The sequence below is a fragment of the Coregonus lavaretus genome (genome assembly GCF_964263955.1).
Source record: "Coregonus lavaretus genome assembly, chromosome: 28".
NCBI classification, from domain to species: domain Eukaryota; kingdom Metazoa; phylum Chordata; class Actinopteri; order Salmoniformes; family Salmonidae; genus Coregonus; species Coregonus lavaretus.
In genome coordinates this window covers 22,313,578-22,457,756 of record NC_140015.1, presented here as the reverse complement: position 1 = coordinate 22,457,756, position 144,179 = coordinate 22,313,578, and the positions used below count along the sequence as shown (strand labels likewise).

General features: G+C 44.9%; 6 protein-coding genes and 1 pseudogene across 17 annotated transcripts; 4 read left to right on the top strand and 3 right to left on the bottom strand.

Annotated features, from left to right (window-relative positions):
- Window positions 1-11,225: 11,225 nt before the first annotated feature.
- LOC311103799 (forkhead box protein J1-A-like) lies at window positions 11,226-13,615 on the bottom strand (the record flags this gene model as incomplete). The annotated part of the gene is made up of 2 exons (XM_084145449.1): window positions 11,226-12,089; window positions 13,025-13,615. The coding sequence occupies 2 exons, from the start codon at window positions 13,613-13,615 to the stop codon at window positions 11,226-11,228; spliced, it is 1,455 nt and encodes a 484-aa protein (XP_084001575.1).
- Window positions 13,616-20,780: 7,165 nt separating this feature from the next.
- On the top strand, window positions 20,781-37,856 carry LOC311103615 (UBA-like domain-containing protein 2-B). Its single transcript, XM_084145213.1, has 3 exons — window positions 20,781-21,020; window positions 27,318-27,374; window positions 37,481-37,856. Exons 1-3 carry the CDS (start codon window positions 20,913-20,915, stop codon window positions 37,832-37,834), a joined length of 519 nt encoding a protein of 172 aa, XP_084001339.1. The 5' UTR covers window positions 20,781-20,912; the 3' UTR covers window positions 37,835-37,856.
- Window positions 37,857-67,241: 29,385 nt separating this feature from the next.
- LOC311103374 (UNC93-like protein MFSD11) lies at window positions 67,242-73,043 on the bottom strand. The gene is made up of 14 exons (XM_084144937.1): window positions 72,817-73,043; window positions 72,456-72,630; window positions 72,287-72,342; window positions 71,740-71,847; window positions 71,537-71,616; window positions 71,345-71,441; window positions 71,168-71,226; window positions 70,783-70,924; window positions 70,420-70,460; window positions 70,251-70,316; window positions 69,930-70,055; window positions 69,590-69,764; window positions 69,004-69,139; window positions 67,242-68,814 (listed from the first exon to the last, which is right to left on the bottom strand). Exons 2-14 carry the CDS (start codon window positions 72,549-72,551, stop codon window positions 68,653-68,655), a joined length of 1,344 nt encoding a protein of 447 aa, XP_084001063.1. The 5' UTR covers window positions 72,552-72,630; window positions 72,817-73,043; the 3' UTR covers window positions 67,242-68,652.
- Window positions 73,044-73,083: 40 nt separating this feature from the next.
- LOC311103645 (serine/arginine-rich splicing factor 2-like) lies at window positions 73,084-76,528 on the top strand. Of its 6 annotated transcripts, none has more exons than XR_014610106.1 (4): window positions 73,084-73,888; window positions 74,262-74,556; window positions 75,683-75,746; window positions 76,181-76,528. XR_014610106.1 is itself a non-coding variant. In XM_084145253.1 (3 exons), exons 1-2 carry the CDS (start codon window positions 73,530-73,532, stop codon window positions 74,539-74,541), a joined length of 639 nt encoding a protein of 212 aa, XP_084001379.1. In that variant the 5' UTR covers window positions 73,288-73,529; the 3' UTR covers window positions 74,542-74,556; window positions 75,683-76,528. The 6 variants fall into 6 exon arrangements, 4 of the variants coding, with proteins under 4 accessions (XP_084001379.1, XP_084001377.1, XP_084001378.1 ...); XR_014610107.1 differs by having other exon boundaries at window positions 73,291-73,918; XM_084145253.1 differs by having other exon boundaries at window positions 73,288-73,888; window positions 75,683-76,528.
- A 200-nt stretch (window positions 76,529-76,728) lies between these two features.
- On the bottom strand, window positions 76,729-78,559 carry LOC311103647 (histone-arginine methyltransferase METTL23-like; annotated as a pseudogene). Its single transcript has 6 exons — window positions 78,474-78,559; window positions 78,203-78,264; window positions 77,485-77,527; window positions 77,106-77,363; window positions 76,969-77,053; window positions 76,729-76,888 (listed from the first exon to the last, which is right to left on the bottom strand). The product of its transcript is annotated as a histone-arginine methyltransferase METTL23-like (transcript).
- A 245-nt stretch (window positions 78,560-78,804) lies between these two features.
- Window positions 78,805-88,009, top strand: LOC311103542 (bifunctional arginine demethylase and lysyl-hydroxylase JMJD6-like). The gene is made up of 6 exons (XM_084145126.1): window positions 78,805-79,274; window positions 80,256-80,644; window positions 80,761-81,047; window positions 82,207-82,342; window positions 82,693-82,834; window positions 84,987-88,009. The coding sequence occupies exons 1-6, from the start codon at window positions 79,146-79,148 to the stop codon at window positions 85,116-85,118; spliced, it is 1,215 nt and encodes a 404-aa protein (XP_084001252.1). The 5' UTR covers window positions 78,805-79,145; the 3' UTR covers window positions 85,119-88,009.
- A 7,551-nt stretch (window positions 88,010-95,560) lies between these two features.
- Window positions 95,561-132,618, top strand: LOC311103717 (uncharacterized protein). 6 transcript variants are annotated; one of them, XR_014610116.1, is made up of 6 exons: window positions 95,568-96,059; window positions 119,032-119,208; window positions 119,258-119,317; window positions 125,077-125,161; window positions 126,902-126,976; window positions 131,996-132,611. XR_014610116.1 is itself a non-coding variant. In XM_084145333.1 (5 exons), exons 1-4 carry the CDS (start codon window positions 95,739-95,741, stop codon window positions 126,933-126,935), a joined length of 726 nt encoding a protein of 241 aa, XP_084001459.1. In that variant the 5' UTR covers window positions 95,561-95,738; the 3' UTR covers window positions 126,936-126,976; window positions 132,001-132,611. The 6 variants fall into 6 exon arrangements, 4 of the variants coding, with proteins under 4 accessions (XP_084001459.1, XP_084001461.1, XP_084001460.1 ...); XM_084145333.1 differs by having other exon boundaries at window positions 95,561-96,059; window positions 119,032-119,317; window positions 132,001-132,611; XR_014610115.1 differs by lacking the exon at window positions 126,902-126,976 and having other exon boundaries at window positions 95,565-96,059; window positions 131,996-132,617.
- The last annotated feature ends 11,561 nt before the right edge of the window (window positions 132,619-144,179 follow it).

Here is a 144,179-nt window from a genome sequence, read left to right as displayed (position 1 = left end):
TAGATGCTTTTAACCTGAATAACAGAAAAGAGTACAAATGTAACTTACTAAAACTATGTAAGAGCAACATGCTGTGTAATATGTTTTATTCTGTAACATAGAAGGTCACAGTGTTCTAGGACCTACTCCCCCAGTGGAGCTCCATTGTTCTAGAATGTTCTGGATAAATCCCTGCGTGGGGAGTTTATAAGACGGGGGCACCCCTCCTACTCCCCCTCCTACTCCTCCATCCCTGTCCTGTCTTGTGTCCCAGCTCTAGCTCTCTCTTGTTTGCATTCCTCTCAGTTAATAAGTGTTTGTCTGATCCCTGACAGGGGGCTAAAGATCACCCACGCAAACACCCTGGCCCCTCCCATTGCCAAGCTGTAAAGACAGCAGCAAGAGGTGGCTGCCCTGATCCGATCTACCGCAGCCAGTCAGGTGGAGCAACCGCATTCTGACACACACACATGCAAACACACACACACAGTTTGAATGTTTGATCAACTCCTTTACACAGCTGACACATCAAGCCAACCACTGTTTGTCAACTGACTAAGGACCTTAAAGCAGCAGTTAAAAGTAAACAGAGACCTATGTTATGCTTCATTTTGTATCCTCTGACCTGTTTTGAACAGTACACATCCTATAATTCTGCACAAGAAAGAATGTGAAATCCTGACATGTTTTTTTAAAGGCTCTGACCGGTAAGGTAATAAAGCATTCCCATCGTCACACACAAATCAACCTAGTCTCATTAACACCCCACACTGCAAATGACTGATAGCAGAGATGAGAAGAGAGAAAGAGAGAGAGGGAGACAGGGGTGAAAGTAAGGCTGTACAGTCCGAGCCTATCACAATAATTGAAACAAAATGTCAAGAAAACTGTAGGCTATCACACCATTATTTATCATTAGGCTACCGCATGTCAGAGGCATGAAAAATGAGCGAATGGACTTCAACACGGGTGCTATAGCATACGCTCCAAAATGCGATGTGGTTAGAATTTTGCCAAGGCAGAGATGAATGGCCGACACGGAAACGCGCGCGGACAGCAGTGGATGCATAAATTCTGGCCTAATGACAATCGGCAAAATGTCATTACACTTTGTGGTGTTTTGTGTAACAGATATCTCTTTCCATTCACCACTGTTTGGAGGCTGGAAATATGTTGCGAATGGATGAACATGTGTGGGTCGCCTAGTAAAGGAGCCCTTTGAAGTGATTTTTGACAATCAGATGAAAACATAATGATTGGTTGTGTTTATGCCACAATAAAAGGTAATACATTAGAGAGAGAGAGAGAGAGAGAGAGAGAGAGAGAGAGAGAGAGAGAGAGAGAGAGAGAGAGAGAGAGAGAGAGAGAGAGAGAGAGAGAGAGAGAGAGAGAGAGAGAGAGAGAGAGAGAGAGAGAGAGAGAGAGAGAGAGAGAGAGAGAGAGAGAGAGAGAGAGAGAGAGAGAGAGAGAGATTCATACTGGGGGCTGTGATGTGGTGTGGAAAATGGCCAGGGAGGTCTCTGTTTCACTCCATCCCACGTCTCCTCCGATCAAGTCATTTAGTGGATGCACCCGCTGCAAACCGCCGGGCTCTTTGCTGGGGGTGAGAGGCAACACCAATGAATGGAGAGACAGAGCCGTGGAGGGGTACTGAGAAAAAGTTCTGACTGAGCCAAGCAGTGAGGGGGTCCTACGCTTGGACCAGGCCTGGGGGGCTTTTGTGGCTTTTGTCGCCACGGCAGCTCACCTATTGAGGGGAGCTCCTAAGATATGTAAAACAGCAACGTTTCAAAGCCTCGTCTCCACTGTGAAAAACAAAGAAATAAAGAAATCAAATTAAAGTCTGGAAAGGAGCGAGTAAGAGTGGAATAAGAGAAAAGAGAAAGTATCCTCTGTAGTAAAAAGCAAAGGGGGGCAGCAGCCAAGCCGTTTGCTGGAATCCGATGAGTGTTGAGAAATAAAGAAATAAAGGAATCAATAAAAAAGGGAGTGAGGTGGAAAGAGCTTACTATGCTCTTGTATGAGTGTTATTTTATTTTCTCATTGAGTCAGGCCAAGTCCTGCAAGCGGCTTGGTGCCTCTCCCTCCCAGCATTGAGAGGCAGGTCTGGGCTTGCCCGGCCAAGGTCGGGCCACGGCTGCCAGGAACGCATACGGCTCAGCCTGCCTCCAGCTGCCATGGTCCTTGTTTATGTTTGTTTTTTGTTCCTCTCAGTAAAAGTCCCTCCCCTCCACCCCCCAAGGGAGGGACAGTCTGAGGAGCTCTCTCTAGGGTACAGCACGATCAGGTGTCAGGTGACCTGGCCACTTCCTCCAGAGGTATGTGGCCAAGGTGTGCATCGCTGCTGTTGTATTGTCTGTCTGCACAATGGCTTCGCTGTCTCCCTGCGTCACCTGCTCAGGGCCAACAGGGTGCTTTAGTTTATCACTGCCGCAAGGCTTGCTGGGAAATGCATAGAGGGCCCACACTCCAGCTTCCACTGCTACAACCAATTCATTAATTCCTCCAACATCATACTGTATATTTATGCCACATCATGTCATGATCAGCTGCATTTCTTCCTTGCTAAGGGGGAACGATGATGTGAGATGTTGAAGACAGGTGTAAACTGGGGGAACGATGATGTGAGATGTTGAAGACAGGTGTAAACTGGGGGAACGATGATGTGAGATGTTGAAGACAGGTGTAAACTGGGGGAACGATGATGTGAGATGTTGAAGACAGGTGTAAACTGGGGGAACGATGATGTGAGATGTTGAAGACAGGTGTAAACTGGGGGAACGATGATGTGAGATGTTGAAGACAGGTGTAAACTGGGGGAACGATGATGTGAGATGTTGAAGACAGGTGTAAACTGGGGGAACGATGATGTGAGATGTTGAAGACAGGTGTAAACTGGGGGAACGATGATGTGAGATGTTGAAGACAGGTGTAAACTGGGGGAACGATGATGTGAGATGTTGAAGACAGGTGTAAACTGGGGGAACGATGATGTGAGATGTTGAAGACAGGTGTAAACTGAGACTGATTCTGCTTTCAGCGGCTTCAGAGGGACTAGATCTCTGGGACTATTGTTCTCTCTCTGGAGTGACTCACCTTGCTGGTTGTTACCGGGTGGGCGTAACATACATTCTAATTAGGAAACACAGGAACCATGACACATAACACTTACGTCTGAGTAGGGAACACTTCTTGACAGGTGCACATTTCTAAAACGATTAGTACAGCTAACCATAATGCTGAACTTTAATTGCAATCGTTTAATGTATTTATTTACATTATTCATTTATACACTTTATAGTATCTAGGAAAACCAGAGTTCAAAAGTTTGGCCTTAATATAGTGTATAAGAGGTCGTACAATACGTTTTGTAGTAATTCCTATGTTGAAAATGTAAAGAATATTTTCTGGTCTGTGTTGTTTAATGAGGAGCAACTATTTAATTTCTTTATTTAACCTTTATTTAACCAGGTAAGCCAGTTGAGAACAAGTTCTCATTTACAACTGTGACCTGGCCAAGATAAAGCAAAGCAGTGCGATAAAAACAACAACACAGAGTTACATATGGGGTAAACAAAACATAAAGTCAATAATACAACAGAAAATATATATACAGTGTGTGCGAATGTAGTAAATTATGGAGGTAAGGCAATAAATAGGCCATAGTGCAAAATAGTTACAATTTCGTATTAACACTGGAATGATAGATGTGCAAGAGATGATATGCAAATAAAGATACTGGGGTGTAAATTAGCAAAATAAATAACAATATGGGGATGAGGTAGTTGGATGGGCTAATTACAGATGGGCTGTGTACAGGTGCAGTGATCGGTAAACTGCGGTAAACTAGACGCTGCACTTGACACATTTTTGAAATTGCTTATTCCAGTTACTAATAAGCAGGCACCCATGACTATACAAGCTGTTAAATACCTGTGGATTGATGAGGAATTGAAAAATGTTATGGTTGAGAGGAATGAGGCAAAAGGAATGGCAAATAAGTCTGGCTGCACAGCCGATTGGCAAATGTACTGTAAATTGAGAAATCATGTGACTAAACTGAACAAAAAGAAGAAGAAACTGTACTATGAAACAAATATAAATGATATAAAGAATGATAGTTAAAAGCTTTGGAGCACCTTAAATGACATTTTAGGCAAAAAGGCAAACTTGGCTCCATCATTCATTGAATCAGATGGCTCATTCATAACAGAACCCACTGATATTGCCAACTATTTTAATGATTTTTTCATTGGGAAGATTAGCAAACTTAGCCATGACATGCCAACAACAAATTCTGAACCTGCACACCCATGCATAACTGACAAAATTATGAAAGACAAGCATTGTAATTTTGAATTCTGGAAAGTGAGTGTGGAAGAGGTGGAAAAAGTATTGTTGTCTATCAACAATGACAAGCCACTTGGGTCTGAAAACTTGGATGGAAAATTACTGAGGATGATAGTGGACGATATTGCCACACCTATTTGCCATCTCTTCAATCTAAGCCTACAGGAAAGTGTGTGCCCTCAGGCCTGGAGGGAAGCAAAAGTCATTCCGCTACCCAAGAATAGCAAAGCACCCTTTACTGGCTCAAACAGCTGACCAATCAGCCTGTTACCAACTTTAATAAACTTTTGGAAAATATTGTGTTTGACCAGATACAATGCTATTTCACAGTAAACAAGTTAACAACAGATTTTCAGCACACTTATAGGGAAGGGCATTCAACATGTACGGCACTTACACAAATGACTTAGCTGAGAGAAATTGATGATAAAAACATTGTGGGAGCTGTTTTGTTAGACTTCAGTGCAGCTTTTGACATTATCGATCATAATCTGCTGCTGGAAAAATGTATGTGTTAAGGCTTTACATCCCCTGCTATATTGTGGATCGAGAGTTACCTGGCTAACAGAACACAAAGGGTGTTCTTTAATGAAAGCCTCTCCAACATTATCCAGGTAGAGTCAGGCATTCCCCAAGGCAGCTGTCTAGGCCCATTACTTTATTCAATCTTTACTAATGACCTGCCACTGGCTCTGAGTAAAGCCTATGTGTCTATGTATGCTGATGACTCAACACTATACATGTCAGCTACCACAGCAAGTGAAATCACTGCAACACTTAACAAAGAGCTGCAGACAGTTTCAGAATGGGTGGCAAGAAATAAGTTAGTCCTAAATAGTTCAAAAACTAAAAGCATTGTATTTGGGACAAATCATTCACTAAACCCTAAACCTCAACTAAATATTGTAATGAATAATGTGGAAGTTGAGCAAGTTGAGGAGAATAAACTGCTTGGGGTAACCCTGGATTATAAACTGTCATAGTTTTGTTGCACCTGGACGACTGTCCAGTCTTGTGGTCAGGTGCCGCAAAGAGGGACTTAGGAAAATTACAATTGGCCCAGAACAGGGCAGCACGGCTGGCCCTTAAATGTACATGGAGGGCGCATGTCAATCTTTCCTGGCTCAAAGTAGATGAGCGATTGACTTCATCACTCCTTGTATTTGTGAGAAGTATTGACATGTCGAATGCACCAAGCTGTCTGTTTAAACGACTGGCACACAGCTCACCCATGCATACCCCACAAGACATGCCACCGGAGGTCTCTTCACAGTCCCCAGAACAGACTATGGGAGGCGCACAGTACTACATAGAGCCATGACTACATGGAACTCTATTCCACATCAAGTAACTCATGCAAGCAGTCAAATCAGATTGAAAAAACAGATAAAAAATACACCTTATGGAACAGCGAGGACTGTGAAGAGACGCAGACACAGACACACACGATAACATATGTACTATACACACGTACACATGGATTTTGTGTAGTAGATATGTGGTAGTGGCCTGAGGGCACACACTTGATATGTTGTGAAATCTGTTGTGAAATGTAATGTAATGTTTTGAAAATTGTACAGTATGTAACTGTCTTAATTTTGCTGGACCCCAAGAAGAGTAGCTGCTGCCTTGGCAACTACTAATGGGGATCCATAATAAATACAAATACACTTTGAACCCACATATTATTTCCCCCCTATTCATTTTAGTACATCCGTCTGGTTCCCTCTTCCTAACAGCAAAGCATGGCACCCTTAAACTGACTGGTTGGTTTTCCATCTCTCTAATAGTAACCTCCATGGAAGATAACAACTCCCTTAGGAACATCCTCTCTCAGCCATAGGGGAAAAAGTTGAAGTTTACTGCAAAACCCCAGAAATGTCACTGCGATCATTTGCTGTCTCATTCTGTCTTCTTCAGCACCTACAAAAGATCGTCCCCAGCCTTGTGTAATGAATGCTGGGCCCTCCCACTGTTTCCCTGGGTATTGTTTCCCTGTGGTTACACACTGTGTATATTGCTCACTAAGCTGCTGATGGATGTCAGATTACCCCTCTGCCTGTGTCTCACTGACAAAGAGACAACGGCCCACACTGCTGCAGCAGCGGAGAACACACACACACACGCACACACACACACAGTCACACCAAATATACACCCACCACCACACATCCGTCTGACAATGGTCCACAGCTTTCACCTGACCTCCACATATCAAACACATATGGCATCAGCCTAATATTGACTTTGATTCTATTTGACCTTTGACATATTCTTCTTTTACCAGTATTTTGTATCATTTCACAGCAGTGAACCTGTACTAAAACATATGTATCTAGAGGTTTTTTCAGAGCATAGTAAAATCAACACAAAAGCACACCATAAAACTTAAGGGCTTCTCTGATGTGTTTTATGGTGTGTGGTAACCTTGTTGATTTTTCATGCACTATAGTGAAAATGTGATAAGGCACATTTTTACTTCCGCCTCCACACACCCACTCAACAGAGATGACAAACTAGCAACATACGGTACAAAATAAAGTGGTCTGTAGTGATCCACTTATCTTGTCAGGGCTGTGTATGGCACAGTGCATCTATTTTACCCATATGATTGGCCATTCAGAGCACTATCTAGGGCATTCACTTGACTGAACAACATAAGAGGCTTATTCCAATACATAGTATACCCTGGCAGGGTATAAAAGGGGGAAAACGAACAAGACAGTGCAGTGTTTTAATGCAGACCCTGTGAATCTACCCCCTCCCCACCCAGAAGGGGGGTGTGAGTAGAGGTTCACTTTGGTAAGGTAAGTGCACTTTTACAAAGACTTACACCGTCACTATAATAAATCTGAGCGGGCTGTCCACCTCCCTCTCTTTCCACGCCATCCGTCCACAACCCTAATCAACCCCTCCCCGGGCCTTGCAGGGACCAGTAACATACCCTCTCCCATTCTCCCCCAAGTCTACATAACAATGGCACCAGCAGTTACCCTGGAGACCAGCCTTTCATTGGCCGTGTGATAAAAAAGATGTATTCCCCCTCTCTCTCTTCTTAACACTTTTCCTTTTTCCCTCTTTTCTGTAGCCGATGGATAAGCTGAACTCACGAGTAGAGCTGCCCAAGCCATCGGCGGCTCGCTCCCTCCTTTGCAGTACACAGCCTGGTTGAATACCAATGGAGTTGTGGGGCAACGAGGAGAAATACATTGTGAAGGCAACACCCTGGTGCCCTCGTTCTAGTGGCTGATATGTTCTTCGGTTTGTGACCTCCTGGGTCAGGGCCTCTTGTTAACCTAGCTGAATGTTTATTTTGTATTTTTTACTTCTCCCTTTCCTACTTGTTTTTCACTACATTTTTGCTTATCACATAAAACAAATGGAAGCTCTGCACATTTATCTCTTTACACCTCTAAGATAAGTCTGACTTTGCTGTCCTTTGACAGAATAATGTATAACTGGGTATTCACATTTTTCTGTTGTTGCTGTTGTTGCCTATTTGCACTTTCAGTTTGGAGCGTTCCTGGGTTGGGACAAGCGAGCGAGCGGTGGGGAGGGTTAGCGTTTCACCAGGGAGCTCTCCTTACCTGCAGCCATCAGCAGGGCTGGGAAAGAATGGCTGCATCATGTTACCAACAGCATCTCATCTAACCAGCCTGCCACATTATAATTATGAACCCTGCACTCCACCTGGACCCTGCACCATGTAATAGCTGCTGTCCAGGGGGTCTCTGTGGAGCTAGGCTGGGGGAGAAGGCTAACTCAGACTGTCAGCTCTCCTTTCCCAAGCAGAGAGCACCATGGATGGAGATGGAGAACCGTGCCATTCCCGTGGAGGGTTGGGTGTCCAGTCCACCATACAGAGGTATAGGATTTCTCACCTGTGTGCTCCAACTTTTTCATGATTACCTCATGAGGCATTTGTGTCGTAAAGACAGTCCCGGTCTTTGACACCATGACACGCTAGCTATACACTGGGCTTCATTTGAAAACGCCACAGTGAAATATTCATATAGTTCCCTGAACGTGTTACCTAGCTAATCCTTGGTAGTAGAGAGAGACGGTGTGGTCCAGAACAGACAGGGTAGTGATATATGGAGGCGTGGGACACTTGTTCCTGTTAGACCCCACACTGACCCAGTGAGAGGAGCACAGAGCAGAGCCCTGGGGGGGACAAGTGTCTGACTGAGCACAGACAAAGGCCAGAGAAAGACCCCAATCCACTGCCTGAGCACAGTCACCCCCTGAAAAGAGATGAGCAGGAAAAGGCAAGCGTAAATCACACACACACACACACACACACACACACAGAATACACTAATGGGGTGGAATCAGGAATGTACAGAAAGAAAATAGAGACAGAGAAAGAGAGAGAGAAAGATGGAAAGACAGATAGAAATCTTCAAAAGCACCGCACCCAGATGTACAAAAACTCATATAAACTCATTAAAGTTTGAAGGTTTATTTATTCCAATGAAAAACAGAAAAATAAACACAGTATGAATACAAACATGAATGCATATCTCCATAAGAAAACAAATCTTGAGGTATGATGCCAATAGGGTCAACTTGGATGACAAGTGTTTTGGAAGAGCTAATACACAACTGACAACATATTGTAGTAGTTAATTCACTTTTACAGGAGGAGTTTCCTTCCATCAGAATGTATCCGTACCATAATACACAATAAACCATGAACTGGGTCTGACTAAGTAAACTGCATTACTACCCTTCAATGTAATGTAAAATAGACCAAGTATCATTGATTGCACTTTCACACTTCATGGTGGATTTACAAAACTAATAAACCAGGAGTAGGTATTCTGCAAGATTAAAACTATTAGTTCATTTAAATATACATGTTAAAGGTCAACTTTGGGAAAAAACACAAAAATAGCGGCTTTAAACTGTATAACTGATCAATGCACCATCATACTAGGTCATTTCATGCTTAAAAACACAATCAAAATGTATGCATAAGATATTTGGCTACAGAAGGGCCATTTCTTACTGATCTCTACAGCTTCTTTCAAAAACAAATCCTGTGAAATGACGTCAACACACTGGAGGAGTTACTGGCTAGCTAAAGTGGCTATCTTAGCTTGGTAGCGGCGTGCATGACCAGAATGACACATCGACGAACCACCAAAGGCACACCCCATTTCTGTTTGAAAATTGAGAAAGGGGTGGAATTTAACAGTGTTTCGTGCCATAAGTCGACCTTTAAGACTCACTCAGGTCTTGAAACAGTGTGATTTGGTTTAGTAAGACCAGAGGAAAGACAAAGTAATTTCCTGGTAAAGGTAGACTTGAAACAAAACAAGAGAGTATCTCATAACTCAACATGTGTTAATGTCATTCCTGCTTGTTTATGTCATAATTTCTGGATCGTTTTCTTCCGTTGACCAATTAGGCCTCCATCAGCTTTCCTTGGTGAAAACCCAGCCTCTAACACTGCCAGTCTTCTGGTCCCAAGTGTTGTTCTTTGCACATCTAACCTGAAGGTCGGGTATTCATTGACAAGCCACCGAAACCTTTGCAAAGGAGAAGCTTGCCTTGAGCTATTCTGCATTGGAATGAACTTGTCTTTACGACATCCAGATCTGTCCTCTACTGCTCTCTGTGATTGGTTAACTCACTGAAATTTGTTGAATTAATTATAATTAAATATAAATGTACACGCTCTGCTGATAATATGACAATCCTAAGCTTCCTAAAAACAACCTGTTTTTAATTGTTCTGCATACATTTAGTTAAAATCCAACTGTAACTGTCTAGTGAAAAGGTCATTATTCAAAGAATGCATTCAGAAAGTAGTCATTATAGAAAACCCCACACATAAAACTCTTTTAAGTCTAAAAACTCTTCTAATTAGTAGTTATTTGGCAAATATATCTTCATTGATCATCATAGTACTCCTTTCACTTCAGTTACAGATATTGTCTATTGACATTAAATACACTAGTTTCTGAATTTCATCCAAATGCATCCACAGATCGTTGAAAGTCCCATCATTCAGCTTTTCAGTAGAAAATTCAGTACAGGACCCAAATTCCTGAAGTCTGATGCATACATTCCATGACCTTCTCTGGGATTTTAGTATGCAACGGCGTTGTGATCATTTTAATTCCTAAACAATAATAAGAGATCTTCACAACAAATAGGAGTATTCCCTGTGAGGTGGATTCATCTTCTAAACCTTTATGAAATATTCAGCATGCTAAACCACCTATTCTTAAGCAGCTAAAACGTTGCATCACTGTCAGATACAACAGCTCATCTCATCATTAGCTATTGGCCTTGCATCTCGAAACTGTCCATAACTTTCAAAGAGTACAGCCACTGTAAAGTCTTACTTTGTAATTTCATCTAATACAAAATAAATGTACATTTCTAAAATGTCGATTCCAATGTTCTGTTGCTCACCTTGTGCATGGAGGACAATTCCTCTATCCATGTCAACCTGCAATCCATTCAATACCACATATATTTTCAGAATGTAAACAAAGACATATTGGTGGTTTTCCTGTCCTCAAACAGGAATATTTTGTTTCTCTTTGTGAGTGAAGTCTTATCGATAATGTCTATTATCCAAGGTCATGGTCCCAACAATAGGTTTGATATAGTTTTTGTCCAGTAATCATTTGGAATGCTGCAGTTCATTGTGGCATTTTTGCTCTGTAGGCATTAATGAAGTCCTCCATTATTGGACCAATGTCAATAAACATCATCTAGAAATCTTAAAAACGTGTGGACCATTGATGCTGAAGGTTCATTATTGTGTAAAAAGGTCAATTTAGTTCATGTGGTGCCTCTCTTTTTAAACAATAATCTAGTAGTCATCATCACAGTATAGTCAAAGAGTCTTGGAGGCCAAAGAATTGGAGAACATGTCTTTAGAGAAGACACTCTATCTTACTGCTGAGGTCCCCTCCGAGGGAGTCTCCCAGGTCAAAGAGCTGCTCCAGGTTGACTGTGGAGCTGCACAGGAAGTTGGTAGATCCCTGCTCCTCTTCCTCTGGCCAGGGGCTCTGCAGGAACGCTGTGGCCAGGAACGTCTCCTCAAAGTCTGCTCCGCTGCTCCTCTGGGTCTCCGCCATCACGTGGCTGCTCTCTGCTGTCCCCGCGGGGGCCTCCAGGGGGCAGATGTGGGTCCCCCGCACCATCAGGTCCTCCTCCTGAGGGATGGGGCTCAGTGGACCCCCTACGTCCAGACTCAGCTCCCCGCTCAGCGCAGAATCCAAGAGGGCGTCCCAGTCAAAGTTCCCCTTCAGGGAGCCCAGTTCCCTATGCTCCTCCACAGACAGCAAAGGAGAGCTGGAGCGCCGGGGGACTTTGACCATGGCAGTCCTGGAGCCCAGCTGGTGTTTCCTCTTGTGTCCAGGGCCTCCCTTTCCCATGGGCCAGGCCCCCAGCATGGTGCCTTCGGCCAGACAGGGGTCCCAGTTCTGGTCAGCCCCAGTGGCCTCTTCAAACTCTCTGAGGAGCTGTTGTGCCTCTGGATTGACACATAGCCCACTCTGGCTGCCTGTGGGGTTACAGAGGCCCCTGGGCAGGGGCTGGGGGTTGGCCCTAAGCCTGTTCTGCAGGGCAGGGTTGATCTGGACAGGGGGCATCCGCCTCTTCTTATAGGCCCCGTTGAGGAGGCGCTCTGCGTACTGGGGATCGATCTTCCAGAAGCCCCCCTTCCCTGGCTCGTCCTTCTGCCGCGGAACCTTGATGAAACATTTGTTCAGAGACAGGTTGTGCCGGATGGAGTTCTGAAATAGCGCATGAGGGGGACAGGGTTGATATGGCATTACACATTCAGCCCTGCTCCATCAAATAGAAGCTTGTGAATTGTCTTTTAAATTTATTGCAATTTTCACTGCCTTGAAGCAGGAAGTGCAGATGTGTGAAAACCATGAATGCATTGTGTACCCTTGCATTCAGCCTTACCAGGGGCTCAACACTGCCCCCCCCCCCCTAGTCTAAATAGAGGAGTGACCTGCTGACCTTTGTTAAATATTATCTGCCCCATGCACTGGCTTACAATAACAGAATGCTCAGGAAATGAGTATAACTTCTGGAACTGGGGAGTACGGCTAACGACTAAATTAATCATTTATCCAGCAAATTAAACTTTTTCCAGAAAATTCCTTCCCTTTGATGGGGAATCTGCACTTTTGATGCTATGCTGCCCCTCCCCATACTCCCCCATTGCCTCTCATTGCTCAAGCAGAAAACCTGGGAGCTATTTCTGAAAAATAATGTAATGGGTTTAAAAACACACACACTAAAATGTGTGTTGTGGGGGGATGAAGTCTTCTAAAGCAAGATGCCTGCTAGCAAGGCAGTATTTGCTACAATCTTTGTACGTTACGGGAGTATTTGCTGCCATCTTTGTACCATGAGAGCTCTTAATTCCCATAAACCATAGCTACTAATGCTTCTTCAGAGTGTGGCAGATGGCCCTGAGCTCTCAATATATATAGACCTTGGGAAAATAAGTGCTCTTACTCGTTCCTGTTAAAGAAAAACTCTGTGCCCAGCTGCAGCTTGGCCCCACTCCAAAACACACAGAGCCCTCTATCTGGCTGCTCGAGACATAGTCAGGTATACAAACGTGACTGAGAGCCTCTCACAGGGCCTAGTCTGAAGCATCCTATTAGAGCAATTTTCACGTGTGTGTGTGGTGTGTGTTAGCAACATTTACCTGCCAGGTGGGGTCAGCATGGCGGAAGTAGCAGAAGTTGTCAGTGATCCACTTGTAGATGCAGGAGAGGGTGATCTTGGTCTTCTTGCTGGCCTGCATGGCCATACAGATGAGTGTGGCGTAGGAGTAAGGTGGTTTGATATGAGGGTTTGTCTTGTAGTCCACCTCATCGGGGCAGTGGCCATGGGCCACCAGGCCAGGGAGGGCTGACAGGGACTGCACCCTACAATAGGCTGCTGCTGTGGGCTTGCCTGGGGTGAGGGGCATCCCTATGGATGCAGGGTCACCAGCCAGAGGGGAAGCGGGGGCTTCGGAGCCCAGCTGCTGATGGCCAAAGAAGTGAGGCTGGTGGTGGGTGGAGAGGGGAGCCTGTTGGGTCCCATTGGCATTGAGGATAGAGAACTCCTGCAGCCACTGCAGGCTGGTCAGGCTGTCATCCAGGTTGACAGAGCCCCCAGTGCTGCTGCAGCCCGCTGAGGCTGAGCTGTCTTCCAGGTCCAGCTCCTCAGAATGAGCAGCGGCAGTCACCACTTCCTCCTCCAGCCCCACCGAGCCCTCGGGCCAGGGGTCTGCACAGCTTAGAGACAGCATGGTCCTCCCTCCACTCAGATGCCTCACTCTCCCCCCTACACCACCAGACAACAGCCTGACAAGGAGAAATATACACCCGACTTGAACAAAGCTGAAAAGGACAATGATAGCCCTATTTGAAAACAGAGCCCTTTGAGGCATGTCAGGGTGTAAATTGAAATAGTTTCTCTCTGTGGTAAAGGCACGTTCTATTCAGTGACTTGTAGGGAAACAAATTGTAGGAACAATAGCTGCATGTAGTTGAGATCTTTCAAATGTTGATATTTGATTAGAAACTGTTTAACAAAAGGAGTGCATTGAATGTAATCCCAAAATAACGACTGTCATTAATGAAATTATGTGCAAAAGACCTGCAATGTTTATTCTCACTCATTCCGATGTTGACTGTCTGGAGGTCATAGAACTTTTGTGAAAAGTGATAGGAGCGCAGTCTCGCCTACCTAGCTACTCATAATAGCCTATAGCCATACAACGGGACTCTTCACAAAAAGTCTGAGACTAAGTCCTGTTATAAACTCATATATGTCGAGTGAATTTATGATAAACTAATCAAAACGTGATCAAATAGAGTAGGCTATTGACACTAGACAAATTAACGAATTGTGCCAAATCAGATAACATTTGAGTTGAGCTTAAAATGCAGATTATTTAAGTGTTTCAATTATTATTTTTTAAATATGAAGATGCTTATAGCTAGCTAGTAATTTAACTTTAAAACAAAACCTTACAATAGTTACAATGAACAACTTGTTATTTTTATAACAAGATAGCAATAACAATTTGCTACAATTTAATGATAGCCTACTTCATTCTAATATGTTTTAAGTTTCAAGTGTAACCACCTGTTGAAAACTTTTTTTATATATATATGTACAAAAACATGACAAACTTACCTTGATCTGATATAATGCTGAGAAAATACCTTGCAATCCAATTTGCCAACTGAAAAATTATTAATCACACTTTAGCCTTGAGGGTTTGCACCTGTTGAAAATGTATGAAAAATTCCTCAAGATGTCTTTGGCGCTCTGATGCGCGCTTGTTCAATTCAACGTCTCAAAAGTAGGTCTTTATAATGGTGGCAGCGGCTAAAGGATCTCTCCGGGGGCAGTTTAATACCTGGTGCAGGAGGTTTGTCCGGCAACCATAGAAACGGTACACCCCTTGTAAACAGCTTCCCGTTCTTCTATTGGCTTGGTTGTTGCTATAGTGCTTCATTTTTAATCACTCTCACTCAGGTTTGTTCGTCACGCAAGTAAATCCAGTCTAGTGTCCCAAAAGGGAGTTGGAAGGACTGATAGTATTATTTATTTTACAAATCAGCTTGATCTTTATCCCATCAGATGAGTTGAAATGGAAAATGGAAATTGACTAAATGTGTTGAATCGAACTGTTTTGACATGCAGCATAAATAGACAATTGCATTTATTATCTAAAAGTTCAAGCAGATCGAGTTGGTATAATAATACAATATTTTAATATTCATTTGAGTAGGGTATCTAACCCAATACCTTGCAGACAATGGGGCTTTGCGACAACTTTTGGAAGTGACCTCTGGAAATAAAAAATCATTTTTTTTGTCCAAAACAATTGTACATGAATTGTTCATCCTAAACTTTGCAGAGAATGGCAATGAGTAGCAGAGAGTAAAATCTGAGTGGCATTGGCATTGAAGAGAAGACATTTTGGAGTGTTTGACCCAGTTCTGAGTGGCAGTTGTCAAAAAAAATATATAAACAAAAAAGCAGACATCCAGCTCTGGAGTGGGGACAGAACTCAAGAGATGAGGAAGCCTTTTTATTGCTTTAGAGTTGCTTTTGTCAAGAGTCTCAGGAAACCACTCAGCCACACTAATAGAGCGTCCATGGGGCCAAACCTTTTTGTTTATCTTTTTTTCCTTTTCTGTCTTATTAACAAAAGTACATTCCTTCACAGACACCCTCCTGGATGTCCAAAGGGTACATCCAAGTTCCAAGACCCTATTGTTGTGGCGCTGATTCCTTCAATCATAACCAGTTACTATTGTATAATCCTCCATCATCATAACTTGTTGCCAGCATATGGTAAAAATTACAACAGAAATGAATCAATCACAGATTAGACATTTTACCATACATGTAGCCTACACCAAGGGTAAAGCTCTCTCGTGTACCTAGCACTCTCTACCAAGTTTGGCGAGGGCAGACAAGGAAAAAACAACAGACCAATCAGCGAGATCACTCCAGTCTGACAAAGAGAGAGAGAGTGAGAATGAGAGAGTGTGAGAGAGAGAGAGTGAGAGAGTAATGGAGGATAGGAACAGGGCCAGTTCCCTGAGTACTTTCCCCTTAGTACCAGTCGGCCCTTTTTGCCGCTCAACCGCGAAATCCACAGCCCATTGTTGGGCACTGTAGGGCTGGTGTTCTGACCAGACCTGATTGTTCATGTCAGACTTTGAACCAGCCCCCGGCCCTCCTCCTCTGCCCACCTTGAGGAGAATTCAGAGGTCAGACAGAGAGCAGCCAAGCACAGTAATGCTGACAGGGAGATGAGATCTGAGGTCTGTCTGGGAAATAGGAAAGGGACAGAGATTAGACACCAATGGACTTGGCAGAGTTACAGCTGGACACAGCTGGGGAATACCCAACAAACATCAGCACAACTTCAGTCTTTATTGCTATCATCAATCATCAACTCAAACAAGATAAACTGTAACAAAAAGTGAATTATTGGGAAACTAAACCTGATGCATATGAGTTTAGTAAACAGCACCTAAGGACATAGACACACAAATAAATATGCATAGGCCACACATTTTTTTAATGTATACAGGTTTTAGACTTCATGATATCTGTGTTTTACATTTTCATTACTCAAACATGATCAACATCTGGGATAATGAATGTTTAATCCCCCTGTATAAGAATGACTTGCATCACATCACAAAATAAACTTCTCTCCTCAAACTTTACTCAGGCAAACGTGTTAGGGTTTGTGACAATGAGTTTCAATTGACAGGAGAGGGCGCTAGATCATAGAAAATGACAGTGTAGCTCTGTTCTCCAAGGAGAACAACAGCCCAATAGAGATGTCTAGAATGTAACATTTTTGAACAAATATAAAATATCATATTTATTAAATAGTTTGATGTACTTTCTTTAAATACTCAAAATATTTATTTGTGTAGTGTAATAATTTGTGTTCTGAAAGAAAAGTATTCTAAACAAAAACAAACAAACAAACAAAACAACAAAAAATATATATATATATATACATAAAATACAGTGCCTTCGGAAAGTATTCAGACCCCTTGACTTTTTCCACATTTTATTATGTTACAGTCTTATTCTAAAATGGATTAAATACATAAAAATCCTCAGCAATCTACACACAATACCCCATAATGACAAAACGAAAACAGGTCTTTAGAAATGTTTGCTAATGTATTAAACATAAACAACAGAAATACCTTATTTACATAAGTATTCAGACCCTTTGCTATGAGACAAGAAATTGAGCTCAGGTGCATCCTGTTTCCATTGATCATCCTTGAGATGTTTCTACAACTTGATTGGAGTCCACCTTTGGTAAATTCAATTGATTGGACATGATTTGGAAAGGCACACACCTGTCTATATAAGGTCCCACAGTTGACAGTGCATGTCAGAGCAAAAACCAAGCCATGAGGTCGAATGAATTGTCCGTAGAGCTCCGGGACAGGATTGTGTCAAGGCACAGAACTGGGGAAGGGTACCAAAACATTCCTGCAGCATTGAAGGTCCCCAAGAACACAGTGGCCTCCATCATTCTTAGATGGAAGAAGTTTGGAACCACCAAGACTCTTCCTAGAGCTGGCCGCCCGGCCAAACTGAGCAATCGGGGGAGAAGGGCCTTGGTCAGGGAGGTGACCAAGAACCCGATGGTCACTCTGACAAAGCTCTAGAGTTCCTCTGTGGAGATGGGAGAACCTTCCAGAAGGACAACCATCTCTGCAGCACTCCACTAATCAGGCCTTTATGGTAGTGGCCAGATGGAAGCCACTCCTCAGTAAAAGGCAGCCCGCTTGGAGTTTGCCAAAATGCACCTAAAGACTCTCAGACCATGAGAAACAAGATTCTCTGGTCTGATGATACCAAGATTGAACTCTTTGGCCTGAATGCCAAGCATCACGTCTGGAAGAAACCTGGCACCATCCCTATGGTGAAGCATGGTGGTGGCAGCATCATGCTGTGGGGATGTTTTTCAGCGGCAGGGACTAGGAGACTAGTCAGGATCAAAGATGAACGGAGCAAAGTACAGAGAGATCCTTGATGAAAACCTGCTCCAGAGTGCACAGGACCTCAGACTGGGGCGAAGGTTCACCTTCCAACAGGACAATGACCCTAAGTACACAGCCAAGACAACGAAGGAGTGGCTTCGGGACAAGTCTCTGAATGTCCTTGAGTGGCCCAGCCAGAGCCCAGACTTGAACCCGATCTAGCATCTCTGGAGAGACCTGAAAATAGCTGTGCAGCAACGCTCCCCATCCAACCTGACGGAGCTTGAGAGGATCATCAGAGAAGAATGGCAGAAACTCCCCAAATACAGGTGTGCCAAGCTTGTAGCGTCATACCCAAGAAGACTCAGTGCTGTAATCGCTGCCAAAGGTGCTTCAACAAAGTACTGAGTAAAGGGTCTGAATACTTATGTAAATGTGATATATTTTCATTTTTTACAAATTATAAATTAGATTGATGAGGGGAAAAAACGATTTAATCAATTTTAGAATAAGGCTGTAACATAACAAAATGTGGAAAAAGTCAAGGGGTCTGAATACTTTCCGAACACACTGTATATATATATATTCATCAAAGCCCCTGCCTGTTATACACAGAGTTTATTCAGTGTTTCCAGTGGGCCCCAAAGCTATAGTGAAGGGGCTTTTCCAGGAAACCATAGCTGTGTGCTACTTACACACTGAACCAGCATTCACAGCTCTGACAGAGACATAAAAGGAAGATGGTGACTGACTCGTGAGTCACAGACTCAGGGTGGTGGGGGGGAACCAAGATGGAGTTCATCATGTGGGCAAGAAAACAAGCAAGACATCCTGAGTATCTCTGTAAACAAAGTCCACTCTGTCAAGATCATGTTAATCATTGACCAATGAACATATGGCTCCACCCCCTTTACTCTGTATTTTGGGAGAGCCTAGGGTCCTGGTATCTGAAGGCAGATGGTGATCTGCATGAGACAATAACAGGTTAGGTTATGTCTCCCTGCAGCGTGAGTAATACAGTCATACAGAATACATCACCCATTAAAGCAAGGGCATTTGTCCAGATAAGCTTTAAGGGGACAAAATAACACAGTATAAGAACAGATAAGGTTGCCATTCAGTAGTAGCCTACTTTTCAGTAGTTTGAACTGACTGACCTCTCACATGAGCTTCAGATTCTTTGGTCTGACCCTTTAAAGCAAAGGGTCAAGTATTGAGCTATTTTGTGTGGATAAATGTTATTTCCTGTCCATTTAGAGTGGAAATGTGTTGTTTATGGTTCAAATTATTATCCCAAAAAATATAAAACATGGGTAACCTTGTGGGCTTGATGGTCACAGTGTGACATTGTTTCAATGAAAAGGAAACAACAGAGTGACTTTCACTTTCTGGTTGTGTAATGTCAAAATGGCAGCATTGTCCTTATTTTTTTTATTTTTTATTTTTTTCCTTATGTCCTTATCTTCTGTATGTTTGTTTCAAGTTTTAACAAAAAAAGTCCCATGACCTTCTAGTGTAATGATTTATTTGCTGAAGTAAATTGCCTATTAAAATAACCCCCTCTCAGTGTGGTGCAGAATTAACAGAATAAGTCATTTGTTGAAATTCATCATGATAAACACCCAAAAGATGCTCATAACTGATCAACAAAAATCTAATAAATTATTTCCTTGAATAGTTCAATAATGCTGAAACTAAATCATAGACCATTCTGGAACATGAGGTCACTATTCCCAGAGCTATCTATCCATGTGAAAGAAAACACGTTTCCGTGTTTTTATTTGTAATGAAAACATCTTCAAGAATTAGTAGAGTGAATCTACTCATCAGTCTCAAAATAAACGGGACAAAATGCATGTCATTTGTGAGCCTATTCAAAATACACAGACAACCGATTAAAGCAAACTATGGAGTACTATGTTACTATGCAGGAAAAAAAGACAGAAAGAATAGAGGAAAGGTGGGATTTGAGATCCACTGGGAACCTATGGGGACCACTATTTATAGCCGATTTCAGATGATAGATTTTGAACACTATAAATTAACATATTGTCATAATTGACTGTTTGAATAGTTGTGTGTGTAGTCTTCAATCCATTATTAATAGACACCATCACATTCACATTAACCAGGTAACACCCACCTACAATACATAATAGATAGCCTTCTCTGTCACGCTTTCACCTATAATATACTGTATACCTACACCTCAGCTGAATTATTCAGTCTTGCAGCGAGGGAGCTTGACATCCCACTGCATAGTGCATAGTACTAAGAGATATAACACACAGAACGTGTTTGGGCACCAACGCAGTCAGAGATTAATACAATTTTCTTCTGTATATGCTGTCTCATAAAAGCCATCTTTTGTTTAGTATCGGCTATTCAGAGATTCACCGGCAGCACAGCACATTTATTATTATCGATTTATTTTCTGTTTGGAAAAAGAAAGTATTAATAGTAGGCTATGCTCACCGTCCATAAGCTATTATATTATCGACTACTGTTATTGTGATCAAATGTACAGAATTTGAAACATGCCTATATTGTAACCAGTACAACATGTCTCTGACTGTTTGGTCTGGCACAAAGACAATCATCATAACGTTGCTGTAAATATTTACAATAGAAATACCAATCCTGGACCTTTTCAATACGTTATCCCTAAATTGACCAATTATTGAACGAACCTCATATACCTTCTTATAGAAATAAGCCAATAGGTGTGATTTACTCATCCGCTGGTATCCAATCCATGAAGATGTGTACTATGCAATTACGTCACTCCAACGGCTTGCTGGCTCGCGTGATAGCCAATGGGGTACCAGCCCGTACACTCTTGCTGACTTAGTTATCCAATCAGCTGTGGTGCTTGGCTTTGTTGTTGGTGATGACATGAACTTATTTGTTGTTACTGGAAGGCGAGGGTAGAGTGTGGGAAGAAGGGTCCGGTTTGAGCGATTGATTTCGAAATTTTGAAAGAAAATACAAGGCTTTGTTTTCCCAGGTTTCAACGATAAAATAACAGAGGTGGGGTGAAAAGCGGTGAAGTAGGTGAATATGGACGAACTCAGGCATCAAGTGATGATCAACCAGTTTGTTTTGACTGCTGGTTGTGCTGCTGATCAAGCGAAGCAGCTTCTTCAAGCGGCTCACTGGCAATTCGAGGTATGTGATGTGTATGTTTATTTGTGTGCTGGTTTCATGGTGATGCAGCTAACTAGCTACTTTAGCTAGCTAACAAAGGCAAAGAAAGAGAAGTTCTCCGAAATTAGTGAATGGCGATTTTTCTTTAAAACCATGTAACTAAACCCAGTCATACGACCATGCTTTTACCCTGGATAATCCGGAAGACCTGGTCTAACGTTAGGAAATGCGGTGTTTGCCATCGAATTTCTGTTGAGTAATCCATTGTCGTCGATTTTTCGTTTTGACTGTTTTCCCACCAGTTAACATTAACTAGCTGGGAAATTGTTGCTGCTAACGTTATTGTTTTGACAGCTGTATTGGTTACGTTGGTTATTTTATGCTAGGTTTTTCATTTTGATTCTATTCAATATTACTTTTTTAATATCTAACTAGCCATGGTTGCAGTTGATAGTAGTGTGATCTGATTTCTTTCAATGCCATATGAACATCAGCAATTTCGAACGTCTAATTTAGCTAGCTAGCTACAATAAGAATGCAACCGGCTTTTGGTAGCAAACTAGCTATCCAGAGAGCGAATTAGCTAGATAAGGTAACGTTAGAGCGAGTTCCATCAATTATCTCTGAATAGTTGAGTGTCCAGAAATCAAATACCTGGTTGAGGTTTTTGAATCCATACCGTTAACTTTGTTTACATTTTTGACTTGACACCACCAAACACGCGAGGGCAGAGGCACTTCCGGTCCAGACCCCATTGTTGTAGTAAGTAAAAGATGTCTCAAACGTTGCCTTTGTTTTTTGAAGATTGTCACTGCACTGAAAATGTGTAGGCTATTTAGTGTAATAGCATGTATATTACATAGCTAGCACACACAGCAATTCATGCCTCAGTCACAACCGGTAAGACTTATGACCAGTCAATACACACTCACAATTTTGGAACAAGCTTCTACTAGTTATAAGTTTCCATATCTGGCTGCATAAGAGTAGTGCACCAATAAACACACATTTTAAAGAACATTGTGTTTATGATTGCTTGTTGAACAAGGTTAGGGAAAGGGGACACAGCGGACCTCCTGGATTGACCGTACTTTTGTCCAGGAGTATTGATAGGGGATATCTATCTTTAGGCAGATTACGATGCATTATCCTTCCAGTTGTTCATATCCAGTACTCCTAGTCCTGGCTCAGAGATGCACACTGTATGAACAGGCGTTTCTTCTAAGCTGACACACAGCTTGACCCTTTTCAATCATGGCTTCACCCAGAGCAGCAAGGTGGAATTGTCATTTGAATGAACATAATAGTAACGTACCGTTTTGTAAATAAATAATTCACTACATGATATGAAAGAAAAATCCAGTCTATGATGAAGCACACATTTTACATTTTAGTCATTTAGCAGACGCTCTTATCCAGAGCGACTTACAGTTAGTGAGTGCATACATTTTCATACCCTAGAGTAATGTATAATGAAAAGTATGCAAAAAAGTAGGCTATATCCACTCCTGTTTGAAGAGCTCAGCTGGCCACTGGTTTGAAATATTCAACAGGGCCCTAAGTATGGACAACAGAGAGATGCTGAGAAGATCTGAGGCATCAGGCCTCTGCTTCCAGATGGTTTCCCAAACACACCTCCTCTCTGTCTAATGACCAAGCTTTTGTTAGTGCGTACGGGCCAGCAGAAGTGCACTGCTGGGCCAGGTGGTTCGAAGTGGCTGAGGAGGCTGCTCAGCTCCTCCCGAGCATCTGAGAGCAGAGTCAGCCTGCAGCTTGATTGGAGCGGATGCATTGCAGAGACCACTTAGCCTCCTCTGGGCAACCTGTCCAGCTCAAGGTCAAGGGGCTAGTTGCCTATGGCTGGGCTGAGCTCCCCCAGGTGCTGTTGGCTAAGGAGTGGAGGGTCAGAGACTGTCAGACACAAGGCTTCTCATTATTGTCATCTGAACAGGAGCAGAGGTGAAAACAGTTGTTGACGATTAGAGGAATAGGAATGGTTAGGAACGTGGCATGTGTAATAATGCATCTCACAAAATATGTATGTATATTGTATTGTATACACTGAGTGTACAAAACATTAGGAACACCTGCTCTTTCCATGACAGACTGACCTAGTGAAAGCTATGATCCCTTATTAATGTAACTTGTTAAATCCACTTCAATAAGTGTATTTATCTCAAAATGTTAGCCTTTATTAGTTAATTGAATGCCTTTGTGGCTAGGCATCTTTCTATGATGTCAGTATAATGTCCCTCTCACAGCAGTGTCCTGGTTTCTCACTGGGCTGCTCATGGCTCCTTGCTGCAGGGCAGGCTGTGTCGTTGTGTCCATGGGCATGTTCTGTACTCTGTCACTCCCTCAGGGCACAGCCCCCACTCAGCCTCATTAGCCCTGTTACTACACCATTATTAATGCACTTCTTTCTTCTGTGCTCTTCCATATCACCATAAGTATTCTTTTTGTGTTCACCTATTTTTATTTAGCCTATTTCTATTTCAGGCTGTTTTTTAGATATGTTTTTGTTATTGTTTGCTGTGCCCTCATTTAGACGCCTGTTAAATTCTTCTGCTTTTATATAGGCCTAGTGCTGGGCTTCATTGCAGTGTTCTGTCAGTCACGTTACATAAGCAACACTGTCATGTCTCTTCTCTGCTCCATTGGTAGGTTCACTGCTACGTAAGGTAATGGATGCTCTCACTTAAAGCCCATGAGTAGTACTGAAACCTTTATGCCGATGCTCTTAGATATGGTGTTGCACTGTGTGTTTGTAACCTACATTATTTGTGTGTGAAACGGCACCGTTGTTGATGGTCTTGGATGAACACAGACACACACATAAATAGACAAAGAACAGTGTGATCCCAGTAGCCTGGTAGACAATGGCAGTGCAGCACATTCATGTTGATATGTGTGTCACGTTGAGCAGCAGACATTCCTGCACTGCTGCTGCTGTTGTCAAACAACCACAGAGCTTGGTGTGTGAGGGGAGGGGGCCGGCTTCAGCCGGGAGGGGAAACCACACATTCATTGAAGTGTTCGCAAAGAGAGACTCTAGTGAAGGGAAATGGAGGCTAGGCAAGGGACTAAGGTTTAGCTAGACATGCTGTCATTCTAATAGTAGGCTGCATGCAGTTCTTTTAATCCGGTTACTAAGGCACATTCACATTAGAGGCGATTTGTATACCAAGGAATGGCACAGCATTTGTAAATTTTCCACCTCTTAAAAAGAACATGAATCATGGGCCAGTCAGACAACTTGAATCATAAAACAGGTATCTTGCAATAAAATCTGATAAACTACTAAGGATATGTTTTGGTATCAGTGTGTATTTTTGTTTCCGGACCATGGTGTCCTTACCAGGCTAGCCTTTGTATTCACAACAGAGTGAAACAATAGAAGTAGCCTATGGACTTCCTTGTTTGTGTTCAAGGGCAGCAACTGAAAGTAGGCCTACTTGTTTACATTGAGTGTTTCTTCATAGCCCGTCAGAGCAAGGCCTATGTGAATTGTCCCTGAGAATATCGTCGAATTGACTCCTGAGTGGCGCAGTGGTCTAAGGCACTGCATCGCAGTGCTAACTGTGCCACTAGAGATCCTGGTTCGAATCCAGGCTCTGTCGCAGCCGGCCGCGACCGGGAGACTCATGGGCGGCGCACAATTGGCCTAGCGTTGTCCAGGGTAGGGGAGGGAATGGCCGGCAGGGATGTAGCTCAGTTGATAGAGCATGGCGTTTGCAACGCCAGGGTTGTGGGTTCGTTTCCCACGGGGGGCCAGTATATATATATAAAAAAAAAAAGTATTCACTAACTGTAAATCGCTCTGGATAAGAGCGTCTGCTAAATGACGTAAATGTAAATATAACACATACCCTATTCACTGTAGTTTATATAGCCTAAACTGTTTACATGTCACTGAGTTGTAAACACTAGTTTTAAGTAAAGTACTAGGCTACTAGTTATCTTCTTTTCCATGCTAATTATGGTTTTAAACAAGCCTGTGTAGCGTCTACATTCTCACTGATCAGTTAGCCTGTCTGCCGCTGCCTCTCTCTCCGCGTGGTTTACAAACCTTGTTTTAGACAGTGGAGGATAATAGTTTTAACCCCAGAATCATGTGATCTACTCGTACCAACTGACCAATAGGCTGATGCTAGCAGAGGGGGATGGGGGTTCATGCTCTCCAGTGTGAGCGGATAGGAAGGTGAAATGTGTTACTACTGTTTTGTTGTCCGCAAACTAGGGATGGGCATGAGTACTCATTGATCTTTAACCAGAGATTATTTGGTTTTTTTTATACTGTAAAACTATTTGGTCGGGGAAAAATTATAGGAGACAATGATATTTTGCTTTGACTCTAATGTTGAATTTGTACATGTGCATTTGCGGAACACAAAAAAGATTTTTTCTCATTTTTCCTTGTTTCACTCACTCAATTGCGTTTGACCGCTCCCTCTACACACGCGTGCTGAGTGCACACACAAGCTCCTGTTAGCCTACATGAATAAATGCCTATAAAAACGTATCTAACTGATGGGATACACAAGCTACATTCCTTTCCAAATGACGTCAGTTTTATCACAAATTCAAAATGGACTGGTTGACTGAAGTAGGGAAATATGTGTTCCAACAATGAGCTGCAATTTTGGAATAGATGCGTCATTTTCCGTTTATGCTACATTGCCGTTGTCACTAGTTACCACAACCACAAAGTCAAAATTGGCTATACGTAACAATTAATGAAAACAAAAATGTGCTTTTTGGTCTTAATTTAAGGTTAGTTGTGTGGTTAGGGTTAGGGTTAAAGGTTTAAAATGAGATTTTAAGAAGATACATTGTAGGAACAGGCAGGGTTTATGCCCTTGTGGCTGTGGTAACTAGTGACGACCCCACTTTGCGAACTGCTAGTGCCATTTAGAATTGGTTAGCCTATGCTATATATATAACCCCCCGTAAACATATAGGTTCTACTCAGAAAATATGCGAAAACATTATTTTGATAAGACCGAGAGTATTTTCTTCAGAATCATTAAGCCTAGGCCTACTCACCAAACAGATGTCATGGCCGTAATTCATCCCCGTGCAGTGTTCAATGTGGAATTGTTATTCCAAAGAACAGGCAGAATAAACTACGTTGAACGTCTGTATATCAAAAATAAAATAAAGATTTTGGTTTGTAACCCTTTTCAAATGATCAGATGTACGTCACTTCGCACTATTCTGTTCTATTTTATTCTGTTATTACATTTGTACATATTAGTCATTTAGCAGATGCTATTATCCAGAGCGATTTACAGGAGCAATTAGGGTTAAGTGCCTTGATGTGGACAGATTTTTTTCACCTAGTCTGCTGTGGGATTCGAAGCAGCAACCTTTCGGTTACTGGCCCAACGCTCTTAACCGCTATGATAACGTAGATGTGTCTTGACTGTGATAAGGTCTTGGGAAATAAGAGAGTCTTGTCTGCTAAATTAACAAAACAAGGCTATGCCATTACACAGCTATAGGCTTCTACAAGAAAGTGCCACACTGCTGAGGTTACTACCTTTTTGAAGATCGTCTTCCATTATATAATATAACCAGTTGATATTAGTTTAAGTAAATTAATCTTAAATGACACTTGTTTTTTAATTGACTGAATATACGCTGAGTGTACAAAATATTATGAACACCTGCTCTTTCCATGACAGTCTGACCAGGTGAATCCAGGTGAAAGCTATTATCCCTTAATGTCACTTGTTAAATCATCTTCAGTCAGTGTAGATGATGAAGGGGAGGGGACAGGTTAAAGAAGGATTTTTAAGCCTGGAGACAATTGAGACATGGATTGTGTATGTGTGACATTCAGAGGGTGAATGGGCAAGACAAAAGATTGAAGTGCCTTTGAACGGGGTATGGTAGTAGGTGCCATGCGCACCGGTTTGTGTCAAGAACTGCAACGCTGCTGGGTTTTTTCACGCTCAATAGTGGGGGGGGGGGGCTTAACTCAATATTAGAAAGGTGTTCTTAATGTTTTGTACAGTCAGTGTATATATGAGGCAATTAGAATTCGTTATCTTTAATGGTTATGATAAATTAGGCATTGTTGTGCACTGTTGGCATAGATAAATGTGCACATTTTTTTCCAGTGCGGGCCTTCTGTTCTAAAAGTAGCTTTTCTTTCCTTTTTCCCAGAGTATTCAGAAAACAATCATGCCAGTACTTGAACAGTCAAAGGTCAAATGCCCATCCCTACCGCAAACGGCAGTTCAAGTGCTCACAATGTTCTCACACACAATTTCCTCTCTCCCCCGCTTTCTGTCTCTCTCTCTCCCTCTACAGACCGCCTTAAGCTCCTTTTTCCAGGAGGCCAACATCCCTAGTCACCACCACCAGATGGTAAGTGCATTTTGTTCCCCCTAAAAAAAGAAAAAAGGGCTTAAGGCATGTATTACATTCTGTCAGTGTGTTCAGGGCGCTAATTTACAGCATGGCTGCAGTGTCAGTGGCCAGGCCAGTCTGCTCCTCCTCTTCAGTCAGACAGACAGAGGGACAGATGCAGACAGGACAGGACTAGAGCCATGGACATAGTAGTACAGCCCCGTCTGGCAGAGTGACATCAATGGAGTTATCTCTTCTGAGTAGTATAGTCTACATCCTGCTGTACTACTCAATAGTGCTTAGTGGTTTTCCACACAGCCCAAGCCCTTTAGGGTAAGCTTACTTAAGAGATACTGCCACATGGACTGGCACCATGCTTTTTAGTGCAACACACGTTTCATATCATGAATTCTTAAACCTTACACAATATTTTGAAACCTTTTCCTTCAACATGTATTGCATGAAAATACGCATTGTTGTGCCAATTCCCTACGTCAGGCACAGCGAAGTAGCTAGTTCCCAATAGCTAATTTCATTGCGATGAAAGCAATGGCACAAGGCTAGCCCCTGTCCTTGGCCCGAGCCAATTTACGCAATGCTATTCCCTGACGGCTATCGTGATCATGTGGTCCGTGCATGACACCATTTCTGCTTCAACTGACCAGTTAAAGCCCTGGAGCAGTGAGTTGGAAATGTAACAATGTTTCCCACATGGAGGCTGTGCAGTGAGCATGCAGTGTTGGCATGCAGACTGAACCCAGCCATCCCCTTAACATCTGTCTGTCTGCTTCTGCTCTGCTGCTGCTGGAACAGTGTTTTTGTTTTCTCTCCATTCTTTCCCTTCCTCTCAGGTGGGAGGAGCATGTTCTAGCTTGAGAGAGAGAGAGAGAGAGGAAGTGTGTGAGTGGGGGGGGGGCAGGGTTTGTTATTATTTTCGGTACAGCCATTACATCATACCGCTGGAGGGTGTTTGTGTGTGTGCGCGAGTGAGTGCGCAAGTGTGTACAAGTGTGTTTGTGTTTGAGGCGAGCATGTGCATGTTGTGAGGAAGAGGGATGTAAGCGAGCTATCTGCTAGAGAGGAGGAGGAGGAAGGGCTGTTAAAGGGTAGAGAGAAAGAGAGAGTGATTGTGGAGAGGCAGTTAACAGCAGCTGCAAGCCATTGCCATGTATTGGTTAGTCCCCCTCTCTCTCTCTAGGCTGCCCTGCAGTCTCCTTGGGGCCTGGGGGAGCCACAGGGGAACAGTGGGCGTGGGGAAGAAAGAGCTCAATGTAGCAACAAGAATGGACACTGCCCTCAATCAAATGCTATTGACTATATACTGAGAACAAAGGTAAATAAAGGACTCTCATAGCCTTAAACCTACACAGACGGGTCAAATTTCCACAACCACTTGACATCAAGGGTTGCATTGCTTGTTGTAAACATGGGGCTGGGGTTCTTTAAATTAGGCCTTGACCTGAGAAAACAAGTCATAATAAGTTTGGTGTCCTAGAGGATGACATTCCTATATCAATTTAATCTGTACTCAATCTGGTGAAGAGAAGCCACAACCAGTTGAATGACTGTTTCTTTTCTGACTGATGTGTCCTCTGTACATCAGTAATGTATGGAAAGAGGGTAATACACTCTGTGGTGGTAGTAGTGGAAGTAGTAGTGCATGACACGTGTCATTTTGTTACGTTACAGCCTTGTTCTAAAATGCATTCAATAAAACATTTTCCTCATCAATCTACATTTACATTTACATTTACGTCATTTAGCAGACGCTCTTATCCAGAGCGACTTACATTATTATTATTTTTTATTTTTTTATACCCCCTGTGGGAATCGAACCCACAACCCTGGCGTTGCAAACACCATGCTCTATCAACTGAGCTACATCCCTGCCGGCCATTCCCTCCCCTACCCTGGACGACGCTGGGCCAATTGCGCGCCGCCCCATGGGTCTCCCGGTCACGGCCGGCTACGACAGAGCCTGGATTCGAACCAGGATCTCTAGTGGCACAGCTAGACCACTGCGCCACTCAGGAGACACACCATGCTCTACACACAATACTATAATGTCAAAGCGAAAACAGGTTTTTAGAAATACCTTATTTACATAAGTATTCAGACCCTTTGCAATGAGACTCGAAATTGAGCTTAGGTGCATCCTGTTTCCATTGATCATCCCTGAGATGTTTCTACAACTTGATTAGAGTCCACTTTTTGTAAATTCAATTGATTGGACATGATTTGGAAAGTGCATGTCAGAGCAAAAACCAAGCCATAAGTTCGAAGGAATTGTCTGTAGAGCTCTGAGACATGATTGTGTCGAGGCACAGATCTGGGGAAGGGTACCAAAAAATGTAGAACCACCAAGACTCTTCCTAGAGCTGGCCGCCCGGCCAAACTGAGCAATCGGGGGAGAAGGGCCTTGGTCAGGAGGTGACCAAGAACCCGATGGTCACTCTGACAGGGCTCTAGAGTTCCTCTGTGATGGGAGAACCTTCCAGAAGGACAACCATCTCTGCAGCACTCCACCAATCAGGCCTTTATGGTAGCGTGGCCAGACGGAAGCCACTCCTCAGTAAAAGTCACATGACAGCCCGCTTGGAGTTTGCCAAAAGGCACCTAAAGACTCTCAGACCATGAGAAACAAGATTCTCTGGTCTGATGAAACCAAGATTGAACACTTTGGCCTGAAGGCCAAGCATCACGTCTGGAGGAAACCTGGCACCATCCCTATGGTGAAGCATGATGGTGGCAGCATCCTGCTGTGGGGATGATTTTCAGTGGTTGGGTCTGGGAGACTAGTCAGGATCGAGGAAAAGATGAACGGAGCAAAGTACAGAGAGATCCTTGATGAAAACCTGCTCCAGACTGGGGGGATGGTTCACCTTCCAACAGGACAATGACCCTAAGCACACAGTCCAGACAACGCAGGAGTGGCTTCGGGACTAGTCTCTGAATGTCCTTGAGTGGCCCAGCCAGAACCCGAACTTGAACCCGATCGAACATCTCTGGAGAGATCTGAAAATGGCTGTGCAGTGACGCAACCCATACTACCTGACAGAGCTTGAGAGGATCTGCAGAGAAGAATAGGAGAAACTCCCCAAATACAGGTGTGCCAAGTTTGTAGCGTCATACCCAAGAAGACTCGAGGCTGTAATCGCTGCCAAAGGTGCTTCAACAAAGTATTTGTATTTGTATTTTATTATTGATCCCCATTAGCTGCTGCCAAGGCAGCAGCTACACTTCCTGGGGTCCAGCAAAATTAAGGCAGTTATACATTTTAAAAACATTACAATAATTTCATAACAGATTTCATAACATATTAAGTGTATGGCCTCTACTCTACTACCACATATCTATAACACAAAATCCATGTGTACATGCGTATGTTATTGTGTGTTTGTATGCATGTGTTTATGTTTGTGTTGCTTCACAGTCCCCGCTGTTCCATAAGGTGTATTTTTACCTGTTTTTAAAAATCTGAATCTACTGCTTGCATCAGTTACCTGATGTGGAATAGAGTTCCATGTAGCCATGGCTCTATGTAGTACTATGCGCCTCCCATAGTCTGTTCTGGACTTGGGGACTGTAAAGAGACCTCTGGTGGCATGTCTTGTGGGGTATGCATGGGTGTCCGAGCTGTGTGCCAGTATTCCAAACAGACAGCTCGGTACATTCAGCTTGTCGACACCTCTTACAAAAACAAGCAATGATGAAGTCAATCTCTCTTCCACTCTGAGCCAGGAGAGAGTGACATGCATGTCATTAATGTTAGCTCTCTGTGTACATTTAAGGGCCAGCCGTGCTGCCCTGTTCTGAGCCAACTGCAATTTTCCCAAGTCCCTCTTTGTGGCACCTGACCACACTACTGAACAGTAGTCTAAGTGCGACAAAACTAGGGCCTGGAGGACCTGCCTTGTTGATAGTGTTGCTAAGAAGGCAGAGCAGCGCATAATTATGGACGTACTTCTCCCCATCTTAGCTACTGTTGTATCAATATGCTTTGACCATGACAGTCTACAGTCCAGGGTTACTCCAAGCAGTTTAGTCACCTCAATTTGCTCAATTTCCACATTATTCATTACGAGATGTAGTTGAGATTTAGGGTTTAGTGAATGATTGAACCCAAATACAATGCTTTTAGTTTTGGAAATATTCAGAACTAACTTATTCCTTGCCACCCATTCTGAAACTAACTGCAACTCTTTGTTAAGTGTTGCAGTTATTTCAGTTGCTGTAGTAGCTGACATCTATAGTGTTGAGTCATCCGCATACATAGACACACTGGCTTTACTCAAAGCCAGTGGCATGTCGTTAGTAAAGATGGAAAAAAGCAAGGGGCCTAGACAGCTGCCCTGGGGAATTCCTGATTCTACCAGGATTATGTTTGAGAGGCTTCTATTAAAGAACATCCTCTGTGTTCTGTTAGACTGTCACGATCGTCGTATGGAGGAGACCAATGCGCAGCGTTAGTTGCGAACATACTTCTTTATTAAGTGAAAGCACGAACAAAACAAGAAAACGATAACGTGACAGTCAACGGTCAAACACAAACCAACTCGAACAAGATCCCACAAAACACAAAGGGCAAACAGACAGTTTAAATATGGCTCCCAATCAGAGACAACCAGCCACAGCTGACACTCGTTGCCTCTGATTGGGAGTCACTCTGGCAAACAAAGAAACAGCACAACTAGAACTCCCGACATAGAAATACGACACATAGAATGACCACACCCTGGCTCAAACATATAGAGTCCCAGAGCCCGGATGTGACAGTACCCCCCCCCCCCTAAAGGCGCGGACTGCGACCGCGCCTCAACTAGAACCAAACAGGGGAGGGCTGGGTGGGCATTCCTCCTCGGCGGCGGTTCTGGCTCCGGGCTTGCCCACCACCCTCCAATAATCCCCCCATAGCGCCCCTGGTCCGGTCTGGCCCCGCTGGCTGGAGCTGAACTGGACATCGTAGGAGCGGGTAGCTTCAGCTCCGTTGTGGAGCAGCTGACCGGTACCTGATCAGGCACCGGTGACCCAGGCACGGGTTGTGCCGGACTGACGACGCGCACCCCTGGCTTGGTGCGTGGAGCAGGAACGGACCGGACCGGGCTGACGATACGCACCCCTGGCTTGGTGCGTAGAGCAGGAACGGTCCTTACCAGACTGACGACTCGCACCCCTGGCTTGGTGCGTGGAGCAGCAACGGGCCTTACCAGGCTTACGACTCGCACCCCTGGCTTGGTGCGAGTAGCAGGAACGGGCTGGACCAGGCTGACGACTCGCACCCCTGGCTTGGTGCGTGGAGCCGAAACGGGCCTCACCGGACTGACGACTCGCACCCCTGGCTTGGTGCGAGTGGCAGGAACGGGCCGGGCTGGCGACGCGCACCGTAGGCTTGGTGCGAGTGGCAGGAACAGGCCGGGCCGGGCTGGCGACGCGCACCGTAGGCTTGGTGCGAGTGGCAGGAACAGGCCGGGCCGGGCTGGCGACGCGCACCGTAGGCTTGGTGCGAGTGGCAGGAACAGGCCGGGCCGGGCTGGCGACGCGCACCGTAGGCTTGGTGCGAGTGGCAGGAACAGGCCGGGCCGGGCTGGCGACGCGCACCTTAGGCTTGGTGCGAGTGGCAGGAACAGGCCGGGCCGGGCTGGCGACGCGCACCGTAGGCTTGGTGCGAGGGGCAGGAACAGGCCGGACCGGGCTGTGGAGACGGATAGGAGACCTGGAGTGAAGAGCGGTCACAACCCGTCCTGGCTGAATGCCTACCTTCACACACTCTGTGTGAGGCATCCGCACAGGACGTACAGGGCTGTGTACCCGTACTGGCATAACAGCACGTGACACTGGAGCAGGATATCCGGGACCGAGGAGAGGCATTGGAGACCACGAGCGCTGAGCCGGCACACTCCGTCCTGGCTGCATACCCACCTTCGCACGACACGTGCGGGGTGCTCGCACAGGACATACCGGACTATGCCGGACCACTCGTGGCACCGTACGCCGCTCCGCATACCGCGGCACCTGCCCAGTCCCATGCTGCCATGCCTGAGTACGGGAAGTTGGTTCCGCTCTCCATCCAGGCTCCGCCAACCTGCCTTCTGGCCCCCCAAACCCGGTGGCCTCCTCTCCAAATCTCCCAAATCGCCCTGTGGCAGCCTCCTGCTGCCCAGTCGCCCATGCCGTGTGCCCCCCCCTAAACATTTTTTGGGGTTGCCTCTCGTCCGTCCGACGCCGACACTGATTACGCCGTTGCTCCTCTCTCCGTCGCGCTTCTACCGTCTCACTCCATGGCCGGCGATCCATCCCGGCCAGGATTTCCTCCCAGGTCCAGGACCCCTGCCCGTCCAAGATCTGCTCCCACGTCCAGGCTGCCTGCTCCTGGACACGCTGCTTGGTCCTGGTATGGTGGGATCTTCTGTCACGATCGTCGTATGGAGGAGACCAATGCGCAGCGTTAGTTGCGAACATACTTCTTTATTAAGTGAAAGCATGAACAAAACAAGAAAACGATAACGTGACAGTCAACGGTCAAACACAAACCAACTCGAACAAGATCCCACAAAACACAAAGGGCAAACAGACAGTTTAAATATGGCTCCCAATCAGAGACAACCAGCCACAGCTGACACTCGTTGCCTCTGATTGGGAGTCACTCTGGCAAACAAAGAAACAGCACAACTAGAACTCCCGACATAGAAATACGACACATAGAATGACCACACCCTGGCTCAAACATATAGAGTCCCAGAGCCCGGATGTGACATAGACAAGTAACTCTTTATCCACATTATAGCAGGGGGTGTGTAAAGCCATAACACATACGTTTTTCCAGCAGCAGACTATGATCGATAATGTCAAAAGCCGCACTGAAGTCTAACAAAACAGCCCCCACAATCTTTTTATCATCAATTTCTCTCAGCCAATCATCAGTCATTTGTGTAAGTGCTGTGCTTGTTGAATGTCCTTCTCTATAAGCATGCTGAAAGTTTTGTCAATTTGTTTACAGTAAAATAGCATTGTATCTGGTCAAACACAATTTTTTCCAATAGTTTACTAAGGGTTGGTAACAGGCTAATTGGTCGGCTGTTTGAGTCAGTAAAGGGGGCTTTACTATTCTTAGGTAGCGGAATTACTTTTGTTTCCATCCAAGCCTAGGGGCACACACATTCTAGTAGGCTTAAATTGAAAATATGGCAAATAGGAGTGGCAATATCGTCCGCTATTATCCTCAGTAATTTTCCATCCAAGTTGTCAGACCCCTGTGGCTTGTCATTGTTAATAGACAACAATAATTTGTTCACCTCTTCCACACTCACTTACTGAGTAAAGGGTCTGAATACTTATGTAAATGTCATTTTTCAGTTTATTAAATAAAAACCTGTTTTTGCTTTGTCATTATGGGGTATTGTGTGTAGATTGATGAGGATTGTTATTTATTTAATCCATTTTAGAATAAGGCTGTAACGTAACAAAATGTGGAGAAGGGGTCTGAAAACGTTCCGAATACACTGTATGTCATCTCACCTGTTTCCTCTCTGGTGTGTGAGCCCATGAGGGATGTGACTGTTTGTGAGGTACATGGAGTGTGTTGCTGTGTGGCTGTACAAGCTCTACCCTGCGCCTTCTGATGACAAAACAAGACCATAAATACTGTAGGAGAAGTTCTGGTTTGAGCCCACAGCCTGACCAAATATAATGCATTACTCCTTTACGAGGACCTTCCTGTAAACTAGTCAAACTACTACCACTACCACCACCACTACTATTATCACTACTACTACTACTACTACCACTACTATTATCACTACTACTACTACCACCACTACCACTACTATTATCACCACTACTACTACCACCACCACTACTACTACCACTACTATTATCACCACCACTACCACTACTATTATCACCACCACTACTACCACTACTATTATCACTACTACTACTACTACTACCACCACTATTATCACCACTACTACTACTACCACCACCACTACCACTACTATTATCACCACCACTACCACTACTACTACTACCACCACTACCACTACTATTATCACCACCACTACCACTACTATTATCACCACCACTACTACCACTACTATTATCACTACTACTACTACTACTACCACCACTATTATCACCACTACTACTACTACCACCACCACTACCACTACTATTATCACCACCACTACCACTACTACTACCACCACCACTACCACTACTATTATCACCACCACTACCACTACTACTACTACCACCACTACCACTACTATTATCACCACTACTACTACCACCACCACCACTACTACCACTACTATTATTATCACCACTACTACCACTACCACTACTATTATCACCATCACTACTATTATCACCACTACTACTACTACTACTACTACTACTACTACCACTACCACTACTATTATCACCACTACTTCTACTACTACTACTACTACTATTATCACTACTACTACTATTATCACCACTACTACTACTACTACTACCACTACTATTATCACCACTACTACTACTACTACTACCACTACTACTACTACCACTACTGTTATCACTACCTACTACTATTATCACCACTACTACTACCACTACTACCACTACCACTACTATTATCACCACCACTACTACCACTACCACTACTACTACCGCTACTACTACCACTACTACTACTCCTGTAGCTGTACCACTATTGTAAACATTAAGGATGATATCGCAACAGTTGTAACTTGATAGTACGTAGTGTTCAAACTCCCTTGTGTGTATGTGTATTGTGTAACGGTGGGGGTCATATGGGCGGCAGATGGGGTCCAGTCTAGACCTGCCCTCCCTCTCAGCCGAAACCTGCTAGACTAGGCCCCTGCCCCACCCTCCCAGCACAGCACAGCACAGCACAGCACTGTATCTAAACACAGCCCAGCATACAGTCGCCATTTATTGTTCTGTCTACCTACTCACTGCTTCACTGGGACCAAGCCTTATAGTTAGCAAGCCAGCTGCACCTGGACAGTCTAAGCAACTGTAGACCAGTGCTTCTCAGTCGACTTTATTGCTTTATAGCTACATTTGATCACTTGGCTAGATAAGTTATATTTTAATATCTCCTTTACTCCTTTACAAACAAGTTGAATAATTCACAGCTTAAAGCAGTACTCGGTCACGTTTCTCCCAAGAAAAACAGGAAACTCCCTGTAGGGACCACCATCATGGGTCTTGCAGGAGTGGCAGTTTCAATGTGGTCGACCATCACAGACCCAGACAGACTGAAACCCTGCTTGTCCATCTCCTAACTGGAGCAGCTGCTGCTCACTCTGACAGACCTGTCACCTTACATCAACACTGAGACTGTGCCTCACTCCCTCACGATACACTCAATACTATACTGTATACTACAGTACTGTCTGCTCCCTCCACTTTCAAAGTGTGTAGTATATTAGCTAGCTATGAACATGCCTGCCCCAGGGTCTAATCTGGTTTGATGACCTAATACATTTACCTTTTCAACTTTAGACACCTCTTTCATACTATTAAAGGCACATTTAGTGTGTGTGCGTGACCCTCATGTCAGCGGGGCCATGGCTGTGTGTTATAAATAAAACAGCCCTCACCCTGACTTGCTGCAATGCTAAGAGGTCCTCTCTCCTTTTATGGCTGCTAGCCTGCTACCTGATCCCTGTTGGTGGTGGGGGTGTTTCTATCCTGAGGCACCACACCACACTCAGTCTAAATTACAAATTATAAAGTAATTGATGGCCTCTGTGGGGACATCTGACATTTTCTGTAACTGCACAGTGTGTGTAGCTGCCATGTTTAACACAGTGAATGGATGTAGGTGGCTGCAGGGTTTAGAAACCTTGTATTCACAAATGATAAGCAGTTGTACTGCACACAATTCCCAAGGCTACAAGTGAACTGCCTCCCACAACAGTAACTAACTAGTCTAGGCTATGTGATTTATGAACTCACCAATCATGCCTTCTATTGGTACATACAGTTCACAGCAGGCAGCAGCAATGGAAGCACCCCATAGGGACCAAATTCATAATTGGGACGGAATGTGTTAATGAAGTGTTTGCATTCAACTCAATGTAAGTCACTCATCGTCTTCTGTTTTCCAGATGTGCACTCCAAGGAACACCCCAGCCACACCTCCTAACTTCCCCGACACCATCACCATGTTCTCCAAGCTGAGGGCGTCAGACTGCTCGGGGAGCTCCGGCGGCGGAGGTCCCACCCAGGTGTCCATGGCCTGCTCCCCCACCTCCTCCACAGCTGGCTTTGGATCCTTCTGGGCCTCATCACCCCCCAACCACCAGCCCGTCTGGCTGCCCCCCTCCTCGCCCACAGGCCACCACATGCACCACTACCAGCACCACCACCACATGCACCAGACCCCCATGTGGCCCCCTGTGTCCCAGCCTGGCAGCGCCCAGCAGACCCCTGTTGTATCGGCCCTGCATGGCCAGAGATGAGACTCTACCCAGAGTGAGGGAGGGAGGGAGGGAGGGAGGGAGCAGGGCTGGGGAGGGAGGGAGGGAGGGAGGGAGGGAGCAGGGCTGGGGAGGGAGGGAGGATGGGGTGGGGCTATGTGTAGCCTAATGAATCTACTAGGGGGTTTGGGTGGGTAAAGAGGTGGTGTGTCAGGATTAAAGGGTCTTGAGGGCCAAGGGGAAAAGACACGGTACTGTTGTTTTCCTTCCTTTCTGTTTTTCTAAAATGACGATGAACAATGTCTCCTTTGGAGGACGTCCATTTCCTCTCCTCTCTCTCTTCATCGTAACTCATCAAAGCCTGGGAAGAACCGGGGGAGAACCACTAATAACAATATGAGGAAGTGGAATAACGAAGGGGGTGGAGTCTCTGAACCCCCCCAAAACGACTCTGGGAAATACAGTTTTCTTCATCAGTGCAAGTCAAGCCCTGGACCCAGAAGAGCACTTACTTAGGATAGGAGCCATGTGATCTGCTAAAGTGCTTGGTCATTGGCTGTTTTTAGAAACTCTTCTCTCCCTTGGGGTTCAATAACGCTCCAGCGATGTGACCAGATTTCGCAATAACCAGCAGACAAACAAAATGGGACTGCAACACATATGGTGGTTTATGGTTTTGTGTTCTTGGCTGACCTCATGGCCCTGAAAAAATATGTTTTCAATATTGTTTATGGTATGGGGATCTGTATAGTACAGATCATGGACAAACACTGTAGCCATTTTGTCAAGTTTCATGTAGCCATGTATCCCTTTTTAAAATGTCTATTTTGTAAGTACTATGTAGCTTAGTGAAACTTGACTCAGTGGCTCCACTACTTGCTCTTGTGTCTGAGAAGTGGGTTCTTCAGTATGTGTGGACTCTAAGGTTTGGGGGTTAAAGTGTGTCTGAAGACTGACCTTCATGTCAGAGGTGTTTTAAGGAGACGTGTAAAGAAACGTTAATACTGTAATTCAGTTTGTGTTGAGATACAGCAAAGTCTGCAATAATTTGAGGAAGATTGAAGCCAGTTAAAAGGCTGATGCATTTATATCGTTGTTTTTGGGAACATTTTCTACCTGTGGATGTCAAAGGAAATTGACGTTGTTACCAGGGATAAATAATGTCAGGTTTGATGTCTAAAAGGTATTGCTCGGAGGCTCTGCAAGAAAATCTTTTTGTTTGGTGTTGCGACTTTCCACATCCACCCCATTTTAACAAGGAGGCGTGAATCAACTTAATTTTCGTTGATCATGCAAACTGGTTTTTAGTGGCAATTATGGAAACATCTTCTGAACTCCATTGTAAATAAAGGCTCAGCAGAAACAAAGTGCAAAAACGTCGAACTCCGTAACCTGGCTGGGGACGAGATTGAGATCTCAGTTATGCTGTCAACACTCAAGTTAATCTGGTTTGCAAATGTTTTGACAAACATAGATGTGTGTGAGCCACCAGTAGGCTATTTCTTCAGGTTTCTATGGGGGGGTAGAGGCCTACAGTGATTTTTCTACACAACCTCTAGCAGAAGATCAACTTCTCCTACCTCTGGTTTAATGGGAGAGGAGAGGCCTTATGTATTCCCTGCAGAAACAGTCATGTTCAATGGGTCAGATTAGCAGAATCTCTCCTAGTGCTCAAAACGTGTGTAATTCCCTCCGTTAGAATAGTGCAATTACTTGATTGACTGATGATGAAATGAGTGTCAACTATAGAATTATGAATTTAGCACGGGTTGCAAATATTTACTAAATTATTGTTCAGGCAATGTTTACATATTATGAGAGACAGTGTAATGATGAACAATGACCTTGATGCCTCATAACCCAGAGTATTACTTATAGGTGAGCTCTTCATACAACAGCCCACGTCAGAACATTTGCAAATCTATCAATGATGACAGATGGAAAGGTAGCCATTTTCACAATCGTTCTCATATTATAATTATCACAATAAAGAGGGGAAAGGGAGGTCTGAGCAGGTTGCAGTTGTATACAGAGGGTACTTTATCTGAAATAATGTCACATTCATTCATGCCCTCACTAAATGATGTTTTATATTATGCCTGCCACGTCTTCACTCAGACAATCACAATCATATTCACATGTTCTTTTTTCCCTCTGGCTGAATATATGTAAAATCACATTTGTCAAGCTGTGACCTTGTGTGGATGATTTGATAATGTACAACATGGACAGTCATGTAACGTTGGACAGATGCCACCTGGCCAATATGGACCCTTGTCAATGTTACCAGACAGAAGGGACACTGCTCCACTGTGCTGCCATGTAGTCTGTTCTGGTTCTAAATCCATGGATCTTTTCAGATGGATATTAGAAACTCAACTGTGGTTCCTCTTGGGGTGTTCATAACACCACCTCATTCATTAACTCATGTGTTCTAGTAAGGGGGTACGTTTGTTGTCAACGGCATGAATTTTGGTTGGTGATTTTCCAGTTCTGTGTTTTAACAAGGTGGGAGTGGAGGTTGGCCCCATAATGAGTGTTTCCTGCTGTGTGGATGACTGGCTCCTCCTCCTCAGTACTGTTGTGGTAACTAACACACCCAGACCCAGTAGTGTTGGGTGAGTATGGTTCCTGTGGTGATGTGACCCGGACTCCATTCTCCTGCTACAGCTTTGGAATTTATCAACATATTTTTATAAGGCTCTCATAAGTCTCGGTCAACAGTAGACCGTTGACCAACGACAGATTGGTCCCCCATGATATCTGTACAAACTGGGTGTTATGAAATGTTCTAACCTCATGTTCACCCATACAAGATGTGCAGAATGCCTGATGGAAATCCTAAAACAAGTCAAACACCAACCAATTGGCAGTGCACTTCAGTAACACATAAGAACTTCTCATGGACCCTCATTTACAGCTCTCTAATCCGCCTCTTTTATATAGATATTTCTCTCCTGTACTTTGTTTCTTTCCCCTGTTGAAATGTGTATTTATATGTTTAATAAAATAAGGTATGATCTGCTAACTGTTGGAGTTGTTCTGGGGTCTTTTTTTTTCTAATAATTATTTTTGTGTTTTTATTAAATATGGTTGCTAAGGCAACATACAAATTAGAACACATCACAGTAGTAACTTTGCTCTTTGAGATATTTTCTGTAAGGGAACCCCCTCAGTAATGATGACATTGCATAATACTATAGTAATCTATATATCCTTATAAGTAGTGCCTCTATAGTACAAAGGAACAAGTAGGCCTATATAAGAGAGACAATAAACACACAGAGTTGCAGTTCATTGAGGAAGGATGTGGTTAGAACTGTGTATCCAGCCCAGTTAACGTGTTAAGTGTGTGAAACTGACATGTGTCATAACAGCATGGCTCACAAAATGTGCCTTCACAGTCGAATTTCATGTATGTGATGGTGGAGTCGTGTAAAACAGTTCAGATATATTTAGTTACAAGTAACATTCATTGCAGACAGTCAATGAGGAGTCAACATATGTTCACATAACAGTTGTGTGGATATCATATATAATGACACATACATGACATCACATTTTCCATGAAGGCCCATTTATCTTTGAAAACAAAGATACATCTACCAATGGAAATCTTACATTCAGATTAACTGTCTGTCTTAAATACTTTCCTGAAATACTTTTCAGTAGCATCATTACTCCTGAAAACATCAAAATTCTATAAAAGGGATCACTTAGCCTCAGTGGCCAGTTTATTAGGTACTCATTCAAGAGTCAGGTGGCCGTGGCTTGCTATATAAAGCAGGCAGACAGGCAAATTAACATTAGAATGGGCAAAACGAGTAAGCTAAGCGACTTTGAGCGTGGTACGATCGTCGGTCCTAGGCGCGCCGGTTCCAGTATCTCAGAAACGGCTGGCCTCCTGGGCTTTTCACACACGACAGTGTCTAGGGTTTACAGAAAATGGTGCGACAAACAAAAAAACATCCAGTCAGCAGCAGTCTTGGGGGCGAAAACAGCTCGTTGATGAGAGGTCGAAGAAGAATGGCAAGAATCGTGCAAGCGGGCCACAAACAGGCAAATAACGGCGCAGTACAACAGTTGTGTGCAGAACGGCATCTCAGAACGCACAACTTGTCACGGATGGGCTATTGCAGCAGACGACCACACCAGGTTCTACTCCTATCAGCTAAAAACAAGAGGAAGCAGCTCCATTGGGCACGCGATCACCAAGACTGGACAATTGAGAAGTGGAAAAACGTTGCCTGGTCCGACGAATCCCGGTTCCTGTTGCATCATGCTGATGGCAGAGGCAGGATTTGGCGTAAGCAGCATGAGTCCATGGCCCCATCCTGCCTACTGTCAATGGTACAGGCTGGTGGTGGTGATGTAATGGTGTGTTCCTGGCAAAGTTAGGTCCCTTGATACCAATTGAGCAACGTTTCCATGCCCGATGAATTCAGGCTGTTCTGAAGGCAAAGGGGGGTCTGACCTGGTACAAGATGGGTGTACCTAATAAACTGAGTGTATATTGCATGGATAGAGATAAATATACATCATATTTCTCATTGACACTAAATTGTCTCATTTGTGTAAGCAGAGCCCCTGCTTCTAGGAAACTGTCACCCCGCTCCACTTTGACAGTACAGTTTGTCCTTTCAAGTTTATTAATTCATATCCTGCCCTGCATTCACACAGGCTTTTTGAAATGTGCACCTCCCCCCATGCAACGCCCCGGCCCAGACAACTGCAGTAGAGTGCTGACATGGCGCTACGCTAAAAGTATGCTATGATACCCAATGCAGTGCCATGGTTAAAAATACTACGCTATGCCACAGAGTGAGGCACACATAGCTAACCCACTTATTTAAAACACACAGACACCAGGAGACTCCTGTAACTGGACATAGGCATGGTGACATTTGAAGGGAATGCCATCTGGGCCGGTTTTACGACCCTGGCTGCTTTGCTTCCCCAATAGATGCAGGTGGCTGGCTACCATTGTTATAACTCCACGACAGCATTACATTTTTGTGGTAATGACAGCACACATGAATGTCTTTCCTCTTAACATGTGATGGAACAACTTGAGACACTAATACAATGAGTTAAATGTTACAGAAATTGGGTCTCTGAGAGGGAAGACATTTCAAGCCCTTAATGATACCGCTCTATAAGACCCTATATGTCAAATGAATTGCTCCATGGCGGTATTCTTCTGCATCCAAACAAAGTCTGGTATTTGAGGTCACCGGTCTGAAAGTTTCTCTATGAATGTCATTGAAAATCAGGCATCATAAACCAAAATCGTAATGTAGCCACACCTAAGGTATCTGACCTGTAAAGCTACACTTTAGAAATGTTTTTATTCTTGCAGAATACTCATAGCTATTTTGTTGCATGGAAACAGTGTTCATATGTCCCAGAATTGTGTTCTTCCAATCCATAAATAACCTAACAGACTAATATCAGACTGGATTTTCACAAGGTCTGTATGCTCCATTACAAAATGGAGACCTGGATACCCTCCTGCTGCTGCTGTAAAATGTTTATTAAAATAAGGTAGAAAAAGGATGTAAGGGGCTCTCCATCGCCCCCTACAGGGTGGTGACGGGCTCTTCCTCCGACTGGCTCAGGTCTACGTGAAGCTCCAGACCATGCTGCTCCTGCTGCAGCTCGCTGGTGGTGTCAGCATGGGACGAGCTCTGGGGAAGGGTAGCCTGGGACAGGCAGCCCAAAGAGGACATGGGCCGGTCCCGCACAGAGCTGCCTGAGGCTGGGGGAGATAAAGGGAGGAAGGGGGGCAAGGGGGAAAGGTCAGGGGTCAGGTGTCTGCTACAATCAACCTTAACAGCTGCACAGCAGCAATAGCAAAGCAGAATGCTATTTCCATGTGAGTATTCACTATTCCAGTTAGTGAAATTGGTTTTTATGTTGTAAATGGGTAATGATGCTGGTGTGACCTACCTGAGTGGCTGCGCCGGGTCTTGGCACTCTGGGGACGCACAGGGGTCACACAGCCCGACTCTGTGCAACCAGACTTCTGGAACTGGGAGCGCATGACCTTGTCTTTGGTCTTGCACATGCCTGCAGTCATCAAAACAACAATGTCACATCGCGCCTTGACATGGGAATGACAGGACCCCACCACACCCATAGCCGTACTGTACATACACACCCATACCAGACATACACCACATAAGCCCTTCTTCCAAGTCTTGACCAAAATACTCTTTCAATACTATTTCGACTCATTCAATGGTCTCATAAATTACTGGGAATCACAACACCAAATCACAGGCATAAAACAGGACAGCACAATTCCCTCTTTCTTCCTACAGGGCTTGATTTGTATGAACAGATGAAAAGGATATTAAGATAGAAACAATGTAATGCAAGCAGCGTTACCCCAGGTCCAGTTATATTTACAGTCCGTTACAGACACCAGGCCTGCTCTTCTATAACATAGTAACATTGGGTTATTTCCAGTGTGGACCACTATGCCAACCAGAGACCCTCCCCCAACCCCAGTGCAGCCCATTCTTATTGCTAACTCACTTCCTTAACCCCGGGAGGAACACCACACTACTATTTAAACCCTCCTAAAATACTCCCTCCCATAAACTAAGCTCCTCTCTCCTTCCCTAAATCTCCTCGTCCTCCTCCACACCTTCGTTCCTAATCCTTCATCACACACCTCTAACACCATACTGTATCCCTCCTCAAATTCTCATTCCCAAACAAAAGCCCACTTTCTTTCTCAACCCACCCCCACTTTTCAGCCTCCTCCCCACCTTCTCTCCTGACCTTCCACCTCCCACTTCCCCATGATGTCCCCCCTCACTTTTCCTCCCCACACTCCACTTTACTCTTTATCCCTGCACTGCGAGCCCAACTCTGGACACATTGTCCAGGGACCGAGAGAGAGGAAATAGGCCAAGGGTAGTTGGGGCCTGGACAGACGGCGCAGTGTGATCATCATCTTAAAATGCATTGTGTAACTGGGCCCAGGGGTGACAGTGAATCCTCGGAAGTTTCACTGTCCATGAGGAGTCCATATGGGCTGTCAGAACTGGAGTCTGGACATCACCCCTCTTCCAGCCCCGGACCATGACAGCTCCCCACAGCATGCAGACATGTCACACTCAACATTAGGTCACTTTTTGGAGCGATGGCATAAAAAAAATATATAGACCGGTGGGAATAGTTTTACTGCGCTGCAGTTGCTTGAATTGAGTAACATGAATTAATTACTCTAGCTTTTGTTCACAATTGTCCAGATTCCATTTCCTTTTCAATACATGTAATTCCACTCTAAAAATACACAGTACTGTAGAGTAGAGCTGAATATAATCCCAGTCCACGGAACCCTGTACCGTCTTTAGGAAAGATGGTGGGTAGTCTGGCATCCACAGTCTTGACCGATCTGGTTTTCAGGCGGCCCTTGTAGATGTGTCCGTCCAATCCCAGGATGTCCACCTCCTCCGGCTGACCAATAGGCACAAGGACAAGGTCAAAAATTTGCTAACCTAACAACAGTCAAATACACCTCAAATATACTCTGTACATCAACATGATGACTTGTATAAATGGCTAAACAAACATGTGATTGACCAGGTGTATTCCTATGGGCTGGCAGTGGTTTAGTTGTCTGTCAGTACAGTAACCCACAGTAAGTGAGGTTGGTCTCACTCACCTGAATGCGCAGTGTGGATCTGGAGATGGGCGGTGTCTCCTCCTCAGCCTGGATGAAGTGGCTGATGTGCTGCAGGCGGGTGTAGCGGCGGTTGGGGTAGGTCACGGTGTGGCTGCCTCCACAGCTCCGGGACATGGCCAGGTAACTATAGTCCGCCATCTCAGGGATGCGCTCGCTAGGATGGACACAGGAGTGGAGGTTGAAGGTCGGAAGATAAACACTTCTAGAGGTTTGTAACAGAACTGACAGTACAGTATTTATAATTTGTAGTTACATTGGGGCACCTTGATTCCCTGACCCTTCTCTAAACCATAACAAAGCAATATGGACAACTTTTTGGCCCTTCCCCTGTTTCTATGCATGTGCTCCCTGCTTCCCTGCCTGCCCCTGGCCTGACAGACTGACTCACTGCTTGGGCAGACTCTGGCTGGTCCTCTGTAGCGGGCTCAGGATGTGTGGATAGCGGGAGGGCCCGATCTCCCTTAGGGCTCCCTGGCTGTAGGTTCGCTCTGGGCCAGCTAGTTGGCTGCACTCTCTCTATCTGCCTACACATCATGGTGTGGATCCTCTGCACCTGCATCATGGCCCTTTCGGAGCTGGCCATCTCAAAGTGGCTGTGGTTAGTCCCTGGCCTCAGGCTGAGATGGAGGGAGAGCTGGCTAATGTCAGACACTTGTAACTATGGAACACTCCTGACAGATCTAGTGTGGGTGTTCGGTCTTTGGAGGTAAGATAAAGTTATATTGGGACTCTGGCACCCCCTGCTGGTTAAGATGGGGCCAAGTAAGAGTTTCAGTTGTGATGTTTGACTGAGATGTATAATAGTATGACTGTCTGCTCTCACCTTCTGCAGTGCTGGCGAACCTGCTCAAGCTCATAGATGGTGTACGGTCGGTTGGACTTGTGGGAGGGTAGGCCAGGAGTGGAGGGCACGGTGACCAAGTGCCTGTTGTCAAGTAGAGAGAGAGAGAGAAAAAAGAAAGATAGGTGAAAGAGCAGCACCACAATCCTATTATTTCAATTTCCACAATGTTTCCACAATGTCTATTTGTACTGTATAAAAATAGGACATTATTATCATTCCCTTACGGTCCTGGGGTAAGCATATCGACCGGGCGGTCGCAGGAGATGCAGTGGAACCTTGCCACAAGTTGTCTATGAAAGGGACATAACAAAGAAAAATCAAAACCAAAGTTTATTGGTCGCATACACAGCTGTTATAGCAGGTGCAGCGAAATGCTTATGTTTCTAGCTCCAATAGTGCAGTAGAATGTCTTGCAAATACAATACAAATACACAAATAATCAAGAAATCAAGAAATGACAGAAGGAGTCCAATAAACAATCCAGAGTAGATATATCAGAGTGAGCACGTGTCAGAATCCAGAATATAAATACGTGGTGTGTATAGACAGTATATCATTTGGAAGGAAAATGGTATGTACAATAGTAGGTATATACGGATGAGTTATGTCCAGAATACAGTATATACATACACAGTGAGTAAACAACAGTATAAAAATAGAATATAGACATATAGACAGAGATAAAATATAGAATATAGACAGAGATAAAATATAGAATATAGACAGAGATAAAATATAGACAGAGATCAAATATAGAATATAGACAGAGATAAAATATAGAATATAGACAGAAATCAAATATAGAATATAGACAGAGATAAAATATAGAATATAGACAGAGATCAAATATAGAATATAGACAGAGATCAAATATAGAATATAGACAGAGATCAAATATAGAATATAGACAGAGATAAAATATAGACAGAGATCAAATATAGAATATAGACAGAGATCAAATATAGACAGAGATCAAATATAGAACATAGACAGAGATAAAATATAGAATATAGACAGAGATCAAATATAGAATATAGAGAGAGATAAAATGAACGTTAAACACGGGAAGACAATGAAGGCATGATCATGTATAACTCCATAGAGGAACCTGGACCTATCCAGCCATCATCCCTCCTGGGCCTGGCTGTGACCAGTGACTTACCTCCTGATGCCTGCAGCGTCATCCTCCTTCGGGGCAGGCTGGGCCTGCAGCTGCTTATGGATGCTCTTCCAGCGGTCCTCTAGCTGCTTCTTCACAGGATCCAGCTCAATCCGGTCCAGCTACACAGAGAGATAACAGATTTACTACAGGGATCCCAGAGACATACACTACCACCAGACACTCCAGACAGACATTCCATAAGACTTTACCAAACAATGCTATCTGTCACTATAAACACGTTCGTAAAACACTTAAAAACTTGTGACATACAGACTCGTGAGATATATGAAATGGTGATAGCATAGTAATAACAGCAGAGCATGGCATGTATCAATGGACATGTAGGCTTATTATATAAACATCCATGTAGCAGGGTAACTTCCAGCTCAGTCCCACCTTGCACTCCATCTCGGTGGAGATTTTGTCAATGATTTTGTGCCAGTCCTGCTCCTGGCCGGTGATCTTGCTGAGCAGCTCCTGGAACATGGTGTTGAGCTCCTCTGTCATGGAATCAAACTGCATGCGGCTCACCTTGGTCTCCAGGGCACGCTTGTCTGCTTTCTACAGGGAGAGAGGAGATGCAGTCAGGGCAATGGCAGTACTAGTGTGGGCTTGTAAGGGTTAGGTGAAACCTGTATGGGCTTGTAAGGGTTAGGTGAAACCTGTATGGGCTTGTAAGGGTTAGGTGAAACCTGTATGGGCTTGTAAGGGTTAGGTGAAACCTGTATGGGCTTGTAAGGGTTAGGTGAAATCTACATGGGCTTGTAAGGGTTAGGTGAAATCTGCATGGGCTTGTAAGGGTTAGGTGAAACCTGTATGAGCTTGTAAGTATTAATACATACGTGTATGAACTTGTGTATGGCCTTGGTATGGTTTTGCATGGGCTTGTACAGGTGAACTTGAGCATGTTGGGATTTGCAGGTACCCCTATGGTCTTGAATGGTCTTGTGGAAGCTTGTCTAGACTAACATAAACATGTGACGACTTGCGAGAGTTCACCTGAGTTGAGTATAAGACACTGAAGGAAAGCTAAACTATGTTGTGGTAAGAGACTCACGATTTCAATCTCCATCTCCACAAGCTCTTTGTCAGCTTTCTTCTCATCCAGTTCTTCCATGGACTTGTACAGATGCTGTGAAAGAAAGACATAATTGAGAATCATCTTTCTGTGGATTGGAACAGAAGAACAGCATGGAGCCGCTCCTATTCCCCTATGGGCCTCCCTGTGCTGCGGCCCTCCCTCCCAGACTCACGTCGATGTGGACCTGTTTCTGGCTCTGCTCCTCAATCAGGTGGTTGGCTGTGCCGTGGAGCTTCTCACACTCAGCCTGCAGCTGCAGGATGGCTCCCTGAACGTCATTCATCAGCTCCGAGCTCTGGCAGAAACAACACAGAGAGACAGGGTTCTACATCTGTAATACACAGCCATGGCCCCAGTGCCATGGAGCGCGCTGACACTGACACACTCCTTTCCCTTAACACCTCTCTGAACACACTGCTGCCCTGATAGAGCATCGCTTACATATCATCTCAAAACGTATCCTTCCCACAGGGTTCAACATAACAGACCCATTATTTAACCCTTTCCTATTCTGTTTCCTCCTCTGTCCTGGCCCTGCCTATAGTACCTCTGCTCTAGGTCTGCCTCCTCCCTGCTGATTCATGAAGCTGCTAACCAGGCCCTGCAGATTCTCATAGCGTTGGAACAGCTGGCTGACCTTCCTGCTCACGTCTACAGAGCAGGAGGGGCACGTGGAGCCCTGCTGCCCGCCTGCCTGACCGCTGCCCTGGCCCTGCTCTGGCCCCTGCTGGAGGCTCTGGGAGAGCAGCGAGGAGGAGGACGCCATCATGTCCTCAAGCATGCCTCGCAGGTTGTCCATCTGGGGTGAGAGGGCTGTGTGAGGGCCATGTTGGAGCCACGAAGGGTCGCTAGCTACTACATTATGGATGGTGCTGTTTCAGCTATATTCTACATTTGATGGTTTTACAGAGTACTCTGGTGTTTAGACCTGACAGTGTATTCAAATGTCTATATGCTCTGAAATATGTCTGTCTGTCTGTCTGTCTGTCTGTCTGTCTAACCTGATCCTGTAGCTGTCTGTCTTTCTTGGTCTTCTGCTCAGCCTTGGCTGAGGTGTTCTCAGTTTTCAGCAGTAGCACCTCCTCCACTTTCTGCACTGCGTTCCTGAATACAGAGTGGTGGAACAGGAGCACCAGGCCATGAGGAGCAGGCCACCACCTCTCTTACAATGGAAAACTATCACATCTCAACTTTCCATAAAACTTCAAACTACTTACAAATTACTTAGACTACCAAACTATATCAAATGTAGTATCCATAAAAAACTATATATAATTATATTTAGCCTTCCTGTGTGCTCCTGTGTTGTTGTTTACCTGAGGTATAATATCTGCAGTCTGAGCTGTCCTTGCTGAGCAGAGTTAGAGGAGTCCTCACTGTCTGACCCTTTGGCCATTTCTGAGCCTCCCTCTGAGTCCTGAACTGTCCCTATGTTCAGAATCAGCTGCTCCAGTTCTCCCAGCTACAACAGGGACATGGGGCCATCAACAATGTGTGTGTGTGTGTGTGTGTGTGTGTGTGTGTGTGTGTGTGTGTGTGTGTGTGTGTGTGTGTGTGTACATCTTCCTCCCTCACCTTGGCTCTGTCACCCACCAGGCTGTCTACCAGAACTCTCAGATGATTCAGTTGATCAATCAGGTTTTCGGGCACATCCCTGTCACCTACACATTCAGGAAAAAAATGGTCATCCCCCACAAAATACATCATTCAGTAAAAGAAAACATAGAATAGCCATACACTATCCAATCTCCACATTGCTATTTTACCCATGTCAGTGAGGAGCTCCCGGAGGTGCTGGAGCTGGGCCTGGTCGGCCTTGCCTGCTTCCAGCAGCTCTACTCTGGTCTCCAGGGTGTTGTGTCTCTCCCTGAGCCTGCCCACATTCCTCAGGGCCTCCACTGTCTCTGGGTAACGCTGGCCACACGAGACAGGGGTTTGCTGCGCACCATCAGAGCTCCATCAGAGTGGGACTGCTGGGGAAGCACCCCCCCATGCTGGCTGGCAGTGACAGTGCCAGTGCCAGTGCCAGTGCCAGGAGTGAAGGCAGCAGCTCCATCAGAGAGGGACTGTTGGGGCAGTGCCCCCCCATGATTGCTGGCAGTGCCAGTGCCAGGAGTGAAGGCAGCAGCTCCATCAGAGAGGGACTGTTGGGGTAGTGCCCCCCCATGCTGGCTGGCAGTGACAGTGCCAGTGCCAGGAGTGAAGGCAGCAGCTCCATCAGAGAGGGACTGCTGGGGCAGTGCTCCTCCATGCTGGCTGGCAGTGACAGTGCTAGGAGTGAAGGTAGCAGCTCCAGTGTTGGCATTAGCAGAGGCGCTGAAAGGAGTGATGGTGGTCATGACCACTGAAGTGGGGCCAGCGACAGGGACTGAGTCCCTGATTTCCTATTGGAGAAATAGCTACCATCAACACAAAGCTCATATCTATTCCTCGGTCTTGTATATGATTGCTTGATAAAGGACTCTCGCTCTTTTGAGCAAGACATAAGACATGCCTTTTGCAGATTCTGTTGCTTGCTAACCAAGGTGGTCTGCAAGATGTCCCAGGTCACACACTGGATGAGCTCGTCTGGGTCTGGGTAACGTCCAACTCTGTCCTGCAGCTCTTTCTGTGATAGAGAGAAGACAAGAAAGAGGGGAAGTCCTGATTTACCTCTATTTACTAGAGTTAGCTACAACAGTACTATACTATTGTTTGGCTCCTCTTAGCAATGTAGTATATCGTTTCTGAGCTCGGAAAGTAGCCTCCTCAGTTCCAACTCACGGTGGCAGAGTCCAGGTTGTCCAGTCGGTGGCAGTACTGCTCCACTTTGTTGATTCTGTCAACCAGCTCACTCATGTTCAGCTGGAACACAAAGAACGCCCAGAGCAACGTCATGCTACCAGATGGAAACAGATATGTAGGATGATCCCTATCATCCTCGCTCTATTGTTGAGGTGAGTGACAGGCCAGGTTGCCAGAGATAAGCTGTGGCTCTTTGATGATGTTGCCCTCTGTATGACTCCATGTCCCCTACTGTTAGGCTAGGTGGGGACTCAGGCGCAGAGACGGACACACGGACAAAGAGGGTGAATTAAGATGTTGTTTATTCAGCGTGTTTTGGCAGAGAGAAGCAGTTCAGGGTGGAGCAGCTTCAGACCGGGGTAGGAGCTGAGTGGGGTGGAGAGCCAGTAGCACTGAGAGCTGGATGACGAGGATATCAGACAACAGATGAGCAGGTTGCGGCGTGGGAGTGGCAGGCAGGCAGGCAGCAGGAACAGACGGGATCTGGTCGAAGGAGAGACAGGTTACAAACGTGGCAGAGACAACTATAATGCTGAGAGGGTAACAACTAAACTGAGATTGCTGTACGGAGCCAAGTTACCACAGGTGGTGTAGGAACGAACTGGCGCTGGAGAGGTGGCCAGCCCGGGTAGATAACTGCTGGTTGATTGGTGACAATGAGCTGCAGCTGGATGTAACTGAGCAGGAGAGAGAATGGCCACGCCCCCTGACCTAGATCCTCTGACTGGGCTGCACAGCGGGAGGAGACAGACACAGACAACACACACAGGGAAAAAGGAAAAGGAAAACAAGCGGGGACAGGAACAACAGTGCCGGACCGTAACAGTACCCCCCCCTCAACGGGCGCCACCCGGCGACCCACCCGGCTTGTCAGGGTGGTCCCTATGGAAGTCAGCCACCAGCTGCGGGTCCAGTATAAACCGCCGGGGAATCCAGGACCTCTCCTCGGGACCGTATCCCTCCCAGTCCACCAGGTACTGAAGCCCTCTACCACGCCTCCGGACGTCCAGCAGTCTCCGCACCGTGTAGGCTGGATGGTCGTCAATAATACGCGGTGGCGGAGGGGGATCCACAGGCGGACACAAAGGGCTGGAGGAGACCAGCTTCAGCTGGGACACGTGAAATGTAGGATGGACTCTCATGGCCTGGGGAAGCTTCAACCGAACAGCCGAAGGGTTGATGATGGAGTCGATCTCGAAAGGACCCAAATACCGGGGCGACAGCTTACGGGAGTCAGTGCGCAGGGGGATGTTGCTGGAGGAGAGCCAGACTCGCTGACCAGGCTGGAACTGGGGAGCGACTACCCTGTGCCTGTCCGCCACTCTCTTGTTACGCTCTGCTGTCCGTAGAAGGGCCTCACGGGTGTCCACCCACACCTTGCGGCAGCGACGAAGGTTATCCTGAACTGACGGGACGGCTAACTCCCTTTCCTGAGACGGGAACAATGGCGGTTGGTACCCCAAAGCCGCCTCAAATGGTGAGAGGCCGGTGGCAGATGAGGTGAGGGAATTGTGGGCATATTCGACCCACGGGAGGTGTTTGGCCCAGGTGGACGGGTTCTGGGATGTCACACAGCGTAGAGCAGCCTCCAGGTCCTGATTGGTCCTCTCAGTCTGGCCATTGGACTGGGGATGGAAACCTGATGAGAGACTGACAGAGGCACCCAGAGCAGAACAAAACTCCTTCCATACCCGAGAAATGAACTGTGGGCCTCTATCGGACACTATGTCCACAGGTATTCCATGGGGACGGAATACATGTAGGACAAAGAGGTCGGCTGTCTCACTGGCAGACGGTAATTTTGGTAATGCAACAAAATGGGCAGATTTAGAGAATCTGTCCACGATGGTGAGTATGGTGTCATTACCTTCAGACATAGGAAGTCCAGTGACGAAGTCCAAGGCCACGTGAGACCAAGGACGACTCGGGACTGGGAGAGGCCGCAGCAGGCCCGAAGGAGCCCGGTGGGAAGCCTTATTTTGGGCACAGATGGAACAGGCCGCCACGTATTCCCGGACGTCAGCCTCGACGGATGGCCACCAAAAGTGCCTCTTCAGTAGCGACAGTGTACGGTTCATACCAGGGTGGCAGGAGAAGCGCGAGGTGTGGATCCAGTTGAGCACTTGCGGCCGCACGGCTGCGGGAACATAGAGAAGGTCGGGGGGGCCATCGGCCGGTCCAGGTTCCGACTCTTGTGCCGATCGGACGAGGGACTCGATTTCCCAGTGGACAGCCGCCACCAAACAGGAAGCGGGCAGAACAGGTTCAGGATTGCTGGAGTCTTCATTGTCTGTAAACTGGCGAGAGAGAGCATCAGGCTTGACATTACGTGTGCCAGGACGATATGTTAAAATAAACTTGAACCTGCTGAAGAACAGAGCCCATCTGGCCTGACGGGAGTTTAGCCTCTTGGATGACTGGATGTAAGCCAGGTTCTTGTGGTCTGTCCAGACTATGAAGGGTTGCTCTGCTCCGTCTAGCCAGTGCCTCCACTCCTCCAACGCCAACTTGACAGCAAGCAACTCCCGGTTACCCACGTCGTAGTTCTTCTCAGCAGGGGTCAATCTCCTGGAGAAAAAGGCCACAGGATGGAGCTTCTGGTCCGTGGGGGAACGTTGTGACAGGACAGCCCCCACCCCCGAATCAGAGGCGTCCACTTCCACAATAAACTGCAAACTAGTGTCTGGATGAATAAGAACAGGGGAGGTGGAGAACAGTTCCTTCAGTGTACTCACGGCTGACTCGGCCTCAGGCGTCCACAGGAATGGCACCTTTGGGGAGGTGAGCTTGGTCAGGGGGGCAACCACTCGGCTGAAACCCCTGATGAAGCGGCGGTAGAAGTTGGCGAAGCCCAGGAAGCGTTGTAGCTGTTTCCGAGACGTGGGTGTGGGCCACTCCGCAACCGCTCTGATTTTGTCAGGGTCTGGTGACACTTGTCCCCGCTCGATAATAAAACCCAAAAAGGGGACGGACTGCCGGTGGAACTCACATTTTTCTGCTTTCACATACAGTTTATTTTCCATGAGGCATGGAGAACCAGACGGACGTGGGAGACGTGTTCATCCTGTGACTTAGAGAATATTAGAATGTCATCCAAATAGACAAACACAAAACGGTGTAGAAAATCCCTCAACACATCGTTAACCATGGCCTGAAACACTGCTGGGGCGTTAGTGAGACCGAATGGCATGACTAGGTATTCAAAGTGTCCGAGAGGGGTATTGAACGCAGTTTTCCATTCGTCTCCCTGCCTGATCCTAACGAGGTGGTAAGCGTTACGCAGGTCGAGTTTGGTAAACACGGTGGCACCATGAAGGGGTTCAAATGCTGAGTTGATGAGAGGCAGGGGGTACGTATTTCTGACTGTGATGTTATTTAGTCCTCTGTAGTCAATGCAGGGGCGTAATGTTTTGTCCTTCTTCTCTACAAAAAAGAACCCAGCACCAACAGCGGAAGATGAGGGACGAATGATGCCAGAGACTAGGGAGTCGCCTATGTAGGTTTCCATAGCTTCTCTCTCAGTACGGGACAGATTGAAAAGCCGACTGGACGGCAAAGGGGCTCCAGGCAGTAACTCAATAGCGCAATCGTATGGCCTATGAGGTGGTAGTGAAAGTGCTTTGGACTTACTGAATACCTCGGCCAGGTCCAGGTACTCTTTAGGGACTGAAGAGAGGTCTGGGGGTTTGACAGGGGAAGCAGGGGAACCTACAGAGGGCGGAATAGCCGACCCAAGGCAAGCAGAATGGCAGTGAGTGCTCCAACTGTGTATTTTGTGGTTTTGCCAGTCAATATGGGGGTTGTGAAGGCTAAGCCAAGGGAAACCGAGGATAAGTGTGACACTCTGGCTCCATGGACTTTGATTATTGAGCCAGGGTTGTTCATTTTCATTGTTTGGGTGTATTTCTATGTTGGGGATTCTAGTTGTTCATTTCTATGTTGGGTGATTGTTCTTGATTAGTCATATGACTCCCAATCGGAGGTAACGAGTGTCAGCTGTCGGCTCGTTATCTCTGATTGGGAGCCATATTTATACTGTGTGGTTTCTCCTTGGTTTGTGGGTTTTTGTTCCATGTTTCTGTCAGTGTTACAGAGGACTTCACTATCGTCATTTGTTGTTTTTCGTGGTTGCTTTATTAAATAAAGTCATCATGTTCACTCCACGCGCTGCGTATTGGTCCGCTTCTTCAGACGATCGTGACAGAAAAACCCACCTTAAAAGGACCAAGCAGCGTGTCAAGCGGCAACAGGACCCAGCTCCAAAGGCTTCCTGGACATGGGAGGAGATTTTGGACGGAAAGGGGTCCTGGACTTGGGAGGAGATCCTGGATGGGATGGATCGCCGTCCATGGAGCGAAACGGTGGAGAGGCGACGGCGAGAGGAGCAACGGCGTCAGCAGGGCCATCATCGTTGGAAGGACGAGAGGCAACCCCAAAAAGTTTTTTGGGGGGGGCACATGGCTTGGACGACGGGGCTAACGGAGGCAGAGAAGGGGCGAATTCAAGAGGCAACCAGGTTACGGGGGTCACTGGCCAAAGTAGGGAAAGGAGATGTAGAGGCACGGCGTGAGAGACTGAGGTGTGTATCCAGTCCGGTCCGGCCCGTTCCAGTTCCCGGGGTAGAGCCAGTGGTGTGTGCCTCCAGTACGGTCCGGCCTGTTACGACCCCTCGCACCAAGGATACGGTGCGCTTCGCCAGCCCGGCCCGGCCTGTTCCGGCCACTCGCACCAGGGATACGGTGCGCTTCGCCAGCCCGGCCCGGCCTGTTCCGGCCACTCGCACCAGGGATACGGTGCGCTTCGCCAGCCCGGCCCGGCCTGTTCCGGCCACTCGCACCGGGGATACGGTGCGCTTCGCCAGCCCCGCCCGGCCTGTTCCGGCCACTCGCACCAGGGATACGGTGCGCTTCGCCAGCCCAGCCCGGCCTGTTCCGGCCACTCGCACCAGGGATACGGTGCGCTTCGCCAGCCCAGCCCGGCCTGTTCCGGCCACTCGCACCAGGGATACGGTGCGCTTCGCCAGCCCGGCCCGGCCTGTTCCGGCCACTCGCACCAGGGATACGGTGCGCGTCGCCAGCCCTTTCCCACCAGTGCCTACACCACGCCCCAAGCCTCCTGTGTGTCTCCCGAGTCCTGTGCGTCCTGTTGCTGCTCTCCGCACTAGGCTTAATGTGAGTCCCCAGGGTCCAGCATGCCCTGTTCCGGCTCTCCGCACTAGCCCTTATGTGCGTTCCCAGGGTCCAGCATGCCCTGTTGCTTCTCCCCGCACTAGCCCTGAGATGCGTGTCCTCAGCCCGGTACCTCCAGTTCCGGCACCACGCATCAGGCCTACGGTGCGTCCCCAGGGCCAAGCATGCCCTGTTGCTGCTTCCCGCACTAGCCCTGAGGTGCGTGTCCTCAGCCCGGTACCTCCAGTTCCGGCACCACGCATCAGGCCTACGGTGCGTCCCCAGGGTCCAGCATGCCCTGTTGCTTCTCCCCGCACTAGCCCTGAGATGCGTGTCCTCAGCCCGGTACCTCCTGTTCCGGCACCACGCACCAGGCCTACGATGCGCCTCAGACGGCCAGAGTCTGCCGTCTGCCCAACGGGGCCTGAACTGTCCGTCTGCCCAACGCCGTCTGAACTGCCCGTCTGCCCAACGCCGTCTGAACTGTCCGTCTGCCAAGCGCCGCAGGAACTGCCCGTCTGTACTGAGCCTGCAAAGCCGCCCGTCTGCCATGAGCCTTCAGAGCCGTCCGCCAGACCGGAGCCGCTAGAGCTCTCCGCCAGACAGGAGCAGCCAGAGCCTTCCGCCAGACAGGATCAGCCAGAGCCTTCCGCCAGACAGGAGCAGCCAGAGCCTTCCGCCAGACAGGATCAGCCAGAGCCTTCCGCCAGACAGGATCAGCCAGAGCCTTCCGCCAGACAGGATCAGCCAGAGCCTTCCGCCAGACAGGATCAGCCAGAGCCTTCCGCCAGACAGGATCAGCCAGAGCCTTCCGCCAGACAGGATCAGCCAGAGCCTTCCGCCAGCCAGGATCCGCCAGAGCCGTCCAGCCAGGATCCGCCAGAGCCGTCCAGCCAGGATCCGCCAGAGCCAGCCAGCCAGGATCCGCCATTCAGTCCGGTGCTGCCCCTTAGTCAGGTACTGTCCCTTAGTCCGGTGCTGCCCCTTAGTCCGGTGCTGCCCCTTAGTCCGGTGCCGCCCCTTAATCCAGTGGGGTTTAATTGGGGGGTGGTCAGGTGGAGGGGGCTACGGAAGCGGATAGTGACTAAGGTGGGGTGGGGACCACGACCTGGGCCAGAGCCGCCACCATGGACAGACGCCCACCCAGACCCTCCCCTAGACTGTATGCTGGTGCGCCCGGAGTGCGCACCTTTAGGGGGGGGTACTGTGACACTCTGGCTCCATGGACTTTGATTATTGAGCCAGGGTTGTTCATTTTCATTGTTTGGGTGTATTTCTATGTTGGGGATTCTAGTTGTTCATTTCTATGTTGGGTGATTGTTCTTGATTAGTCATATGACTCCCAATCGGAGGTAACGAGTGTCAGCTGTCGGCTCGTTATCTCTGATTGGGAGCCATATTTATACTGTGTGGTTTCTCCTTGGTTTGTGGGTTTTTGTTCCATGTTTCTGTCAGTGTTACAGAGGACTTCACTATCGTCATTTGTTGTTTTTCGTGGTTGCTTTATTAAATAAAGTCATCATGTTCACTCCACGCGCTGCGTATTGGTCCGCTTCTTCAGACGATCGTGACAATAAGAGGGGAGGCCGAGGAGGAGACTACTTTAAACTGGATGGTTTCTTTGTGATTGCCGGACAGCATGAGAGAAACGGGGACAGTTTGGTGGGTGATGTTGGCAAACTGATGGCCGTCAATAGCGGTTACTGTTATAGGCTTAGGCAGGGGCTTAACAGGGATCTCAGCCTGAGTGACCAGGTTAACGTCAAGGAAACTATCCTCAGCACCAGAGTCAATCAGAGCAGCTAATGGGAGAGACAGATTCCTGAACTGGACTGTAGCTGGGATAACTAGACGGGGTGCTGTGGGCATTGAGTCAGGTGTAGCGCTCGCAAGTACGCCCACTTTTACCTGCGAGCTTTGTCTTTTGGGCGAACCGGACAGTTAACCAGGAAATGAGTGCGGTCCCCACAGTACACGCACTCACCAGCCCGCATGCGCCGTTCCTTTTCGGCAGGGGACAGACGAGCACGGCCCAGCTGCATGGGCTCGTCTAGTTCCGTGGAGGGATCCGCTGAGGTGTGTGGGCGGTGTCCGAGTGGTGGTGTTGCTCGGGTTGCAGAAAGCGAGGGGGCCCCGCCTGCGGTGCGGACCCGACCGCCCCTCTCCTGTCTCCTCTCCCGTAGCCTGTTGTCTATTCGTGTAGCAAGGGAAACGAGAAGATGAAGGTTAGCAGGCTCATCACGAACAGCTAGTTCATCCTTAATCGTGTCACTCAAACCGTTAACAAACGCTCCCTGAAGAGCTTCGTCATTCCACTTGGAATCGGCTGCCAAGGTCCAAAAATCAATGGCGTATTCAGCCACGCTACCCGTGCCCTGTCGTAGCTTCAACAGTCTCTTTGTGGCGGTCCCGGCATGGTCCGGGTGATCAAACACAATTTTCAATTGAGAGGAAAAATCGTCAAACGACAGGCTGGCAATCTGCTGAGTAGAACAAGCCGCTTCTGCCCAAATCAAAGCTTTGCCCCTCAGTAACCCCAGAGCGTAATGTACCTTTGAGGATTCCGTGGAGAAAGACAGGGGCTTCTGTTGGAACACCAAGCGGCACTGAAGCAGGAAACCACGGCATTTGAAAGGTTCGGGTGAGGTTGTAGGGGGTTCCCGCAGGGCAGGAGCGGAAGCCGAGCCTGGAGCAACTGTAGGAGGAACAGGCGGAGGAGAAGCAGAGGGAGGAAGAGTAGTGAGTGTTACCAGGTTAGCTACCTGAGAGGTGAGCTGAGATACTTGATCCAACAACCGCTGGTTGTTATCCCATAGAGACCGGATGAGTTGGTCGTGTTGTCCCAATAACATTCCCTGTGAATGGAGGGCGCGTTGTACGCCATCACCCGTTGTTTCATGTGGCATCTCTGCTGAGTCCATGTTTGGCCAGTTCGTTCTGTTAGGCTAGGTGGGGACTCAGGCGCAGAGATGGACACACGGACAAAGAGGGTGAATTAAGATGTTGTTTATTCAGCGTGTTTTGGCAGAGAGAAGCAGTTCAGGGTGGAGCAGCTTCAGACCGGGGTAGGAGCTGAGTGGGGTGGAGAGCCAGTAGCACTGAGAGCTGGATGACGAGGATATCAGACAACAGATGAGCAGGTTGCGGCGTGGGAGTGGCAGGCAGGCAGGCAGCAGGAACAGACGGGATCTGGTCGAAGGAGAGACAGGTTACAAACGTGGCAGAGACAACTATAATGCTGAGAGGGTAACAACTAAACTGAGATTGCTGTACGGAGCCAAGTTACCACAGGTGGTGTAGGAACGAACTGGCGCTGGAGAGGTGGCCAGCCCGGGTAGATAACTGCTGGTTGATTGGTGACAATGAGCTGCAGCTGGATGTAACTGAGCAGGAGAGAGAATGGCCACGCCCCCTGACCTAGATCCTCTGACTGGGCTGCACAGCGGGAGGAGACAGACACAGACAACACACACAGGGAAAAAAGGAAAAGGAAAACAAGCGGGGACAGGAACAACAGTGCCGGACCGTAACACCTACAGAGAGTGATGGAGGGAGGGAGGGGACCAGGGCCAGGGTGGATCGGGCTCTACATGACGCTATATTTCACCACTGTGTGGGGTGGTGAGATGGAGAAGGATTCCCTAGTGATGAGCACTGGGTGTATCCCCTACTGTGGGTTAATGAGGGAGATGAGCAAGGTTGCCAGATGTTGTCTACCTGCAATCCCCCCTCACTATGAGGGTTTGCCAGTGTGGATGTGTGTCTGACCTGGTCGAGTTGGTTCTGGAGGCTCTTGACCGCTTTCTTCAGGTCGTCTCTGGACTCCTTCAGGTCCTGGATCTCCTTCAGCAGATCCTGGATCAGCGACATAGACTGGAAACACAACAGAGTGTGTTTGAAAGATTCAAATCTCAAAGAACCTCACATCCCTGGTCAGATCATTTAACACAATCATTATCTTTTGCCAGTTTCTGTTATGATGACTGAATCGTAGGCTATAAAAATAAAGAGAGTCGCACACTCTATATACAGTGCATTCGGAAAGTATTCAGACTCCTTGACTTTTTCCACATTTTGTTGCGTTACAGTCTTATTCTAAACTGTATTAAATAAAAATTTTCCTCATCAATCTACACACAATACCCCATAATGACAAAGCAAAAAAATTTAAAACAGAAATATCTTATTTACATAAGTATTCAGAACCTTTGCTATGAGACTCGAAATTGAGCTCAGGTGCATCCTGTTTCATGAGATGTTTCTACAACTTGATTGGAGTCCACCTGTGGTAAATTCACACACCTGTCCATATAAGGTCCCACAGTTGACACTGCATGTCAGAGCAAAAACCAAGTCATGAGGTCGAAGGAATTGACCGTAGAGCTCCGAGACAGGATTGTGTCGAGGCACAGATCTGGGGAAGGGTACCAAAAAATATCTGCAGCATTGAAGGTCCCCAAGAACACAGTGGCCTCCATCATTCTTAAATGGAAGAAGTTTGGAACCACCAAGAATCTTCCTAGAGCTGGCCGCCCGGCCAAACTGAACAATCGGGGGAGAAGGGCCTTGGTTAGGGAGGTGACCAAGAATCCGATGGTCACTCTGACAGAGCTCCAGAGTTCCTCTGTGGAGATAGGTGAAACCTTCCAGAAAGACAACCATCTATGCAGCACTCCACCAATCAGGCCTTTAAGGTGCAGTGGCCAGACGGAAGCCACTCCTCAGTAAAAGCCCACTTGGAGTTTGCCAAAAGGCACCTAAAGGACTCTCAGACCATGAGAAACAAGATTATCTGGTCTGATGAAACCAAGATTGAATTATTTGGCCTGAATGCCAAGCGTCACGTCTGGAGGAAACCTTGCACTATCCCTACGGTGAAGCATGGTGGTGCCAGCATCATGCTGTGGGGATGTTTTTCAGCGGCAGGGACTGGGAGACTAGCCAGGATTGAGGGAGAGATGAACGGAGCAAAGTACAGAGAGATCCTTGATGAAAACCTGCTCCAGAGCGCTCAGGACCTCAGACTGGGGCGAAGGTTCATCTTCCAACAGGACAATGACCCCTAAGCACACAGCCAAGACAACGCAGGAGTGGCTTCGGGACAAGTCTCTGAATGTCCCTGAGTGGCCCAGCCAGAGCCCGGACTTGAACCCGATCGAACATCTCTGGAGAGACCTGAAAATAGCTGTGCAGTGATGCTCCCCATCCAACCTGACAGAGCTTGAGAGGATCTGTATAGAAGAATGGAAGAAACTCCCCAAATACAGGTGTGCCAAGCTTGTAGAGTCATACCCAAGAAGACTTAAGGTTGTAATCGCTGCCAAAGGTGCTTCAACAAAGTACTGAGTAAAGGGTCTGAATACTTATGTAAATGTGATATCAGGTTTTTAAATATATACATTTGCAAACATTTCTACAAAAAACTATTTTGCTTTGTCATTATGGGGTATTGTGTGTAGATTGATGAGGGAAAAACGCTATTTAATCAATTTTAGAATAAGGCTGTGACGTAACAAAATGTGGGAAAAATACTTTCCGAATGCACTGTATAAGCTCCCAGTAATATATTGGGTAACCCACCAACGTTTCGGCATCACTGTGCCTTCTTCAGGGTGAATCAACACGCATGGTGATCTCGTTGCATTAGGTCTAAAGCTTTTTCACACCCTTCATTTTTCTTTATGCCCAAAACACTTGAAACTGACTCAGCCCAGTTCTCTAATCTCCCACAGCAAGACTCTGTGAAACTTTGAAGCGGTCAGGGGACTCAGTAAGGTAGAACTCCCCCTGACCAAAGCAATATATGTGACCATTCCCCTGGCTACTTCCTTTGAAGATCAGTAGGAAGATCCTAAACCCCTTCATTTAGGAGGGATCCCAAAACTCCTCTCCATGGCTCCATCCAGTTGACCTTTCACCCCAAGGGAGGTTCCTAGGACACCATCGTCCATATGCATTAGATGAGACACACAAGCTGTTACATAGCAGCGGTAGGACCTGTCTGTCTCCAGATAATCCATGTTTTTCAGAGTACATAACCCCTGCTCATATGGAACCACCCCTTATCTTTAACACAGCTGAAGCCTTGTTGACAGAGTACACCCACACATTTACTCTGGGTGTTGGGTGTTGCAAATTAGAAATATGTTGTGTTTACTAAGCAAAGTTGAAACAGGTGGCTTTGAACGTATTGACCAGAGTTCCTGTGGGTTTTGTCAAATGCACCCAGACATGAAATTATGCACAGTGACCCCACTGAGCTGCACAGGCCGTCAACCAGTTGGCTGAATAACTAACAGGTTGTTAAGTCAGCTGTAAACGTGGAAGATATATTTCTGGAGGAGACCACCTTTTCAACGATCGCCTCAAGTATCTCAGAGACATGAGATTAGGCTAAACATGATCAAATCTTGTAGCAGGACATACACTAGAATATTCTAACCCGGCAACCAACCCAACCCCTAATGACAAACAGAGATTTGTCTGTATTCGTCACATTTTGATGAGTGGGTCCAGGGTATGGTTAATTTCCTATGAGATTCCAATGACAGTTCAAAAGCTCCTCGTGAGGCTGATATATTGAGTATACAGGAAATTATTATAATAGCCTACATCACCAACAGTGGGAAAAATGTATGCATGGTCCTATTCCCTCAAAGGAGCTGGGCTCCCTAACCAGGGGACATCCCCAACCTTATCTTCCTTTAGACACAATGTCCCTAGTCCTCTTGTCTGTTTGTCTGTGAGGATGTTGCTTGGATAGAGTGCCCAACCTCCTTCCTGTTTCTGCCACAACATCTGGGTCTGCATCACCCACAAGTCTGTTGCCAATGGTAACGGACAGGACAACATAAATACAAGCCCCTTCTGACAACAAGCAAAACTCTAGTAAAAGGGGTAGGAAATGAGTAACTAACATAATATAAGTACACTGACTTTTACTGTCCCAACAATAAGGAAGTTATTTGCGATTGGGAAGAAAGCCATCCGCTCTACCTCCCTGTTACTCTTTAGTCAGCCATTAACTGGCTCTGACTAAGATGGCCGGTGGCCTGCAATCCTTCCACGCCACTGTGAACACAGAGCACCACTCAGGCAGACTTTTCACTGCCCTCTCAGAGCCAGGACATGTACCCTGTGGGATCACAGCGGAGCACACCTTTATCAACCACAACAATCCCCTGACAATCTCCGTCATGGGTTAAGAAGTGAGTGACCCTGGCTAAGGTATGTGGCAAATACAATATGCTGCTATGAGTTGTGAGACAGAAACTGACGGACATTGTGTCTTAGTGGGGGTCTTCAGGGATATGGCAGACAGGGCCAGAGAAGACCAATCAGGGCCAGCGAGGGCCAGACAAGGCCAGACAGGGACAGACAGGGCCAGTGGATACTGTTATTGACCCACAGCAGACATGAATGATTCCAAGGATTTTCAAAGAGGCACCTTCGCCTGGACCCACTGGCTGTCCCTCCCTCATTTCACCTGAGTGTTATTCTTCCTCTGACAATTACAGTCATTTCTCTGCAGGAGACCAATTACACCTTATCTACCTGAGAGAGAGAGAGAGAGAGAGAGAGAGAGAGAGAGAGAGAGAGAGAGAGAGAGAGAGAGAGAGAGAGAGAGAGAGAGAGAGAGAGAGAGAGAGAGAGAGAGAGAGAGAGAGAGAGAGAGAGAGAGAGAGAGAGAGAGAGAGAGAGAGAGAGAGAGAGAGAGAGAGAGAGAGAGAGAGAGAGAGAGAGAGAGAGAGAGAGAGAGAGAGAGAGAGAGAGAGAGAGAGAGAAGAGAGAGAGAGAGAGAGAGAGAGAGAGAGAGAGAGAGAGAGAGAGGAGTATGACCATATTAGAGACACATATTTCCCTCAGATTACAGCGATCCACAAAGAATTCGAAAACAAACCCAATATTGATAAACTCCCTTATCTACTGGGTGAAAAACCACAGTGTGCCATCACAGCTGCAAGATTTGTGTCCTGTTGCCACAAGAAAAGGGCAACCAGTGAAGAACGAACACCATTGTAAATACAACCCATATTTATGTTTATTTATTTTCCCATTTGTACTTTAACTATTATACATAATATGACATTTGAAATGTATTTATTCTTTTGAAACTTCTGAGTGTAATGTTTACTGTTAATATTGATTGTTTATTTCACTTTCGTTTACTATCTACTTCACTTGCTTTGGCAATGTTAACATACGTTTCCCATGCCAATAAAGCCCTTAAATTGAATTGAATTGAATTGAATTGAATTGAGAGAGGGGGGGATAACTGGGCAGGTCTGGGCAACATCAGTGAAGATAGCTAAGTCCTGTGCAATCTTTCGATCTTCCTACTTGCTTTATCAACACAGACTGTCATGTCTCTATCAGTGTCCATATTTCAAACTCAGACATTTCAGATAACAGCTGAGACACAGTTCAGAGTGTGGTATGAAGTACTGGACCGACACTGATTCTAAATAGTGTACACCACAGGAGGTTGGTGGCACCTTAATTGGGGAGGACGGGCTTATGGTAATGGCTGGAGCTGAATAGGTGGAATGGTTTCAAACACATGGAAACCATGTTTGACTCCGTTCCATTAATTCCATTCCAGCCATTACAATGAGCCGTCCTCCTATAGCTCCTCTCAGCAGCCTCCGCTGGTGTTCACATGCTCAGAGTGATCTGCACTACTCAGCTATTCCATTTTGTTACACAGCATACACAGGGACCACAAGAGTGGTGCTTATCTTTGGGGAGTGGCCTTTCCTTTGGAAACTGGAACAGAGACACAGCAAGGTCATTTGAGAAGAAAGTGCGGTGCCCATCACCTATTGTACTGTGCTCTGTCATCAATATCCTTATCCAGTGCTGAGTGCTCTGAAATGCTCACCATTCACCACACAGACAGGCCCCCAGCTGCGGGACAGGGCTCTGATGAGCAAGCACTCAAGGACTTAATACAGATGAGAGGGGCTGAATCACTTGCTAGCAGCATACCACCCTGCATTCCACTGCTGGCTTGCCTCTGAAACTAAGTAGTTGGTCCTGGTCGGTACCTGGATGGGAGACAGAATGCTGCTGGAAGGCCAGTAGGGGGTACTCTTCCCGCTGGTCTAAGGAGATCCCAATGCTCCAGGGCAGTGAAGGGGACATTGCCCTGCATAGGATGCTGTCTTTCAGTGTCTTGACTCTGTGGTCACTAAAGATCCCATGGCACTTATCATATGAGTAGGGGTGTTAACCCCGGTGTTGTGGCTAAATTCCCAATCTGGCCCTCATACCATCATGGCCACCTAATCATCCCTAGCTTCCAATTGGCTAATTCGCCCCCTCTCCTCCCCACTGTAACTCTTTCCCAGGTCATTGCTGTAAGATAATATGTTCTCAGTCAATTTACCTGCTAAAATATGGGTCAATAAATAAACCTCAGTCCAGACTCAAACATCTGTCACAAGATGGATGTGTAGTCTAGTGGAACTGTAATGTAATCCTATTTCTTGACTGTTATGGCCATTTTTCTATGACCACAAAATTATGTTTTGGGGCAGATTCCCCTAAATGATTTGGGGCCTATCTTATGACAAGCAAAATTGTGCATCACAGGCAAATCAAAGTTTCAACAAAGTTTGACAGTTGATCAAGGGAGGGAGCACTGCCACAGCAGCAGCGTTCAACTTTCACCTGTCCTCGTATGACATTATTTCAATTTAAAATAAAATTATAACTCAGCGATATTAATAAATACATTTTGAGGAAGAGCCTGTCTCACCTTGGACACGCCGTCCTCACTTGCCTGAGCCTTGCGGCGGAGCTGCATCAACTGCCACATGTCGTTGACCGGTGTTGTGGTTGAGGCAGTGCGGCTCAGCAGATCTGTACCGCTAGGAAGCTTCTCCAACGCGGCCATCTGTCTCTCTATCTGCCGCAGTTTGTCCTCCATGTGATGGTACGGGCTAGAGGACTTGGTCAGAGGCGGCCCATGGGGCTGCTGTGGCGGAGCATCCTCCTCTCTCCAGCCGGTGGTCATATTTTGAATTTTCAGGTGTCCCAGGATAGCGTGGAGGAGGGTATGCAACGCATTGAAGTTGACAGCTCCAACATCAGGTGTCCCGATCGACAGGTTCACCAAATCGAACAAACTAATGTCAGCTGACATTTTGGCTCACACTACTTTTGGGTTTCAATGTTTAAAAAAAATATTTACGAGGGATATGAAAGATATAGTTTCTTCCAATATATAAACGCCAGAATGATTCAATTAAATAAGATCAAAAAACTACAGGATCGAACACAAACAATATAGATGTAAAAATTATAGAAAAAAATACTTTGTTTCGTCTGCACCAAATAAAAAAAGTGTCTGTAAATTAGAATTAAATCTTCCCTACATAGTTACTTTTCAACACCTTCTCGTGGCTACTCAATCTCGGTTGTTTCTTATTCCAATGCCATTTGTACCTTGCTTTAAACATTGTTTTAATTTGGTTCTAATCTCTCACGCCTACCCTAGAACCTTATTGGACGTAACACTGACAGTAGCCTCCTTCCGTTACACAATAATCGCATCCCATATTTTGACTCACAGCGTCTCTGGTTGCTGAGCAACAAGGCAGGCATCGAATCGTCATCAGGTAGGACAAGGGTTGTGTTGTTGAGAATGTATGCAAAGCATCACCTGTTCTCACCCCAGGTATGCAAAAAGGAGCATACAGACACTAAAAAAGGCTAAAAATTACAATTTAATCATAATAATAAATTCATAAAATAATCGTACATATCCTAGTGTTTTTCTAAATGCAACTACATTCAAGTAGAAACCTGGTTCATAATGCATAACACGTTGTAGTTCATTCCCTCAAAATCCTATTGATTGCCTCACATCCAATAGCTCTGGCGCTGAACAATCTTCAAACTCAGTTTTCATGCTCCACCGAACAACTGAACTCTACATTCAGCAATCCACACAATGAATGCCATGATTAATGAGTTAGACTATACATTTTTGGCAAAGAGCACAAACATTGTAAACAGTTTATGACCTCAATCGAAATTGCATGATGAAAATGTAAAAGAAAAAATGTTTCAATGTGAGTTCTAAATAAAACCATAGCCTCATAAACTCATAAGCTCAGAGTTCTTCAATGTGACATTTAACAGAGCAATATAACCTAGTGCAGTTTAGACATTAAAATTCTGGTCTACATTTTATGATTCACCATTCATCCAACAGCCATATTTACCATGGCTATGCCATCATCCTCAAGACACTATGTATGGCCTTTTGGATCCCACTTTTGACTAAACCTATGGAATACTACAGATACTCTGAAAGCGTGATGCAAATATTGACAAAGAAATAACATTTACAGCATTGTTCAACAATTTGGTATGGATTTCACTATAACAAAATAATTAAAATTGCAATAAGCTAGTGTATATGTGTCTTGATAATTTCTCCCTTTATGACAAATGCCATCTTACAAGAAATCTAGATGCAGTGGAGTCCTGATAAATGCAATGGCTTGGGAGTGTTCTAAATGTGTATACTAAACCTGAGCATGCAGAAGTGAAAAGTGTATATTTGAATTGGAACTGGTCAACTGTACTGCATGTAAACAGAGTTTGTACATATCCGATGTGCGCTTATCAAGACTCAACTGTACTACGTTTTCTTCTATCAAATGTAAGTACAATAGTAAGATTCATGTTGAGCCTGGAAACTTTGGTAGGAATAGCAGTCTCTAGCTAAACCTTAGTTATATAAAATGTCAATGACTACTGCACATTGAAACCAACCAGCTGAACATCTACATAAAGACACAAGCACAGTGAATGACATTGAACGTGAAAATAAAGGCTCCTCTGTGCACAACTGATTCACTCCAAGTAGAGTAAAACATACAGTATTAAATTGTCTCATACACTTGAAAGGCAAAAATCAATAGAGCTGTGAATGACTATGCTAAAACAGTCTCTGCTTATTGGGGCGGAGGTGGGCCAGTCAAAATATCAGTTGAAGGATTCCAAAGGATAGCTGGGTTGATAGGAAGGTGTTACACTGACTCTTCCCCGGATGACCTGTCCAGGTGTGAATAGTTCCTCTCACCGTGGCCCCCTCCTCCCATAGGTTGTCATATGCTGTCATAGTCAGTGTCACGTCTGCTGGAGACCACCATCCACTCAGCCACGAAGAAGGATAGCGTGCCCAGGAAGCCCACCACAACCATGATGAGCAGCTGCCAGTGCAGCAGGAGATAGTTACTGTAGAAGAAGGCCAGGGCTGCTGCGATGGACTGTGGAGGACAAGAGCACCAAGTTACACCACTGTAATACAACAACAGTGGATAGCAAGTATGGGGAATCGAGGGATATATCATGCAAATAACTCAATGTTAAATTTCTTCAAATCATTCCGAGTAATACATCACCACCATAGTTAGCAAACCATACCGTGTGTGTAGGCCTAACAGATATCAATGTACCTGGACAAACTTGAAAACAGCGAAGGCAGGAGCGCTGTCCTCCCGGAACATGAATCCCACAATGCTCAGCAGCTGGGTGTTGAAGCAGCTGTCCCCCAGGCCCAGCAGGAAGCTGCACAGCAGAGCCACCGCAACACTGAACACACAATACAGTCAAAAATACAGCAGAGCCACCTCAACACTGAACACACAATACAGTCAAAAATACAGCAGAGCCACCTCAACACACAATACAGTCAAAAATACAGCAGAGCCACCTCAACACTGAACACACAATACAGTCAAAAATACAGCAGAGCCACCTCAACACTGTGGACACACATCAGAACACAACAGGTTAAGCAAATAAGGCAACGCCACCTCAACACTGAACAGACAACATCCCAGGTTAATACAGACATGGAACTTTACACAATCTGCAGTAACCTGATATCAGAGTTAAAATGCAATTATGCACTACTGCTACACTTAACATAATGCTCATGTCCTGACCTACTGTATCCTTATGCAAAGTACAGTAGAATTGTTGTAATAGTAATCTATGGTGATTGTTAAATGGGCCATCTGAGTAAGCCCTGCTGTGTACCTGGGGGTGATGTATGCCTGCAGGTGTGTGCCCTCCTCTGGTGCAATGGGGGCATCACTGGCGATGTTTAGGAAGATCAGGTAAAAGGCCACGAAGTGAGTGATCAGCCCCAGCAGCACCACCGGGTTCCTCCCAAACCGGTTGCACTTGTTCAGCATCCCAAACACGCCCCCTCCTGGACACACAGAGGCACAGCAAAAACAGAGGCATTGACTTCCTCATCAGTCCCTTCCTGGCAACCCAGTTTTATCTGCTTTCATAACCTCACGTGTATCATGTGATGCGAAACAGCATTGAAGATAAAAAAACTACTTAGAATCAACAGTGGTAACATACTCACCTAGGATCTCTCCCAGGCCAATGAAAATGCCAGAGAGCCCGATCAGACTCTTGGCATCGTCCCCAAATCGTGTCATGGCTCCTATACATGTCCCGTATACCCCGCTGTAAAATGTCAGCTCTAGGCCTGAAGGTGGAGACGGAGCAAGAGTTACACACATAGAATCTATGGTTACGCATTCAAACATACTCAATGTCAATTGAATATGCATCCGTTTATATTTTTATAATTGTATACTAGCATCCACTGAAAGAAGTTTCCTCATATTGGAAATAGCCCAAACCAGCTTTTTGCTGAAGGAATTTGAATTAATTTGCTCACCTGTGTATGCTATGGAGATACTTAGCAGTAGCATCTCTTTAGTGACAGACAACTGCAACGCTTTCTCTGTAAGAAGAGGGCACATATCAGTCAGCTGAGCTCTGGGCCTTTGTGGATATTGCTGATAAGACAGATTGAAGTAAGTTGCAACCAATTAACTCTGACTCACTGAAAGCGTCCAGAGCCTGGGAACCGAGACCTGGAGTCGCTCTGCAAGGAAGAGAAATCCATAAATAAACTTAAGTACAGCCTATTCAAACATAGAGAAATACAGAATTATCCAGATTCAACCCAGGCCTATGGAGGAATACGCTGTACCTTACATACAACGGCAGGTACAGAATGCACAAACACCATTTGTATGGCATATCTATTAGTATATCAATATTTGATGTGTGTATGTATGCATGACAACATGCGTGATTCTGGTCAATAAAAGGGTAGATAAGGACAATCTTTCTTGTGCTAGTTTACTCTAACATTAGACCTAGACCATGTTTTCCAGCCCAGCCTGTCTGCAGACTGCACTCACACAACGATAGAGGCGCTCTCTGTGGACTCAGACGCCTCGGAGGGTGTGGCCTCAGGCTCTGGCTTCTGGATCAGGAAGAACAGGAAGCTGCCCACCAGGCTGATGACCGTGAGAGAGATGAACACTGTCTGGCGATCCTTGTCTAGACACACACACACACACACACACACACACACACACACACACACACACACACACACACACACAACCAGCATGTGTCAGTAACTTATGGCCAAAATGAGATTTCCTCATTATGTCAAGGGAACTTAGGGAATGCTAGATACTATAAAAAGGAAAGGGGAAAAGACTAATGAATCTAGGTAGAATACGTTCAAAACATATTTACATCGTTATAGTAAAAAGTTAACCAAAACTGATGACATACCTGATATGTGAACATGGCCATGCCAGGCAAAATAAATATACATGTTTCCAAAGAATAAGCTGCAAAATGAGATAAATACATGTTAGGCAGTGCAACACCATGGATTCAGTACTAGGGTGAAAAAGCTATGCTAAACAGTGCTGCAATCAATACAGTTATGCTGATAAGAAGAAGTACCTGAACTGTAGCAAGGCCCAGAAAATACCACTGTTCCTGCCAATGGTGGCATCTGTAGAGTTGATGGTGAGTAGGTTCCCCTGAGCTGTCCACAATACTAGGCCACAGATGGAGAGAGAAAAGAAAGGGGGTTATGTGGTAATAGAGATACGAGTCTTTAATTCTCAAGTAAGAATAGCACAGTCTTCTTACTTGCAGCTGCTATTCCAACTACTACAGAGGCTGTGTAGAAGCTCCAAGTGAAGGGGTGGATGAACATGGCAATGTATCCACTGATGGAAACAAAACATTGAACAGCTTTAACATCTCAGAGAGAATTGGTAAAGAAACAGTTCTATAAACAGGTATAGGCTACAGTGGGTTGATTTAAAGAAAGGTCAAAAGAGTGTGCTCACCTGTATACTAATCCACTAAAGAACATGGACAATTGGGGTCCTATAACAGCCACTACTGAGGGAGCAATCAGGTTGGATGCAGAGAAAACTCCATAGATGATGGCCATGCTACATGTAAAGACATGTGTAAAAACGAATTAGATGATATTGCGCCAATGTAATACCGCTATTCATAGAAAATGTTAGCAACATGGCTACAACTGCAGGCATTTTATTCTAAGTCACTAAGGATGTGTTTGAATTTTTAAAAAGCCAGGTGTTTGCCTGCCACGGGTGGTGTCATTAAGATGTCCATAAAGGCCAACAGCAGCAATTAAGTCAAACGAGGCCCTACAACAGCACAGTCATATGCATGTTATTTACGTAATACCTCGGCAAACTGGGATATTGTAGAGAACTGAAAGTCAACTTTGTTGTCTAAACTGGGCAGATTCAATTACTTACCTTTGGAGACCTATTTGAGAGAGAGACAGGATTACGATCTTCCAACAGTTCTAATCTTTATCATAGGACAAAGTCACAGTATTTCAGCATCACAATGAATTACCTTGTGTATCCACTCCCATGGAATTCAGTGCTGTTGAAACTCTTGATCACAGTTTGCTGAAAAAGCACGAGACATAAACAAATGACACCATCAATATCAATTTCCCCTGTAGGTTCCCTACAGTTGTGTGGTTTGAATTTCTATGTATCATTTGTCAGTTCAACCATACCTCTATATTGCCGCATGTTTGGAAAGCAGTGAACATGAACATAAATCCAAAACCCAGGATTATGATGTTCAAGAGTGTCTTTCCCTCTGGACCCATGCTTGCTGCAGGGTGTCACTGTAATATTACTTGACGAAATGGGTTAGTTAAAAAACCTTTGAAGGGGCCCACAGCTCATCTGAAAAAGAACAGAATCAAAATAACCTTGTTGAGAAATTTGTAGAAAGGTTGGGAAATACAAACAATGCTATGAATATGAACTATTGTCCAAACAATACATATCTAGCTAGATCTGCTACCAAATAATCACTACAGTACTTCCTTGCTTTTGTCTGTTTAGCCATTTGAGAAGAAAACAACTTACCGACTCGGGTGCTGCACTGTATAGTCCTTGTTTGTGCAAGCTACATAGTTAGCAAACCAATAACGACTTGTGGAGTTAGCAGATGGACTCAAATCCTAGAAAGAATCCAACAATAATGTACTAGGCTACAATACTTTCCCCCGTCTAGTGTAAAACAGTCTTTGAATAATTATCAGTAAGTGACCGAAACTGTTCGTCATGTGAGATAAATCAGCTGACATTGCACCGCCGTATAACCCAAAGCCTACTGGGAAACTGAGTTTATTTGCTAGTCTGATGTCACTCTCGTTTCCGGGTCAAACATTTTAAAACATTACTGAATTGAAAGTATTTTCTATTTGTGTCCCATCCAAGTTATTTGTATATAATATCATATGTTTTGGGGTATTGAATTATGATTCAAAATGTGTAATTTGAAGATTTGTGTTGCTTTTCCCTCCAAATAAATACGCAGCAGCGTTCCTCATCAACCTCATTCAACGAGGAGGAGCAAGGGACGACAGCTCGTGCAAACAAATGGTCTGTGCTAAGGAAATCGTCATAAATTTGGAAAGCTATATTGCAGTTTTTTAAGAAAAACTCGACATATAGCGAGCAAGGTGTTTAAGTACGATACTTTTAATCAAAAACTTTAAGCGGGTGTTGACCTTTCACCTTCTTTCTGATAGTACCGTTGCGTGTTTGTTAGCTAGGCTAGCTAAGCTATCTGCAACATGAGTTATGGTAGGCCCCCGCCCGATGTTGAGGGCATGACTTCTCTTAAAGTGGATAATCTGACGTACCGAACCTCACCTGAGACCCTTCGCCGTGTCTTCGAAAAGTATGGTAGGGTAGGAGATGTTTACATCCCCCGAGATCGTTATACGAAAGAGAGCAGAGGGTTCTCCTTTGTGCGATTCCATGACAAGCGGGATGCAGAGGATGCGATGGACGCGATGGATGGTGCCGTGCTGGACGGGCGCGAGCTGAGAGTCCAGATGGCACGCTACGGACGTCCCCCAGATTCTCACCATGGAGGTGGTGGTGACCGTGGAGAGCGTGGTGACCGTCGGCGTGGAGGTGCTCCCCGGAGGTACGGGGGTGATGGCCGACGAAGTAGGAGGTAAGAGCTGAGCACATGGTTAAGTAGTTGCTCTAGCTCTCCTTCGATTGGGTCGTTTTTCATTGTTGGCTATGTGATAATTATTTACAGTGAAATTTACGTTTACTTGGCTAACGTTAGTTATGACGCATAATGTTGGTGTAGGAACTTGAATGTTGTAACGGTAACGCTACCTTATGGCCCTTGTATCGATTATGAAGCGTCAAGCAGCCACCATTACATGCATGGTTAATTGACCGGATAACTTAGCAGCGTTTTGAGAGTGTTGTGGACTTACGTTTACAACTGTTTTTTAGATAGGCGATAACTCAGCACACCGAACTTACTCTAGTTTTCCCCACAGTCCCAGGCGTCGGAGACGTAGCAGATCCCGGAGCAGAAGCCGATCTCGTTCCCGCAGCCGTTCCCGCAACAGCAGATCAAGGTCCCGTTCCTACTCTCGCTCCAAGTCCCGCTCCCCTAAGAGAGACAAGGCAAAGTCCCCATCCAGGTCCCGCTCCAAATCCAAGACCCCTAAATCAAAGTCCCGTTCCAGGAGCCACACCCCTGCAGAAAGAGGCTCAAGGTCAAGATCCAAGAGCCAGCCCAAGTCACCTGGGGAGAATGGAGCTGAAACCCCATAGATGAGTGACAAAATGGTAAGTGTTGGGCAAGGAGATGGGAAAACCTTAACACTACCTTTTTGTAAATTGTTTGAGGTGAAGTCTAGCGTTACACTAAATTGTATGAATAGCATGGGGAGGGTGATGTGTGGGATGGATTTGCACTATGTCTCCCTTTTCCACGGTTATCTGTGGTTGAATAGAAGGGGGTTGGTTGTGGGATGTCTTGACAAAATGTCAGCTGCTTTAAGTCTTTTTCCACCTCAAAATGGTTATGCATATTACTGTAACACTGGGCATGGCAAAGAGGAATGGAAAACTGTCCCATATGGTTGTTGCCTTAAACCCACATTTGATGGATTTTTGGGACTATTCCTTTGTCACAATTTTACTCTGTCCTGCCCAATGTTCCGGTTTGTTATCAGTGTAGAGGAAATGTAGGTCCGTTCTTGAAATGTACATCTGTGGTATTTGAAAATACACTTACCATAAAAATAAAATGTTCAAAAAAATCTGGAATTCTTTCCTCCAAGCTGCGGAATCCTGTTTGCAAAAGAGGAGTTTGAGGCAGTATGAGCAGTTAGTGAGCTGGGTGTGTGAGCTGTCCGGGCACCTGCTGCTGTGGGGGTTGCTATGGAGCAGGCCGGTTGCAGGTTGCAGGCCGGTTGCAGGTTGCAGTCAGTGTTGGGGTGGTGTTGAGGTACGTCTGCAGGACAATGGACAGAAGCCTTGCATTGTCCTCCAGGTCATGCTCTCGGCCTTTTTGGGGGCAAATACTTGTGCTCAGGAGGGAACCAAGGTTTGTCTGACTCTGGTTTCTCATGACAAGATTTCTCATTTTGTGAAGCCCGGGCGTCTCTTGACGTTGGTTCCTTCCTTGAACCAACAATGTTCACCCATCAGAAATGGGTTGGCATAGCTTTTGATTTGGCAATTTTTTTTCAAATGTAGACTAGTTTTCCTACTAATAAGGGGGAAATGTGCTATGCACATGACCTTGGCATTACATTGCCAGCTGATTATGGCCTGGAGGTGTCTCCACGTCTATCTGGAGGGAGGGGTGGTCAAGTTAACAAGTCGTCGCCACTTCATTACTAGAGGTTTAAGGCTATTTGTTTTCCAACACCTGTTTCTTACAGCTTGTCTTTCAAACCTTTTTCAGATTAGACGCCAATGAGGACTTCAGACTGAGGACCCTGTCCATACAATGATTTCTGGTGTAAAAGGTTATTATTGTATCTTGATCTGAAGGCTTTTTTTGTTTGCCCAGACTAGGCTTGTCTTTCATTGTGCAATGTTTAAAAAATAAATAAAAATACTTAATGTGCTTTTGAGGTAGATGGGCTAATACTGCTGGGATTTCAATTTGTTGGATTGCATGGCTATTTTCAGTATCTAAAACTGTCATAGTGAAGATTTGCTGACCTAGCTTTTACAACTGTTATTTTGGGTTTCATGAAGAGAACTGTAAAGGAAGTTATGGGGTTAGTGAAAGGCCATTACAGAAGTTTTAAATGGATAGGGCTTCCAAAAGCTTTTACAATAAGTATGGAAAGAACCAGGCACAGATTTACTTGCAAGTGAACTTTGCTATGTAGGTTTATCTTTCATTAATTTAATTGTGACTCTAATCTTCTCTCCTGTATTTTTTGTGCACTAGGCGCAGTTGTGTAGCAGTTGAGTATTTGCTGGTTAGCTGTTAAGGTGGCGTGTTGCAGTGCTTGGCTGTTTCCAGTGTTCTCCGGAATGCCCCTGTGGCTACAATGCTGTGATGGTGGCCAACTTAAATGGCTGCTACAAATTCACCATCGGTAGAATGCCTGTCTTTCTTTCAACACAAGTTTTAAATGTTCTCTAATTCGGAGCAGTATGGTATGCTATTTTTTTTTCATTCTCAAACAGAACCGATGCATTCTGTCTTGCCCTTTTGTGCATTCCTTTTCCCCCTTGCAAGAGTCTGTATAGGTGTCCAATGTGAAAGCTAATAAAAATTGTCTTCTAAAATGTTTTGGTTGCGTGTTATCAATTTCATTCTAAAACTTAATTTGACAGAACATTACTATACAACTTTCTCAGACTATTTTATAATGCATTGTGTTTTGAACCCTTAATCTTGTATTGGGTCTTGATGACTATTTGGCGAATTTGAATATGCCTTGCTGGCAGTAACTGAAGGATAAGTTGGCTCCATTTTATGTCCATTTTCATTCAGCTTTCCTTGTCCGCAGTTATAATAATTTGTACAGTATGGCTTCCAGGAAGTGTTGACCCAGCTAGTTGGTCTTTGTTGGCATGGAATTTCTCCAGTGAAATGTTGGCACACTTCAAATTCCATTTGTGCAGCAATGCCTCTATGGACCAGTCAGCACTGAAACATTAAGACAAAGAAAATCAATGAGTAATGTTTACTTGACATTGACAGACGCATACCAGTCCTGAAAGGCATACCTTCTCTCTTGGTAAGTTGTCCAAATTTGGGCTTCAGGGTTTTTCCTCAATAGGAAGGCGATTGTCACCAGGGCATTTTCAAACTCTGAAAGTTGTAAATTCAGAAGTTGCGTTTCGAAACTCAACTATCTGCTCACATTTCCCAAATGAACTGGTCAGTCTGAACTCCCTTTCAGGCTCATAGAAAACATCTGATCCCAAGATGTCTAATGGAGGGAGGAGCAGAAGGTCTGGGGAGACTTCGCCAGGTAATACCCACCACAAGCACATTGGGTAGTTCATTCACGTCACAGGTGTGCCTCCAGACACAGTGGAAGTTCTGCACTGTCTGACAAGATCACTTGTGCCCCACACTTTGCTGCCACCACACCAGGTAAACTCACGCCAGCCCCAAGCTGTGAACAAACAGCAGTGCATTCTGATTCAATAGTATGTTTTAGAAACAAGTTACACATTTAGACTGTAAATATAAGTTATTTGGAGAGTACACTGAAAAGGTTGGGTTCAGTAAATTACCTCTAGCACTGTTTTGTGCATCAAATTGTATTGGTCACATGCGCTGAATACAACAGGTGCAGACATTACAGTGAAATGCTTACTTACAGCCCTTAACCAACAGTGCATTTATTTTTAACAAAAAAAGTAAAAAATAAAACAACAAGTGTTGAGAAAAAAAAGAGCAGAAGTAAAATAAAATAACAGTAGGGAGGCTATATATACAGGGGGGTACCGTTGCAGAGTCAATGTGCGGGGGCACCGGCTAGTTGAGGTAATATGTACATGTGGGTAGAGTTAAAGTGACTATGCATAAATAATTAACAGAGTAGCAGCAGCGTAAAAAGGATGGGGTGGGGGGGCAGTGCAAATAGTCTGGGTAGCCATGATTAGCTGTTCAGGAGTCTTATGGCTTGGGGGTAGAAGTCTTTTGGACCTAGACTTGGCACTCCGGTACCGCTTGCCGTGCGGTAGCAGAGAGAACAGTCTATGACAATTTTGAGGGCCTTCCTCTGACACCGCCTGGTATAGAGGTCCTGGATGGCAGGAAGCTTGGCCCCAGTGATGTACTGGGCCGTACGCACTACCCTCTGTAGTGCCTTGCGGTCGGAGGCCAAGCAGTTGCCATACCAGGCGGTGATGCAACCAGTCAGGATGGTGCAGCTGTATAATTTTTTGAGGATCTGAGGACCCATGCCAAATCTTTTCAGTCTCCTGAGGGGGAATAGGCTGTGTCCACACATATCGTGCTAATACCACTGCACAAGGCCAGACATACATCCCATATTGTGGATCAAGGACCTAGTACAGAGTGGAGAAAAGACATGATTACAGTTCACATGATTCAGAAAAGTCTGGCTGGCAGGATATCTTCTGTACACCTCTACAAGGAACTCGGCAGGCTTCAGGGTCAATTACTACAGTGCAGTTGTAGGCGAGCAATACTGTTATTTACAGCAACATCACTGATTCCACATGGCAAAAGTGTAGATTAGAAAGTGCGCAAAAACCTCAGGGATGGAAACATTCAGTGATTGCTTTGGGTTCTCGAATTCTTCTGCAATATGTTGGACATCTCAGTTGCTCTGTTTTCCATTTTACCATCCCAATTGTGAGAGTAAATAAATTGTGATAAAACAATACGTTTACTATCATAACATCCGTCTCTCCCAAAAAACAGACATGCTTGAGTCTGTCTGCTGATGGACAGGGAAACGTAGAACGTATACAGCTAATGACTGGTGGGAAGCCGTATTCCACATTTTATCCAATCGGTTTTCTCGGATGTATGACCCGCTCTTGTACGTGGCCAACGAACTTCTTAAGGCTCTCTGGGTGGGCGGGTTTCAAATTGTAGGTACCCCCGCGTTTGGTTGCAAGAGCATTGTTGTAGTTAGCTGCTTAGCTAATTTCATCCGAGCAGCTTCCTCCTCGTTATTAAAAGTGTGCTTAGAACAACATCTTAATTTTAAGGCCAACGTGTCGTGTTTCAGTAACACCAACAAAGTACTCGTATGAAGTTGCTTACCGGTTAACTTTAACTCCAGACTAGCCGCTACGCTAGCCACTCAACTAACGTTAGCTTCACCACTAGCTAGCAAGTCAAGCTAGCAAATGTGTTTGTCTACGCACCCCAGTCTAGCTAGCTAGCTAACTCAAGACAACTCCCTAAATTTGGAGGAATGAACCATAAAAGTAAGAAGAGGATCAAAGAGGCGAAGCGGAGCGCCAGACCTGAGCTGAAGGACTCTTCAGACTGGACGAAACATGACTATTGCGAGAGTTTCGATGTGTCACACCGCTCAGTGAAGGTAAACTGTCGGTAGAAAGCTATCCATGCTAGGCTAGTTAGCCATGTTAGCTCTGTCAACACGTTTCACATTACAAAACCAGTGCCGATGGTCACGTAGGCTGCTGCTGCACTTTCAGCGCACAGCGGTCTTCATTGGCGCAACTGTCAAATCTGTCAGTCTGGACTCAAAATAGTGTGCCACAGCCCATTCCATTAATGCTTGACCTCGTTAGTTTGACGGTGTCTAGTTACTTTGTTGTGAAATCGTGACAACATTGTTACATTTGTATTTCATTGAGGCTTACATGTGAATATTAGCCAGTCACCACCAACAAGTAGCCAGCCTACTGACCCATGTGCTCAGACCCAATAGACTGCTAATTATGGTATTTTGTTTTAATTACAAGAGAGTTAAGAAGGGCTGCTCTGGGTGGCTAAGAATACACATTACACTCAAAGCTTAGGTAGTTTTTATAGGTCAACAACTCAACAGCATTTTCTTTCCTTCTCTTTTGGTGGTGTGCTTCCTTCTCTTTTCGGACCCCATTATTCCATGTAAAAGGGGAACAAAAATGCCCATTACCTTTTGTATTCCCTTTGCCCCAGATCAGACAGTCAAATGGTCTTCCCCCGAGTCTACTCCTTAATGTTCCAGTTGGTTTCATTGCATTCAAAAACAGCCTGGCTCTCTACCTAAACAACAGTTGATCTTTTATTGCAATGCAGTTTTGTAAAACACTCAACCTCTATCCGCGAGACCAATGCTAGGCCCAATGACTGGGAAGCATTAAGTCAGAAATGACTAGTGTTCCCCTTGAATTCAGTACAAAGTAATTCATATTGGTATAATGGTTATTGAGAAAATATTGATTAAAGTAGGCGTACATTCATGAAATGTAGCCCTCAACTCACTCTCTTTCACACACACAGACCTTTTTGTTTGCATACATAATCCCTTCTACCTCCTGGCACTGACATGTCTGCCGTATGCGTCTCACAGGACAATGTTGAGCGTGTGGACACCCTGCGTCTCAGCGCAGAGGAGTTCATCCAGCGCTTCGAGAGGCCCTACAAACCTGTGGTGCTGCTCAACTGTCAGGACACCTGGCCTGCCCGCGAGAAGTGGACCATGGAGCGCCTCAAACGTAAGTACCGCAACCAGAAGTTCAAGTGTGGTGAGGACAACGACGGTTACTCTGTGAAGATGAAGATGAAGTACTACGTGGAGTACCTGGAGTCCACACAGGATGACAGCCCACTCTACATCTTCGACAGCAGCTACGGCGAGCACGCCAAGCGCCGTAAGCTGCTGGAGGACTACCAGGTGCCAGTCTACTTTAGGGACGACCTCTTCCAGTTCGCCGGGGAGAAGCGCAGGCCTCCTTACAGGTAAGAGCTATCCTCAGTAACGTTAACTAAAATAGCTGCAATGTTATTGTATGTTCTGTGTAGTTTAACTAACTCTAGTAACACCTGTCCCTTTATTTTTATGTATTTTTTCACAGATGGTTTGTAATGGGTCCTGCCCGCTCTGGCACTGGCATCCACATTGACCCGCTGGGTACGAGTGCCTGGAATGCCCTGGTGCAGGGGCACAAGCGCTGGTGCTTGTTCCCCACCCACACGCCCCGGGAGCTGATCAAGGTGAACAGGGAGGACGGGGGCAACCAGCAGGATGAGGCCATCACCTGGTTCAGCGTGGTGTACCCACGCACCCAGCTGCCAACCTGGCCCGCTGAGTTCAGACCCCTGGAGATCCTGCAGGGACCAGGGGAGACTGTGTTTGTCCCTGGTCAGTGGGCTACTGCTGCCATTTTATAGACATGTCTGGTCTATCTTTCACTTTGAATACTCTTTGACTGGAGAGAGAGAAGTTGTTTTTGTCTTTCTTCAGCAATTTTGAATAATTTGTCAAGATCTGAAAAGGACAGGGGTCCTCAGTTAGTTAGGAAATATATTATGTAAAAGTAGGGCAGAACAGACTGTGAGTATGAAAGGTCTTTGGTGAGACGTGATATACCTATGTTATGTGCTGTGAATACATAAATTATAGCCGTGTGTGTATATTGAACAAAAATATAAACGCAACATGCAACGATTTCAAAGATTTTACTCCGATACAGTTCATATAAGGAAATCAGTTAATTTAAATAAATTGATTAGGCCCTAATCTATGGATTCCACATGACTGGGAATACAGATATGCATCTGATGGTCACAGATACCTTTAAAAAAAAAGTAGGGGTGGGGATCAGAACACCAGTCAGTATCTGGTGTGACCACCATTTGCCTCATGCAGCACAACACATCTCCTTCACATAGTTGATCAGGCTGTTGATTGTGGCCTGTGGAATGTTGTCCCACTCTTCAATGGGGAATGTCAAGAGTGTGCAAAGCTGTCATCAATGCAAAGGGTGGCTACTTTGAAGAATCTCAAATCTCAAATATATTTTGATTTGTTTAACACTTTTTTAACCATATGTGTTATTTCATAGTTTTGATGTCTTCACTATTATTCTACAATGTAGAAAATAGTAAAAATAAAGGAAAACCCTTGAATGAGTAGGTGTGTCCAAACTTTTGACTGGTACTGTGTGTGTGTGTGTGTATATATATATATATATATATGACACACACTCACTCACTGGCCAGTTTATTAGGTACACCCATCTAGTACTGCGTCGGACCCCCCTTTGATTCCAGAACAGCCTGAATTCTTCGGAGCATGGATTCTACAAGGTGTCGGAAACATTCGTTGCTCAATTGATACCATAAAGGTCTTGTAAACTAATAACTAAGATTTGCATAAAAATGTCCTCGGACAGAGTATGTTTTCTGCAATGTGAGAAGGTCAGATGGTGTACTTTTGTACTTGGCCATTCTGTGTTTTCTTTTCTGTGGTTTGGTGATCCTAAACCTAATCCTGGGTATCTCTGTTGCTTGTTCTCTAGGAGGCTGGTGGCATGTGGTTCTCAACATGGACACCACCATCGCTATCACTCAGAACTTTGCCAGCACCACCAACTTCCCCATCGTGTGGCATAAAACTGTGCGGGGCCGGCCCAAACTATCCAGGAAGTGGTATCGGTAAGCACTCCTAACAGAACCCCCACAGCTATAGGAACATAAGTCTTTCGTCAAATAAGAAACATTACAATATTTTGTCTGTCGGGAGGCTGTGGAATATGAGGAACAATTCTGTGCACTGGGTTTTGCGTCACTGTTTATTTGGACCAATTATGATTTAGCAGAGGTGAACTGTCACCTGGCATCTTTAGAATTTCGGAAGGGGAGGGGTTTGTTTGGTCCATAGACGGCCGAGATGATTACAGAGGAGGGGGTGTGAACATCTAGGGCCCCCCACAGCCTAACCCCAGATCCACTAACTTCCACTAGGAGGGTGTTTCTTTTTTTCATACATAACATCTCTCTCTCAGTATCCTGAAGCAGGAGAGGCCAGACATGGCTGCCCTAGCAGACAAAGTGGACCTCCAGGAATCGACTGGCATCGCCTCGGACAGCTCCAGTGACTCTTCCTCCTCCTCCTCTTCCTCCAGCTCCTCTGATTCAGACTCAGAGGTACATCCTATTTCCTCGAAACACACACACACACACAGTGTGGTATTCACACATGAATATACATTAGCCCTCTACTCTAGGGACCCCTGAGCTGGGTGTAAGGTAGCACTATAAAATAGATGGCAGCAGGCACCTGTTCACATGCGGGCAGATGTCACGGGGTCTGCCACACGTGAAACGGCCACACATACTGTATAGGCAATCATGTCGCCTCATTCTGAAATGCTGTTATGCAAAGGTCCTGTCTCTCACTACTGCATATGAGCACACACAACATGCCTTGACATTACAATTAGAAGGCAGTCAGAGGTGACAGAAGTCTAGAGATAGAAGAAATTACATGAAGTTACGATGTGCATATATTATATTTTCCTGCCTTAACACGCACCTATATAATGCCTTAAATGTTAAGGGTATATTGTTCCCTCTAAGTTGGCTTGCTGGGTCACAGAAACATAGCCACGGGTCAGTCTTGGGTTTCTGGAGCTGGCGGAACTGGTGTTGAATATCTCACAGCCTTTTGAGCAGAGGCCTGCTTGGTGGACAGCATGTCCCTCCAGTTACATATACATGCATATCAGGTTGGGTTGGGCTGTTGGGTGTAGGTTGGGGGTTACCCTTGTGTAATGGTTGGTAGGCCCTGCCTTCCCTTGGATAGAATATTCTGTTCTGCTGACTTAGGTGTTCCACTGGTTGAACAAGAACACTATTGTCATCAGATGATTGTCTGTATATACATTTGAAGTCGGAAGTTTACATACACCTTAGCCAAATACATTTAAACTCAGTTTTTCACAATTCCTGACATTTAATCCTAGTAAAAAAATCCCTTTCTTAGGTCAGTTAGGATCACCACTTTATTTTAAGAATGTGAAATGTCAGAATAATAGTAGAGAGAATGATTTATTTCAGCTTTCATCACATTCCCAGTGGGTCAGAAGTTTACATACACTCAATTAGTATTTGGTAGCATTGCCTTTAAATTGTTTAACTTGGGTCAAACGTTTCGGGTAGCCTTCAACAAGCTTCCTACAATAAGTTGGGTGAATTTTGGCCCATTCCTCCTGACAGAGCTGGTGTAACTGAGTCAGGTTTGTAGGCCTCCTTGCTTGCACACGCTTTTTCAGTCCTGCCCACAAATGTTCTATAGGATTGAGGTCAGGGCTTTGTGATGGCCACTCCAATACCTTGACTTTGTTGTCCTTAAGCCATTTTGCCACAACTTTGGAAGTATGCTTGGGGTCATTATGGCGGTTTTGGAGCAGTGGCTTCTTCCTTGCTGAGTGGCCATTCAGGTTATGTCGATATAGGACTCGTTTTACTGTGGATATAGATACTTTTGTACCGGTTTCCTCCAGCATCTTCACAAGGTCCTTTGCTGTTGTTCTGGGATTGATTTGCACTTTTCGCACCAAAGTACCTTAATCTCTAGGAGACAGAATGCGTCTCCTTCCTGAGTGGTATGACGGCTGCGTGGTCCCATGGTGTTTATACTTGCGTACTATTGTTTGTACAGATGAATGTGGTAATTCAGGCATTTGGAAATTGCTCCCGAGGATGAACCAGACTTGTGGAGGTCAACAATTCTTTCTGAGGTCTTGGCTTTCTTTTGATTTTCCCATGATGTCAAGCAAAGAGGCACTGAGTTTGAAGGTAGGCCTTGAAATACATCCATAGGTACACCTCCAATTGACTCAAATGAAGTCAATTAGCCTATCAGAAGCTTCTAAAGCCATGACATCATTTTCTGGAATTTCCCAAGCTGTTTAAAGGCACAGTCAACTTAGTGTATGTAAACTTCTGACCCACTGGAATTGTGATACAGTGAATTATAAGTGAAATAATCTGTCTGTAAAAAATTGTTGGAGAAATTACTTGTCATGCACAACCGACTTGCCAAAACTAGTTTGTTAACAAGAAATGTGTGGAGTGGTTGAAAAACGAGTTTTAATGACTCCAACCTAAGTGTATGTAAACTTCCGACTTCAACTGTAGCATGTTAAATTGGTAACAGGTGTTTGTAAGTAAACAGTGTGTATGAGGGACAGTGACACCTAGTCCTCTTATTATGTAAATGGGATGTAATAGATGTGTAGTATGTTATATGGAGAGATGTAACCAAGACCTTTCTGGTTTGCCCCTCTCCCTGCAGGCTGAGTCGGGCTCGGAGGGGGACGCCATGTCTCACCGGCGGAAAAAGAGGAGGACGTGCGGCATGATGTCCAACGGAGACAGCAGCACCAAGGATGACTGTGTCAGCAAAGAGCGCAGCTCTTCCCGGTGACCCCCTCGCTCCGCCCCTGCTTCTCCAGAAGGCCACACCCAGGGGGACTCTCGCACACCGAGCGGCCATTTTGTTTGTTTTCATTTGTGTGTCTCCAAAGGAGATTATGGTGGCCCTCTGTCTGTTGGATAGATAAGAGGGCTGCCTCAGAGACCCAGCCTAACCCTAGGCTGTGATAAAGGAGATTCCCCCTGAGGCGTGGACCTGCTGGAGATCTATCTGCCACCGCTCAGCTTCTAGTCAAACGTCAATCTATATTGCTGTTAATTGTAGGGGGTGAGAAGAGCAGTATTTCAGTGAGAGGGAGGGGTGTTGACCTTTGGAGAGAGGTGGGCTGTTGTCCTGTTGTACACCAGGTACTGGGGCTGAGGCAGGGAGCCTATCAGGCTGGCCTGTCTCTACAGTGCCATGGTCTTATGTTGCTCAGTGGGGAAATGTTTTCTATTCACAGTGAGATGATGGATGGATGAATAGGTGTGTTTTGGATTTACTTTAATTTGCAGTACATGGGATGCCAGTTGAGTTTTATCATGGCAGATTTGACCATCTTTAGATATTAAAGTGTACTGTGAGAGTTCTGTAAGTCGATACTGTATGACAGGGTAAGGGTAGAGGAACGATGCTGCCTTGAAGCCACTGATTATATTTTTTCTTGGTTAATTTGATAATATTTCTGCTTTCATCCTCTGGCCTTCTTTTGCTAGTAACAGTTGAAATCGTATGCGTATGTGCTGCAATCAAAACAGTTAATTCAGTTACAGTTAATTTAATTTAATAGTTAGCAAATCAACAGTCCAAAATCCAGTCAAGACCGTTTGCATAGTGACATTTCTCTTTCATATAATTTTTATTTAGCTGCTGTTGGCATCTGTAGTGCAGACTAATGCACATGTCTAGTGAAACAGCTTTTTCAAGACTTAGCCCAAGTCATCCAGCAACAACTATAAAGGCCAAGGGTTCCCCCCTGACTTAGATTTAGCCGGTTCAGCTTGACATTCAAAAGCTTGACCTTTTTAGGTGAAATTGCCTGTACTACACTCCCTTAGCTACAGGTTGGGTAAGATTAATCACTCTCAGGTGCCACAAATGAATGTTGGGCTATCAACAACAATAACATTTCACCAAAAAGAAACACTCTTTTTGCAATATTGGCTGGTTATGATTGGTTTTTCTGTTATGTTTCTGTGAATTTAATTATGTATGGGTTACTCACACAATTTTGGCACACACTTTCACATTTTTATGAAAACAATTGGAGTTATTTAATAGTGATGCCTCTCGTGTAAAAGTGTGCCATTTGCTGCTATATTAATCAACATTTTAAGATGAATGAAATAAAACTATTCAATTTATTTGACATTACACAGCTATACTGTAGATCAGGGGTGTCAAACCATTTTTTTTTTCATGAATCTTTCCGGAGAAGAACGATCTCAATTGACATGACTAAAACCAAATCGAAACTGTGTAGAAATGATAATGGACATACTTTTATAGTCTCTTCACCCTGTCCAGCTTGCTAACAGTCATCGAAACGAAAGCTAGACAGTCAGGGAGCACTCTTTTTTGCCAATTTTGACAGCGAGGAATATAACCAATATTAGTGGACCTAAATGAATGCCAAATGTGGCCCTTCTGGGCAAAATGAGTATAACACCCCTGTTGTAGATGCTGGTTTCCCAGAGCCAGATCAAGACTATTCCTGGTCTAAAAAGCACTTTCAAATAAGTCTCTATCACGGATGCCTTTTAGTCCAGAATTAGAATGAACCTCTTTCCGGGAAACGAGCCCTAGGTGTTTGATCTTGTGTTCTGATTCCAAGCCACCGTTTTTTATCTCCATTGCATACAGAAGGGGGCACCAATGCCAGAGCTCTCACACTAGCTTGGCACCAGTGTGTGTGGTTTACAGTCCAGAAGAAACGGTTGTGTCAAAAGTAGAAATGAGGGCTGGCAAAGGGAAAAGTGTAAACATTGTAGGCCTTGTAGTTGCACATCTTGATCTTATTTCTCTGTGTAGTGCAACTAAGGTTTTTTTTGAAACATTGCAAAAAAATAAATATGTGAGGGGATAGGTAGATATTCTGGACAGACTAAATTCATGGTTCTATCCATGTGGCTTCTAGATTATGTGGCATATGCTGCTCTACAATGATTCAACTGCTTTGTATTTCGTTAGTGTAAATTCAAACAAAAGCAACTAGCTAATACATTACTGTTATTCAGCAAATAGAAGTTAATGGGTTGAATGCAGATTCTGCTTGTATAACTTTGTTCTGTGGGGTTCTGTGTTTTTTTGTGCTTTAAAACTGGCGTTGTCATCTAAAATGATTGAAAGTACTTTGAAATATGTGAATTGCTGTATGTCTATGCAGTAGGTGTTTTCCACTGTCTTTAGACAAAAGTGCCTATAAGCACCAATTGATACTGTCATTGGCCTGCAGATGAGAGGTTGTGTTGCTACTTGTGGTCAATGCGTCTGGTGTTTGCGCTGTTTTTAACCCATTAGGTGCTCACCTCATGTCAAGCATTTAGCACTATTACCGTCCCTGGGGTCGGTCACATAGTGCCTTGGATCCGATGGGGGAATGGTGTGAAAACCAGGAGCCTACATGGGTACATCTCAGTGGTCTAATGTGGCTTCCTTTGGTCGACCTCCTCCCTTCAGCCGCACTGATCTAAATCTACAGGACTGGAAAAAGGAAGCCCTCTATTAGGGTTCTGCCATATTGCTTTCACTTTCCTGTCTGTCCAGATCAGGGCAGATGAAGGAGAATGATGAGAGGAAGCCATTTTAAGAGATTTAGATGTACACCCAGACATACCTTGACGTTAACCAGAACAAAGTTAATAAATTAATGTTGATGAGTTAATAAATTCTTTTTTTATGCAGCAACGTGTTGGTATGTTTCATTCTACATATCCATAGTTTCATCAGAATCCCCTTACAGATTGTTCATAGGTTTTCAACTAAATCAATAAATTGTTCAACTAACTATCCAAAACCCTTGGCCTAACCTTAACCCTTACCTTAACCCCATATCAGTAGAGTTGCAGTTGTTAGTTTGTTAATAGTTATAGCATCTGTAGACCATCAGTAACATCTGTAAGATGACTAAAGTGGTACCTGTGATGGTAGTTGCCAAAGCAAACCCTAGTGAATCATAAATACTGATGAAAGAAGTATGGCACTAGTATGGCTGGCTGGAATCTGCCTGTGATAGTGTCAAAATGGGCAGGGCATTTGGGAATGGGATATTCAGTGATCTGAGTATACACACAAATAATAATTTGTTTTCATGGACATTGTGAACATGGTAAGGGTAATAAAGTGCCTTCAGAAAGTATTCACACCCCTTGACTTTTTCCACATTTTGTTGTGTTACAGCCTGAATTTAAAATGGATTACATGTAGATTTTTTGTGTGACTGGCCTACACACAATACCACGTAATGTCAAAATGGAAAGCTGAAATGTCTTGTCAATAAGTATTCAACCCCTTCATTATGGCAATCTTAAATAAGTTCAAGAGGAAAACTGCTTAGCAAGGCACATAATATGTTGCGTGGACTCACTCTGTGTGCAATAATAGCATTTAACATGATTTTTGAATGACTACCTAAGTTCTGTAACCCACACATACAATTATCTGTAAGGTCCCTCAGTCGAGGTGTCACGTTCGTTGATGAACGGGTCAGACCAAGGCGCAGCGTGATATGCATACATGTTTATTTGAACTGAATAAACAACGACAAAACAACAAACGAAACGTGAAGTCCAAGGTACACAAACAACATACGGAACAAGATCCCACAACCCACTAGTGCCAATAGGCTGCCTAAGTACTGTCCCCAATCAGAGACAACGAGCGACAGCTGCCTCTGATTGGGAACCACACCAGCCAACATAGATCTAGACATACTAGATCTAAACATAGAAAATACAACATAGAAAATCACAACAAGGAATATACACACCCTGACTCAACATATAAGCGTCCTCTGAGTCAGGGCGTGACAGTACCCCCCCCCCCCCCCCCCCCCCCCAAAGGTGCGGACTCCGACCGCACAACATACACATAACAGGGTAGGGGCCGGGTGGGCATTCCGCCTCAGAGGCTGATCCGGCTCAGGGCGTGACGACCTCTCACTCTTCGCCTCCCTGTTGCGCCCCTGGTCTGGTCTAGACCTCGGCGCGTTGCTTCCCCTCTCCTTCCTCCCACTATACTCCAAGCCCTGTCTGGACCCTGGTGTGGGAGAGCCCGAACCTGGAGAGGGGCTGACGTCTGGGTCTGGACTGGAGCCGCTGACTGGAGCTGGACCGGGCACCGGTGGAGCGGACTGCTCAGGCTCCGGACTGGAGCCGCTGACCGGAGCTGGACTGGGCACCGGTGGGGTGGACTGCTCTGACTCCAGAGTGGAGCCGCTGACCGGATCTGGACTAGACCCCGGTGGAGCGGACTGCTCTGGCTCCGGAGTGGAGCCGCTGACCGGAGCTGTGTCAGGCACCGGTGGAGCGGACTGCTCTGGCTCCGGAGTGGAGCCGCTGACCGGATCTGGACTGGACCCCGGTGGAGCGGACTGCTCTGGCTCCGGAGTGGAGCAGCTGACCGGAGCTGGATCAGGCACCGGTGGAGCGGACTGCTCTGGCTCCGGAGTGGAGCCGCTGACCGGAGCTGGACTAGACCCCGGTGAAGCGGATTGCTCTGGCTCCGGAGTGGAGCAGCTGACCGGAGCTGAACTGGGCACCGGTGGAGCGGACTGCTCTGGCTCCGGAGTAGAGCAGCTGACCGGTGCCGAACCAGGCACCGGTGGAACAGGCACGGGCCGTGCCGGACTGGACACACGCACCACTGGCTTGGTGCGAGGAGCAGGAACAGGCCGGACCGGGCTGGCGACGCGCGCCACTGGCTTGGTGCGAGGTGCAGGAACAGGCCGGGCCGGGCAGGCGACGCGCACCACTGGCTTGGTGCGAGGAGCAGGAACAGGCCGGACCGGGCTGGCGACGCGCGCCACTGGCTTGGTGCGAGGTGCAGGAACAGGCCGGGCCGGGCAGACGACGCGCACCACTGGCTTGGTGCGAGGGGCAGGAACAGGCCGGGCCGGGCTGGCGACGCGCACCACTGGCTTGGTGCGAGGGACAGGAACAGGCCGGACCGGGCTGGCGACGCGCACCACTGGCTTGGTGCGAGGGGCAGGAACAGGCCGGGCCGGGCTGGCGACGCGCACCACTAGCTTGGTGCAAGGGGCAGGAACAGGCCAAACCGGGCTGGCGACGCGCACCACTGGCTTGGTGCGAGGGGCAGGAACAGGCCGGGCCGATCTGGGAACACGCACCACTGGCTTAGTGCGGGGAGCAGGAACGGGCCGGACCGGACTGGCGACACGCACCACTTGCTTGGTGCGAGGAGCGGGACTGGGTTCCTTTATTAACCCCCGCTCCTTCTGCTGCCTAACCAGCTCCTCTCGCCGTGCCTCTACACTTTCCTTCTCCCTTTTAGCCTCCTGTAGCGCCTCCCTCTGACCGAATAACTCCTGCTCCCTCTGAACCAATAGCCCCCGTAACATGGTGGCCTCCTCTCCTAACCTGCAGACCCGCCCTTTAACGGCCTCCTGCTGCCTCGTCGTCCACACCGTGTGCCCCCCCCCCAACATTTTCTTGGGGTTGCCTCTCGGGTCTCCATCGTCGGCACTCCTCTTCCCGTGAGGACTCCTCCGGGAGCCCCCACGAGTTAGGAACAGAAACTCGTCGTCGTCGTCATCCTCCGACTCCTCAGTATAATACTGTTCCCACTCCTCTTCCCATGGTCGTGGGGACCCAATCTTGAAACCAACCGGGTGCAGTGATCGGGGCTCTTCTCTCTCGCTCCCCGACCACCCCTTTAGCCCCCCAAAAATTTTTTCTTGGGGCTGCTTCTCGGGCTTCCTCCTCGGCCGGCTTCCGTGTTGCCGCTGCTCCTCTCCTGCCTGGGCTTCCTTCTTCGCCCAGGGTCCTTTTCCCGAAAATATCTCTATATGCCTCTGATTGGGAACCACACCGGCCAACATAGATCTAGACATACTAGATCTAAACATAGAAAATACAACATAGAAAATCACAACAAGGAATATACACACCCTGACTCAACATATAAGCGTCCTCTGTGTCAGGGCGTGACACGAGGAGTGAATTTCAAACACAGATTCAAGACCAGGGAGGTTTTACAATGCCTCGCAAAGAAGGGCACCTATTGGTAGGTTGGGTAAAAAATGAATATTCCTTTGAGCATGGTGAAGTTATTAATTACACTTTGGATGGTGTATTAATACACCCAGTCAATACAAATATACTGTACAGGTGTCCTTCCTAATTGAGTTGCAGGAGAGGAAGAAAACCGCTCAGGGATTTCCACATGAGGCCAATGGTGACTTTAAAACAGTTGCACCGGTGCGTCAATCTAAGTTACATAATACAAAAATCCCCATCAAAATCCGTCAGGTTAAGCTAGAGATATGTTTTTTTGCATGGGCTGCGTCTCAATCCACCGCATCTGCCTATGTGGCCCTGCATCTGCGGTTGAAAGTGTCAGAGCTACAGCGCAGTTTATCAGACCAGAAAACGTCTGTAGCATCTGAACGGTGTTCCCTCTAATTGTTTTCGGAACTGAGCAAATTTCAGTTCTGCTGAGTGCAAACTTGAACATTGTGAAAGTTCTGTGCAACTTCCGGCGCGCGTTTACTGTGAGCACTGAGGCTGTATCCGCTTTAAGTTACAGTTTTAACAGTGGTCAAGTAGGCTACTGTGGCTATTTGATCATAATGTAGGCCTACCATCAGAAACAATGGAGAAAATGCATCCCATAACATTTTAACATGGAAATAGCTGTTCTATCGTTCAGCCTACAGTAGCAGCCAATGTGTGGTATTCATTGTAGGCCTACATTCCATGAGACCTTTGGGAAAAAAACATGCAGGGCTTGACATTAATCTGTTTATCCACTTGTCCTTCAGACAAGGAGGTGACTGAAAATGTTGTTGTGTTGTTTGATGCAAGGAACCATTTAAAAAAAAAATATTATTCCCATACCGTTATTACAGGGAATCAGACAAATTATGCTACCCTCTGCCTATTGGCTACTTAGTTTATTTAAGCCTGTCTGAAAATACAACACTGCCCCTTTAAGACAAAAAAAAAGCTATTTACTTGACTCACTTTTCAAAGATGGATAGAAATGCACACGTTTTGTGCTCTTGTAGGAAGCAATCACTCCCCCATTTCTTACTACAAATGATCTATAACTGGGCTAATAACTCACTAACTATCAAAGGATATGAACAAATGTGCAGACGTGGCTACATGTAGCTCTCGCTTTGATCTCAAAACAAGCACATCTACTCATGACTGCTCATGCTGTAAACACAGTCCAGTTCAAAGTCAATGGCACAGATCCATATATGGCAATGGTTGATTTGCATATAGGCCTACTTCGCCTCTGATTGATTATGGCACACTGGTCTGTGTAGAGTACGGGCCTGAGTCGTGCCTGTCAATGCAATAGAATCCTACTACGATGCATTCTGCCTACAACAAAATCTCTTGCATAGTTAGTTTTCCATACTAAGTCTTGCATAGTTTGTTTTGTTTCAGTATGTTGCATTGAAAGTGGCTAATATTGCATTGATTCGATCACAATTCCAACAGTAAAGGGAAACGTTGATAGTGTTAACTAACGGGGAAAACTAGAAAGTTGAGTGAAGTTCAATCTCATGTTTCTATGGGCCGAGGGGCAGTCCCGGGGGAGCTGTGCGCCCCTGCACACACGCAGCTTAGAGGGAACATTGCCCACAAGTGTCACTGGACTTATCTGACGGAGGACACGCGGCAGCTGGGCCTGGTGGTTTGTAGAGGGACGTCCATGGTGCTCATCTGTCCTCAGGACGGCATGGAAGCCATCCCCAACCCCTTCATCCAGCAGCAGGACGGATAGTCGGCCAGCCTCGTTCTCTAGGATGACCTCACAGTAGTCCAATTCCTGGTGTGTATGTAAATTGTATTTCCTTGATTCCTCGCATCCTCTACTTGCCTCCTTCTCAAAATGCATTGGAGGAGAAGATCATAGGAGAGGAACCTAAGATCTACTCCAATGTGCTTTGAGAAGGAGGGAGGATGTGAGGATTCAGTTAAATATTATTGCGGTTAGTATGATTTTTTTTTTTTTTTAATGGATGCACTCACTAACTGTAAGTCGCTCTGGATAAGAGCGTCTGCTAAATGACTAAAATGTCAATATAAAATGTAAATCTAAAGGTAACCCATACAAATGAATGGAAGTATGGAGGTAGTTTTGTGCCAACAAAAATAAAGGGTTCAATATGTGTCCAAAAAAACACAAATATTTCCTTAGCTTTCTTATGTCTCTTAGATATAGGATAGACAGTTAAAAACCTTATTCCTTATGATTTATTTTTTTTGCCATTTATGAATGTGTTATTCAATGTGTTTCTATGGGCTATAAGTAGTAAAGCCCCCCCCCCCTAGATCCTAGATAAAAACCTGGCTCACCTGCTTTCCACCAGACACTGGGAGATTAATTCACCTTTCAGCTGGACAATAACCTAAAACATAAGGCCAAATATACACTGGAGTTGCTTATAAAGAAGACAGTGAATGTTCCTGAGTGGCCGAGTTACAGTTTTGACTTAAATCTACTTGAAAATCTATGGCAAGACCTGAAAATGGTTGTCTAGCAATGATCAACAACCAATTTGACAGAGCTTGAATAATTTTGAAAAGAATAATGGGCAAATGTTGCACAATCCAGGTGTGCCGTCCATTATGTAATATGTATTTCAAAAATATTGTCAAGTTATGAATTGTATTAATTATTATACTGTATTGAAACTAAAACAAACAACAAAAAAGCAATAAGATATGATGCAAAACAACTTGTTTGTATCTCATAAACGAGATAAGAAACAGAAAGTAATTTTAAGCTGATCTTAAAAAAGAAAGCAAGAAAAAAGAAAGTTCTTAGAGACTTACCCAGAAAGACTCACAGCTGTTGAATTGAGGCTGTAACACAACAAAATGTGGAATAAGTCAAAGGGTATGAATACTTTCTGAAGGCACTGTACATCTTTAAAGTAGGCAGACTCCTCAAGCTTGGCAGTTCTTGAGGAAGGGCGCGTTCCTCTGCCAAGGCATTGCTGACGACGCATGCAAGATCTTACAACACCTAGTTACGGTATTTTACCTATCAGCTGGGTCATTCCTACATGTGGTGCCTTTTGGACCTCATAACTTTTGGAATAAAAAATAAAATAAACGTATTCTATCAGAAAAAGGAAATGTTTGACTTTTAGAAAAACATATTGGTCAAGCTCAGGCACTTAATTTCTTTTGGGTGCATTTTCCAACCTGTTAGGTGCATAATCCTAACAGGGTGGAAATTTGCAGCCTAAATTAGCCATAGCTCTGCGAGTGAGCAAGATTGAGCTAGCATAATGGTGACCACTTGAACAGGATTTTAACTTCTCTATCAAACATATTTTAACATTTAGAAATGTTAATTTTCTCTATAATTTAGCCTAACAGGGTGGAAATATATGACTGGGACAAACAGACTAACAACATGAAATGTGGAAAAATATATAAAACTGAGTGTTTATATTTATTTAGCCTTGCACCATTGTTTTCCCACCAAAGACATGATGACACTTCCTGAATGTGGTGTCATTGTAGGAAGGGGTTGTTTTGTTAAATGGAGAATTACAACAAACTAACAGGGTGGAAGGTAATATCAGGGACACACAGAAAATCATAAATAAAATAATAATAAATGCAATAATCATGAAAAAAACGTTATTGATGAGAGAGAATTTAACTATAAAATAATGAAGAAAGATTTTAAATATGTTATGGCTTATACTGTATTTCTCGTGGAACTTGATGAATAACACCTGGGGTCATGGCAAAAACGCTTACCTACACTGAAACAAAGTGTTCAAAATGCATAACATTCCCTTTCAAGATCCATATTTTTGTGTTTTTAAGGTAAATGACACCTGACCTTATATTTAAAGCCTTTTGGAATCCACATTTTACACTAAATAAGAAGTGATATTTCCTGGGGACAGAAAAGGAAGGCACTGCAATGTAGGAATGACCCAGCTAATCAAATCATATGAAAATTGCTGTGTTCAAAACAACTGGAAACTCGGAACTCTCCGACTTCAGTGCGTTCAAGACTACAAGGAGAAAACGAGCTCCGTCTGAGAAGTATTGTTAATCCGGGTTCCCAGTTGTCTTGAAAGCACCATTATAGCAATCTGGTGCATGACAGCACAGTCTATGACGTAGCATGCAACCATTGGTTGATGCATGCAATGTCTGAGCAGAGGAACGCGACCGAGATGACGCTCAGCTTTAAAGTCAGCGTTTACACACGCAAGTTTATACGATTGTGTTCAGTGGGAGCGCGGATGCGATGATCTGCAGTGTGCGTGGGACTACACTCTGACCAACACACCATCTGGCATCTACAACAAGAAGGACAATTTTGCATGTACACATAAAAAGACAATATAATACATCTGCAGAAAACATAACATTTCACAAGTGAACCTTAAATAATTCTACCATCATGGAACTTGACGCGTCTATCATTCTCCCTGCGCTCTTCTTTACCATTCTTGCTGTTGTCTTGGCAGCCAAATTCATCCCCAAAAAACAACCAGAGGAGAAGAAGAAGAGGGTTAAAGTAGGCTATGGAGACGACAGTCCTCCTTCCAGAGCATTGGCACCAGCAGTACCAGTAGTGGAAGTACCAAATGTGGAGATATCACCACCAGTGATGAAACCTGAAGTTATCCCCGAGCCAGAAACAGTTGCCCCAGTAGTTGAAGAGATCAATGTTGTAGAAGAAGAGACAGTAAAAGAGCCAGAAATTATCCCCGAGGTTCAGGTAAGATATTATATTTAGCTTCATTGACCTGTTATGAATAGAACATCTGGGCTTAGGTAATTCTTTGACTAATTGGTTTGAAGATGATGAAGTGACTATTTGGTGAACTGACCACAGCCTTTGTTGCTTAGTGCCTGGCCAGAAAACACTGTGCAATTGCTCTACTTTTAGATTAAATGTATTCTAAATCAACATTGTTTTAAATCCAATTTTGCGTCAAGTTGTGCCATTTACGCACTGTTTAAGCACGTGATTTCATTTGCAGCATCAATGCAATACTCTTGCATGCTATTTCACATCAAATACGAATTCCACCAAAAGCTAATGTCTCTTTTGATAATCTAACATTAAATGTGTTTATTCAGTTAATAAATCCTTACGTTTCAAGCTGGATTTAAAATGAGCCCAGCTTGTATTGTCACAGAAGAGAAAATGACAATGAAAAACCATCTGTGTCTCCAAGGCCATTAATACAATACTTGCTTTATAATACCCATTTAGCTAATGACTGTGTTATGTGCATGCCAGAGCCAATGCTCTAAAGCCCACAATAAGCAGAACTGAATGTACCTTGTCTCCCAAGGGCACTAAGCATTTTGACCCCCATACCTCCCCCCCATGTATCCTATAGTGCAACTGACCTTTTCCATCACAAGCCTATATGAGCCCTTTACAAGCCCCTGACTAAAGACAGAATGTGTCCACTGCTGCTGTAACCCGACACACACGTCACAGAGAATACATTGGAGACACCCTCTATATTTGGTCCCAAACATACATTATATTCTATATTTAACGACCGTGAGGTCCAAGAGTAGTTGGACAGTCACTTCCGTCTCGCTTCCGCATTGTCTCCGTGCTGCTGTGCTGTTTGTTGCTACTTGGCTACCTGCCAAACTATTCACGTTTTACTTTTAATAAACGTTTAATCAATCTCTGTGTTCAACAAATTTACCAACTTTTTAGTTTTGTCCTCACTCATCTTTTTTCGTTAAACTTTTTCACCCCGGACGTTTTATCCCGAGACAGAAGAGTCATTTTCCTGTGCGTTTTAGCTGCCAACTTTACTTTACTTTATTTTCCTTTTTTCCATCGCAACTTTTTTCCCTTATTCAACTTTTTCACTCCGGACGCTTTATCTGGACATGGTTCGTCAACATCTTCAACAGCCGAAGCTAAGTAGTAACATTAACATGATGTCTTCTAATTGCAGTCGCTGTACTCATAATATACAGGAGAACGATCGCCTTACGGCGAGAATAGCTGTGCTACAAGCCCAGCTTCAGACGCAATCGTTAGGCAAGGGTAATTTCAGTGTAGGAAAGGAAGAAACAGCGTCTGTGCCACCAGTAAGTACAGACAGTAACGTTAGTATAAATCCCCCCGCACAGTCCCCGCAGCCGGACAACTTTCTCATGGCTTCTGGAGGGAAATACTGTTGGAATGCTCAACCGGTGTCGCTCATTCAGCCGACAGAAACCTTCAACCGGTTTTCCCCATTATGTAGCGAGTCGGAGTCTGAGTCTGAGTCTTCTCTTGTCTCTACTCCTCCCGTTACGGGGTCTGAGACGCCGAAGGCTCCCACCATTAGCTCTGACAAATTGAAAACCCTAGTCATTGGCGACTCCATTACCCGCAGTATTAGACTTAAAACGAATCACCCAGCGATCATACACTGTTTACCAGGGGGCAGGGCTACCGACGTTAAGGCTAATCTAAAGATGGTGCTGGCTAAAGCTAAAACTGGCGAGTGTAGAGAGTATAGAGATATTGTTATCCACGTCGGCACCAACGATGTTAGGATGAAACAGTCAGAGGTCACCAAGTGCAACATAGCTTCAGCGTGTAAATCAGCTAGAAAGATGTGTCGGCATCGATTAATTGTCTCTGGCCCCCTCCCAGTTAGGGGAAGTGACGAGCTCTACAGCAGAGTCTCAGCACTCAATCGCTGGTTGAAAACTGTTTTCTGCCCCTCCCAAAAGATAACATTTGTGGATAATTGGCCCTCTTTCTGGGACTCACCCACAAACAGGACCAAGCCTGACCTGCTGAGGAGTGACGGACTCCATCCTAGCTGGAGGGGTGCTCTCCTCTTATCTACCAACATAGATAGGGCTCTAACTCCTCTAGCCCCACAGTGAAATAGGGTGCAGGCCAGGCAGCAGGCTGTTAGCCAACCTGCCAGCTTAGTGGAGTCTGCCAATAGCATAGTCAGTGTAGTCAGCTCAGCCATACCCATTGAGACTGTGTCTGTGCCTCGACCTAGGTTGGGCAAAACTAAACATGGCGGTGTTCACCCTAGCAATCTTATTAGGATAAAGACCTCCTCCATTCCTGCCATTATTGAAAGAGATCGTGATACCTCACATCTCAAAATAGGGTTACTTAATGTTAGATCCCTCACTTCAAAGGCAGTCATAGTCAATGAACTAATCACTGATCATAATCTTGATGTGATTGGCCTGACTGAAACATGGCTTAAGCCTGATGAATTTGCTGTGTTAAATGAGGCCTCACCTCCTGGTTACACTAGTGACCATATTCCCCGTGCATCCCGCAAAGGCGGAGGTGTTGCTAACATTTACGATAGCAAATTTCAATTTACAAAAAAAAAAATGGCGTTTTCATCTTTTGAGCTTCTAGTCATGAAATCTATGCAGCCTACTCAATCACTTTTTATAGCTACTGTTTACAGGCCTCCTGGGCCATATACAGCGTTCCTCTCTGAGTTTCCTGAATTCCTATCAGACCTTGTAGTCATAGCAGATCATATTCTAATTTTTGGTGATTTTAATATTCACATGGAGAAGTCCACAGACCCACTCCAAAAGTCTTTCGGAGCCATCATCGACTCAGTGGGTTTTGTCCAACATGTCTCTGGACCTACTCACTGCCACAGTCATACTCTGGACCTAGTTTTGTCCCATGGAATAAATGTTGTAGATCTTAATGTTTTTCCACAAAATCCTGGACTATCGGACCACCATTTTATTACGTTTGCAATCGCAACAAATAATCTGCTCAGACCCCAACCAAGGAGCATCAAAAGTCGTGCTATAAATTCTCAGACAACACAAAAATTCCTTGATGCCCTTCCAGACTCCTTCTGCCTACCCAAGGACGTCAGAGGACAAAAATCAGTTAACCACTTAACTGAGGAACTCAATTTAACCTTGCGCAATACCCTAGATGCAGTTGCACCCCTAAAAACGAAAAACATTTGTCATAAGAAACTAGCTCCCTGGTATACAGAAAATACCCGAGCTTTGAAGCAAGCTTCCAGGAAATTGGAACGGAAATGGCGCCACACCAAACTGGAAGTCTTCCGACTAGCTTGGAAAGACAGTACCGTGCAGTACCGAAGAGCCCTCACTGCTGCTCGATCATCCTACTTTTCCAACTTAATCGAGGAAAATAAGAATAATCCAAAATTTCTTTTTGATACTGTTGCAAAGCTAACTAAAAAGCAGCATTCCCCAAGAGAGGATGGCTTTCACTTCAGCAGTAATAAATTCATGAACTTCTTTGAGGAAAAGATCATGACCATTAGAAAGCAAATTACGGACTCCTCTTTGAATCTGCGTATTCCTCCAGGGCTTAGCTGTCCTGGATCTGCACAGCTCTGCGAGGGCCTGGGATCGGGAGAGACACTTAAGTGTTTTAGTACTATATCTCTTGACACAATGATGAAAATAATCATGGCCTCTAAACCTTCAAGCTGCATACTGGATCCTATTCCTACTAAACTGCTGAAGGAGCTGCTTCCTGTGCTTGGCCCTCCTATGTTGAACATAATAAACAGCTCTCTATCCACCGGATGTGTACCAAACTCACTAAAAGTGGCAGTGATAAAGCCTCTCTTGAAAAAGCCAAACCTTGACCCGGAAAATATAAAAAACTATCGGCCTATATCGAATCTTCCATTCCTCTCAAAAATTTTAGAAAAAGCTGTTGCGCAGCAACTCACTGCCTTTCTGAAGACAAACAATGTATACGAAATGCTTCAGTCTGGTTTTAGACCCCATCATAGCACTGAGACTGCACTTGTGAAGGTGGTAAATGACCTTTTAATGGCGTCAGACCGAGGCTCTGCATCTGTCCTCGTGCTACTAGACCTTAGTGCTGCCTTTGACACCATCGATCACCACATTCTTTTGGAGAGACTGGAAACCCAAATTGGTCTACACGGACAAGTTCTGGCCTGGTTTAGATCTTACCTGTCGGAAAGATATCAGTTTGTCTCTGTGAATGGTCTGTCCTCCGACAAATCAACTGTACATTTCGGTGTTCCTCAAGGTTCCGTTTTAGGACCACTATTGTTTTCACTATATATTTTACCTCTTGGGGATGTTATTCGAAAACATAATGTTAACTTTCACTGCTATGCGGATGACACACAGCTGTACATTTCAATGAAACATGGTGAAGCCCCAAAATTGCCCTCGCTAGAAGCCTGTGTTTCAGACATAAGGAAGTGGATGGCTGAAAACTTTTTACTTTTAAACTCGGACAAAACAGAGATGCTTGTTCTAGGTCCCAAGAAACAAAGAGATCTTCTGTTAAATCTGACAATTCATCTTGATGGTTGTAAAGTCGTCTCAAATAAAACTGTGAAGGACCTCGGCGTTACTCTTGACCCTGATCTCTCTTTTGACGAACATATCAAGACTGTTTCAAGGACAGCTTTTTTCCATCTACGTAACATTGCAAAAATCAGAAATTTTCTGTCCAAAAATGATGCAGAAAAATTAATCCATGCATTTGTTACTTCTAGGTTAGACTACTGCAATGCTCTATTTTCCGGCTACCCGGATAAAGCACTAAATAAACTTCAGTTAGTGCTAAATACGGCTGCTAGAATCCTGACTAGAACCAAGAAATTTGATCATATTACTCCAGTGCTAGCTTCCCTACACTGGCTTCCTGTTAAGGCAAGGGCTGATTTCAAGGTTTTACTGTTAACCTATAAAGCGTTACATGGGCTTGCTCCTACCTATCTTTCCGAGTTGGTCCTGCCGTACATACCAATACGTACGCTACGGTCACAAGGCGCAGGCCTCCTAATTGTCCCTAGAATTTCTAAGCAAACAGCGGGAGGCAGGGCTTTCTCCTATAGATCTCCATTTTTATGGAACAGTCTGCCTACCCATGTGAGAGACGCAGACTCGGTCTCAACCTTTAAGTCTTTACTGAAGACTTATCTCTTCAGTAGGTCATATGATTGAGTGTAGTCTGGCCCAGGAGTGTGAAGGTGAACGGAAAGGCTCTGGAGCAACGAACAGCCCTTGCTGTCTCTGCCAGGCCGGTTCCCCTCTCCACTGGGGTTCTCTGCCTCTAACCCTGTTGCAGGGGCTGAGTCACTGGCTTGCTGGTGCTCTTTCATGCCGTCCCTGGGAGGGGTGCGTCACTTGAGTGGGTTGAGTTACTGACGTGATCTTCCTGTCTGGGTTGGCGCCCCCCCTTGGTTTGTGCTGTGGTGGAGACCTCTGTGGGCTATACTCGGCCTTGTCTCAGGATTGTAAGTTGGTGGTTGAGGATATCCCTCTAGTGGTGCGGGGGCTGTGCTTTGGCAGAGTGGGTGGGGTTATATCCTTCCTGTTTGGCCCTGTCCGGGGGTTTCTTCGGATGGGGCCACAGTGTCTCCGGACCGCTCCTGTCTCAGCCTCCAGTATTTATGCTGCAGTAGTTTATGTGTCGGGGGGCTGGGGTTAGTTGGTTATACCTGGAGTACTTCTCCTGTCTTATCCAGTGTCCTGTGTGAATTTAAGTATGCTCTCTCTAATTCTCTCGTTCTCTCTTTCTCTCTGAGAACCTGAGCCCTAGGACCATACGTCAGGACTACCGGGCATGATGACACCTTGCTGTCCCCAGTCCGCCTGGCCTTGCTGCTATTCCAGTTTCAACTGTTCTGCCTGCGGTTACGAAACCCCTACCTGTCCCAGACCTGCTGTTTTCAACTCTTAATGATCGGCTATGAAAAGCCAACTGAGAGACCTGAGCCCTAGGACCATACGTCGGGACTACCGGCCGTGGTGACTCCTTGCTGTCCCCAGTCCGCCTGGCCTTGCTGCTATTCCAGTTTCAACTGTTCTGCCTGCGGTTATGGAACCCCTACCTGTCCCAGACCTGCTGTTTTCAACTCTTAATGATCGGCTATGAAAAGCCAACTGAGATTTATTCCTGATTATTATTTGACCATGCTTGTCACTTATGAACATTTTTGAACATCTTGGCATGGTTCTGTTATAATCTTCACCCGGCACAGCCAGAAGAGGACTGGCCACCCCTCATAGCCTGGTTCCTCTCTAGGTTTCTTCCTAGGTTTTCGCCTTTCTAGGGAGTTTTTCCTAGCCACCGTGCTTCTACACCTGCATTACTAGCTGTTTGGGGTTTTAGGCTGGGTTTCTGTACAGCACTTCGAGATATTAGCTGATGTAATAAAATTGATTGATTGATTGATTTGTATTGTTTTATCTGTACTCCAGCACTTTGGATTTTAAATTATACAATGTCAATGAGATTAAAGTTCAGACTGTCAGTTTTAATTTGAGGGTATTTTAATCCATATGGGGTAAACCGTTTAGAAATTACAGCACGTTTTGTACACAGTCCCCCCATTTTAGGGAACCAAAAGTATCTGGACATTCAAGTAGTCAAAAGTTTAGTATTTGGTCCCATATTCCTAGCACACAATAACTACATCAAGCTTGTGACTCTACAAACTTGTTGGATGCATTTGCAGTTTGTTGTTTCAGATTACTTTGTGCCCAGTAGAAATTAATGTTAAATAATGTATTGTCATTTTGGAGTCACTTTTATTGTAAATAAGAATATAATATGTTTCTGAACACTTCTACATTCATGTGGATGCTACCATGATTACGGATAATACTGAATGAATCATGAATAATGATGAATGAGAAAGTAACAGAGGCACAAAAATAATGCCCCCAAGACATGTCAGCCTCTCACCATTACCAATAACAGGGGAGGTTAGCATTTTTGGGGGGGTATGATATTTATGTCTCTGTAACTTTCTCACTCATCATTATTCACGATTTGTTCATGATTATCCATAGTCATGGTAGCACATTAATGTAGAAGTGTTCTGAAGCATATTATATTCTTATTTACAATAAAAGTGACTCCAAAATGACACAATAAATGATTTACCATTCATTTATATTTTACAGCTTCTTCTATAGTATTTATCTTTATGGTCCACTTTGTTAGACTCACTTAATCACTATGTTAGTGGCACCATGCCAACCAAGCTGAGGTGGTTTGTGTGTACATTACCACCTGCCGTGCATTTTGCCGCGCTCAAGTGCTAGTCGGAACTCAGAAATGTCGGACTTCCTAACTGGTTGAACGTGGCACGTGGATAACTACAACCAGTTTGCAAGTCAGACATTTCTGAGTTTCCTAGTTAGGGCTAGCACGTGAACAGGGCATTACTGTCTGAGCTTGACTATTATGTAAATTTTTTACCGTTGCATTTAAAGTGCACATTTAAGAGTGCTCTCTCTCTCCTCCCTCAAGCTGAAACAATCAATCAATCCAATCTATTTATAAAGCCCTTTTTACATCAGCAGATGTCACAAAGTGCTTATACAGAAACCCAGCCCATTCAGCCTCCTTTGTTATGAGAGACATAACTTCTCTCCATTGCCTGCTATATGGGACTCAGCCAAGTTGTGCTGCTGCAGCCCTGGGGCTGGGGGAGCTCATTGGCGAGTCAACATACAGTGCGAATGGCATGGCACTTCGTGTGGCTGGCTTTCTGAGGGGCTAGATTAGAATAACATGGTGTATTTTTCAGCGCTCCACTTTTATCACCATCAGCTTTCACATCAATGATCTGGGGCTGGGCTCTCATTTACCACATTAGACAACCAACATGCACTGCTCCGCTTTGAAGCCTAATATTACCTACAATAACATGTGCGTATGTTTAACCGCTTTCACATCATTGATCTGGCCTCTCATTTACCATGTTGGAAAACTAACCTGCACTACTCTCTGCACAAATATAATACCATTGAGGTGGAATAACATCTTGATAGATCCATAGGTGGTATGCAATACAATTCTGTACTGTAACTGCATAGTATGCAAAGTATGCAAACTGCACATTTACATTCTAACCAAAGGTATAGAGTTCTGAAATCACTAAACCTTTGCAATGCGACCAAGGCTACATCTGGGAGCTGTGGAATTTGGGGCTCCTTCCTGTGCTGCTTGCTTTGCTGAAAGTGTTCCCTTACTAGTCCCCTCTCCTCTCCTTCATTCCCTCCGTCTCCTCATGTTTCGCCTGTATGTCTGTGTGTGCTTAGCAGCGGAGGCATGCTCTATGTCACGTCCATAGTCTTCCCTTCTGTTTGAACTTCACATTTCTGTTCCTTAATCTTCTCTCACTATCACTCTCCTGTGTTGTTTTGGGTGTGGGGGTCAGTGTAAGGTGCTCATAAATGTGTGTTACTGTCCTGGACACACCCCCTTCTCAAACCCTGTAGACTAGTATAGACCCTATAGAGCAGCCACTATAGAGCAGCCACTATAGAGCAGCCACTATAGAGCAGCCACTATAGAGCAGCCACTATAGAGCAGCCACTATAGAGCAGCCACTATAAAGCAGCCACTATAGAGCAGCCACTATAGAGCAGCCACTATAGAGCAGCCACTATAGAGCAGCCACTATAGAGCAGCCACTATAAAGCAGCCACTATAGAGCAGCCACTATAGAGCAGCCACTATAAAGCAGCCACTATAGAGCAGCCACTATAGAGCAGCCACTATAGAGCAGCCACTATAGAGCAGCCACTATAGAGCAGCCACTATAGAGCAGCCACTATAAAGCAGCCACTATAGAGCAGCCACTATAGAGCAGCCACTATAGAGCAGCCACTATAAAGCAGCCACTATAGAGCAGCCACTATAGAGCAGCCACTATAGATCAGCCACTATAGAGCAGCCACTATAGAGCAGCCACTATAGAGCAGCCACTATAAAGCAGCCACTATAGAGCAGCCACTATAGAGCAGCCACTATAGATCAGCCACTATAGAGCAGCCACTATAGAGCAGCCACTATAGAGCAGCCACTATAAAGCAGCCACTATAGAGCAGCCACTATAGAGCAGCCACTATAGAGCAGCCACTATAGAGCAGCCACTATAGAGCAGCCACTATAGAGCAGCCACTATAGAGCAGCCACTATAGAGCAGCCACTATAGAGCAGCCACTATAGAGCAGCCACTATAAAGCAGCCACTATAGAGCAGCCACTATAGAGCAGCCACTATAGATCAGCCACTATAGAGCAGCCACTATAGAGCAGCCACTATAGAGCAGCCACTATAAAGCAGCCACTATAGAGCAGCCACTATAGAGCAGCCACTATAGAGCAGCCACTATAAAGCAGCCACTATAGAGCAGCCACTATAGAGCAGCCACTATAAAGCAGCCACTATAGAGCAGCCACTATAGAGCAGCCACTATAGAGCAGCCACTATAGAGCAGCCACTATAGAGCAGCCACTATAGAGCAGCCACTATAGAGCAGCCACTATAGAGCAGCCACTATAGAGCAGCCACTATAGAGCAGCCACTATAGAGCAGCCACTATAGAGCAGCCACTATAGAGCAGCCACTATAGAGCAGCCACTATAGAGCAGCCACTATAAAGCAGCCACTATAGAGCAGCCACTATAGAGCAGCCACTATAGATCAGCCACTATAGAGCAGCCACTATAGAGCAGCCACTATAGAGCAGCCACTATAAAGCAGCCACTATAGAGCAGCCACTATAGAGCAGCCACTATAGATCAGCCACTATAGAGCAGCCACTATAGAGCAGCCACTATAGAGCAGCCACTATAAAGCAGCCACTATAGAGCAGCCACTATAGAGCAGCCACTATAGAGCAGCCACTATAGAGCAGCCACTATAGAGCAGCCACTATAGAGCAGCCACTATAGAGCAGCCACTATAGAGCAGCCACTATAGAGCAGCCACTATAGAGCAGCCACTATAGAGCAGCCACTATAAAGCAGCCACTATAGAGCAGCCACTATAGAGCAGCCACTATAGATCAGCCACTATAGAGCAGCCACTATAGAGCAGCCACTATAGAGCAGCCACTATAAAGCAGCCACTATAGAGCAGCCACTATAGAGCAGCCACTATAGAGCAGCCACTGACAAACATAAAGAGAAGCATTAAGATCAGAAGCCAACTCAGAGTTGTTCTTCCATATCCTCACTATACTCCATTAGAGGATTGTGTAACAGTATTGAACAGTACTTTCTCCCTCAAATGTTCCATGACCACATTGACAAGACAGAGGGTAGCAAACTAGAAAAGAGAGTATTGAATATTCAGCAGTCTAGTTTTGCTTGTTATGGGTCAGGGTCTGCAAACCTTTTTAACTGTACCCTACACCTATAGTAGTCTGTGAATATGCCACATGTTATCGTGGCCCCCCTAAAACCAGAAAGGAAACCATTTCCACTAAAGCCCATTATTCCATACTCAAGCTGTAGCAGTGTTGGAACATTGTGTGTGTGTGTGTGTGTGTGTGTGTGTGTTTGTGTGTGTGTCGTGGAGGAGCACACAGTATAACATACATACATGTACACAGACACGTCAACCTATAGTGACCAATCAGGGGCCATGACTTATTAACTCCCAGTAGCCAGGCTTTGCCAAATCAATGTCTACACTGTGTTCTGAGATTAAGAGGGGCCCCTTCTCTCCTCCATGCTGCTCTCTTCACTATGTGGAGGTATATGCACTCTATAGATGTGAATATGTGTTAGAGGGTTGGCCTTAAGGTAGCAAAGATACTGTAGTATGCTTCTGGCTGAGATTGATGAGCAGTAAAATAGTCTCAGCAGGACCTCACCTGTCAGCCTACAGATCTATGACTATGTAAACCCTTTCACCTCCCTCATATGGGAGAGCCCAATCTGTCTCCTCGACCTTTGGAGTGGACATGTGTGCTTGGCATGTTTGCCTGAACAGCATTCTCGTTTTACATGTTCCAATGGCTGCAACAGTCCACACCCTGCCCCCATACCCATCCTTTCTTGTTGTACAGTCAGAAAGAGTTAAGCTAGCGTTCTATGCCTCAGGCTTGAATGTAATCATGTTAATCAAGTGTTGTATTTGCTCACCTCTTTTAGCGATACATCTTCCATGAATTACTGTATCAGGGAGGAACAACACAAATGTTGATTGTGTCTTTTCACAAGTGTGACTTTTTTGCTTTATTTATATGAACATGTAAAACCTTCAAGAAATCATTTACAAAACCCAAAATTAGTTGCAGATGTTCTTCTCTCTCTGCACCTTCTATTCTAACCTCTTGGATCTTTCATCGTGTTGAAACACACCATAAATGGGAATGTGTCTAGGCCTGCTAGCTAACTCTCTGCTCACGCTGAGAAGGCAGAGATACACAGGCAACAGCTGGAGCAAGCTGTTCTTTTTTCAGATGCAACATGGAGGACAGTCTACTGTCATCCGGAAGTAGTTTGCTGCCTGTCGAAGGCCGTCAATTTGTTTTTATACAGGCAAAACATTCGCAGTGTATAGTGGCCAATGTATGGTACCCTTTGACTGCTCATTAGTTAAATCCAATGTTTGTCAGTTGTCCCATGAGGGTAGTTCATAAGTAAAGCTGAGTTATCTTATGGCAGGACACAGTGGGTGTTATGTGTATAGTACACAGACTACAAGAAGAGACTAGGGAGTGTTTCTCAGAACATTCCTCAGCTCTCTGCTCTCTTGTGTGTTCATCAGACTCCTAACAGTAGCCTGTGATGGAATCTGCAGGGCTGCTTACTCATTGGTCAAGCTCTCCGCTGACCTACCTCTCTTGGTATTTCCCCTGGTCTCTCTGCCTACCTACCTCTGCATGCAGGCTGGAGCTACAGTCTGCTCTGGGCCCTGTTGTCCTTCCCTTTCCCAGCGCTCGAGAGCTTTGTCTGGACACAGACCCAGACCCAGGCAGGCACCCATCCCCATGAGAACACAATGCCATGGCTTCACACAACACAACCGCTAATTCCCCTCTGTAACACAGGCATTATTTTATTTTTATTTTTATTTCACCTTTATTTAACCAGGTAAGCCAGTTGAGAACAAGTTCCCATTTACAACTGCGACCTGGCCAAGATAAAGCAAAGCAGTGCGATAAAAATAACAACACAGAGTTACATATGGGGTAAAACAAAACATAAAGTAAAAAATACAACAGAATATATATATACAGTGTGTGCAAATGTAGCAAGTTATGGAGGTAAGGCAATAAATAGGCTATAGTGCAAAATAATTACAATTAGTATTAACACTGGAATGATAGATGTGCAAGAGATTATGTGCAAATAGAGATACTGGGGTGCAAAAGAGCAAAATAAATAACAATATAGGGATGAGGTAGTTGGGTGGGCTAATTTCAGATGGGCTGTGTACAGGTGCAGTGATCGGTAAGGTGCTCTGACAACTGATGCTTACAGTTAGTGAGGGAGATAAGAGTCTCCAGCTTCAGAGATTTTTGCAATTCGTTCCAGTCATTGGCAGCAGAGAACTGGAAGGAATGGCGGCCAAAGGAGGTGTTGGCTTTGGGGATGACCAGTGAGATATACCTGCTGGAGCGCAGACTACGGGTGGGTGCTGCTATGGTGACCAATGAGCTAAGATAAGGCGGGGATTTGCCTAGCAGTGATTTATAGATGGCCTGGAGCCAGTGGGTTTGACGACGAACATGTAGTGAGGACCAGCCAACAAGAGCGTACAGGTCACAGTGGTGGGTAGTGTATGGGGCTTTGGAGACAAAACGGATGGCACTGTGATAGACTACATCCAATTTGCTGAGTATAGTGTTGGAGGCTATTTTGTAAATGACATCGCCGAAGTCAAGGATCGGTAGGATAGTCAGTTTTACGAGGGCATGTTTGGCAGCATGAGTGAAGGAGGCTTTGTTGCGAAATAGGAAGCCGATTCTAGATTTAACTTTGGATTGGAGATTCTTAATGTGAGTCTGGAAGGAGAGTTTACAGTCTAACCAGACACCTAGGTATTTATAGTTGTCCACATACTCTAGGTCAGACCCGTCGAGAGTAGTGATTCTCGTCGGGTGGGCGGGTGCCAGCAGCGTTCGATTGAAGAGCATGCATTTAGTTTTACTAGTGTTTAAGAGCAGTTGGAGGCTACTGAAGGAGTGTTGTATGGCATTGAAGCTCGTTTGGAGGTTTGTTAACACAGTGTCCAATGAAGGGCCAGATGTATACAAAATGGTGTCGTCTGCGTAGAGGTGGATCTGAGAGTCACCAGCAGCAAGAGCGACATCATTGATATACACGGAGAAAAGAGTCTGCCCAAGAATTGAACCCTGTGGCACCCCCATAGAGACTGCCATAGGTCCAGACAACAGGCCCTCCGATTTGACACATTGAACTCTATCTAAGAAGTAGTTGGTGAACCAGACGAGGCAGTCATTTGAGAAACCAAGGCTATTTAGTCTGCCAATAAGAATGCGGTGGTTGACAGAGTCGAAAGCCTTGGCCAGGTCGATGAAGACGGCTGCACAGTACTGTCTATTATCGATCGCGGTTATAATATCGTTTAGGACCTTGAGCGTGGCTGAAGTGCACCCATGACCAGCTCGGAAACCGGATTGCATAGCGGAGAAGGTACGGTGGGATTCGAAATGGTCGGTGATCTGTTTGTTAACTTGGCTTTCAAATACTTTCGAAAGGCAGGGCAGGATGGATATAGGTCTGTAACAGTTTGGATCTAGAGTGTCACCCCCTTTGAAGAGGGGGATGACCGCGGCAGCTTTCCAATCTCTGGGGATCTCAGACGTTACGAAAGAGAGGTTGAACAGGCTAGTAATAGGGGTTGCGACAATTTCGGCGGCTAGTTTTAGAAAGAAAGGGTCCAGATTGTCTAGCCCAGCTGATTTGTAGGGGTCCAGATTTTGCAGCTCTTTCAGAACATCTGCTGTCTGAATTTGTGTGAAGGAGAAGCGGGGGGGGGGGGGGGGGCATGGGCAAGTTGCAGCAGAGGGTGCAGAGTTGGTGGCCGGGGTAGTGGTAGCCAGGTGGAAAGCATGGCCAGCCGTAGCAAAATGCTTGTTGAAATTCTCGATTATTGTAGATTTATCGGTGGTGATAGTGTTTCCTAGCCTCAGTGCAGTGCATTAGCCCATGACAAGAAGTTGGCAGTTGGCACTGACACAGTGTGGTGGGCATTGACTCTCTTTCTCCCAGCTTGCCTCACCATAGAGCTGAAACCCTGGTGTTTTGGTCTTTTCTGGCTATGTTGGGCCCTGTGCTGTGCACTAGATGAGTCAACACAGAGGAATGGAGGAGGTCTGCCCAGTGCCCGAGTGAGAGGGGGAAAGAGGAAGCATGAGGGAGTGATTTCCACTCTTAAAGGTTAGCCAATCCCCCAGTGAAAAGCTAAGAAACAGCAGCTCTTTGTAAGTTCATTGGCCAGGCCTGCACAGGCCTCTTGGCAGGTAGTTCCTGTTAAAAGCTACCGTCAACTGCAGTGCTGAATACTGTATGTCTAAACAGTACAGTACATGCTTTCTATACAGTGATGGTATGTATGGAGGAAGTCATGGTGGGTTGAGCTGTTTCCTATAGAAGTGTTGCTGCTCTAGGCTGTGTGCATTGTTCTGTCAAAACAACAGATAAACTGTATCATGTGATTCACTCTTTTGATATCATCAATTGCATTCATGTGGCCTGAATCATTGAGGATGTTCTTACTTAATAAAAGTCAGCTGTTTCAGATAACAGAACAAGGGCAAAACTATTGTATAATTTTAGTAATAATCCAATATATTCCAAGTCAATCATTACTTGTGAGAATCAACATTTGGACTCAATTTAGAGTCAATGACATGTTGAAATGAAACCTCACCCACAGTCTCCAGTCCAGTGGTGATGTCATCGATGGCACAATGGAGTAGGATCTCATTCCTGCAGGCCGCCACAGCACACTGTGACCATTGACTGCCAGGACACAAAGCTGTGAGTCTGTGTGTGTTTGTATACACATTAGCGACACCTCTATTAGCAACACCCTATGGCTAGCTCTGCACCTGAAAGCTCTGAACACTAATTGGCTTCATGCTACCCCACCGGATGTTCCTCGCTCTATAGCTCCACACACTATCGAGGTATGTCTGTTGTTGTTTCATTCATTGGTAATATCATCCACCGATAAGGCAGTGGCTTTGGGGGAACAATGTGTCTGTGTGTACGTAGAGACACAGAGCAGGGGTGGGAGGTTGCTGAGACAACGGGACACTATTCCACCCCAGATACCTTGGCCCACTGCCCTGAGCCTCTTGTCTGATGGACTGCAACAACATGACACAAACAGCCTGGTACCCCCTGGTATGAACGCATCTCAATTGACATTTCAATGGAGGAAGAGAAGAGAACTTTAGGACAATGTAAAGGAGAGGGTACAGTACACCCAAGGGGCTTCAGCTGAATTCTCAGCTGATGCAATCTTGACGTGGACAGTAAATACACAAAGTTCATCCCGCTACATCAGAGGTGTGGTATCAACACCACCCTTGCCCACCACCCACTCAAGGGGCGCGGTAGCACTATAAGTTCCCTGAGGCAGCTAGAATTTCACATGGCAGGCCAAGTGCCCTACCCTGACAGCTCTTAAGAGGATCTCCAGTGAGACCAATGCAGTTTATCACCATTCTGTTTATTGTTGCTATATAGGTAGCCACATTATTCAGTATCCACTTGCAGAGAGATATCATTCTCTTCTGCCTCCTTCTATGCACGGACCACTATCAATGTTGCAGATGATTAGGAGCTAGAAGCAGAGTATCATGCTAGGTATCAGGTGTACACAGCTATGCAGCTGTCTATTTACCACCACAAACCGATGCTGGCACTAAGACTGCACTCAACGAACTGTATAGGGCCATAAGCAAACAAGAAAATGCACACCCAGAGTTCGGCGTTTCTTGTGGCCGGTGATTTTAATGCAGGGAAACTGAAATCCGTTTTACATCCCTTTAAGAGTGTGCTCCTAATCTCAGCTCGTTACCTGTATAAAAGACACATGGGAGCCAGAAATCTTTCTGATTGAGAGGGGGTAAAATACTTATTTCCCTCATTAAAATGCAAATCGATTTATAACATTTTTGACATGCGTTTTTCTGGATTTTGTTGTTGTTATTCTGTCTCTCACTGTTCAAATAAACCTACCATTAAAATGATAGACTGATCATGTCTTTGTCAGTGGGCAAACATACAAAATCAGCAGGGGATCAAATACCTTTTTCTCTCACTGTATATATATATATATATATATATATTTGCATGTCACCTGTGCAACTATAGGCGTCAAAACTCTTGATCACTTTTACTCCACACACAGAAACGCATACACCCTCACCCTCCCTTTGGCAAATCAGACCATGACTCTATCCTTCTGCTTCCTGCTTACAAGCAAAAACTAACATAGGAAGTACCAGTGACGCGCTCAATACGAAGGTGGTCCGATGAAGCGGATGCTAAGCTACAGGACTGTTTCACTAGCACACACTGGAATATGTTCCAGGATTCATCCGATGGCATTGAGGAGTTTACCACATCAGTCACCGGCTTCATAATAAGTGCATCGACGACATCGTCCCCACAGTGACCGTACGTACATACCCCAACCAGAAGCCATGGATTACAGGCAACATCCGCACTGAGCTAAAGGCTAGAGCTGCCGCTTTCAAGGAGCGGAACACTAATCTGGACACTTCTAAGAAATTCCGCTACGACATCCGATGAGCCATCAAACAGGCAAAGCGTCAATACAGGACTAAGATCGAATACTACTACGCCGGCTCTGACACTCAATGGATGTGGCAGGGCTTGCCAACTATTATGGATTACAAAGGGAAACATAGCCATGAGCTGCCCAGCGACGCAAGCCTACCAGACGAGTTAAATGCCTTCTATTCTCTATTCTCGCTTCGAGGCAAGCAACACTGAACCATGCATGAGAGCACCAGCTGTTCTGGACAACTGTGTGATCTCGCTCTCCGTAATAATAATAATAATAATAATAATATGCCATTTAGCAGACGCTTTTATCCAAAGCGACTTACAGTCATGCGTGCATGCATTTTTCCGTAGACGATGTAAGACCATTAAACAGGATAACATTCGCAAGGCCGCTGGGCCAGATGGAATACCAGGACGAGTACTCAGAGCATGTGCCTCAGGAGGCTGAAAAGATTTGGCATGGGCCCTCAGATCCTCAAAAAGTTATACAGCTGCACCATTGAGAGGATCTTGACTGGCTGCATCAACGCTTGGTATGATAACTGAGCCAACTGAGAGACTATGAAAAGCCAACTGAGAGACCTGAGCCCTAGGACCATACGTCGGGACTACCGGCCGTGGTGACTCCTTGCTGTCCCCAGTCCGCCTGGCCTTGCTGCTATTCCAGTTTCAACTGTTCTGCCTGCAGTTATGGAACCCCTACCTGTCCCAGACCTGCTGTTTTCAACTCTTAATGATCGGCTATGAAAAGCCAACTGAGATTTATTCCTGATTATTATTTGACCATGCTTGTCACTTATGAACATTTTTGAACATCTTGGCATGGTTCTGTTATAATCTTCACCCGGCACAGCCAGAAGAGGACTGGCCACCCCTCATAGCCTGGTTCCTCTCTAGGTTTCTTCCTAGGTTTTGGCCTTTCTAGGGAGTTTTTCCTAGCCACCGTGCTTCTACACCTGCATTACTAGCTGTTTGGGGTTTTAGGCTGGGTTTCTGTACAGCACTTCGAGATATTAGCTGATGTAAGAAGGGCTATATAAAATAAAATTGATTGATTGATTGATAACTGCAAGATGGTGAGTATGGCCCAGTACATCCCTGGGGCCAAGCTCCCTGCCATCCAGGACCTCTATACCAGGCGGTGCAGGCCCATAAAATTGTCAAAGACTCCAGTCACCCAAGCCATAGACTGTTTTCTCTGCTACCGCACAGCAAGCGGTACCAGTGCACCAAGTCTGGAAGAAAAGGGACCCTGAAGAGCTTATACCCCTAAGCCATAAGACTGCTAAACAAGACTGCTGAATAGCTAATCAAATGCACTGACTCTGTGCACACACTGGACTCTACCCACACGCACATACACACTTACACTGACACCCCCACACACACATACACATTACATACGCCCACAGACACATACCACGTGCACATGCATACTGACGCCACACACACACTCACACACACACCCATACACACACTTTCACACTTACCACGTACACTGCTGCTACTGTCAATTATCTATCCTGTTGCCTAGTCACTTTACCTCTACCTATATGAACATAGCTGCCTCAATTACTTCATACCTCTGCACATCGACTCGGTACTGGTACTCCCAGTATATAGCCATTTTATTTTGACTAATTATTGTTATTCGTTATTCACTGTGTCTCTATTTCTATTTTTGTTTTTTGTTTTTTTATCTTTAACTCTGCATTGTTGGAAAAGGACCCGTAAGTTAGCATTTCACAATTTGATTAGATTTGATGTGCTCATGCTGTGAGGTCATGCCCATACACTCTTAGAAAAAATTGTGCTATCTTGAACTTTAAAGGGTTCTTCGGCTGTCTCCGTAGGAGAAACCTTTGAAGAACAATTTTTTGGTTCCATGTAGAACCCTTTCTACACAGGGTTCTACATGGAACCGAAAAGGGTTCTACCTGGAACCAAAAAGGGTTCTCCTATGGGAACAGCCGAATAACCCTTTTGGAACCCTTTTTTCTAACAGTGTACTGACCCAAAATGGCTGAGGGCATGTCAGTGGATGCCACATCTACAGCATGAGGTCAGAGGTCACTGTCACTGAATGAGCTTAGTGAGGGGTTAATTGGACAGGCAGTTATTAACAGGGCCCTAAATCCTCTACAAGCCATCCTAAAGCTCTTGGCCTAAGTTTGGTGTCTGGGTGGTACAGACACCATTAGAACAATTAAACCTACTTGAGGAGCCTGAGAGATGATGACTGATGCACAATGGAATAATGACCTCATACACTTCTACTAGAGAGAGCTCTCTAACCAAATTAGGAGAGAGATGTAAAAAGGCAGTATTTGTGATGATAGTGTATCTTAGACTTACAAAATGCGAGCAATGCATCATCTCATTCTAAAGCAGTGGTATTCAAAGTCAGGGGAACTGCAGTGGGGTCGCCCGAAAAAAGATATATACTTTTTTTGAGTAAATTTATTTATTGGTTTCTTTTCATTTTGATAAGAAATCAAGATGCAATGCATTGAAGGTTATTTGTTGATATAAAAATCTACATTTACCGATTTTAAGATTGTGTCATTAGATTTGGGTTAGGGTGGGGTCGCGAGAAATTCTGGCAAAAAATGTGGTCCCCAGAAATTCTGTCGAAAAAAATGTGGTCCCCGCTGAAAAGGTTTGAATACCATTGCTCTAAAGGGATTCTATAGACCTACAGTACCAGTCAAAAGTTTGGACACACCTACTCATTCAAGGGTTTTTCTTTATTTTTACTATTTTCTACATTGTAGAATAATAGTGAAGACATCAAAACTATGAAATTACACATGGAATCATGTAGTAACCAAAAAAGTGTTAAACAAATCAAAACAAATTTTATATTTTAGATTCTTCAAAGTAGCCATCCTTTGCCTTGATGACAGCGTTGCACACTCTTGGCATTCTCTCAACCAGCTTCACCTGGAATGCTTTTCCAACAGTCTTGAAGGAGTTCCCACATATGCTGAGCACTTGTTGACTGCTTTTCCTTCACTCTGCGGTCCAACTCATCCCAAACCATCTCAATTGGGTTGAGGTCGGGTGATTGTGGAGGCCAGGTCATCTGATATAGTACTCCATCACTTTCCTTCTTGGTCAAATAGCCCTTACGCAGCCTGGAGGTGTGTCGGGTCATTGTCCTGTTGAAAAACAAATGATAGTCCCACTAAGCGCAAACCAGATGGGATGGCGTATCGCTGCAGAATGCTGTGGTAGCCATGCTGGTTAAGTGTGCCTTGAATTCTAAATAAATCACAGACAGTGTCACCAGCAAAGCACCCCCACACCATCACACACCTCCTCCATGCTTCATGGTGGGAACCACACATGCGGAGATCCTCCGTTCACCTACTCTGCATCTCACAAAGACACGGCGGTTGGAACCAAAAAACTCACATTTGGACTCATCAGACCAAAGGACAGATTTCCACCGGTCTAATGTCCTTTGCTCGTGTTTCTTGGCCCAAGCGAGTCTCTTCTTCTTATTGGTGTCCTTTAGTAGTGGTTTCTTTGCAACAATTCAACCATGAAGGCCTGATTCACGCAGTCTCCTCTGAACAGTTGATGTTGAGATGTGTCTGTTACTTGAACTCTGTGAAGCATTTATTTGGGCTGCAATTTCTGAAGCTAGTAACTCTAATGAACTTATCCTCTGCAGCAGAGGTAACTCTGGGTCTTCCTTTCCTGTGGCGGTCCTCATGAGAGCCAGTTTCATCATAGCGCTTGATGTTTTTTGCGACTGTACTTGAAGAAACTTTCAAAGTTCTTGAAATGTTCCGGATTGACTGACCTTCATGTCTCAAAGTAATGATGGACTGTCGTTTCTCTTTGCTTATTTGAGCTGCTCTTGCCATAAAATGGACTTGGTCTTTTACCAAATAAGGCTATCTTCTGTATACCACCCCTACCTTGTCACAACACAACTGATTGGCTCAAATGCATTAAAAAGGAAAGAAATTCCACAAATTAACTTTTAATTAATTGAAATGTATTCCAGGTGACTATCTCATGAAGTTGGTTGAGAGAATGCCAATAGTGTGCAAAGCTGTCATCAAGGCAAAATGTGCCTTGAACACATATGGAATCATGTAGTAACCAAAAAAGTGTTAAACAAATCAAAATATATTTTATATTTGAGATTCTTTGAAGAATCTCAAATATAAAATACATTTTGATTTGTTTAACACTTTTTTGGTTACTACATGATTCCATATGTGCTATTTCATAGTTTTGATGTCTTCAATATTATTCTACAATGTAGAAAATAGTACAAATAAAGAAAAACCCTGGAATGAGTAGGTGTGCCCAAATCTTTGACTGGTACTGTACATTTAGCACTAGTATGACCCTGAATAAGATAGCTTTTATGAATGTGTGAGTTGGGTCCTATGCATAGAGGGTTTTGGTGTTTAATAGCTGAGGAATTCAGCGGCAGAGGGGAAGAGGCTGTTGGTGGGTAGGTCTGCTTAATGGATTCCATTCCAGTGGCTGGGTGTGAGTAGCCTAGAGAGGGCTGCTCAGGGATTAGGCTATGAGACACAGTTGGGCCTGGTGGAATCCATGCCCCTGGCCTGCTCTGTCTGCTACCATTTGTTACTGTGGTGGGTTAGTGAACATGTCCATCGCCATAAAGTCTGATCCAAGAGGAGGGGTAGGGTCGTGACACAGGGGGCCATGAGCTTCCTCTGCTAAATTTCATTTTCCTTTCTGTGCCAAGATACATTTATACACTTTAAAGTAATGTGGCCAATTTATATAGACACAAATATGAACAGCCACAGGCAGAAATGTCAACAAAACATAGAATATTTTGATTAAATCGCCTTCAGCTTCTTTCCTTCACTGTCACTTTGGTCTTCTAAATTTGGAGACTTTAGAACTACTTTAGAGTTGGACTACATTGTAAATGAGCACCCTACTTATACTCTTAGTTCTAGGCTTTAGTCATTGTTACTCTGATCAGAGATGACAGGAGGCCTCTGGCAGCGCATCAAGCCCTGAGTCCACTGTGTCCCCATATGTGTCCTCACTGTCTCTCTGTGTCCTCACTGTCTCTCTGTGTCCTCACTGTCTCTCTGTGTCCTCAATGTCTCTCTGTGTCCTCACTGTGAGATTAGTTCTCCCAAGTATCAGACACCAAAAGCATTAAAATAACTTGTTTGTGTGTGTGTGTGAGTTGCTGCGAGTCCAGTTCTGTCAGGGCCAGGGAAAGTTCTGGAGAGGGAGGCGTGGAGATGGATTGAAGGGGGGTTTATTTGTGCCTGTGTCATTGGCAGACGGCATACAGAGAGAACACAGCCACTAAACAAGAACCTGAGAGTGAGCTGCAAATGACAGCTGTCACTCATAGAATAACCATTACAATGTGTCAAGAGGTTATCACATCCATGTGGGTCAGCAGTTGAGACAGCAGTTTGTAGAGGTTTGCTCTGATACAAAGGCACAACATATGCAGGTTTTACATTTCAGAATGTGAAGGATGATGTTATGGGTTATGTCCTTCCAGCACCAATTTCAGAGGAGAAAAATGCCTTTTCTACCTTTTATAGAATGTGGGAAGCGATGCCATTTAAGTATATGGCTATATTTCCCCACCATAGGCCTACTCCTTATAGAATGTGGCAATTTGGATACTATGGGGGTGTGCTATTGCTGTCTGTAGTGACAGTTTGACAGACACTTTTTGCACAAGTTCTTTTCAGTGTCTCTATTCTTGGCAGTTTCCCAAAGTCAACAGTGGTTGAGCTGATGAGTTCTCATATACAATCACTGGGTTCACTCATCTCTGTCTTATATGCCCCAGGAGGCTATGCATGACAAACAACACTCATCAGTTTGTATTGTTATTCCTGTGAGGAATTGGTTCCACTAATGTAATTGTCACAGGTACTATAGAAACAAGTATAGCCTAAAGCTCTGCTATATTTAGAACCTAGGACTGCTAGGTTGGGAATACAACACAATTCCCTATTAACCTCGATTAGCCACTACACAGACCATTGAAGACCATTGGAAAACAAAGTCATATTCACTGTCTGATTTTTATATTAATCACAATTCCATTGTGTTAAACAGCATTTCAGGTGTACAGTAGATTATATCTGTTATACACTTTGTCCCTGCAGACTGTGCCAGAGCCCGTGCCAGAACCCGTGGTTGAGCCAGAACCCGTGCCTGAGCCCATCCCAGAGCCAGAGCCCATCCCAGTCGTTGTTGAGGAGCCCATCCTTGAGCTCATCGCCGAACCTGAACCTGTACCCGTGGTGAAGGAGGTCCCCGTCAGAGAGCCCACCCCTGAGCCAGCGAGGGAACCCACCCCAGAGCCAGCAAGAGAACCCACCCCCGAGCCAGCGAAGGAACCCACCCCTGAGCCCGTCTTCGTGCCAGAGCCAGAGGACCTTGAGAGCAACGGTAGTACATTTTAATAGTTTTTGGGTGTCAGCTAACTGTCAGCTGTGGGTACAGTCAGTCATCCCAAGTCCGAAAGCAGATCAAGTTTGACTCCCTGAATGGATTGACTTTAGTAATGACTAACATATAATGCTGCATCATACCAACCTCAAAAGGGCTCTAATGCATTAGCCAGCATTAACGTATGCACATCAAAACACTGCATACCTAGCAAATCCTCATTTAGACTGGATCTGGGGAGGCTAGCGGAGACACTTGCGTGTATATACGCTGTGTGGTATATCCTCCACTGACACGTCCCCTTACAGTCTTGAGACTTGCCCTCCTTTCACTGGAATTGAGTTGTGCATTCAAACCAGCCACCATTTTGTCTTTCAGTCAGGTATTTTCTGATCACTTGAGGCCCCAGGTCTCCATTGAGGCAGGTCTCATTGTGCCAGATTACAGTAAGTGTTTCCAGGTGAGAGGTTGAAGTCAGTCAGGCCTCCCTGGAATACTGTACAATACAACCACACAGAGCCACACAAACACAAGAGCTTTGTGCCTATGGACTTTTATGCTGTCGCTTTTGTTTCCCGTTCAGTAGGGATCATCAACTAGATTCAGCCGGGGGCCGATTTTTTCTTGAGCGGATGTTCAAGGGGACGGAATATAATTACAGTCTAAAAATAATTTGTAGACTGCAAATTGACCGCAAAAAGCCCAAACGAATACGGTATCATACTTATCATATTTCACTAAAACATAATAACATAGTATACGATCACATACCTGTATATATCTCTATTATGCGTGGGAATACTTTGGAACAGATTTTCAAAATTAAAATCACTTGGAGCTGATTTCCTGGTGTTTTTACAGTTTTGTAAGTCCAACAATAAAAAAAAATATATATATATACAGTGGGGAGAACAAGTATTTGATACACTGACGATTTTGCAGGTTTTCCTACTTACAAAGCATGTAGAGGTCTGTCATTTTTATTATAGGTACACTTCAACTGTGAGAGATGGAATCTAAAACAAAAATCCAGAAAATCACATTGTAGGATTTTTAATGAATTTATTAGCATTTTATTGCATGACATAAGTATTTGATACATCAGAAAAGCAGAACTTAATATTTGGTACAGAAACCTTTGTTTGCAATTACAGAGATCATACGTTTCCTGTAGGTCTTGACCAGGTTTGCACACACTGCAGCAGGGATTTTGGCCCACTCCTCCATACAGACCTTCTCCAGATCCTTCAGGTTTCGGGGCTGTCGCTGGGCAATACGGACTTTCAGCTCCCTCCAAAGATGTTCTATTGGGTTCAGGTCTGGAGACTGGCTAGGCCACTCCAGGACCTTGAGATGCTTCTTACGGAGCCACTCCTTAGTTGCCTTGGCTGTGTGTTTTGGGTCGTTGTCATGCTGGAAGACCCAGCCACGACCCATCTTCAATGCTCTTACTGAGGGAAGGAGGTTGTTGGCCAAGATCTCGCGATACATGGCCCCATCCTTCCACCCCTCAATACGGTGCAGTCGTCCTGTCCCCTTTGCAGAAAAGCATCCCCAAAGAATGATGTTTCCACCTCCATGCTTCACGGTTGGGATGGTGTTCTTGGGGTTGTACTCATCCTTCTTCTTCCTCCAAACACGGCGAGTGGAGTTTAGACCAAAAAGCTCTATTTTTGTCTCATCAGACCACATGACCTTCTCCCATTCCTCCTCTGGATCATCCAGATGGTCATTGGCAAACTTCAGACGGGCCTGGACATGCGCTGGCTTGATCAGAGGGACCTTGCGTGCGCTGCAGGATTTTAATCCATGACGGCGTAGTGTGTTACTAATGGTTTTCTTTGAGACTGTGGTCCCAGCTCTCTTCAGGTCATTGACCAGGTCCTGCCGTGTAGTTCTGGGCTGATCCCTCACCTTCCTTATGATCGTTGATGCCCCACGAGGTGAGATCTTGCATGGAGCCCCAGACCGAGGGTGAGTGACCGTCATCTTGAACTTCTTCCATTTTCTAATAATTGCGCCAACAGTTGTTGCCTTCTCACCAAGCTGCTTGCCTATTGTCCTGTAGCCCATCCCAGCCTTGTGCACGTCTACAATTTTATCCCTGATGTCCTTACACAGCTCTCTGGTCTTGGCCATTGTGGAGAGGTTGGAGTCTGTTTGATTGAGTGTGTGGACAGGTGTCTTTTATATAGGTAACGAGTTCAAACAGGTGCAGTTAATACAGGTAATGAGTGGAGAACAGGAGTGCTTCTTAAAGAAAAACTAACAGGTCTGTGAGAGCCGGAATTCTTACTGGTTGGTAGTTGATCAAATACTTATGTCATGCAATAAAATGCAAATACATTCATTAAAAATCCTACAATGTGATTTTCTGGATTTTTGTTTTAGATTCCGTCTCTCACAGTTGAAGTGTACCTTACAGACCTCTACATGCTTTGTAAGTAGGAAAACCTGCAAAATCGGCAGTGTATCAAATACTTGTTCTCCCCACTGTATATATGCAGTATCTCACAAAAGTGAGTACACCCCTCACATTTTTGTAAATATTTGAGTATATCTTTTCATGTGACAACAGCTTGTATAATTTGCTGTCCCCTCAAAATAACTCAACACACAGCCATTAAATGTCTAAACCGCTGGCAACAAAAGTGAGTACACCCCTAAGTGAAAATGTCCAAATTGGGCCCAATTAGACATTTTCCCTCCCCGGTGTCATGTGACTTGTTAGTGTTACAAGGTCTCAGGTGTAAATGGGGAGCAGGTGTGTTAAATTTGGTGTCATCGCTCTCACACTCCCTCATACTGGTCACGGGAAGTTCAACATGGCACCTCATGGCAAAGAACTCTCTGAGGATCTGAAAAAAATAATTGTTGCTCTACATAAAGATGGGCTATAAGAAGATTGCCAAGACCCTGAAACTGAGCTGCAGCACGGTGGCCAAGACCATACAGCGGTTTAACAGGACAGGTTCCACTCAGAACAGGCCTCGCCATGGTCGACCAAAGAAGCTGAGTGCACGTGCTCAGCGTCATATCCAGAGGTTGTCTTTGGGAAATAGACGTATGAGTGCTGCCAGCATTGCTGCAGAGGTTGAAGGGGTGGGGGGTCAGCCTGTCAGTGCTCAGACCATACGCCGCACACTGCATCAAATTGGTATGCATGGCTGTCGTCCCAGAAGGAAGCCTCTTCTAAAGATGATGCACAAGAAAGCCTGCAAACAGTTTGCTGAAGACAAGCAGACTAAGGACATGTCCTGTGGTCTGATGAGACCAAGATAAACTTATTTGGTTCAGATGGTGTCAAGCGTGTGTGGCGGCAACCAGGTGAGGAGTACAAAGACAAGTGTGTCTTGCCTACAGTCAAGCATGGTGGTGGGAGTGTCATGATCCCCTCCCTTCGGAGACTGGGCCGCAGGGCAGTATTCCAACATGATAACGACCCCAAACACACCTCCAAGACGACCACTGCCTTGCTAAAGAAGCTGAGGATAAAGGTGATGGACTGGCCAAGCATGTCTCCAGACCTAAACCATATTGAGCATCTGTGGGGCATCCTCAAACGGAAGGTAGAGGAGTGCAAGGTCTCTAACATCCACCAGCTCAGTGATGTCGTCATGGAGGAGTGGAAGAGGACTCCAGTGGCAACCTGTGAAGCTCTGGTGAACTCCATGCCCAAGAGGGTTAAGGCAGTGCTGGAAAATGATGGACACTTTGGCCCCAATTTGGACATTTTCACTTAGGGGTGTACTCACTTTTGTTGCCAGCGGTTTAGACAATAATGGCTGTGTGTTGTGTTATTTTGAGGGGACAGCAAATTTACACTGTTATACAAGCTGTACACTCACTACTTTACATTGTAGCAAAGTGCCATTTCTTCAGTGTTGTCACATGAAAAGATATACTCAAATATTTACAAAAATGTGAGGGGTGTACTCACTTTTGTGAGATACTGTATATGTCAAAAAAATGTTGCTAAAAAAACTTGGGTGGCCAAATAAAATCACCCGCGGGCCAAATTCGGCCAGAGGGCCACCAGTTGGGGAACCCTGCCTTACAGTATATCCTCACTGAATAGCATACTGGCCACTGCTGCTGCTAGCAGGCAATCATCACTGGGTGTGTGTGCAGGGGAGATAACTCGATTCCAGGAAGAAAAAAAATAGTAAAGCTACCATTTTGCATGTTGAGATGGTAAAGGGGAGAAATGTGGACTTTGAGACCAAATGTGATCTCATGTCTCCACCTCACCAACAGTTAACTGTTGATTGACAGTGAAACATGAGTTTCAATAAGTGACATGGACTGATGATCGCTGTGGTTTTTAGAACATACTGGTTAGCAAGGAATGTACATTGAGTATACCAAACATTAGGAACACCTTCCTAATATTGAGTTGCACCCCAGCCCTTTTGCCCGCAGAACAGCCTCAATATTTAGTCTTTCCCATTCACCCTCTGAATGGCACATACACAATCCATGTCTCAATTGTCTTAAGGCTTAAAAGTCCTTCTTTAACCTGTATCCTTCCCTTCACCTACACTGATTGAAGTGGATTTAACAAGTGACATCAATAAGGGATCATAGCGTGCATCTGGATTCACCTGGTCAGTCTATGCCATGAAAAGGTGTTCTTAATGTTTTGTATACTCAGTGTATTTATTGAGTCATTTGAAGTTGACAGTTACCTAAGGACAGAAAATGAACACTAGTTCACCGTAATGCAGTTCCATGGAGCTACAACTATGTGATGTCTTAACTCTTGTCATCCTATGATCATGTTTAAGATCTCTATGTAAATGTAACAGGTGTTACATTTAACACCACATTACATCTAATTATTGAGCTTGTATCTTCTTGGTAGAATGGACTCCTTGAAAAATGGTTTGCTTACCCTGATCAGTGTCTCTTTCACTATCAGACCTATCTATGGGATATGACCTTGGTGGCTACAGGCCAGGTTTGTACAGCTGTCTGTATCAGTAAAGTGTATTCCTCTGGATGAGAGACAAACTGCCTCACTAAGACACGGGACTGTTGGGGTCTGGTTCCACCAATAGCACAGGGTTGTAATGTCACTCTGTGTACTGTAAATTGAATCAGCGACGTTGGCACACATAAAAGTGAATCAGCCATCTGACTCTGGATTTAATCACGGCCACACGGTCACTCTTGGCTCCGTTTTGACTGTACTCTACTGCTGGTCTCCTGAGTGGCGCAGTGGTCTATTCCACAGCTGTGCCACTAGAGATCCTGGTTCGAATCCAGGCTCTGTCGTAGCCGGCCGTGACCGGGAGACCCATGGGGCGGCGCGCAATTGGCCCAGCGTCGTCCAGGGTAGGGGAGGGAATGGCCGGCAGGGATGTAGCTCAGTTGATAGAGCATGGTGTTTGCAACGCCAGGGTTGTGGGTTCGATTCCCACAGGGGGTATGAAAAAAATTAAAAATAAATAAGGTAAGTCGCTCTGGATAAGAGCGTCTGCTAAATGACGTCAATGTAAATGTATGTCCTTCCTGTAATCCTGATATACTGTAGCAACAACAGTACTGTAACTAACAGCCACAGAGGCCCCACAGGGCTCTTCGATCCAATGAGCAAGTCCAAACATTGATCTGTGTGTGTGTGTGTGTGTGTGTGTGTGTGTGTGTGTGTGAGAAAAAGAGCTTGCAAACATTAGGGGTCCTTGTACTGTATGTATGAATGATGTGTATGTGTGTGTTGACCATGGTCCCTCTTGTTTTCTCTGACGTGGCATCAGCTGAGGAGGTGCACTTTACCCCAGGAATGAAGATGAGCAAGTTGGAGAAGCTGATGACCAAGGAGGAGATGGAGGAGGAGCAGAGGTGAGACTCTAGTCTAAGCTATCCTCCTACTTCACGCCAATGCAACCACCTTCTCCCTCTCTTCCTCCCTCCCCTATCCTGTCCTTGTGTGTTGACCTGGCATTTAGGTGCCATCTATGACAACATCTCCCCTGCAGATAGGAGGAGGAGGTTGGTCACAGAGTGGACAGTTAAACCAATAACCCACCAAAGCAGTGAGGGACTTTCCAGACTCTGTACCTGTAGCTACTAACTCCCTCAAAATAAATGTAGACTTGAGAAATCCCACTGGGTACAGACGTCAATTCCACGTCTATTCCACATTGGTTCAACGTAATTTCATTGAAATGACGTGGAAACAACGTTGATTCAACCAGTGTGTGCCCAGTGGGATGTTCTATATCTTTATAGGTCACCAGATTGTAAAATAAGATTAGTGAACTTCACTGAAGAAAATTGAGGGGCACTTAAGGAAGAAGACAAAAACAACAACTGCTTGTTTTGAAGCCTAGAGGTTACTCTTAGTTTGTAATGCCAAACATCATCCTATAGACTGTGGTGGTCTCTCTCTCAGTTACAGCCTGTACTCATCACCCTGTCCTTTCTTTACCACCCCCTCCTTCTGTCTCTCTCTCTCTCTCTCTCTCTCTCTCTCTCTCTCTCTCTCTCTCTCTCTCTCTCTCTCTCTCTCTCTCTCTCTCTCTCTCTCTCTCTCTCTCTCTCTCTCTCTCTCTCTCTCTCTCTCTCTCTCTCTCTCTCTCTCTCTCTCTCTCTCTCTCTCTATATATATATCACATCCTAGGGCTTGAACTTGCATAAGCAGAGGGAGGGAGGCTTTATGTGATGTAACAGGGCAAGATGCCTCCTATCTTTTGGTTTAGCCAGTCCTGTTCTCTGCTAGTGGAGCAGTGCAGTGAGCCTGGGGCCCAATACTTGCTGGGGGTTGGAATGACTTAGTGAGTGAGTATGCAGGGGGCGGATGGGGACTCTGTTTAGGGGTGTGACAACAAGGCAGTATCATGGATTAATAGCAGCATTTACCGTTTTTTTTTTTTTGGGGGGGGGGTTCTCCCCAGATTCTATTGCGAGGGGAGTGGATGTCTGAAATGCCATGTGATTGGTGGCTTGTGCCTTCTAACACAAGAATTGAATCAAGGTCTTCAAATATCTGCTAGGCCTAGCTCTGTTGTTTTATTATGTTACCATGGAGATGCGAGCTGCTGAAGAAGAAGGAGGGGTGGGAGGAAAGGCATGTGGGCCTGAGTTTCAGGAATGTTTTTCTTTGTCTTTTTTGGGGAGTATGCTTCCACTCTTGTTTGGAGCCTGAGCAGTGACTCAGGGTTTTAAATGACCAACAATGTATCAATACATTTTCATATGAGAAACTATAGTCCCACTCCAGCCCCAAACCCAGCTATATGTTACTAAATCCCTGTGCCCTGTACCCTGTGCCTTTCACTTGTGTGTTTACACATGAGAGCACAGCATGTACTTGCTCACCACACCAACCGTTGGGCCTGAAATAAACTCAACCACAACTTTGGCCTAAACTTTACATCATACAGCTCAGTGCAATGTTTTTACTTTTGGCACTAGGTTTTATATGGAGAAGATGTAAGCATGTGAAACTTATTTGCATTTCCATAAGTGCCAAAGTTGGGGCCAAAGTTGTGGTTAAGTTGTCTGTTTCCAAGCTGTGAAATTGTGTAAAGTTCTGGGCTGCTGTACATAACAGCTTTCACCCTGCCTTTATCTTTTCAGGATAGAGCTCACACCTGATTTTACCTCTCTATAAGCAACATCGACAAGCACACTGTGAGTTAGGAAGGATTATGGGTAAGGTATAATTTCACTTTAACCCCCCACCCCAGAGCCTCTTATCCACTCCCAAGTCTCAAAAATACCACCTTCACTTGACCACCCAAAACCCCTCACTTGACCACCCGACCTCCCTCTGACCCCCTCACCTCCCTCTCCTTGCTCCCCTCACCCACTACCCAGGGTGTGACACACTGTGTGACTGCCACTCCATCACTGGTGAAGGGCAGAGCCATATACAGTACATATCTATATCTATATCTATATATATATATAAATATATATATATATATATATATACATATATATATATATATATACAGTTGAAGTCGGAAGTTTACATACACTTAGGTTGGAATCATTAAAACTCGTTTTTCAACCACTCCACAAATTTCTTGTTAACAAACTATAGTTTTGGCAAGTCGGTTAGGACATCTACTTTGTGCATGACACAAGTAATTTTTCCAACAATTGTTTACAGTCAGATTATTTCACTTATAATTCACTGTATCACAATTCCAGTGGGTCAGAAGTTTACATACACTAAGTTGACTGTGCCTTTAAACAGCTTGGAAAATTCCAGAAAATGATGGCATGGCTTTAGAAGCTTCTGATAGGCTAATTGACATCATTTGAGTCAATTGGAGGTGTACCTGTGGATGTATTTCAAGGCCTACCTTCAAACTCAGTGCCTCTTTGCTTGACATCATGGGAAAATCAAAAGAAATCAGCGAAGACCTCAGAAAAGAAATTGTAGGCCTCCACAAGTCTGGTTCATCCTTGGGAGCAATTACCAAATGCCTGAAGGTACCACATTCATCTGTACAAACAATAGTACGCAAGTATAAACACCATGGGACCATGCAGGCGTCATACCTCTCAGGAACGAGACGCTTTCTGTCTCCTAGAGATGAACGTACTTTGGTGCAAAAAGTGCAAATCAATCCCAGAACAAGAGCAAAGGACCTTGTGAAGATGCTGGAGGAAACAGGTACAAAAGTATCTATATCCACAGTAAAACGAGTCCTATATCGACATAACCTGAAAGACCGCTCAGCAAGGAAGAAGCCACTGCTCCAAAACCGCCATAAAAAAGCCAGACTACGGTTTACAACTGCACATGGGGACAAAGATCGTACTTTTTGGAGAAATGTCCTCTGGTCTGATGAAACAAAAATAGAACTGTTTGGCCATAATGACCATCGTTATGTTTGGAGGATAAAGGGGGAGCTTGCAAGCCGAAGAACACCATCCCAACCTTGAAGCACGGGGTGGCAGCATCATGCTGTGGGGGTGCTTTGCTGCAGGAGGGACTGGTGCACTTCACAAATAGATGGCATCATGAGGAAGAAAAATTATGTGGATATATTGAAGCAACATCTCAAGACATCAGTCAGGAAGTTAAAGCTTGGTCGCAAATGCGTCTTCCAAATTGACAATGACCCCAACCATACTTCCAAAGTTGTGGCAAAATGGCTTAAGGACAACAAAGTCAAGGTATTGGAGTGGCCATCACAAAGCCCTGACTTCAATCCTATAGAAAATGTGTGGGCAGAACTGAAAAAGCGTGTGCGAGCAAGGAGGCCTACAAACCTGACTCAGTTACACCAGCTCTGTCAGGAGGAATGGGTCAGAATTCACCCAACTTATTGTGGGAAGCTTGTGGAAGGCTACCCGGAACGTTTGACCCAAGTTAAACAATTTAAAGGCAATGCTACCAAATACTAATTGAGTGTATGTAAACTTCTGACCCACTAGGAATGTGATGAAAGAAATAAAAGCTGAAATAAATAATTATTTGCACTATGGCCTATTTATTGCCTTACCTCCATAACTTACTACATTCACACACACTGTATATATATTTTCTGTTTGTATTTTTGACTTTATGTTTTGTTTACCCCATATGTAACTCTGTGTTGTTGTTTTTATCGCACTGCTTTGCTTTATCTTGGCCAGGTCGCAGTTGTAAATGAGAACTTGTTCTCAACTGGCTTACCTGGTTAAATAAAGGTGAAATAAAAAAATTAAAAATAAAAAATATTCTGACATTTCACATTCTTAAAATAAAGTGGTGATCCTAACTGACCTAAGACAGGGAATCTTTACTAGGATTAAATATCAGGAATTGTGAAAAACTGAATTTAAATATATTTGGCTAAGGTGTATGTAAACTTCCGACTTCAACTGTATATATAGATATGGCTCTGGTGAAAGCAGTGTGTATCTATGCATTCACCCATTTACTGATTACACTAGTATGACATCACCAACAGTGTACCTCCCGAGTGGCGCAGTGGTCTAAGGCACTGTCCATTGCAGTGCTGGTTCGAATCCAGGCTCTGTCGTAGCCGACCGCGACCGGGAGACCCATGGGGCGGCGCACAATTGGCCCAGCGTCGTCCAGGGTAGGGTAGGGGAGGGAATGGCCGGCAGGGATGTTGGTAGAGTACGGCGTTTGCAACGGCAGGGTTGTGGGTTCGATTCCCACGGGGGGCCAGTATGAAAAAATATAATGTATGCACTCACTAACTGTAAGTCGCTCTGGATAAGAGCGTCTGCTAAATGACTAAAATGTAAATGTAAAAATGTACCTTGCCACCAGGCGAATGGGCTGCAGTAGGCTATTGTTTTTCTGTTTTTGAAGGGACTTGTTAGCCACTAATAGGCTTCCACTGATGTGGTAGAGCACACAACTGGGTCTGATAGGGCACATGCTGGCAGAGCTTGCTTTATTCGTTCTATTATACACTTTCTGTTTGATCCCCGCCAACGACCACCAGACCTACAGTGCATTCGGAAAGTATTCAGACCCCTTCCCTTTTTCCACATTTTGTTACGTTACAGCCTTATTCTAAAATGGATACAATTTATTTTTTTCCTCATCAATCTACACACAGTACCCCATAATGACAAAGCGAAAACAGGTTTTTAGACATTTTAGCTAATTTATTAAAAATAAAAAACAGAAATACCTTATTTACAATTTAATCAATTTTAGAATAAGGCTGTAACTTAACAAAATGTGGAAAAAATCAAGGGGACTGAATACTTTCCGAATGCACTGTACATCCCTTCCCCAACACCCCTCTCCCATCCCTCCGCCATCTCTCTCTCTATGTCCCCCTGTGTCTTCAGACAGTCTAATATCCTGGAGCTTAAGGTTCTATAAGGATACAGTTAATAGTCATCATATGCTGCTGCCTCACGGCCATTGAAAACAAAGGGACCTGCGATCATGGGAAATACTGCACTGGGGCACCAATGTGGGTCATCATCAGTGCTGCAGGGGAGACTTCATATAAAACATACAAAGGCCTGTCCCTATGTAGACCTTCCCCCCCCCCACCTTCTATTGAGATGACATCTGTGAGGAATCATTCACAAAGGCACATTCTTTACCTCTTAATGCTGGTGCCAGAGGGGAATCCATTTGGAATTGGTTGGTTGCGCGTGACACCTGCTAAACAAATGCTTGAGAGAGAATCAGTTCCTCACTTGCAAATACTGCACACCCAAAATGGCTGCCATGATAGTATTAAAGAGTTTCTTAATTTAGTGGTTGGGTGGGACTTTTGTCAGAGCCACTCTGACTTTAGGAGCCACCTGCAAAATTAGAACTAATCTTGTGCCAACAGCTGCGCTTGCACACGCTCAGGGGGCCTTGCAGAGAGCTATGATGGGGATTGAATACATTTGAGCTTCTTCAAAAGCTGTGTGCTAAAAGTGCTCCGATGATAGCCTACAACGTAAATAATGAGTAGTAGTACTAGTAGTAATAGTAGTAGTAAATGTAGTAGTAAGGACAGAATATGATATATTATTTTCAATCGATATGTACATGAAACAGTCATATTTGAAGTTAAGTTTTTGATGAGCCCCTGAATCTTGGACCTTTGCTGCTATACCATTGTACCCTCTGCAGGCGATATCGAGGTAGTGAGACAATTAAATTGGGAGGATTTCTTTGTGTGAGCTGAAATGCTTTCAACATAATTGCATTTTCATTCCACTCTGTTTATAAAAGGTTTGAGGAACAGGGCTTGGACTTATTTTACCATGATATGTTTTGTCATGATATGTTGCCAAGTCAGAGTGACAGACAGTGATACAAGATTGTATAGTGTATACCTAATGAACTGTCAGCTAATAGCCAGATGGTGACAGCATTTGATCAGTGTAGCCTGAAAATGCAAATCAGGCCACTATTTGCAAGCCGCATTTATTGGCTCTACTTGACAAACAAAGAGCAACTTTATTATTCCAGTAAGGCTGACTCACTGGAATATGAGTATCTTCCCAACCAATTTTTTGCTCATAAACTGTTCATGTTCAGCCTACCAGTGTCTGTAGGTCTATCTAGAATGTGTATTACTGTATCTCCAATTACAACATTGTTACATCTAGGGGCAACCTAGACTCAGGGGTAGACGTTACATAGTAAATGTAAATGCGGGACACTCTAATTAGTATAATATGTTACGTTTTGTATGGTATATATTAATTTGTAGATGTCCACAATCCATTTTGTATGATATGTTACGAAATACAATTCGTATGATATGTTACGAGATTGCTAAACATATGATATGTTACGAATTCCAATTTGTTGTGGCTAACGTTAGCTAGACTAAGGGTTAAGGTTAGGGTTAAGGTTAGGAGTTAGGTTAAAGGGTTAAGGTTAGGGTGGGGAGGGGGATCTGTGGTGGTGGTGGGTATTCTATGGTGGTATGCTATTTTCCGGGTGTGTTTTGCTCAACCTTTGGTCAGAGCACTGTCTGCTCTAGGTCTCCTGAAACCTACTAAACCCTGCTGCATGCTGACATAACAACCATGGCAATGGTGAGTGATCTCACTCTCTCTCTTCCAAATCTTGAGTCTGATATCAGTCAAATTCCAATACTACAGCTACTTAACATTTCTGGCTCTTCAGCTAATAACAATAACCGGCATATAATATCAATGAAATACTTATATTTATCAATAGATAAAACTGTACCACATTGTAGTGATATATTAGTTCTCTCTGTTTTTCAGTGCAGCTGAGTAGGCGATGAAGAAAAGGAAGGACTCTACACCCACACCTTTCTATTCTTTACTTTGTTTCCTGAAAAGTGATCACTGAAGAAGAACCTTTGAAACCTCTGCTGAGAAGAGCGATCTCTTCTGTTGATTGTCCGGTGACTCTGCTGTTGATCTGGAAAATATCTGTTGCTTTTCGTCCTCTACTCTTTTCTTTCCTTCTTTATTACTTTTGAAGGATGTGAGTTAAAGGCTACTGCTCAACTCTGCCTGTGAATAGCATGCTGCATTACACCAAACACACAAGTGCCTATGTGAATCTGTGCCAATCAGTAACATCCGACTAGCCTAATGATTGCATTCTGAATGCTGAGAAAACCATATATCTCACTCCTGTCCTGACTTTGACGATCGTTGGGGCTTTTGTCACTTTAGAAGTATGTAACCAATGCACACTGACAATGAATGGGCTTCTTTTCATATGGGACTGGAGATCGGTTGTTAGAATGGCTGAAGTTGAATATGTGTATGACAACCCGTAGTGATTTTTGTAGAAAGATTGAAATGTTTAGTTTAAACATGACATTTTGGGGCTTTTGTAAACTCTTGATTATTAAAAGCCAGTTTGTCTAAAACCAATACTTGTTTAAGCCTCTTACTCATTTCCACCCATTAATCCACACATCTTTCCATTTTATGCAGATCAGCACATCTAATTAAAAGTAGTAAATTAATCTCATCATTGAGTTTTGCTCACCTACTTTGTAGCACATTTTGTAGTACATTTACATACAACACAATGCTAATCAGTATGTCATGTATTGCATCTTTCTATGTAAGCCAGATCAGGTCATACATGGATTGATGATGATATCATAACTTCAAATCTCTCTATATACATACGCAATAATAGCTGTTCTCATTGCACCACCCATCATATGATTTCTGGTAACTAGTAGGGATTTGTATGCTGAAGACGTGCCTTAGTTGACGTGCCTCTGTCAGGTAGGTGTTCACACCAATGGATGTGCAGTTAACTTCAGTGCGACTTGAGAAAGAAGACCTCTAGAAGAAGGTCCCCTGAAGTGTTATAAAGTGTTTTTATAGGGCAGCATGTAAATGTCCTGTATGTGAATGATGGCAATAATAAACTGTGAAGGACCTGTCTACCCCAGGATATGTTTTATAGCTGTGTTTATTATAACATTAGAAGACACATCGTGTCCAACTACAGTCGTGGTCAAATGTTTTGAGAATGACACAAGTATTGGTCTTCACAAAGTTCGCTGCTTCAGTGTTATGATATATTTTTGTCAGATGTTACTATGGTATACTGAAGTATAATTACAAGCATTCCATATTGACAATTACATTAAGTTTATGCAAAGAGTCAATATTTGCAGTGTTGACCCTTCTTTTTCAAGACCTCTGCAATCCGCCCTGGCATGCTGTCAATTAACTTCTGGACCAGATCCTGACTGATGGCAGCCCATTCTTGCATAATCAATGCTTGGAGTTTGTCAGAATTTGTGGGTTTTTGTTTGTCCACCCGCCTCTTGAGGATCGACCACAAGTTCTCAATGGGGTTAAGGTCTGGGGAGTTTCCTGGCCATGGACCCAAAATGTCGATGTTTTGTTCCCCGAGCCACTTAGTTATCACTTTTGCCTTATGGCAAGGTGCTCCATCATGCTGGAAAAGGCATTGGTCGTCACCAAACTGTTCTTGGATGGTTGGGAGAAGTTGCTCTCGGAGGATGTGTTGGTACCATTCTTTATTCATGGCTGTGTTCTTAGGCAAAATTGTGTGTGAGCCCACACCCTTGGCTGAGAAGCAACCCCACACATGAATGGTCTCAGGATGCTTTACTGTTGGCATGACACATGACTGATGGTAGCGCTCACCTTGTCTTCTCCGGACAAGCTTTTTTCCGGATGCCCCAAACAATCGGAAAGGGGATTCATCAGAGAAAATGACTTTACCCCAGTCCTCAGCAGTCCAATCCCTGTACCTTTTGCAGAATATCAGTCTGTCTGTTACGGATACAGGTATCCTGTGTTTCCACATTTCTTTATGTGAGTGTGGATACTGTGGTGTCCTGTGTATTGTGTACTTACTTTGTTGCTGATTACCCTGTTTGGTAGCTTTGTGTGTTTCTGGGAAAAGGGGAGTTTAAGCTAGTTGCCCTTGGGCGTACATTACCCGTAGGAAGAGAGCTGTCTAAAAACACTAGTTAGACCTGAGCGGACCACCCACTGTACTTTTGTATGACTAGCAGTAGCCTAGCGGTTCTTCAGGCAGGCTAGATCAGTTTAGGGGGTTTTACACTATTGTTTCATTTCTTGGGTCCTGCTCAGCCCTTTTTTTCCCAAACCCTTACCGTGTGTTCTGAAATAAACCATGTGTGTTTGACGGTAGTTCATGGTGGTTGTGTCCTATTTGTTCTCACTGTTCCATGCCACACTCCTAATTTGCATGATTTATGTTACGGGTCTCATGTCCATCCACCCTAGACGTTTAGAGCCACGGGGTTCGTAACATAAAGTGGGGGTTCGTCCGGGATACTATCTATCCCATGCTACTCGTGCAAATTAGTAAGTGTCTGGTTCAGTGTTGAGCTTGGCAGCTGTACTACCTGTTTTTTTTTGTGTTCAGTAGTCGACGGCTCGTGTTGCTAGTAGAATGGCTACTTTTGAGTTGGAGGCATTTTTGGAAAACCCTACGTGGGTTTTTTTTTGAGAATTGTCGTAGAGTGGATCTACAGGCTTTGGCTGACCACTTTTCTGTACCCATACCGAGGGGTTTAGTGAAAGCAGAAGTTAGGGAAGTAGTGCTAGCGATATTGTTGAACGAGCGAGTGCTTGAGTTACCGCCGCCTGAGTCTGCTGCTCCTGTAGGGGATGTGGTTGCTGTTCCTGTAAGCCCATCAGTGTCTGAGGACGAGACTAAGGCTCCAGCCACATTGCCCCGTTATGACCCACTCTCCCCACTGACTGACAGTGATGCCAGGGTCGATGTCCGCTCGACACGGCTCCAAATGGAGGCGGAAGAGCGGGCACAAATCAGGCAAGACAAGCTGGAGATGCGTAAAATGGAGCTAGAGGCAGAACAGGAGACGCGTAAGATAGAACAGGAGACGCGTAAGATGGAACTGGAGACGCGTAGGCTTGATCAAGAACTGGAGACGCGTAAGATGGAACTAGAGGTGCGTAAAATGGAACTAGAGGCAGAAACAGCGAGGTTAGTCTCTGCTAATACTATGCCTGCTAGTGAGCCATCCTCACCAGCTGTGTCATCTGCTACGTTTGATATTAGTAGGCAGATCACCTTGGTACCTGTGTTCAGGGAGTCAGAGGTTGATTCCTATTTCAGTGTTTTTGAACGTATAGCGGTAGCATTGAAATGGCCCGACGAGGTATGGTGCCTATTACTTCAGTGTAAGCTAACAGGTAAAGCCCAAGAGGTTCTGGCAGCGCTACCTCTTGAAGACAGTTTGAATTATGAAGTGGTCAAAGCTACTGTTCTTCGTGCCTATGAGCTTGTTCCTGAGGCATATCGACAAAGATTTAGGTCTCATAAAAAGTCTCCTACTCAGACTTATGTGGAGTTTGCTAGAGACAAAGGAAATCTGTTTGACAAATGGCACAGTGCTAGTAAGGTAACTGATTTTAACTCTCTACGGGAGTTAATCTTGTTAGAAGAGTTTAAAAATTGTTTACCGGAACGCATTGTAGTTTATCTGAACGAACAGAAAGTATCCTCACTGTCGGAAGCGTCTGTATTGGCAGACGAGTTTGTGTTGACGCATAAGAGCGTGTTTTCGGCTCGTACGGAGAGCAGGGCTGCGGAGTTGCTAACTTTTAGTCCTAGTCGACCAGCAGTACGTCCAGCACGCCCAAAAGATGTGCGTCACTGTTTCTATTGTCATAAGGTGGGACATTTGGTTAGTGATTGCTTTTTGCTTAAACGCAAACAGGGGATGCCTCAGCACGCCAGGCCGCCAACGGGTGTTGGGCTGATTCGTACGGTTGTAAGGCCGGAATCAAGACAGAAGCCTCATAGTGAATGTGGTTTGAAAGTCCCTGTCCCAGATCACAGTTATGAACCGTTCATTTTTGAGGGGTTTGTTTCTATATCAGATGACGAAGCGTCTCAGCGTCCAGTTAGAATCCTCAGAGATACTGGTGCGGCGCAGTCGTTCATACTAGCTGATGTGTTGCCCTTGTCTAATAATACATATTGTGGGTCCAGTGTGTTAGTACAAGGAATTGAAATGGGATTTGTCCCAGTGCCATTGCACTTTGTGAACGTACACTCTGAGTTAGTCAGTGGATTGTTCAGAGTGGGCGTACGTCCTATGTTGCCAGTAAAAGGTGTGACATTTATAATGGGCAACGATATTGCCAGAGGAAAGGTGATACCCGTATTGGAGGTAATGGATAAAAGTGACCAGTCTCTCTCCGAGGAGCTGGCACAGGGTTATCCAGATGTGTTCCCCGCTTGTGCTGTCACACGTGCTCAAGCACGACAAGTGGGTGAAGTGGTAGATTTGTCAGACACGATTCTATTCAGAGAGTGTGACCCAGAGGATAGTTCGGGTGCTACCTCTGGTAAGCTGGTGCAGTCTGACCAACAGCCCAGAGAAAGGAAGAAGGATGTGGAACTTGTTGCTGAGGCAATACAGTTACCAGTTACTCGTGAGCAGCTGATCGCTAACCAACAGGTTGACATTAGCCTGGCTAAATGTTTTTCTAGTGTTGTCTCAGAGGACGAGCTAAAGAAGAAAAACATGGCATACTTCATTGATGGTAATCTCCTCATGCGTAAATGGACATCCCATGTTGACGCTGGCGGAGATTGGAATGCTGTTTACCAAATAGTGATTCCTACAGCCTTTCGACAAAATGTTTTATCCCTCGCTCATGATCACCAGTGGTCCGGACATCTGGGAGTCACCAAGACTTATGATCGTGTTTTGCGACATTTCTTTTGGCCTGGTTTAAAACAAGATGTGGCTCAGTTCTGTCGGACTTGCCACACCTGTCAAGTAGTTGGGAAACCGAACCAGGTTATTTCCCCCGCGCCTCTTTGTCCCATACCGGCCATAGGTGAACCATTCGAACATGTGATGGTTGATTGTGTTGGACCATTACCAAAAACAAAATCTGGTAACCAGTTTATGTTGACAATTATGTGTGTGGCCACCAGGTACCCAGAGGCCATTCCTCTGCGAAGGATTACTGCTCCGGTGGTGAGTAAAGCGTTGATCAAATTCTTCTCAACTTTTGGATTACCTAAGGTGATACAAACTGATCAGGGTACAAATTTCCTTTCTAAACTTTTCAAACAAGTGTTAAAATCCTTGTCAGTTACACACCGTGTGTCAAGCGCATATCACCCAGAGTCTCAGGGTGCGCTTGAACGTTGGCATCAGACCCTGAAGTCTATGCTCCGTAAATATTGCTTGGAATCTGAGAAAGATTGGGATGAGGGAGTTCCTCTAGTGTTGTTTGCTGTCCGTGAGACAGTACAGGAATCCCTAGGGTTCAGCCCAGCTGAACTGGTGTTTGGACACACCATGAGAGGACCTATGAAAGTCCTTAAGGATCAGTTTTTGTCACAAGAGTTGTGTGTGAAAGAAAATGTGTTGGACTACGTTAGTCGCTTTCGTGAGCGCCTACATGCGGCCTGTGCTCTAGCAAAGGAAGCGCTGTCTTCCTCACAGAAACGGATGAAACGACACTATGACACACAGGCTGTTTCTCGTTCACTGCAGCCAGGTGACCGAGTTCTTGTGTTGTTGCCTGTGCCAGGAGCGTCATTGTCAGCACGTTTCTCTGGTCCTTATGTCATTGAAAAGAAACTAACTGAAACTGACTATGTGATACAGACTCCTGATAGAAAACGCCAATCTCGTGTGTGCCACGTTAACATGTTGAAGACATACCACACCAGACCCGTCACTCAGGTAGACAGTCCAGAGAAACTGGCCGAGTCGGCTGTCTCTGTTGCTGCTACGGCTGTAGTGGGAGGTCATGTTAATGATGTGGACGGAGATGGTTTGGAGTTGCGCAATACTCAGCAGCAGTGTGCTAGATTGCCCAATTCAGAGATGCTGCTGTCTCTCCCGGCAAGCCTGATTCATTTAACGGACAGACAGTCAGATGATATTGTGAGACTATTACACAGCTTTCCATGTCTTTTTAATGATGTTCCTACATGTACAAATGTGTTAGAACATGACATTAATGTTGGAAATGCTGCACCTATCAAGCAACATCCTTATCGTGTCAACGTCGCTAAGAGAAAGATAATGAGGGGTGAGGTCGGTTATTTGCTGGAGAATAACCTGGCTATGCCAAGTTCAAGTCCTTGGAGTTCTCCGTGCATTCTGGTTCCTAAACCTGATGGGACATCCAGATTATGTACGGACTATCGGAAAGTCAATGCGGTCACAGTGCCCGACTCGTTCCCGTTACCCAGACTGGATGACTGTATTGATACTGTTGGTGCTGCTACTTATGTAACCAAATTAGATCTTCTAAAAGGTTACTGGCAGGTGCCGTTAACCCCACGTGCCTCCGACATCTCTGCATTTGTGACCCCAGATCACTTCCTACAATATGCTGTCATGGCATTTGGGATGCGGAACGCACCAGCCACTTTCCAACGCCTGGTTAACACAGTATTGGCTGGAGTTCCTAATTGTAGTGCTTACCTTGATGATCTGGTAATTTATTCAACTGAGTGGTCTGATCATGTTAACACTCTAAGGGTAGTGTGTGAACGTCTAGCAACCGCTTCTCTAACCCTGAACTTAGCAAAGTGCGAGTTTGGGAAGGCTACTGTTACTTATCTTGGTAAACAGGTCGGCCATGGTCAGGTGCGCCCTGTAGATGCCAAGGTTTCAGCTATAAACGCATTTCCCGCACCTACCACCAGAAGAGAGCTACGCCGTTTTTTAGGGATGGTTGGCTACTACCGTAGTTTCTGTAAAAATTTCTCTGCGGTAGTTGCTCCATTAACGGATTTGCTCAGTCCGGCGAGAAAATTTGTATGGTCTGAAGATTGTTGTACTGCTTTCAACACTGCTAAAGCACTCTTGTGTAGTACTCCTGTTCTTGCTGCGCCAGATTTTGAGCGGCCGTTTAAACTGGAGGTAGATGCAAGTGCCAGAGGTGCTGGTGCTGTTCTACTGCAGCAAGACCAGAGTGGAGTGGACCATCCTGTCTGTTATTTTTCACGGAAATTTAACAAATGTCAGACAAACTATTCCACCATTGAACAAGAAGCTCTAGCTTTGTTGTTAGCTCTGCAGTACTTTGAAGTTTATGTTGGTTCCAGTGCATTAACAGTGGTAGTGTATACTGACCATAACCCCTTAGTTTTTCTCCACCGGATGTACAACCAGAACCAACGCCTTATGCGTTGGGCACTTGTCGTGCAAAATTATAATTTGGAGATCCGCCACAAAAAGGGGTTAGATAATGTGTTGGCAGATGCTTTGTCTCGTGTGTAATGATCTAGGTTTTTTTTGTTATCCCGGTAGGATGATTTGTGAATTTGGGTGTTGTGATAGTACGTGTGTCGCAAACCATTGTGGTTTGCTCTTTTAAGGGTGGGAGTGTTACGGATACAGGTATCCTGTGTTTTTGTGTGTTTCTCTCCTTCTGCCCTAATCACAGGTGTCCTGTATGTTCCTGATTGGTGGTCGTTGAGGTGTCTGCTGATTGGACCAATCAGGGAACATTCCTGTGCATTGCACCACCTGTTACTCGTTTGTTCAATCACACATCCCATTATATAAAACCAGTCACTTGTGTTTGTAGAGAGAGAGAGATTTTTGCCATATGTGAGTATGGACACGGTGGTGTCCTGTGTGTTGTGTACTCACTAAGTTGTTGGTTACCCTATTGGTAACTTTGTTAGAAGCCATTTCTTTATGTGAGTGTGGATACTGTGGTGTCCTGTGTATTGTGTACTTACTTTGTTGCTGATTACCCTGTTTGGTAGCTTTGTGTGTTTCTGGGAAAAGGGGAGTTTAAGCTAGTTGCCCTTGGGCGTACATTACCCGTAGGAAGAGCGCTGTCTAAAAACACTAGTTAGACCTGAGCGGACCACCCACTGTACTTTTGTATGACTAGCAGTAGCCTAGCGGTTCTTCAGGCAGGCTAGATCAGTTTAGGGGGTTTTACACTATTGTTTCATTTCTTGGGTCCTGCTCAGCCCTTTTTTTCCCAAACCCTTACCGTGTGTTCTGAAATAAACCATGTGTGTTTGACGGTAGTTCATGGTAGTTGTGTCCTATTTGTTCTCACTGTTCCATGCCACACTCCTAATTTGCATGATTTATGTTACGGGTCTCATGTCCATCCACCCTAGACGTTTAGAGCCACGGGGTTCGTAACACTGTCCCTGATGTTTTTCCTGGAGAGAAGTGGCTTCTTTGCTGCCCTTCTTGACACCAGGCCATCCTCCAAAAGTCTTCGCCTCACTGTGCGTGCAGATGCACTCACACCTGCCTGCTGCCATTCCTGAGCAAGCTCTGCACTGGTGGTGCCCCAATCCCACAGCTGAATCAACTTTAGGAGACGGTCCTGGCGCTTGCTGGACGCCTTCTTCACAACAATTGAACCTCTCACCTTGAAGTTCTTGATGATATGAAAAATTGTTGATTTAGGTGCAATCTTACTAGCAGCAATATCCTTGCCTGTGAAGACCTTTTTGTGCAAAGCAATGATGACGGCACATGTTTCCTTGCAGGTAACCATGGTTAACAGAGGAAGAACAATGATTTCAAGCACCACCCTCCTTTTAAAGCTTCCAGTCTGTTATTCTAACTCAATCAGCATGACAGAGTGATCTCCAGCCTTGTCCTCGTCAACACTCTCACCTGTGTTAACGAGAGAATCACTGACATGATGGCAGCTGGTCCTTTTGTGGCAGGGCTGAAATGCAGTGGAAATGTTTTTGGGGGATTAAGTTCATTTTCATGGCAAAGAGGGACTTTGCAATTCATCTGATCACTCTTCATGACATTCTGGAGTATATGCAAATTGCCATCATCAAAACTGAGGCAGCAGACTTTGTGAAAATTAGTATTTGTGTCATTCTCAAAACTTTTGACCATGAGTGTATGTACACCTATGTGTATGTCCTGTGCACACACACACACACACACTCTCACACACTCACACACTCTCACACACACAAACACTGATAACAGTGTGCTTATTTTGGATGTCACGTGTTGAATGTGTACAGTTAGTTTCTGTTATATGTATCTATTGTGTGTGTTGATGAGTGTGAGTGTGTCAGCGTGTCATGTAGAACCAGGCATTGGAAGCCGTGCCATCATGTCTGTGTGTATTTGTTCTAGGGTGCAAAACGATCAGTTGGCGGCCATCTTTCTCCTGCTGATGCAGAACCAGGAGGCACTAGGGGAGGTGACTGAGGGAGACATGGAGGAGCAGCTCAAACTCTACTCCCTGTAGTCTGGGAGAATGGAGAGTTGACCCACATGAGCAGAATGGGGCGGTGCTGTTATTGTCAACCTCTCAACCTTGTATTGGGCTGAATAGCCTGTTCCCCCTTTTTAGAGTGCAGGTGTCAAGCAGAGCAACTGTCAATGTATAATACAGTATTTATGTTTGACTTATCGTGTCAGACAAAGACAATAGGTTTAATATTGTGAGATACTGTAGAGTGATAAGGTTAAATGGCATTACCTATAAGACCAAAATTAATTGTACAATACTTGAATGTAAGACACAATTCTTTATACTGTTCTTGTTCTGTTAACCTTGGTTAATATTGTTGGTAAGTCACATATACTGTATATATTTTCAGTTGTAAATAACTATTTTGGAATTACTTTGTAGTGTTAATATAGGTAATATTGAAATATACACTGAGTGTACAAAACATGACATAGACTGACCAGGTGAATCCAGGTGAAAGCTATGATCCCTTATTGATGTTACTTGTTAAATCCACTTCAATCAGTGTAGATGAAGGGGAGGAGACAGGTTAAAGAAGGATTTTTAAGCCTTGAGACAATTCAGACATAGATTGGGTGAATGGGCAAACAAAAGCTTTAAGTGCCTTTGAACGGGGTATGGGTAGTAGGTGCCAGGCGCACCGGTTTGAGTGTGTCAAGAACTGTAACACTGCTGGGTTTTTCACGCTCAACAGTTTCCTGTGTGTATCAAGAATGGTCCACCACCCAAACGACATCCTGTGGGAAGCATTGGAGTCAACATGGGTCAGCATCCCTGTGGAATGTTTTCGACACCTGTAGAGTCCATGCCCCGACGAATTGAGGCTGTTCTGAGGGCAAAAGGCAAAAGGGGGGGATATTAGGTAGGTGTTCCTAATGTTTTGTACACTCAGTGTATATGTTTTTCAGATATTCTAAACACTCCATATTTTCAATCAAATTTGTTTAATGGTTGATAAGGGAGGTCTGAGTGTGTGATCTACCCTTAAATACTGTGTGGATATATTTTAGTAGTTTGTTTAGAGTCTCAAGCTATGAGGTTTTAATAGTTAGTACCACAGGTGGCTGGTGGCACCTTAATTGGGGAGGACGGGCTCATACTAATAGCTTGAACGGAATAAATGGAATGGTATCGAACACATCAAACACATGGTTTCCTTGTGTTTGATACCATTCCATTCACTCCAATCCAGCCATTATTATGAGCCGTCCTCCCCTCAGCAGCCTTCTGTGGTTAGTACTCTGGTGTATCTTTTTACCATTTATTTTATTAAATAATATGACACTCAAAACAGGTTGTGTGATCATGTATTTTTTTATGTGTGTTTGAGTGATAACACTTTAATTTCAACTCTCTGTTTCTACACTGTATGAACAGTCCATTTGATAAATCATGATTTCACATTGGGCTGGATATTTTTTCAGTAAGTCTAACACCAATATTATTTAGCTAAACTTCTATAAGAAATAGCAAGCTATGAAATGTAAAAATGTTTAAACAACTTTCATGATTGTGTCACATGAACACATACAAGTTGTTTATGCCTTGTCCAATGTTTCTATGATTATGTGTTGTACATGTGAAAGCAGGCAAGAACAAATGAGGTAGGCTACACTGATATGGTCTAGCTGTTTTGACCACACCACAACTAGATGAGTACTCTTCCCATCTACTGTTTGTCACACTCTTATCATTCCTCTGTGGGGTGGTACCACTAACATGTTTGAAAAAGTTACAGTATACATAGTTACACAGTACATGTTTGAAAAACACCTTATAAAAAAAATATAGTTGCTCAGATCGTTATCAAAGTCATGCAATGTTTGTGTTTATGTCATAATAAATTTCAAGGCATAATTATAATCACTTCCTAGTATAAATTGGCTTCATCCTCATTCCATAACTTTTGTAAGCTGTGTTGGCATCATTCTACATAGCACCACAGGTGAGTATTAGTTAGCAGACAGAGACAATGGAGAAGATTAAAGGCACAAAGTCTGGATCAGAGAAAAAGTAGGGGTTTTAGTGGAATACCCACAGAACTCAAATGAAAGTCCTACTTGTCTCATTTTCAGCTCATTTATCACCCGATTTACTTAATAAAAGGCATATTTCAATAGGTGGTCCAGGTGTCCTCTGACACTATTGTTCCTCAATCAAGGTGGGAGACCGATATTTTTTGTTGTTGTTACTCAAAACATATTTTTTTACCCTTAAAGCCAAACTCTGCACTTGGAGAAACAGCGCCACTGGCAGCTCCAGGCACATTTATTATTGTTTTTGTTTTATTTATTAAAGCCACAGTTCAGTCAAAAATGTGATTATCCTGTGTTTTATATACCGGCCCATTTATTAGGTTGGTGATCATGTGCCCACTGGAGCCGCTTCTTCTTGTTTTTAGCTGATAGAAGTGGAACCCGGTGTGGTCGTCTGCTGCAATAGCCCGTCCGTGACAAGGATCGACATGTTGTGCGTTCCAAGATGTAGTTCTGCACACCACTGTTGTACTGAGTTGTTATTTGTCCATTTGTGGCCCGCTTGTTAGCTTGCACGATTCTTGCCATTCTCCTTCGACCTCTCTCATCAACGAGCTGTTTTCGCCCACAGGATTGCCGCTGACTGGATGTTTTTTGTTTGTCGCACCATTCTTGGTAAACCCTAGACACTGTTGTGCGTGAAAAGCCCAGGAGGATGGCCGTTT

Excerpts from the sequence above, each read along its gene's own strand:
- LOC311103374 (XM_084144937.1), bottom strand. The coding sequence starts at position 72,551 with ATGGGTCCAGAGGGAAAGACACTCTTGAACATCATAATCCTGGGTTTT. Across the intron at positions 71,227-71,344 it reads TGGGCCTTGCTACAGTTCAG|CTTATTCTTTGGAAACATGT; the intron begins GTACTTCTTCTT and ends CTCATTTTGCAG. Across the intron at positions 70,056-70,250 it reads TATCTCCATAGCATACACAG|GCCTAGAGCTGACATTTTAC; the intron begins GTGAGCAAATTA and ends CTCCACCTTCAG.
- LOC311103717 (XM_084145334.1), top strand. The coding sequence starts at position 95,739 with ATGGAACTTGACGCGTCTATCATTCTCCCTGCGCTCTTCTTTACCATT. Across the intron at positions 119,318-125,076 it reads AGAGGACCTTGAGAGCAACG|CTGAGGAGGTGCACTTTACC; the intron begins GTAGTACATTTT and ends ACGTGGCATCAG. Across the intron at positions 125,162-126,901 it reads GAGATGGAGGAGGAGCAGAG|GATAGAGCTCACACCTGATT; the intron begins GTGAGACTCTAG and ends TTATCTTTTCAG.
- LOC311103645 (XM_084145251.1), top strand. The coding sequence starts at position 73,530 with ATGAGTTATGGTAGGCCCCCGCCCGATGTTGAGGGCATGACTTCTCTT. Across the intron at positions 73,919-74,261 it reads GATGGCCGACGAAGTAGGAG|TCCCAGGCGTCGGAGACGTA; the intron begins GTAAGAGCTGAG and ends TTTTCCCCACAG.
- LOC311103615 (XM_084145213.1), top strand. The coding sequence starts at position 20,913 with ATGGACGAACTCAGGCATCAAGTGATGATCAACCAGTTTGTTTTGACT. Across the intron at positions 21,021-27,317 it reads CGGCTCACTGGCAATTCGAG|ACCGCCTTAAGCTCCTTTTT; the intron begins GTATGTGATGTG and ends CTCCCTCTACAG. Across the intron at positions 27,375-37,480 it reads CTAGTCACCACCACCAGATG|ATGTGCACTCCAAGGAACAC; the intron begins GTAAGTGCATTT and ends TCTGTTTTCCAG.
- LOC311103542 (XM_084145126.1), top strand. The coding sequence starts at position 79,146 with ATGAACCATAAAAGTAAGAAGAGGATCAAAGAGGCGAAGCGGAGCGCC. Across the intron at positions 80,645-80,760 it reads AAGCGCAGGCCTCCTTACAG|ATGGTTTGTAATGGGTCCTG; the intron begins GTAAGAGCTATC and ends ATTTTTTCACAG. Across the intron at positions 82,343-82,692 it reads CTATCCAGGAAGTGGTATCG|TATCCTGAAGCAGGAGAGGC; the intron begins GTAAGCACTCCT and ends TCTCTCTCTCAG.